Source organism: Nelumbo lutea, chromosome 5 (assembly GCF_056320005.1).
Source record: "Nelumbo lutea isolate HS-2025 chromosome 5, American lotus-T2T, whole genome shotgun sequence".
In the NCBI taxonomy this organism is placed as follows: Eukaryota; Viridiplantae; Streptophyta; class Magnoliopsida; order Proteales; family Nelumbonaceae; genus Nelumbo; species Nelumbo lutea.
In genome coordinates this window covers 75085607-75218871 of record NC_142688.1, presented here as the reverse complement: position 1 = coordinate 75218871, position 133265 = coordinate 75085607, and the positions used below count along the sequence as shown (strand labels likewise).

Here is a 133265-nt window from a genome sequence, read left to right as displayed (position 1 = left end):
CAAGTCTATTAATTAACTAAGTTTATGTCATTATTTGGGGATTTTCAAATCATGCCATTTATTATCTTCTATTATATAATTGGGGAAATCTCACTAAAACCACCCCAACTTTTACTTCACCTTACACTTACAATAATTTAAAGAGTAAATTACAAATGGGTTCAACTATGATATGGAAAAGTTATGATATCTGAAAAATAACTTATCAATAAATTGGAATCTTGAAAGTAGTAGCTAATAGGTACCTTATACTTTGGGGTAGTGACACTTAAGGGCTTGAACTTTCAAGTGGGACATTTTAGTACCTTTACCAAGGTTCAAAATTTTGATACGTATCGGGTCATATCGGCTGATACAGATCATGTAGGTACATGGTGTTTGTTCAATCCTTTAGAGTACAGAAGACACTAAATTGATACCATGTGGATGCCCACGATTAGTTTATAGCCCACCAATTGCTTTTGATGAACCCATAGCCCATCGCACATTTGCGATGAGTTCATAGTTTATCGCAAATCGATGATGAGCTCATACCCGAAACAGGTCGCGATGAACTTTCTCTTGCGCGAACCTGTGATAAAGCTTAGACATGCAAATTTGCGACGATCTATAAGACGTGCGGATTCGCGATGAATTTTGGACACACGTGGAGTTGCGATGAACTTGAGACCATTATAGAACCGTGGAATCACAAAAGATCGAGAATAAATGTCAGTTACACGTGTTTCTTTAAGTTATGTGTGTGATAAAACGTCATGTTGGCTTAATATAACGGTGATGTCACCCGCATCACGTCAGACTTAATATAAAAGAGATACATACAGAGAGAATCCTGAAGGGAAAGGATTATCTAATTATGCTTCCTTAATAGTCAAACATAAGGAAAGATCTCATTTCCTAATAGAAAAGATTTTCTTTCCTAATAGGAAAGAACTCCTTTCATTATACCCTTGGCTCTCTCTATAAAAGGGGAGAGCAATTCTTCCCCATGGGGGGACAATACAATATAACTCTGACATAGGGTTTCTCATAAGGAGGCAATTCCCCCCCCCCCCCCCCCCCTCCTCTCTTCTCCTCTCTTCCATGTGTCATTTCTCATTCCCGTTGCCATCTCTGGACCTTTGGAGACAAACCATTCCCACCTAGCCTTAACACCCTACCTATAGATTGTATCAGGTTGTATCAATATTTTGAACATTGCCTTGAACTTTTAGAAATATACATTTAAGGCCAACTTTGTAAAACTGTAACAAATGAGGGCAAAATTACAAAAAAATATCCATGTTAAGATTTTCCTTTGCTCACTAATATTTTATTTTACTCTTTTTTTTTATATGAAACTAAGGTTTTAAAAACCGACATGGAAACAGAATTGTTCTACCTACTGGTTTTCGGGTTAGCAGTTCGACTATTCGAGTCGAACGATTCGGACAGTTTGCATTAGGGAAAATATTTATATGAGAAAGAATTTGGAGAAGGGATTGTTGGCTAAGAAAGAAAAAAAAGGAAAGAAAGAAATGAAGGAGAAAGGAGAGAAAGGAAAAGAAGGAAGGAGGGAAGAAAAAGGAGGAGGGAAGGAGGGAAGAAGGAAGGGGAGGATGATTCGACGCTCACCGGCGATGATAATGGTGATGGCAGCGACGAGGCTGCGGTAATAGATGCAAATTTGAGTTCTAAGATATGATTTCTCGGATCTCATATCTGAGATCGATTTTTCTGCAATGTTTAGATTTGTAGTTTTCTTCTTCTTCTTCTTCTTCTTCTTCTTCTTCTTCTCTCTCTTTGTGTTGGATTTCAGACCTGAGTTCATGTTTCTGACTATCAGTTTCTCCCTTTTCTGTAACTTTCTTAATCCACGAACCACTGTTCGAGTCAAACGAGTCGACGATTCAACAGCCCAGGTCAGCGGTTTTTTGACGAAGTCAATGGTTTTTGACCCAAAAACGGGTTGAGGTGAAACGGAACCGGATACTTACACGGTTTCTACGCCAAACGGTCTAACTGTCCAGGTCAACGGCAGTTTAAAAACATTGTATGAAACCATCTCTATACTTCTTTTCAACAAAGAATAAAAGCATTTGAATAGAACAACAAAAACAATGAAAAAAAAAAGAGAAAATCTGAATAAGAGTGTTTTTCGTAATTTTACCCTCATCGTGACATTAATTTTAACGAAGTTGGACTCAAGTGTTTCTAAAAGTTCAGGGTAAAATTATCACACTTGAAAGTTGCCCTTAAAGTGTACTACCCCCAAAGTAAGAGTATTTATCTAATTTAAAACTTTCAATATCCCCACTTATGACACCACACCCCTCTCCCACCCGCCATTAGCATCAATTGGCCCATCACTATCATTGTTCCTAATTGTAGGATGAAGTAAAAATTTGTGAGGGGGTAAATGAAGATTCCCCTTCTCAATTTTCATGTTTTTTATTGGTAAGACTACTTGCCCTTTTACCCAGTGACTTCCAATGAAAAGTAAACACATCACTTAAAAAAAGTCATTCAACTTTTAACATTAATGGCACATTTAATGAGCAGAATTCTAAAGAAGTTTAAAATTAATTAAGGTAATGTTTGGTACTATCCAATTCCTCTAAATGAGATTTCTTATAAATCATTGACGTTTTAAAAAACATAGAAATTGTTTGTTTGGTACCATTGATTATGATACCATGTCAACCAAAAAAATTGGGCCCGAATTTTTTTTAGTAATTTGTCAAATTTTCAAAAATCGGCCATCAAACAATAAGTTCATTTGATTTAATGTGGCTTTAACATGACACTGATTTCTGTAAATTTGGCAATGGTTCCAAAATCCCCAATTAGTATCATCTATTTTGGGTCTAGTGCCACTTTGGTCCCTGAACTTTAAAACACGATAATTCAATATCCGAACTTCCAAAACATGCCAATCCAGTACCTATCGTTAACCAGTCGTTAAGTGACATTTGAAAAGATACATTTGCCCTTCAAATTTCATCTAAATTTCTTTACCAACCATCCAAATGTTGACAAAAGATAAACAGTCCCAAATCCTTGCCTCCTCTATTCAAGAAAGTTGGGGTCACCAGAATGCCCACAAAAATGAAAGAACAATGACAGAGAAAGTTCAAAACTCTTAATAGTACAGACTATGCAGCCTGGAACAAAAGATATCATGGAGCGTTTTGCATTCAATCATGTATATAAATTAGCATTTAACGTTGATCCAGGTTGTCTCAGCGGTGACAACACTGTCAACATGAGTTTTTAGTTTTGCATTGATCCATAGACACCATGGATGTGGTTACCGTTCATTCAGAAACGCCATGAGTTTTTAGTTTTACACCTCTATTTCATCTTCTTGAAGAAGAAGATGATTAACAGTGATTTATTTGCAATGTAATTTTGACATTTTCAAAAGTTTTAAGTCACACATGATGTCATGTGATACACATAACCAACGAATGATTAACAATAGGTACTATATTGACACGTTTTGAAAGTTTGAATACTGAATTGTCGCATTTCAAAGTTCAAGGACCAAAGTGGCACTAATAGGCCCAAAGTACAGGGTACTAATTGAAAATTTTCCCTAAAAAATAAATCGAAATGAATGTGGCATTCCCTTGGGGGTCAAGAATGGCCATTCCCCATATGGGAGAATCCCATTCTGCCCATGATGGGAATGAGATTCCCATTTTGATCAACCAAATGGTTGAAATCCGAATGGGCCATTTCAGTTCCGATTCTAGGCTCCTATTTCCTTGAATCGAATGGACCCTAATATTCTAGGAAACTACAAATAATACTGATTGATCAAAGGGGCAATGAAAGAATAGGTGGTTAATAGATTCAGTTTACCAATGACAAAACACACATTGGGTGTCAAAATGCGTATCAAAACTTTTTTCTTTAATAGGTATAAACTCATTCATTTATCTCCACATGAACAATTGATAACGTAGAGGAAGAGGTAACTTCCAAATCCATTTAAAACAATTATTTTTGGGTACGGGAAAGATCCTAGAAAGTATGATGTTGGAGATCCAAATTAGCATATTTAGACAAAAATTTGCCAGTAGAATGCTTTAGCCAAATCCACCTATCAACGTTTTCTTCCAAAAAGATAGGAGTTTGATGACTATTTGATATCTATCTCATAGGGTTAAAATGATCTTGCATAAGACTTCATTCCATTGGCTTTACGCAATGAAATAGGATATTAGGGCATGCCAAATTTGATGGGAAATGGATTGGGGAACCATAAGACGGCCCAACATGATTTTGGGTCAGCATGATGGAACACAAGCCATGTCGGGCACAATTCGATTGTATGGGTCATGTTAGACCTGGAGTTTTAGGTCCATGGGCCGGCATGACACGACATGATTGTGTGTGCTGTGCTGCCTGCAACGGATCAAGCATGGTCCACCCGCCCCCCAACGGCTAGTTTCAGCTTTTTTGGGGGGTTTTATAGAAATACCTCCTAACAACTATAACCAGCTATATAAGGGGTATTTATGTATTTTGTCTTTGGGGGAGAAAAATGACAACAATGACCCTCTAAAAAATTATATAACATCTAGTTTATAGGTCATTTCGGTAATGACCAAAATACCCCTCCCAACAACTAAAAAATAACTAGTTTTTAGGGTATTTAGGTTAATTGAATTATTTTCAATCCCTATAAATAGCCCTATCCTTCACCATTTTCATCACACCAATTCAGCTATTATCTTCTCATACTCTCTCAGTCTTTCACACAGTTCAATACTCTCTCTACTCTCAAATTTAAACTTTATTCAAGTTTCAACAAGAAGAAGGCTTGCTCAAGTATTTGAAGTTAGCAATTTGAGAGGCTTAGTTGGAGACTTCAACCGTTGAAATCAACTTGAGATTCTGAATTGATAATCTGGGTAAGTGCAATTAAATTAATTTTTATTTTTTTATAATTAAAAAAATGGCTAGTTTCTTCCAAAACCAATTCTCTAACATTAACATATTCAATATCGATGATGTTCAATCGCAACATGATAGTGTTAGCACTGATATGGATGCTACTAATATTTTTGGAGTTCCCACCCCTACTATTGCTAGTAAGGGAAAGAAAAAGATGGGCACTAAGTTGACTAGCCCAATTTGGAAAATATTTAAAATAGAGGAGGTTGAGGGGAAGGGAAAAAGAGTTTTTGCCAAAAATGTAGGAATAATTTTAGCTATTTGTAGCAATGGTGGTACTGTTCACTTGGGCACACATTTGCTCTCCCATAAGAAATAATAAGATGGAAAAGAAAATTCACAAACACAAATTGGGTATGGGGTTTTTGATACTTTTAAATATTCTCAAGAAAAAAATGAGGCAAGAGTTAGTAAAATATATTGTACATGCTGAACAACCATTTTTGTTAGCTGAATATATTAAACTTGAATTTTTTTTACGTAATTTTGTAAATCCGTAATTCAAAAAAGTTTCTGGAGTTGCAATTACTCAGACATTTGCACCTCTAAATTTAATATAAGTTATATTTGTGTTAATGGTGATTTTATTGATGAAAATTGGCTTTTACGAAAGAGATATTTAAGTTTTATTAGGCTTAAATGGTCACATATTGGCCCAACTATTGTTGCAAGTATTTTAAATACTTTACATGCTTATGGAATTGTAAATAATTTTTTCTATTAGTTTTGATAATGCTACTAATAATTATTCAATAATAAATATTTTAAAATCTCAATTAAAACCATGCTTAAATGGTAAATTATTTCATATAATATGTGAATGTCACATCTTAAATTTATGTATTTAGGATGTTTTAAGTATTATTATCATCATATTTCTAAAATTAGAAATTGTATTATATATATTAAAAGTTTTGGAGCAAGAAAATAGGAATTTGAATATTTATGTCAAAATTATGGTTTAAAATATAAATATTTTATATTAGATGTTCAACATAGATGGAATTCTACCTATTTTATGTCAGAAAGTTTTATTTCTTACAAAACTTCTTACTGATTTTTATATTGCAAAAATGCCACATGATATACTTGAGGAAGACTAAGAAATGTTAATTTGTATAAAAGAGTTTTTACAAATTTTTTATGATGAAACTAATGAATTTTTAGGTGTTTATTACCCAACTTGTATTTTAGTTAATCAATTATTTATTTTTAGTGAATGTTTTTCAAAATATAGAAGAAATTTACAATTAAAAAGTATTGTTGAAATAATAAAAAAATAAATTTAAATATTGGGAGAACATTTCTCCTCTTTATTGCTTAGCTACAATATTAGATCCTAAGATTAGGAAAGATGGTTTAGATGTTTTATTTGAATCATATTGTAAAAATTTGAAAATTGAAATTGGAAATCACAAAGAAAAAAAATTAATAATTTATTATTTAAAATGTATAGCTTATATGCATCTCAAATGATAGGGCATAAGAAATCTGCAACTTATATAGGTGCAACTTCCACTTCAAAAATAACTAGTTTTGGTTGTGGAAAAGTTAAAGTTTGGTAGAAATCTACTGCTACTTCATCAACAAGTTCATTTACTGAACTTGATTTTTATTTACAAGCAAATTTTTTTAGTTTAAGCAATGTTTTCGAACTGTTGTTGACCCCGACGATTGGACCGTTCAGACTAGTTATTGTCTAAGCAATCGGTTCTATTTTACCCCAAACTCGGTCCCCAACCAAAAATCATTGTATTGGTCAGCAACATGTTGACGCAAGTAGTCGAACTATTAACCCATTCAGCCAGTTCAATAGTTTTGGCCATTTTTATTTTAACTTTTTTAACTTTTTAATTTTTTTTTTCAGAACGAGCCATCCATTTAAACTGGATGGTCAAACTGTCGACCTAGAAACTGGTAGCCATAATGGTTTTGATTATGGGTCAGTTTTTTAAACATTGAGTTTTAAGTGATTCCTTCAACTTAGAGGAAATAAATAATTTTGATATTTTAACTCGGTGGAGTAGATATGAAAAAAAACTATCTAGTCCTTGCTACCATGGCACGTGATCTATTGACCCCTCTAGTGTCTATAGTTCCATCAGAGTCTTGTTTTAGAGTAGGTACTAGGGTGTTGGACGATAAGAGAAGCTACATGAATGATGAAAGTTTGGAGATGCACATCTACTTTAAAAATTGATTGGATGCTAAGGATAGATTACAAGACGAAGGAGGGCATGACACTACACCTAATGTTTTACCTGAAGTAGATGATCAAAGTCAAGGAGATGGAGATACAGGTGGAACTTGAAGAAAAAATGAATCAATATTTTTTTTGGGAGAATGACTGTTCAGCCCAAGGTTAGAATTTTAGGCCCAAAGTACAGTTGGGGTGGATGCCAACTCAGAATTGATGCCAATTCACGGGCGAGCATTGGTGTATAGAGTGGGGGGTTTTGACATTCTGAATGCTTATAGGTCTGCAATGGAATTCAGAAATCTGCATTGGCTCTATCCGTACTTTTCCATATTTTTTTGTATACTCAGTAATTGTGTAGCATTTTTTTAAATTATTATAATTTTTTTTTCAATTTTATTTAAATTATTTGTTATTTTTTCAATAATGTAATTTTTTATTTTCAGTTTATAATTACATTATATTTTTTATATTTTATTCCATTTTTCATATTTCATTATCCATTGACCATTGTATTGTTCAAATTTATATGAAATAAAATTCCTATTTTTTCTAGTTTGTTGTCCATTTTGTATTTTGTTAAGTATTTTTTTTTCATTTCTTTGTTAGATTTTTTTTTCAATTTGTTCCCAAAGGAAAGTTAAGTATTTTAGTTTTACTTAGCAAAAAAATAAAAAATAAAATAAAAATGTCAAAAAGAAAACAATTTGGCCCGAATTGGCCTAGGCCCAAGGCCCGAATCATAGCCCAGGTCGACACGACGCAAGCCATTGCATGACCTGCAGACCGACTGGCCTAGGAATGCGGCTTGGCATGGCATAACACAGGCCTGCATGGGCTTAGACCATGGGCTGTCTGGGTTGATCCCCCAAATTATCCTAGGAGAGGGAAGCATGGCCCAGCTTGGCCCATAAGCCGACATGGCACGGGCTGTGCAAATTGGCCTAGCACAACATGATTTACACCTCGAAATGTAGCAAAGCTATTGTTTTAATTCTGATCCCATTAAATTCTAGCACTCTTTAAATTAAAGTAGACATGCCATCTAGCCTTGGGGATTTGAGACTTCCAATACTAAAAGGGACATTTTTAATTTATTCAGGAGAAGGAATATCCAATAACATCAAATTTCCTTATAAATAATTGAAGTAAAAATTTTGGCTACTTTAGTCAAATCATTATCAAAATGAGATGTGAAAAGTTCAGAGAAATAAGAGATAAACACTTGGGTTATGTCTTTATGATCTGACATCTAAGTACCTTGATCATTTTTCACCTAATCAATAAAATTTTTCTTTTGCATAAAAAGGGTACTTCTATGAAAATAATGAGTGTTTTTATCTCCCAATTGCAATCAAAGTTGGCGGTGTTTTTGTCCCTAGAAACTTTCCAATTGGGAAGAAATCTCCTCATGTAGTCTATAAAGATATTGTAGTTGCATTGCATCCCAAAGGGTAGCTTTCTTAGTTTGATTTTTTTTTAACTTTTTTGTGGATCTCTAAAAACAGTTTTGTTCCATTGGATAAGATAATTCTTGATCCTATCCATCTTAGGAGTAATTCTATAGGCTGCATAACCATCCAATTGGAGTTTCCACCCATCTTGAATTACATCCTTGCAAGAATGATGTTTGACTCACATTTCAAAACAAAAACAAAAACAAAAAAGACTGAAAGGTTTATGATACTGATGTTTCTAATTTGGGTTTATTTCCAAAGAAATGGGATGATGATTAGAACCCCAAACGGGAAGAGATGGAAGAACTAGATGTGAAAGCAAGGATTCGGATAATGGCTGATCCAATTAGGAGAGGCTAAATCTCTACCCAGAGTTCTAACAAGACAAGGGACAATTCTTCTTTTGTTTAACTACGTTAAACCTCCTCTATTTCCGATTTCCAAAAGATTAAGGTCAAAATTAAGTCCCTATATTGCCTTGAGGTGGATTGGGAAGAGGAGTTGAAATAACTAGGGTGCTGGACTTCTATAGTAGCTGCTTCATTAAAATCTCTGATTAGAACAAAAGGGAGGATCAACATGGGATAGCCAGGCTTTTAGATTTGCCCAAAACATATTTCTATGTGCTTTCATAGAAGGCCCATAAATGAAGCCCACTAACCAAGGCCAAATTTTAGGAGAAGAAGTGATTTTGAGAAAGACAACTCGTCCTAACAAAAAACATAGAAACATGAATTCCTGCTTTCCAAAAAACTATTAATCCTTTAGTTAGACTTTCAGGGGGAATTAAATAAGTATTAGAATATTTTAGTTTATTTTTTAATTGGTCCGTTTTTTCTAAGGGAATTTTGGTTCCACAAAGGAAAATAAAATCCAGATTATACTTATGAACCAAATCCCTAAACCTTGAATTGCCTTGGGGTGGGCTACTCCTCAGCAGTTCCAGGCTTCCAGACCATAAAGATCATTGGCAGTGGTGTGGCTGTTAAGTTCCAAAGACCACCACCCTTAAGGCTGCATTTGGAAACAATGCAAATGGAGTGTAAATCTCGGTTCAGGGTAAATTTGCACTCTGGTTCACTTTTGCCTGTGTTTGTTAACATTACATTTATGCATTGACAAATGACAGAAAACACATTTTCCAATGCATATTTACATTGATAATAATGAAGGGATGGGAGATCCATCACATGGATGGCCGAACCTTGTAGGAAGGTTGGGCAAAATTTTAAAAAATTTCTCTCTCCCATCCGAGAATCATATTCCCTAATTTAGAAAACTACATTTTCAAGGTTCGTTCTTAAATCATAACCGAAAGAGGGAGATGGGAATACCTGATACGGAATTTAAAGAAACTCCCAACGTAAGTGTTCACGCCCAAAGAAGATGCCAAATCCGCCTCCACTGAAGACGACATAACGTATGTTGAGGCAGGATGATCAAGAATGGTTCTTCGGCAAGAACCTGTGATTCTTCACCAAGAATTGAGTAGGGTGGTATGAGCACAACTTTTTATTATTTCTTCACCAAGAAACAATATCAAGAACACTTCTTGATCACTCTAGTAGGTGGAGATCGAATTGGGATGGTGCCAAGAGCTGAGGAAGAGAAAAGATTGCAAAAAAGAATGTTTTCTTTCTGTGGAATTTACCCCCTATTTATAATCCTTTCAGGATCAGCTTCCTAATCTGATTAGGAATGAGATTTCATAATCTAAATCTTGTATTTAGATTTGAACTCTCAAGTTGATAAAACTCATCTTATCCAACTGCTAATCCCAATCAGATTATAAACCCAAAATGACCCATTTTAATTAAATCACTTAAGCCCAGTTCAAAATGGGCCTTAGGCCCATTAAGTCATATTGCTCACTTAACCCATTATATGCTGGCTAATTTGGTTCTCTTTGTAGGGTGTGGGACCCTAGCATTGATCTACACATCAACCAAATGGGTTCAACCTATCCTTTGTTATAAGGCCTGGCCGAATTCACTATAGGCCACAGTAAACCCCTGAGTCCATCACCATGGGCTCTTAATGAGCCCAACATTTACATTAAATGGTCCTTGGGTCGAACCATTTTGTGAAGGCCCAAGGACTGTGGATAGGTGCAAGATTAGCCCATTAGGTATTACCCTTAGTGGTCTTACACTTAACTTCTTAGCTCTTAATGATCATACACTATCCGACAAGAGAGGACCTCTCCCTCGGCTGTAAGGTATAGTGCTACTTTATCTACTCACATGGATCCCGGGAATTAAAACATTTTGCAAACATTTTGTGAAACCATAACATATAAGTATATCTCTATATAAATATAGTTTGCAAAACAAATTTCAACAAGTTTGAAATCAATTCCTGGTAGTTTAGGTTTCCATCAGAGAGAGTTCATTCCCCGATCATTCACTTTGTCCGACAAAGGGGCTGATCTTGTTACTATGATCACCCACTCAAGTGAGTTATTGGACTATCCCAACATGCCTAGGTTTTGACCCGGTCAAGGATCTCACTGATTGGCATATCAAAGATAGCCCAATCCGACACCTAGTGTAGTACCATAGTCGAGTTTAGGGGTCAAGTGTGGCATTCCAGTTTTGCCCATCTATCTCCAAGTTTTAGGGCAATACTAGAATTTGGTCCGGTTTAAGGTTTCAAGAAACCCACACTGCATGTACCTCAGGTCTCACCCTGGCATCTAAGACAAGCCACCCCAATCCACTTGGTGGCACATCAATGCTGGCATTGATAGGATAAATCTCCCTAGATCTTTCCAATGGCTGTGAAGATTCTAAACTAACACGAGTCTCATAAGTGTTCAGTTTTAGGGTATTACACAAAAACACACCAATATAACATGAATCAAATATGTACTTTATTCATTTACAATAAATGTCATAACGTACATCAAGCTGATTGGAGCTAAGGGCATACATTGTCTAATAGCTCCTACTTGCACTTAGGTCCAATCGGGTACAAGCCGGAGTCCCATACTTTCCACGTGTTTCTCAAACACTTTCTGTGTCAATGGCTTAGTCAATGGGTCTACCACATTCTCTGCTGATGCTACCTTTTAACATCAATCTCTTGTAGATCCAGTGTTGTCACACAACAGTGGAATGGGTGATGTGTTGAATTTCAAATTCTGGAATGAACACCTTCATTCATTAAGCAACCTCACTTACGACAATGTGCTCAGCTTGGGTTGTGGACTATTATTCTTATTACACAGGACCCCATTGTGAAGATGTAACCAGATGTAGACATTCTATCATTTTGGTCTGATTGGAAGTCGGTATCAGTATACCTGACGATCTGTAGTGAACTGCCATTGAATTCTACACAAAACTCTTTTTCCCTTCAAAGGTATTTTAGTATGTGTTTCACAACTGTCCAGTTCTCCTGACCTGGGTTAGGTTAAAACCTACTTACCACACTCACTGCCTAAGAAATGTCAAGTCGAGTGCACAGCATGGCATACATGATGCTCCTTACGGCTAAAGCATAGGGAGTTTCTCTCATGCCCTCAATCTCCTCGGGTGTGTTGGGAGACATGCCATTGGAGAGAGTGACTCCGTGCCTGAAAGGAACATTTCCTTTCTTGGAGTTCTCCATACTGTATCTTTTGACAATCTTTTCAATGTAAGTAGGCTGGGATAATAATATTATCCTCTTTGATCTATCTCTATAAACACAGGGCTCATCCGAATTCTACTCACTGTCTTCCTATAAACACAGGGCTCATCCGAATTCTACTCAAAATCAAACTGTTTGACAATAGAGTCAAACCAGATGTTCCAACTCCTAGAAGCTTGCTTATGTCCATATATGGATCGATTATGTTTACATACCATGTGTTCCTGACCTGTAGTTATAAAACCTTGCATTTGCTGCATATAGATATCTTCAGTAAGATCTCCATTCAGGAATGCAATTTTGACATCCATTTGCCAAATATCGTAGTCATGGTTTGTTGCTACAGCTAGCAGGATCTTAATAGACTTAGGCATGACCACTAGAAAAAAATGTTTCCTCATAGTCGATTCTCTCCTTTTGAGTGTACCCTTTTGCCACAAGATGAGCTTTATAGGTCTCATTGTCACCATCTGGGCCATTCTTCCTCTTGTAAATCCACTTGCAACCAATTGCTTTCGCCTTAGGGGCGGGCGGGTCTATAAGAGTTCAGACCTTGTTGGTCTCTATTGAGTCCATCTCGGCTTTCTTGGCGTCTACCCACTTCAAGGAATCTATGTCCAACATAGCATCCATATAAATCACGAGATCTTCCTCACTAGTTGTAGCTTCCACCGAATAAATTTCTTGGTCATAGCCATAACAAACTGGAGGCCTGGATACCCGGGTAGACCTTCTAGGTTGGTTGTTTTGTAGAGCTTGTGGGACATCGCCCACTACCCCTGGGCTTTCCTCCATCAAGAACAACTTCTTGATGAAGATTATCCATGATGTAATCTTCTAAGAAGTAGACATTTTGACTGCAAAACACTTTTTGCTCTTTTGGATCATAGAATAAGTAACCTATAGAGCCTTTAGGGTAACCTACAAATAGGCAGCGACTAATCTTGGATTCTAATTTGTCAGCACTAGTTCTTTTAACATGTGTTGGATAATCCCAAATCTTCAAGTGTCTCACACTTGGTTTCTTACCAGTCCATAGCTCATATTGAGTCTTAGGAATGGATTTGGTTTAGCACAAAAATCGCAGTTTCTAATGCGAAACCCCAAAAGGATATAGGCAACTCTGAGTGTACGAGAAGTGAACGGACGATATCTAATAGAGTCCGATTTCTCCTCTTTGATACACCATTTAATTGTGGTGTAGTAGGAGGAGCCACTTGTGATACAATCTCGTTTTCCTTTAAGTAGTCTCTGAATTTGTTAGAGAGATATTCGCCTCCTTAATCTGATCGAAGGGCCTTGATGTGCCTCCCCAACTGTTTATAGACCTCTTGTCTGAACTTTTTGAACTTTTCAAATGATTCAAACTTATGTTTCATTAGGTATGCGTAACCATACCATGAAAAATCATTGGTGAATGTTATAAAATAAACATGTTGGTTATGTGTCTTAACATTCATGGAACCACATACATCAATATGTAAAAGGTCGAGTGTGCCTATAGATCTTTCAGACTTTCCCGTAAATGGCTGCTTTGCCATCTTACCTTGAAGGCAAGGTTCACATTTTGGAAGATCTTCTACATTTAGAAAATCCAAAGGACCATCATTTACCAACCATGTGATACGATCTATATTAATGTGGCCAAGTCGGTAATGCCGCAGGCATATGGGATTAACTGTATCACGAGTTCTCTTCTTAGGGATCATTTCTGACGTAGTTTCAGTTATGTTTGTTTCCAAAGAAGGATGGAGAACATAGACATTGTTATCAAATTCTCCATATGCGAGGAATTTGTTATTCTGTTTAATAGTAATCACACTACTAAACAAAATAGAATAACCATCCATACACAATTTTGAAATAGAAATCAAATTTCTCCTAAGTGTTGGTACATAAAGACAATATTTCAGTACAATGATTCCTTCTTGAAAACTAGTTTTATAGTTCCTATAGTTGTAGCTACAACTGTTGTAGAAATCCCCAAGTAGAGCGTTACTTTTCAGTCACTCAGTCTTCTACTTGTCTTGAACTCCTGCAATGTGTTACATGCATGAGTTGAAGCCCCAGAATCAATACACCAAGAAGCAGAAGTGCCCAAAAAATTTGGTTTTTATGATAAAAGATTTGAAATTACCTTGCTTCTTAGTCTCCAAATATTGAGGATAGTTCCTCTTCCAGTTGCCGGTCTGCTTGCAAAAGTGATAGGCATTTGATGTCTTGTCCTTCTTTTGTCTTTTAGGCTTGCTAACCTTTTTTTGAGGCTTTTTCTTTGGCCTCCTCTTCTTCTTACCCGAATTGCCACCTTCAACAAGCATGACTATCTGTTTGTCATTCTTAATCAGTTCTTCAACCCTCTACAACATATTGCTGAGTTTCTGAAGGCTAACATTTAACTTATTCATGTTGTAGTTCATGATAAACTGATTGAAGGTGAGAGGCAAAGAGTTTAGGATGGCATCAACTTTGGTGACATGATTTAGCACTGACTTGAGTGCCTCCAGTTCATTAATATAACCCATCATCTTAAGACAATGGTCATGAACCATCTGGCTCTCGGTCATTTTAGCGGTCATAAACAACTTTAAGACTTTTTGCTAAATAGAACGATTCTGCTCTTTGTACATGGTCTTTAGATTGTCCAAGATATCCTTGGACACTTCGATCTGATCGAATTGTCTCTATATCGGATTGTCGAGGGAGGCTATGATGTAGCACTGGGCAAGGGAGTTATTCTCTTCCCATTCTTGATACTCTTTCCTATGTGCCTCAGAAGCTCTATCACCCAGACGATTCAGAGCAGGGTTCTTAGCAACCTTGTCCAAATTCTTAGACGTTAATACCAACATAAAGTTACAGAACTTGTTAGGCTTAAGCTTATTATCATCCAACAACTTGGTGAATTGTTCATTTTCCATTTCTTATAAAAGGCAAGGCAGATTATTAGTCCACAACTTAAATTGATTCATGTTTGCTACATGAATATAGCTTTTAATCCCTGTTCCATTTTCATTTGTTCATCTTTGAGATTTTCCTCTTATCTTAGTGACGAAGACTGCGACATATGTCTCTGGAAATGTGGAAAGTCACATACAGTGCATGGAGCCAATTGTTTTAACTGCATAACCCCACAACCTTCCGTGAAGGATCATATCCACTCATCTTATGAGTTTCCCTTTGGCCTCTGCAAAACGAGGTTCATTGCCATTTTAGGTTAAACATTTTTGTCTAGAAAGTACTTACTCATCATATTCGTGAACGCCAACGTACGTGAGAGAGTCTTCCCTTTTAGGATAGGCCCCTCTCACATCAATCTATGATGCCCCTATCATCTTATGAAAAATTCCAATAGACTCAACAACAAATGGATATCCCAAGTTTATGGTGCATATCCTCATTACCAAATGACCCGCCTTCATGCTAATGATGGAAGGGCTTTAGAGAGTTCATCATATGAATTTCCCTATCACATGCACTTATATTTTGCTGGAGGGAACGAATAATTAGACCCTAGTTCTTATTTAAGTCAAACCAAAGTTACTTCCACTGACTTTCTTATAGTCATATTATGATGGGCCCTAAACGGGTAGGGTTCCGCAAGGTTCCTCTTGAGGAAGAAGCTGAAGTGGGGCCCATCAAGAAGGGAGATCATCCAATGATCTTAAGGACACCATGGCAATGATGTGCGTTAAGCCATGGTCTGCAAAAGAGCCACTGTCGAATTAACATGGGCCAAGTGCTTATGGCCCATGTACGTAGCACATCACACATCATACATCACATGCATGAAATAATAACACAATTAATCCAATCAATTAAATCATCTACAAAACCCTAAATTAATTAGGTTAAATTGGTGTTAGCCCATTAAAGCCCATAACATTATCATATAACATTATCTAGGTAATTGGGCTAAACTGCAAAAGGCAGTTCGGCCCATATAGCATTTATACTAAATTAGAGATAATGCAGATTTAACTTAATTAAACTGTGGTTTTACAGGGAGGGCCAAATTGCATCTTGTATTGGGCCGTCAAACCCTTGGCCCATAATAAAAAATTTAGGGCTGAGAACAGTCTTTATTGAACCACATGTTCGGTCCAACTAGTTTGGTCCAATCTGTGTCAGATGGGCCTAGGGTTTGGTGTCTATTGCAAGATCAATTCAAGAAGATGATATGAAAATTAAAAGGCTGAAAAAAGACAATCAAGAATTAACAAACAACAATTAGAGGGATGTTCGTAAGGCTGCAACCCTGCAAAACAAAGATTAGTTCGCATATTACAGGTTCCAAACTGCAAAATGCTAATGGCTAAACTCGATTATGCAAAACTTCTCCTCCATGCGCTTCCAACATTTCTTCCAATGAAAAAAAATAGAAAAAACCTAATCTTTATTAATTACATCAAAATAAATCCTATACATTCCGTCTAAAAAAAAATATTTACAGACCAAGAATGAATAGAATAGTATAGTAGGGGCGCAATTTCTTGGCACTAATAAAATTCCTATCTCCACCATACAAACAACCCAAAAATCAAGAAATATAAATAGAACAATTCTATAAATATTGCAGATAAAGAAAAATTTAACTTTCAGATCATTCACCCAAAAGTTGGGAACCAATTCCTAGAGAAACTGTAAATTGCGTAGATAGGGTAGAATGATTCTACCTATTTGCGCAGGTTCCAATCAAGTCTGATTTTTTTCACGCCCAATGAGGATACCAAATCCGCTTCCACTGAAGATGACATAGCATATGTTGAAGCAGGATTAGCAAGAATGGTTCTTCAGCAAGAACCTAGGATTTTTCACCAAGAATTGAATAAGGTGGTGTGAGCACGACTTCTGATTGTTTCTTCACCAAGAAACAATATCAATAACATTTCTTGATCACTCCAGTAGGTGGAGATCGAATTGGGATGGTGCCAAGAGCTGAGGGAGAGAAAAGACTACAGAAAAGAATGTGTTATTTCTATGGAATTCGCCCCCTATTTATAATCCTTTCAGGATTAGCTTCCTAATCTGATTAGGAATGAGATTTCCTAATCGAAATCTTGTATTTAGATCTGTACTCTCAAGTTGATAAGACATATCTTATCCAACTACTAACCCCAATCAGATTATAAACGCAAAATGGCCCATTTTAATTAAATCACTTAAGCCCAGTTCGAAATGGGCCTTAGGCCCATTAAGTCATATTGCTCACTTAACCCATTATATGCTGGCTAGTTTGGTTCTCTTTGTATGGCGTGGGACCCTAGCATTGATCTACACATCAACCACATGGGTTCAACCTATCCTTTGTTACAAGGCCTGGCCGAATTCACTATAGGCCACAGTAAACCCCTGAGTCCATCACCATGGGCTCTTAATGAGCCCAACATTTACACTAAATGGTCCTTGGGTTGAACCATCTTGTGAAGGCCCAAGGACAGTGGATAGGTGCAAGATTAGCCCATTAGGTATTACCCTTAATGGTCTTACACTTAACTTCTTAGCTCTTAATGATCATACACTACCCGACAAGAGAGGACCTCTCCCTCGGCTGTAAGGTATAGTGCTACTTTATCTACTCACATGGATCCCGGGAATTAAAACATTTTGCAAATATTTTGTGAAACCATAATATATAAGTATATCTCTATATAAATATATTTTGCAAAACAAATTTTAATAAGTTTGAAATCAATTCCTAGTAGTTTAGGTTTCCATCAGAGAGAGTTCATTCCCTGATCATTCACTTTGTCCGACAAAGGGGCTGATCTTGTTATTATGATCACCCACTCAGGTGAGTTTTCAGGTTATCCCAACATACCTTGGTTTTGACCCAGTCAAGGATCTCACTGATTGGCATATCAAAGGCAGCCCAATCCGACACCTAGTGTAGTACCATAGTCGAGCTTAGGGGTCAAGTATGACATTCTAGTTTTGCCCATTTATCTCCAAGGTCTAGGGCAATACTAGAATTTGATCCGGTTTAGGGTTTCAAGAAAACCCACACTGCCTGTACTTCAGGTCTTACCCTGACAGCTGAGACAAGCCACCCCAACCCACTTGGCAGCACATCAGTGTCAGCCTTGGTAGCATAAATCTCCAAGATCTATCCAACGGCTGTGAAGATTCTAAACTAACACGAGTGTCATAAGTGTCCAGTTTAAGGGTATCACACAAAAACACACCAATATAACATGAATCAAATATGTACTTTATTCATTTACAATAAATGCCATAGTGTGCATCAAGCTGATTGGAGCTAAGAGCATACACTGTCTAACAAATAAGATGTAAAAGTACATCAATAAAAAAAAAGTAAATTTGCATTCAAGTGGGATTGCGATAAAAAAAAGACATATGCTTTATTAGAATTCGTGTTTGCATCCGTTACAACTAAATGTCTGTTTGATAAGAAGGTAAATTTGTCAGTGCAAAATTAACCCAACTTTGCAACTTATATGGACCATTTTACACTCTTCATATTTGCATTCACGCTTATTTTCACGTTTCCAAACGTAGCCTAAAGTAAAAATAGTTAGAGAAAGTATAAGAGATACTTATTGGAGTAACCTAAGGAGAAAGTTCCTGAGTTGGTTGATTGCCCACAATTATAACAATACTATTCTGGGTCTAGTTATCTATGGCTATTAGAATAATGAGGTCTAGATGGACAACCCTATCAATTGGGAAAGCAATAGATGAAGTTTTAGGTCTTTGAAACACTAGTAAGTTAGGTTTGTCATCTTCAATTTTCAAGACCAAGATGAAATCAATATGTGGCCTCTTTCCACAAATTGAAGTTGAAGAACAAGGGGTATCAGGAGAGAAAAGGTGGTTCAAAGTAGATTGTGTTTGGGAAGAAAGGTGGTAGGTTTCAGGAGACACTCTAATAGGAAGACTATTGGTTGAGTTATGATGAACTGATTGGGAAGACAAAACAAAAGCTGCCATATGTTTAGGAAGATTTTTGGTCTGCAACAATTTCTAGTGTATGCACTGGGGCAATTTGTTGAGGAAGATTCATAAGAACATGAACAAACTCCAACAACTATGATCAACACCAGTTCCTTCACTTTTTTAGTTTAGAAAGGAGCCAAGTGTCTGGTAGATTCATAACTCTTTGGTTGAAGAACTGGTCATATGAACAACCATGAGTGTGAGCTAGGAGAGTAAAGTAATGATGAAACAAATGACCTACTTTGCCATAGATGTAGCAAATGCAAGGGTAGGGGATCATGACAATCTGAAGAAACCAAAAAAAATGAACTAAACCAACAAGAGAAGTACAACCAAACATGGCCACTTGCCAACCCATGGCTAGTGAACTATAATTGAATTAAAAAAATTGTTAATTTCATAGTCAACCAATATTATGAAAGCCAAGCATGTGGACCTACAATTCAAGAGAACAAATAGACCTAGTAATGAATTACCTTAAGAGCAATTTAAGGTAAAATTCTCTTTAGTTTAGTGAATTTTTTAAATGAAAGTGTAAAATAAAAAAAAAAAAGATTATTTACTTAATTGGGGTGTAGGGGGCTACCTTGTAATTGTCCCACCTTAGAGGGACTTTTTAGCAGAAAACAAAAGAAAACATATAATGTAGGAGACATTTGTTTTTCTTTCTTCTTTCAAACTTAAGAGCCCTTTCTCTTTTATGTTGGACTAAGGAGGAAATAGGGTCTTGGGGACTGAACACTTCCTCAAGTAGAAGACAAAGAAGGGGGGAGATTTGAGAGAAAAATTCCTCTAAATCTAGAATACATCTATTAGAAGAAATAGGGGAAATCTTTGAGAACAAATTACATGAAATAGGGGGTGATCTGAAACAAAGTGGTATCAAGATGTCTATACTTTTATATTGATTTTTTTCTCTATTTATTGCATTCATATTCATATCTATGTCATGAAAAGTAGTACATTGACAAAGGTTAAATTTGCACTCAACATATGCATCTATAGTTGATATCATATTTCCATTGATGGTTTATCACCATAAAAAAAGGAGGTGATTGTTGACCCTATGTATTTTGATAATAACAAATTCACTGTGAATACTAATAGTTTGAAATATAAGTGTACATATATACTAATTATTCCCTAAGATGGATTGAAGAGTGTAAACCTACTCTCATTGAAAAGAATAAGTTGTCAGGTTCTATGGTCTATAAAGTCTTTACAATTATTAGGATTTGATGTAATCAGATTGCAAGATGCACTACTATAGGTTAAACTCAGACCCACCTCGATTCTACTACAACATTAGAGACCAAAGGCTAAGTTAAAAAAGGTTCTTAGTTTTTTCTTAGACTCTATTTCGGACAAAAACATGAAAAGTCTAGGTTTGGGAGCCCAAGGAGTCAACTCTCAAACCATAGGAGTTATTTACTTGAATGAACTATGGTTGGGTTACACTTAGTAGTCAATTACCCAAAATGCAATAGTTGACTATCTGTGACAACCAAGCTTGGTGTCTACGTAGAATCAAAGAGGACGATTGGGAGTGGTCATAAGGTGAATGGAGTTCTACCTTCTTGATGTTCTTCCTAGTCATTAGAGCCATTATGTCAATAGTAGGAGTATGAGTTAGAATTAGTGGGTCAAGTTATGCTTTGGCATAATCGGTTCAGGAATTTGTCTTTTGGGTTTTTGCATTGTTTTTTCCAAAATTGTTTGAGTCAATTAATTTTTCTAGTTTGGAGTGAGGATTGTTAGCTTGAAAAACATTGTAGACATTCATTTAAGGTAAGTAATGAAAGAAGTTCTTTAGTTTTTAACATTATTCATATTGATGTTTAGGGACCATATCATGTTCCTTCTATAGGTGGTTACCATTTTTTTCTTCTGTTTGTGGATGACTATTCATGATGTTCTTGTATATATTTGATGAGATCTCATGATGAGGTACGTTTTTTAGTACAGATAATGCTAGGTAATACTTTAATAAAAACTTGGCATCATATATAATAAAGCATGGAGTAGTCCATCAGAACAATTGCATAACAAAATGGTGTAGCAGAAAGGAAGATAAAACACATTGTGGAAGTGGAAAGAAGTATGATGGTGAGCTCTATAGTTTTAGTTCAGTTTTGGGGTGATGTAGTTCTCACAACAGTCTCCTTGATTAATCGAGTTCTCTCTCGTATTCTTGGATACATTGCTCCATTCAACCTTCTTTTCCTTAAAGGTTAAATGTTTCATGTTCTATTAAGGTTGTTTGGGTGTGTATGATTTGTCCATATCCTTGGTTCACACTACTCGAAATTGGACCTTAAGCATAAAAGTGTGTATTACACCGATATGCAGGAGATTAAAAGGGCCAGGAGTATTGTTGTTATGATCCAATGTTAGGGAGTCGGTATGTCACCATGGATGTCATTTTCTTTGAGTCCTCACCTTTTTTCTTAGTGAGTCTTTCTTAGGGAAGTATTTTGGGGGAGGAAATGAGCAACCACACAACTTCCTTTCCAACTCCTTTGCCTACTCCAATGTTTAACCCACCTATTCCACCCACTTTGCTTGCTTCATTAGGTCTTGCTTCTCAGTTTTTTACATGACAATACCTACCGCAAAAAAAGGATATTGTTTCACATCAGAGGAACCCATGTCTCTTCCCATTAGTTCATTTAAGATCCCAGGTTCGACTAACATAGACCCAGGTATGCCTTTTGCTCTATCTAATGTTTTAGTTCCTGTTGATATTACCACCCTTGTCTCTAACACCACTGCAGATGACCTAAACTTTCCTATTGCACTTTGGAAGGGGAAGAGAAAGTGCACAACTTAGGATTATCTCCACCCTTGTCTCGCATCATCTTTCTTATAGTGGGTTATCTCCCTCCTACCAAGCCCTTCTTTCTTCTCTTGACTTTGTGTTTATACCTAGGATTATTAGTGAAGTTCTTTCCAAACCTTAGTAGAAGACAACAATACATGAGGAAATAGCAGCCTTGATTAAAAATCAGAGATAGAAAATTGTTGATCTACCTTATGGGAAGGAGACAGTTGGTTTTAGATGGATTTATACTATGAAGTATAGAGCTGATGGAATCATACAAAAGTATAAGGCAAGGCTTGTTACAAAAGGGTACACTCAAACTTATAGGATAGACTTTTGCACTAGTAGTCAAGATGAGTTCAGTTCGGATCCTCTTATTTTTAGCAATTGCTTACTCTTGGCCCCTTTTTCAACTTGATGTGAAGAATGTTTTTCTTAATGGAGATTTGTAGGAGGAGATGTACATGGACCTTCCAACTAGTTTTTACAGTAATGTGTACAAGGAAAAGTTATGCAGATTGAAAAAGTCCTTATATGATTTAAAACAATCACACAGAGCTTGGTTTGACAGGCTTATGAGTGAATTGGTTGTGTTTGGTTATACTTCAACTCAATTTTATCGTACTTTATTTGTAAAGAGAAGGGGATCATTGGTGTTAGTGCTGATAGTGTATGTGGATAATATTATAGTCACATGACCTGAGTAAGATTGATGCACTAAGAATCTTGGGGAGCTAAAGCATTTCTTGCGCATTGAGGTGGCAAGGTCCAAACATGAGATCTTCATTTCCCAAAGGATGTATGTGTTGGACCTACTATAGGAGACAAGAAAATTTGGTGTTAAACTAGTTGATACACCTATTGATCAAGATCACATAATTAATGCTTTAGATGGTAAGCTAGTAAAGGATGTTGGGAGGTGGTATCAAATATTGGTGAGCCAATTGTTATATTTATGCATGACAAGACCAGATATCTCTTATGTAGTTAGTGTGGTGAGTAAGTATATGCATGACCGACGAGTTCAACATTGGAAGCCATTTACATGATTCTTGCCTATTTGAAAGGACATATGGGCAGAGGGATACTTTTAAAGTTGGAAGCTTAAAAGAATGTTGATTAGACAGGAGGTGTCTAGATGACAGGAAATCTACATCAAGAGTGTGCACTATTTTTGGAGGTAATATGATTTCATGGAAAACTAAGAAGTAACCAGTTATAGCCAAGTCAAGCATAGAAGATGAATATAGAGCTATGAGACATGGTTGTTTCAGAGCTTCTCTAGGTTAAGTCCTCATTAGGAGAGATTGGAGTTGATACAAAAGAACATATGATGTTGTACTGTAATAATCAAACAATAATTAACATTGTATATAACTCAGTTCAACATGATAGAACAAAGCATATAGAGGTAGATAGACATTTCATAAGAGAAAGAGTGAGATCTAGAGAAGTGTGTGCACCATATGTTGCATTTGAATTACAGTTAACTAATGTTCTCACAAAAGCAAGGATCAAAAAATCATTACATAGCGACCCATATCGACCGATACATATCGTTCCGAGACCCCTCCGATACGCCCCTACAGTGTATGTATTAGGGGTCTGACCAGTTCAAGGGGTGGTGGATCCCTAAACCAGCCCCCCTGAACCGTTTTTGTAAAAAAATAAAAAAAAGTAAAAAAAAAAGGGTATTGATTCGCCTGGTATGCCCTTACTGGTGTATCGGGTGTGTCAATATTTTGAACCTTGCACAAAAGGAGTTGCAAGAAATAAGCTTAAACATGACCTATGCAAGTTGGAAATGTTTGACATCTACTCCCTACTTGAGTGGGAGTTTTGAGAGTCAACAATTTCTTATGATTTTCTTGTTTATAACCATTAGTTAGTATCATTGACCCCAAGGCCCATTAGTTTTTTGGGAGTTGTTTTTATGTTATGAATAGTAGCCATCCCATTAAGGGCATTTTAGTCTTTGTAATCAATCTTTAGGAGTATATGAGGTAATGAGTGGGGTGGCTAGGTCATTATTGGCTTCTCCCCATCTCTTCTTTCCTTCTCACTAATACTCTCTCTTTATCTCTTCTTTCTCACTATTATCAAATCATATTATTGTTTTTATTTTCTACTCTATTTATGCATTAGTTTGAGCAAAATATTGTAAGGAAGTGTTGAGAAAAATGTTTTAATTGAGAAAGAGGGCAAAAAGCAAGAGAGAAAAAGAGAGTGAAGAAATTATGAGATAAGAAGAGTTTAAATTGATCCTCACTAAGAAATTTGAGTCTCTTTGAGTGTTATATCCCATATTTCACTATACATTCTGTTGCATCTAAATTGTTTACTTTCTATTCACATTTCAACCTTGTATAGACATTATATTGCTTATCATTGATATATTTGTTGTATTTGATGATCCAATGGTTCTATAGTTGAGTGTTATGAAATTGAACACTGTGAGGTTAGATAACACTCGTAAGCATATTTGGTGGAAGGTCTTGTTGGCACCTATAATTCCAACTAATGTAAAGATCTTCTTGACACCTAAAAGTCAAACTTGTGTAAAGGTTTTGTTGGCACCTAGAAGTCGAGATGGTATAGTGAAATTCTCAAGTGGTATGCTTGGGGAGAGGACATAGATTAGTTTTGGCCAAACCTTTCAAAAATTAATGTGTGATCTTTGTTTTTTCTGTATTTGTTCTTGTTATTTCTTGTTGATATTTGTAAGCATTGAGAAACAACTCACTTGGGTTGATTTAGAGTTGCCACCCATCAGTTAAGTGAAATGGAGGTGATGGGACCTCCGGGAATTATATCAAAAGTCATTATTTGGTTTATTAGTAATCCATTCCATCTCCCATCTAAGTCTTACTCAGATTGGTTCAACCAGTGATATTCATTCTTAATCTTGTTATCCTTGTATATATTGTACTTCATATTATTGCTCTCAATTATGCTTGTGTTGCATTCATTTCAAGAAGGCAATAATTGGGGAAGAAAATAGTAAGACCCAATTCATCCTCCTCTTGGGTTAGGCAACCAAGGTAACATAATTGAGACCCAAACAATACACAAGAAATCATGTTGCAATATATAGTAACATGTGGTATATAGCCAATATCAAGAGACAAAGAAACAAAATCACTAGCCTTAAATGAGAGAATGGGGAGTGGCTCTCAAGACCAAAGAAGATAGAAACAAAATTGCTTCAATAGTTCAATAGTATTTTCACAACGGTTCATCCTACACCAACGAATGGAAGGGCACTTCCTAGTAAAGGTAAGCTCACAAATATTGATAATGACCTCCTTTGCTATTTCCCTTTTGTTGATGAAATAAAAAATATATTTTTCTCTTTGGATCCTCTAAATTCTTTAGAACCATCCCGATGGGTTACATGTTCTATTAGTAATCAAGTTGGGACATCATAGTTCCAAATATGATCCTATTTGTGTAGAAAATATTTTTGGACAATAGCTTCCACCAAACAATGAACCATACTTAATTAACTCTCATCCCAAATAAGACTTTGTCTAGAATCTCCAACAAACTTCAAACTTATACTATTGGCCCTTGTAATGTCTTATATGAGGTGGTTTCTAAGATTTTGCCTTCTTTATTAAAAAATTATATTGCCCAAACTAATAATCTCAAATCAAGATGCTTGTATCCCCATGGATACATTATGAACAATAATTTCATCACATAGAAATTTCTACATTCTATGAAGAAGAAAGAAAGACAAAGAGGGTCTCTTCATGCTCAAATTTGATTTGTGTGTATTGTCTTATTATAATTAATCCACTTCTTTACTTATGTTTATTTGTAACTCTTTAATGTATATATTGCATTAGTACACACATATTTTAAGGAAAACATGAGTTCAAAGGCTTGATCATTTTCTATAAAAATTAATAAACTAACCATGATTGAACCCATGACCCGTGAACCTCTCCCTTTTCTGGTTCTATATATGTCTGATCTGATTCTCTGAACATTGTTGAGCTTATCTCTTTTAAATGTTTAACCAAATCATTTAAGCCACCATCTCAAGGGATTAGGCAAGGCTCCTCTTTGTCCCTTTCTTATTTATGGTCGAAGTTTTGTCTAAGATGTTAAAAAACTTGCAGCATATTAGTCAAAGGAAAAGGGATCAAAGTGCAAGGATTGGCCCTTGTTGTGAACCATCTTATGCCTACAAATGATTTACTAATTTTTGGTCATGCTAAGACCAATCATATAATTGTTATCTAAGAAAACATTACTCAATGTTCTCAATGGTTAGGCGATGAATCTATAGAAATCATTAATTAATATAATTCTCTTTAGTGAAAACGTTCATTGAAGACATTGCTGAATATTATGACAACCCTTTGGAGCAATATTGATGAGTAAGGATAATGATGATCTTGAGGGGCCACTATTTATCTTCTACAGAAAGAGGAAGGCATGTAAGTTCCTTGCTGAGAAGGTTAAAATAAAACTGGTGGATTGGAAACCAAATCTGATCTTACATGCAGGCAAGCTTGTTCCCATTAAATCCACACATTCAACAATTCCTTTGTATCGATCACATGAGCATTCTTATTCTTCCTATGGCCGTGTATGATGAGATTGATGTTGTGATTAGAGGTTTTTTTGGTAGGGTTCATTGACAGCTCGAACCACATTTACTTCAAAGCTTGACCTGAGTTCAATAAACTGAGGATGATGGTGGCTTAGGAATTATAGATGCACAATGAAACAATTTTTAGCTTAAATCTCTTCTTTCAAACCTTTGGACCTCCATCCTCAAAGTTAAGTAATTAATTTAAGAATAGTAACTTTTTGACAATTAAATCCAGCCTAAGGGCGTATCATATTTGAAAAGGGTGTCTATTGATCAGTAGTTGGTAATGACCAAGATATTCACATTTGAAGGGATTTGTAGACCCTAGATCTACCGAGCATTATACCTGTAGGTGCTAGTGATTGATATGAGTTCTCAACAATGACTGAATTGATTGACTCCTCAAACCACAAATGGTATATATTGAAAATACAAGGCCTTTTTTAATTTTGATACTCATAATGTGATTCTTAGGTCCGTTCGCTTTTTGGTAAGTTTCTTATCTGGGTAAACGCACTTACCCAGGTAAGTGTTTCCTGGGAAACATTTATCCGAGTAAGTGCATTTACCCATGTTTTCAGGTAAATAAAATAATGGTCATTTTAGCCATAAAAAATTTCATATCAAAGGGCATTATTGTCCCATCCAAGTGTTCGCAACTTTCCCCCAGATGAGAAAGTTAAATTTAAATTACCCACCTAGGAGATGATTCCCTTGTCCCCACATAAATCTGAAAAAAGAACCCATGTTCTTGGTCAGTAGAATTTACAATCCCATTAACCAATTTCCCCCCTCTCAAAATCCCAAAAACGAATGCCCCTTCAGAATCAACTTGGATTATTTCTTGAATAATGAAGGAGATAGGCATGTATGGATCAAAATTCCTTTGAGGATGTTTTCTGTTAAATCAGCATACAAAATTGATCCAAGTCGAGTAACCTAGATCTTCTTCAACTGCTTTAATGGAGTGGAGGAAGTTTTGGGTGCTGATCAGAGCTATACCCTCACATATTGTAAATACTTGGTTGGAGATGTATGACAGGAGTGCTGCTCCCTCTCCAAAGCTTGTTTGCAAAGAGATCAAATGCATTTGATTCTTCTTTCTTGATCTATGGGTCGATTCCACTTGTTCTTGATGTTGTGTGATTTTGCAAAAAGGGCATGGTTTAGTTCTTGATTCACGATCAAGTTTAATGATGTTGATTTCTTGGTTAAAAAGTGGACTTTTTGTTAGTTGAAGTCCAACAACCAAGGCCCAGCCTACTATCCCAAACGTGATTGGGCTGGATTTTTTAAAAGGGTGTCCATTTATCTATTTCCTTCATTTTTTGCATTTTTTTCTTATTATCTTTTGTTTTAAAAATATAAAATAATAATCATTACTTAGATTAATAAAATTATACACTATTAGAGAGAGACCTTTGGGTTTTCTAAGGCCTCTTATTTTAATGCAATTTATTATTACATTTAAGAGAGAGAGAGAGAGAGAGAGAAAGAGAAAGAGAGAGAGAAAGAGAGAGAGAGTAGAAATAATATAAATAGGTTGAGGTTAAACAATCAAAAAATTTATAATTTAAAAATCCACTAAACTTTCACTAAAAATAAATATTAACAAAACTTAGTAAATGTTAAAAATGTGTATCAATTCCACTTAAAAATCAAACTTAATAAATGCTAATAAATATAACAAATTTAAATATAAAAATATTAATCGATAGTTTTAATAATATTATTAGATAACTTATGAGTTAAGACCTTTATTGTGCATAATGAACTCATTAAAAATGATAAAAATTAATGACAATTTAAAATACAAAACCCATTTTATTAATAGTATTTTATTGCAAAAATTATTGAATAATAATGAAAATTTACCAACAATTAAATAAAAATAAGAAATTTAAATATAAAAATATTAATTGATAGTTTCAATAATATTATTAGATAGCTTTGTATTAATGAATTAATATTTTATGAGTTGAGGCCTTTATTGTGCATAATGAACTCATTAAAAATGAAAAAAATTAGCGGAAATTTAAAATATAGAACCTATTTTATTAACAATATTTTATTGCAAAGATTACTCATATGAAAAAATTACTGAATAATAATGAAAAAATACCAACAATTAATTAAAAATCCAAAAAATTCTGAAAAACCTAAACATAATTAAAATACTAAAAATAATTAAAAATATTGAAAATTAACAATATTTTGAATTAATAAAGCTATTTACTGAAAATAATTAAAAAGTACAATTAATAGTATTTTAGTATTAAAAATATAAAAAAATTATTAAAAAAATATCCAAGCCAGAAATTATTGAAAAATATCGAAAGTTAGCTGTATTTTTTATTAACTATGGTATTTATTTATTTATTTAATTTATTTTAATGAAATCAAATGGAAATTAATTTTGTAGTGAGTGATATGCAAAAATAAATGCTGAAAATACTGGAAATTATTGAAAAATGCTTATATGAAAAAAATACTGAATAATAATGAAAAAACACCTAATTAATTAAAAATCCCAAATTTCTGAAAAACTAAAGCCTAATTAAAATATTAAAAATTAAATTAATTGTATTTTATTGCAAAAATACTGAATAATAATGAAAAAAATAATGTATTTTAATTATTAATTGTAATATAATTAACAACAGTTATTTTTAAATTGTAATTAACAATAATTATAATTTAATCTATAAATAGTAGAAAATTGCATTTAATTACCAAAAAATTAGCAATATTTCTAAAATTATGATAATTTCCAAAAATTACTGCTTCTTAATAATTACAATATTTTGATAGATAACAATATTTCAATAATTACTAACCCGATCAGATCTATAACTTTATAGACTCAAGCAACTATTTTCTTTTGATTTAGGTCTAGCTAAGATATGCACCATGCCCACACACTATTAGGGATAATCAAAATCAAAGTCTAATTGGGTATCAAACTTTTGGAGTCCAATGATGGATTTAGCGGATTGGGTTCAAGCTAAACAACTCCTAATAAGCTCAACTTTGAAGTTATATGCATATATGGTAAATATTATTATATAATATTAAAATAGCACATTTTATATTAATATATATAGAAATGTTACATATTTTTTTATGCTAGACTAGAATTAAATAAAATCTTGAATTTGTAAAAAAAAACCATAGTTTTATAATTAACACAAACCTCTATCAACATAAAATGTGCAAGCCCGAGCCCGAGCCCAGCCTGACCATCGGGCCTAGATCTTGAGCTCGAGCCAAGCCCTTATTTAAAGCCCGAAGCCTGATCTGTATACAAAATGTCTTATTTTCAATATACTTTTATAAACTAATATTATATTAATTTAGTAGTAATTTAATAAATTAATAAAGTAATTTGTATTTCCTAATAGTAAATTGATATTTATTAATAATTTAAGAAGCATATATATATATATATATTTATATATATATTATATTTATTATATATAACATAAGTACTTTTTTATATAAGTAATGGTATCAGGTCGGGCTTATTTGAGAAAGTCCGAGCCCGAGCCCACGGGCTAGGCCGTCGGGCTACCCAACCCATGAATAGGTCTAATTGTATATATAAACAATTGTATACATCAAAAATCATATGTAATAAAAATTTAAACATATTTTTTATTTTTTTTTAAATGAACCTCTTATAGCTTGGCCCAATCCGTAGCTTGGCTTGGTCCATGGCTCGGCCCATGGACTAGACCGGCCCATGGCACGACATAGGCCCATGCCCCTCAAATTATCCCAGGGGAAGGAGGCATGGCTCGAGATGCCCTATGGGTCAACATGGCATTCCTATATAATTACCTATGGGCCACATGCGAGTCGTGCCATGCCAGCCTAGCCCAACCCGATTTACACCTCTACTTGAACCCTCCCAATACTGGGGACGGGGCGGGGAAATTCGAGGATTCCCCATCCTTGATGAGGAGTGGGGTGCCTTGCCCCTGAACTCGCCCGACATTGAGGAGTGTTTGCCTTGCCTTGAACCTGTTTGACACTAGGGATGGGGCGGGGATGGGGTAGAGTGTCTTGATTATGGGGCAGGCATAGGGATGGGGTGCTTCCCCCTGAACCCACCATGTTGTCATTCCTATATAATTGTTAATTATTAGTGAAATTAATAAAAAATGTTAGCTTTTGTAATTATTTTTATTTATTTAAAGTTAATCAAAATTTCATTTAAAAACAATAATAATAACAATTATTAAAATTACTACAAATTATTAATAAAACTAAACTTATTAAAGAATATTTGTTCATATTAAATTAACAATAATTATTTTCTATAAATTACCATTACATGAAAAATACAATTATTAAAATGTTAGATATTAACAATAACTTTGAATATTTTTAGTTAATTAACAACTTTTGATTATTAATTTAATATTAATTAATAGTATATAAAATTATTCAATCTTTCAGATTTTCCCGTGCATCGCATGGTCCCCGCTAATTGTTTTTAATAATATTGAAGGCAGAAAAAGTGACTCAAGACATGGTAATTCTATCAATATTGCAGATAGTAGTTATGGTACAATGAGATGGTCCAGCCCAAAGCATGGCTTTCTGAAAAGTAAATGTGGATGGAGCTTCTTCCCGTGGCAATTCGAGTTTGGGTGTTGTAATTAGATACTCCAGAGGTCATCGTGTGGTCAATTGTGCCAAACCACTCCACGTTTGTACCCCATTGAAGTGGAGAGTTGGGATCTACTGCCAACAAAACACATTCCAACGCCATACCAGCATGATCTGTCATCGCATATCTCACCTTAAAGCTGGGACCTACCATAAAAGTGGGACCTGCTATATATGAGATGTGTGGTTTCGGATCATGTTGGAAAGTATTTTGTTGGCAGGTAATCTGTACTCTGATGTGCAAGCCTTAGCATTTTCAAGAAAAGATTATTCTTGCTCTTCAAATTTAACCTTAGACACAAGTAATTTTTTAGGGAGACTCTTTGAAAATGATTCATCTTTGTTGGAAATGTCGTGTTCTTTACATTAGCATACTTAGGTTGTATTTAGTACCATTGCCATTTCTACTTGCAACATTTTAGGTCAATCAATATAGATTTTATGAGAATATTTTTTTTTTCTATCACAAATGCTTTGAGTTATCATTTCAACATTTGGTACTATTGTTGTTTCTTGAGGAAACTCAAATTTGGTGTTTCTAGTATAAATGCCAAACACCCAATCTAATGCCTATATTTTTTTTAGTGGGAATAGTTATCTGATGTGATATGACAAGACAATTTAAAAAAAAATTGTATTGACCAATTACATATAACGTTACAAGTTGCTATGGTATAAAACAACGTTTTAAAAAAATGACCCGGAAATGGAACCGTTTTGGTGACCAGTTTATGGGTCAACGGTCCAATTGTCCGGTTCGAATGGACAACCCATTCTGACAGTAAAATTAAAAAATAAAAAAACAGCCAAAAACCGTTGAACAGGTTGACGATTCGACTGCCCGGGTCAATGTTTTTTGCCTAAATTCCGGGTAGGGTAAAACGGAACCGGCTGCCTGGACAGTTCCCAGGCAGAACGGTCCGATCGTCCAGGTCAAAGGCGGCTCGAAAAGGTTGATACAAAACACAACCTTAGTCTATTGTAGCCAATTACAGGGATTTCCTTTGGAATTTCAGTTTCTTCTCCACAAATCATGTTAACATGGTAGCTAATCAAGTGGCTCACAGCCTTTGATCATCTGTTCCTTTCTTTGAATGGTTGTTTTAGTTGGTTACAGAGTCCTCAATGTATATATTGCTGCTATTCTTTCCAGGAGAACATAACTATGTAATTACCTTGTTTTATTGGTGGTTGAATGAAAACAAGCCTGAGGGCTATTTCAAAAATTAAGAAAGAATAAAAGATGTAAGAGGGATTTTATTAATTATATATGACTTCTTATACTGTAAATAATTTATTTTAAATATAAATAAACACATCTGTGACAAATAAGAGAGGGAGGTCGATATAAACATTTGAGGTGAGAGGACTCTTTTGACCTCCCTCTATATTAGAGTTGGGGGGGGGGGTCTATATGATCAAATGCTTTACAAACATCAAAATCATTGCTGCAGTTATTTCTTTTAAAGTATATAATTCAAAAACATTTGATATCAAAAGAAAGTAAACCAATAACCATACTAAGAAGATTCATGAGCTGTTTTGGGAGAAGTTAGTGGAAACAAGGTGAGCAACTCCGGTTCAGAATTTCCTGGTTTAGACCGGGGTGAAATCAAATAGAAGTGTTTCTCTTTAATTGCTTTCTGTTCCACATCTTTGTTGTTTACTTTAACGAGTGTTGTACCTTCCTTTTTATCATTCAAGATGGAAATGTTGCTGGACAAAATCTTAGTTGGGGTGGACAAAGGACTTGCGGCACTAGAGTTAGCAGACTTGTTGGAAGGGGAAAAGGCTTGCTCAGTAGGTGAAGGAAAGCCGAATCCAGCTGGTTGAAGAAAAAATGTACCAGAGTTGGATTGAGAACCCGGTTTATTAATTACCATCTGCAGCTTGGGCCTTGTGTGTTGCCATCTCTCATGGAGCCTTGAAGTTGGTCTCCTGGCTCCTCCTGTGACCTTCAAAGGTACCCCTTCATTAGCTGCATCAGTTGCTGCACCTACAGTTCGTGTTTGCTGATCGCCACGTGCTCTGGTTAAGCACTGAACCAACTCTTGGACGTCCTTAACATCTGCTTGAACAAATGTTGTTGAGGGTGTCAAACCTTGAGAGCCTTGGCTAGCTTGATTTTCCATTAATCTCTTCGTGGTTTTATGACCCTTAACCTGCCACATTCACAGAAGGATTATGTTAGCGAGAAAAAGGTAAAAAAAGTAGATTCATTAATTATAGAATTTATTGATCATTGTTTGCACTCTTTTTAAGTACACAAATTATGGGTTATTGTGTATTTTCCATGGTTTTCAAAATTGGACCGGATCTGACGGTTGTAGCGGAAAAACCAGGAACCGGTTAGGTGTTGGTTCTGTTTTTCCCCAAAACCAGATATTTGCAAAAAAACGTTGATTTGGTCAGTAAATCATTGACCCGGACAGTTGAACCGTTAAATGGTTTTGACCATTTTTTATCTGTTTTTAATTTTTATTCTTTGTCAGAACGGGGTGACCGTTTGGTTTGGATGGTCAGACCGTTCGACCCGGGAACTGGACCCCTGACCGGTTCGCTCTCCAGGTTGGTTTAACAAACCTTGGTATTTTCTGTTTAATTTTTCAACAGAAGGATTATGTTAGCGAGAAAAAAGTAAAAAAAGTAGATTCATTAATTATAGAATTTATTGATCATTGTTTGCACTCTTTTTAAGTACACAAATTATGGGTTATTGTGTATTTTCCATGGTTTTCAAAATTGGACCGGATCGGACGGTTGTACCGGAAAAACCAGGAACTGGTTAGGTGTTGGTTCTGTTTTTCCCTAAAACCAGATATTTGCAAAACAACGTTGATTTGGTCAGCAAATCATTGACCCGGACAGTTGAACCATTAAATGGTTTTGACCATTTTTTATCTGTTTTTAATTTTTATTCTTTGTCAGAACGGGGTGACCGTTTGGTTTGGATGGTCAGACCGTTCGACCCGGGAACTGGACCCCTGACCGGTTCGCTCTCCAGGTTGGTTTAACAAACCTTGGTATTTTCTGTTTAATTTTTCAACACTATAGGGGGTATGACAATATGGTTGAACTGCTGCATCAGCAAAATTATATTGGTTTTGGTGTTGTGACACTTGTTTTCGTTTTCAAAAACAAAACCAACCATGTTGTCAAAAATCCCCTAAATAATTGAAACATGTTCTTAAAAAGTGTTTTTGTTTTAAAAAGCGGAACAAAGAATAAATTTAAAGTACATTATAAAGTGACTAAAGAAACATGGTATCACATGAAAACATGTTTTTCAAACCAGGATTCAAGAATATGTTTTTTGTTTTAGTTTTAAAGACAAATAACACATACAACCAAGAACATGTTTTCTGCGTATTTCTTTTAAGAATCTACTTGTTTTCAAACCTGATGGTTTTGATTTATTTTTGGAAGTCATAATTAAATTAAAAGCAATTCACATGCCATATACGAATGTCATCATTCTTTGGCTTAGAAGTTAATTCCATTATTTTAAAATCCAAACTAGCAGAAGGCCTATACTTATCATGGGCATCTAAGAATAAAAAAAAATGTTAGATATAGTTTATATCTATATCTATATTCATATTATATTACTATAAAAAGTGGGAATAGCTCTTCAAGTCTTATGTACATTTTCTTGGCTAAATTACCCCTCTTTTTTATTTTGTCCTATTGTGATTTGTGAGGGAAGAAATTGTAATTTGAATTATAGTTTTCATTTTATTCTATTTCCTTTCATTAATTGAGTCCCATATTTAAGGTATTAACTCACATTATCTCTCATTGAATTCTCTGTTTGAGGTATTTTTGTTTCTCGTCATTAAATTTTATAATTAAATTGGTCATCCCATGATGCCATAATTAGATCCTAAAAATTTAAAAGTAGATAAAAATACAAAGGAATATAGAAATATTCTAGAAAATTTTGGGCATATCTATACTATTATATATTTGTCATATTTAACAGAAATAATTTTAACAAATATGAAGTATTTTTATTAATGATGGAAATTCTGGAATACAAAAGCAAAACTGGTCTAGAAATGAAACAATTTTACTACTCAATTTCCGGGTCGATGGTTCAGCCACTCAAACTAAACAAACATCTAATAGTTAAATGATTTGTTTTTTTAAATAGAAAGAATACATAGAATTATAGAAAATTCAAATATATAAAAATTAAATACATCTCTAATATTATATATATATATATATATATATATATATATATATATATATATATATATATTAATCATATTAGATAAAAATAGATTTGATAAATAAGAATTAGTTTTATTAATGATGTAAATGAAATATAAAATTCAAAGATTATGAACATAAAACAATTTTTCTGTTTAGGTTAGGGGTGTCAACCATCTAGTTCGATATAGGTTTGCCTTCACCCTAACCCAACCTAATCCCCTCCTTTTCAATTGCATTTTTATAGTACATTTTGAAAACCCAACAACAATTAATTTAAGTTGAAATGTGATTTATGGGTTCCAAGGTGTCACTTTATATTGAATGAAGAAAAACCAAAATAAACATGAGAACAAACCCATTAGTTATGGGCTTAGAAGTCATACCAAACTTCAAAAATACCCTTATATTTATGAAGGGGTATCATGACCATGCCGGCTGGGGCAGCAACACATCAACTCGATTGAGGTTTGAACTTTGAAGGATGAAAACCCTAACATGACCCTATCCCTGACCTGACCATGAGCCCACCCTGTAGTTATATGAGCTTATTTTCTATATGCTTCATAATTAATGCATCCTACACAAACATCTAAAACATTTTGTCATTAATTAGTTTTTTTTTAATGGATTCTCGCATGTGTAAATTGATATGTCCCATACATAATATTCTAGGCATATGGTATAAAATATATTATAGAGTAAAACGACTGGAATAAATAATAGGTGAATGAGGGGGATAAAGCAGGCTGAAGAAGAGACACAAAAATGTGGAAAACAAAAAGGAAATTTCATGGACTTTTTATTGCTTATGTCACCTGCCTCGTAGTTGAAAAATGAAATTAGCTTTAAGAAAAGGGTCTGGGGGATTCATAGAAAATGTTATTAAATAATGGGGTAGATCAAATGGGTCAACGTGGTTGGACCAGGATATGGGTCATTTCTTGTTACAAGCATTTATTGCATTTATTCTCGCTCTAGATTATCTATTCAAGTAACTTTGAATGCATATATAAATGGTTCATATAAATTGTAAAGTTGGGTTAGTTATACACCGACAAAATTATATTTTTTATCAAATAGATTTTTAGTTATAATGGATGCAAATACAAATTCCAATTAAGTATGTCTTTTTTTATCAAAAGTCCACTTGAGTGCAAATTTACTTCTTTTTATTGATGTACTTTTACATCTTATTGTCAATGTAAATATGCATTGGAAACTGTGTTTTTTGTCATTTGTCAATGCATAAATGCAATGCTGCCAAATGGACAAAAGTGAATCAGAATGCAAATTTTGAAAAAATAAGCTATAATTCACTGAAGAATTCTAAATTCCACTGTAAACCTACAAAAATTCAAAATGTCAAATACCCCCACTTTATACACCAATTCCCGCTTGTGAATTGACACCAATTCCGAGCTGGCACCTACCCCAACTGTATGTTGGACCTAAAAAATTTGACATTGGTTCAAACTATTATTCTCCCATACAAATTTACCTTGAACCGGGATTTACACTCCATTTGCATTATTTTCAAATGCAGCCTTATTCATATATACGTTAATCAGCCTATCTTAGAATTAGGGTACATATCTAAAAAAAAGGCCTAGTGGACCCATCTCTGCAGGCCTTCAAATGGATTTAAACCTAAACTCCTCTCACATTTGGCTTGAAGGAGACGCACAGAAGGTTATTTCTCTTCTATTGGACAATCGTCTTGGCGGCTAAACAATGTCACAGCCGACTTCAGAAACCTTTTGTCATCCTTTTTCTCATTTTTTGGTCTCCTACTCTATAGCTAAGTTTGTTGTACTATCCTAAGACCGATGTCTTGGTCTCTCCCTCCTGATTTTATCAGGCTTGTACTTGATGCTGGTTTGATGCAATGAACTTGCCCAAGGACTCTCTCAAAAAAATAATTTTTTTTTTTTTTTATCATTCTTAGCACTACTGATGGGATTTAAACATTCTATGAATCAATACAAAATGTAATAGAAAGCTTTAACTTTTTATTTTAATTTTCAAAAGAGATCATTAAAAAGCATACAAGAATAATTTATTTACATAAAATAGAATGTTCAAACCTCTACTCCATTACCTGAGAATTCCTTGATCACGAGAGAATATACTTTCAGACGAATTTTGGTCGGAATTCTGAAACAGCCCTATTAATTGAAAAAAAAGAGAAGAAGGTTGGACCTTATTATATGTGTGTGTGAGAGAGCGAGCTCTAATTAAGGAGGTTTGTGGAGTAACGGTTTAGGGCAAAGGAACCGGAGCTAGGGAGGTTTAATGGTTTATGGAGAGATGTCACAGGTTAATTAAGGCAAAGGAAAGGAAACCTCAAACAGGAGAACCGTCAATTGCCACATCATCTATTTGTTGAAGAGTGAATGAAAATCTCTCGTTGAAACAAATTCACTTAACATGCCAACTAAATATTAGATATTTTCTCTAAATAGAATTAAGAGAATAGCTAAGATTTGGAATAGTTTAATTTGGATTACACTAGAAGAGCCTAAGGGTGAGAGCATTATTCGGTTAAAATCAAAATATCAAATCGGAAATTTCGGTTTCGATTTTTTTTGGTTTTTGAGTAATTTGGTTCGATTAGTTAGATTTTTAAGAATTTCGATTTTCAGTTTTGATTTTCAGAGTTAGAAATTCGGTTAATCAAAAAAACCGAATTAACTAAAATTCATTGTATGATATGTAATATATAACATATAATATGCTATATATTTATATATTAATATATTATATATAATGTTTTATAATGAAATTCAATTTCATAATATATAATATTTTATATATACAAATTAAATCGGAAACTTCAGTTTTCATCTTTTTATTTCAGTTTTAAAATTTTGATTTATTCGATTCGGTTTTTAACTGAATAAATCGAATGTAATCACTATGTTTTAAGGGATTACATTTTCCTAATAAAAAGAAAACTGATTCGGTTGTGAATAGCCCATGCTTTATCTTTTTTGCTTTTTGAAAAAAAAATCACAATGATTAATAGGTATGGTCTATGGAAGGAAGAGGGAATAGGCTGATGTGGACAACTTCATTTTTTGAATATAGTTAAAAAATCCAGTGCTGCGTGGATTGGTATTCAAAATATGCTAATGTTACATTCAATTTCTTAACTAAATTGGTTGTGGGTGAGCTAAAATGGCACTATATTTAATTTCTTATCATAAAAATTTAAGAAGAATTACAAAATTCTAGAGGGGTTGCAAATAAATTCGAGAAATCTAACATGGGACACGTGCAGTGCAGAAGTTGGTGTTATAAAGATGCCTATGTTACATTGGATTTGTTGTAGGTGAATCTAAAGATCCCCGTATTTAATTTTTTATTTTTAAAATTTCAAAAAACCACAAAATTTTAAAGGGATTGGAAACAAATATGAAGAATCTGACATGGACAACTGCATTTTAGAATATACTATATACTAGTGGGGACCCGTGCGATGCACAAGTCAGCTTGGTTAAAACAATTTCAAGCATAGAGCTAGGGTGCAAGTTGGGTGTATCCAATTCAAGTCCAATTCGATTCAATCAAAACTTTTACAGAGGTTGGGTTTGAGTTTTCGAACTTTAAAATGGGCTTGAGCCAAAAACTTGGGCCTAGTTCGGGGAGTGTTTTGTAAATTATAGACTTTACTCGCCTAGCGACATGAAAATGCAAAACCCTCCCCGTATTCAAGGGTAGTGGTGGGTTGGGTTTAAAACCCACATCTAGTTTCTTATCATTTCTTGTTATATAAAAGCAATAAATAAGTAAAATAACATTAATAAACAACAAACTTTCCAATTATTTGATTAAGATGTAAAAGAACACATACACTATCAATTATCCTTTACATCCAATTCAAAATATTATTAAATTCACCATCTAGTACATAAGAGTTTATATACTTTCCAACAATATGCAAGTTGAGGGAGCCAGGTTTAGCCTAATACCATATTGTACTCGTAACATACAGGTTATATAATCCCAAAGCCCGACTTGCCCCAAAACCCATCATTTAAACAAAAAAACCTGCCCCATCAAGGTGGGTGCGGGTAGAGGTGTAAATCAGGTCGTGCCGCTCGCGGCAAGGCACGTCCCGGCACGAACTTGGACTGGCTCAGCACGGCTCGACATGACGATTTACGGGCCGTGCCAGGCCCGCCACAATCATGTGGGCTGTGTTGGGCTTGTGATTTTGGGTCCACGGGTCGACATGGCATGGTACGACTGAGCGGGCCATGCTGCCCGTAGCCCAACCCAGCACGACCCATATATATATTTTATATATATATTATATTATATAAATTATAATTATATAATAATATATAGTATATAATATATTAATAAAATATATAATTTTTTTAATTTTATTTTACTAATTTATTTAATTGTTGTAAGCAATTGTATACACAAAATTCATATAAAATTAAAATTTTAAGTTTTTTGTCAATTTCTTTAAATAAATAGCTTTGGCCGATGCACGGCCCGACCTGGCCCAAGGCTCATCCCATGGGCCAGCCCGACCCACGGCATGGCACGGGCCTGCACAGGCCTGGGCTATGGGTCGTGCTAGGCCAACCCCCAAATTATTCACTAGGGAGAGTTGTACGGCCCGTAACAGCCCGTGGGCCGTGCCGTGCCAGCCCGACACGACCCACTTTACACCTCCAGGAAGGGGTAGATACCCACCGGGTAGGGTAGAAGTTGCCATCCCTAAGTTTGAGATGCTTAGTTAAGGTTGGGTTGAGCCTAGGTTGGTAAACTTAGGCTTAAACTTGAATTGGACCAAGCTTAAGATTGAGGTTTGAGACTTAGGATTGGATTGACCCTCAACCTGACTCAACCCACTCATGTTGCACCTAGTAGGGACCTGTGTGATGCACGGGCTTTGTTAAGCAAAAGCTAAACAATAAAAGCACATAAGTGGGAAAATTCCCATATTCCTTAGTCTAAAATATTTATATTATAAATTTAAATTATTTATTTATTTTTTAATAATACTACTATAATTTTTAAATTTAATTTTTTAAGTTTAAATCTTTTGAACCAACAAACCAAACCGGAAATTGACCCAAACCAATATAACCCAAATTGGCTAGTTCCACTAATGGTTGGTTGGTTTCGGCTGACCAACTCCGCAACCCAACTAGGTCAATTTGGTGAGCCAACCAACCGTGAACACTCCTAATTTTTGCTAAACTAATAGTTTAATCTCCAATAATTATTGGAATTTTTCTATTAAATAACAAAACAAAAATAGATTTATACATAATTATTGAGAATATATTTATCCCAAAGTACAATAAATAATTACTAAATATATATAAATATATATTAAGATTTTAAAATTATTATTAATAAATATCAATTTTCTAAAAGTTATTTTCTAGAATTATTAATTGATATAAGTGAAATAATGTTTTGAGAAAATTCCCGATTAGTACCCTGTATTTTGGGCCTAGTGCCACTTTGATCCTTGAACTTTAAAATGCGATAGTTTAGTATGTACCCGAACTTTCAAAATGTGCCAATCTAGTACCTACTGTTAATCAGCTGTTAAATGGCATTTGAAAAAGACACAAATTCCCTTTGAGTGTCATCTAATTTTCTTTATCAACCATCCAAATGTTGACAAAAAATTAACAATCCTAAATCATTGTCTCTTTTGTTCAAGAAAGTTGGGGTCCAAAATGCCCACTAGGATGTGACCCCAACTTTGTTGAATATAAGAAGTAGGGATTTGAGATTGTTAATTTTTTGTCAACATTTGAATGGTTGATAAAGAAAATCAGATGACACTCAAAGGGCATTTGTGTAATTTTTAAATGCCACTTAACGGCTGATTAACAACTGGTTAACAACTAGTTAACAACTAGTTAATGGTAGGTACTAAATTGACACGTTTTGAAAGTTTGGGTATTGAATTGTCACATTTTAAAGTTTAGGGACCAAAGTGGCACTAGGCCCAAAGAACAAGGTACTAATCGGGAATTTTCCCAAATGTTTTTATTATTAGTAAATTAATAATTGCAATTATCATTATATTTTTTTATATTTTGTAATATCTATTAAAAATATTGTTCTTAAAGTTATTACCTATTTTTGTTATTTAAAAGCTTCAATATCTCTAAATTATTTAATCTATTTTTCATTATTTCAATAATATTTAAAAATTTTAAATTATTTATATATTCTTTTTATCAAATATTATTAAAGCTATTATAATTATTATTTTTTTGTTTTAGATAAAAGTTTTAAGGTTATTACATAATTTCTTTATTTAATCTATTTTATTTGTTTTAAATAATATTAAAATACGATTTAGTTATTAATTTTTTGAATATTTATAATTAGTTATTTACAATATTATTATTCATTTAAATAATATCATTATTTAGTTATTTAAATGTTACTTATTTATTGAATTTCATAATCCATAAAATTATGTTATACTATTATTACATAATTTTGTCATTAATTTTGTAAAATATAAAATTATTATTAATTCAAATATTATGAAATCTATTATAAAGAATTTATACTTTTAATAAAAATTTTAAATTTATTACATAATTTCATTATTTTAACTATTTAAAATTTAGTTATGTTAAATATTGTGTTATTTAAAATATTTAGTTATTTAAATATTTAAATAAAATGTAATATATTTAAAATTTTTCATTATTTAAATTTTATTTATTGTAAATTTATTACATAATATTAAATATTTTATTATATAATATTTAGCTATTTTTAATATTTTGTTCTTTATAATATTTAGTTATTGGAATTTTTAAATAACATTTTTTTAATTCTCAATTTTTATTATTTGAATAATATTTAAATTGAATAATTCATAAAATTATAATTTATATTGTTAGTTCATAATTTCGTTATGAATTTCTTAAAAGTATAAAATTATTAATAATTTGAATATAGATGAAAAGTGGGGGATAGAATAAATAGAATTAGAGATAATTTAGGGGAGAAACTCTTTACTAAATTAGAGATAATTAGGAATTATATATAATTTATGAGATAAATAGGAATTATAGATAATTTAGGAGAAAGTGGGGGATAGTGGTGCCACTTGGCTATATTAGATTAGATTTTGGTAGAGAGAGATTTTAGGAATTTTTAGGAAGGGATATCCAAAGGGATCAACATAGAGGAAAGAGGGATGGGCTAGACATGCTAAGATGTCAAATTGAGTGAGGAAGAAGGGAGTGATGAGGTGGCTTCATGAGGGAGCAAGGCTGGCTAAAATGAAGAGGGGCTGAGAGTTCTCAGTTGGGGTAAGGAAGAAAGCTCAGGCCATGATGTGGCATGCTTCTACTTTAGGTTATATATAGACTAGTAATTTTTCATCACTAGATATTTGAGTGTTTAATAAAAGAGCAATATAATAATAAAATATTTATAAATTAATAATAAATTTAAGATATTAATTATTAAATACTAATAAAATAATAATAAAATAGTATTAGTAAACTATCAAAAAAATAAATTATTAAGAAACTTGTAATAAAATATTCATAATAAAAGTGCTTATAAAATAATAAAACAATAATAATAAAATATTAATAAACTAATAAATTAATATAAAATATAAATATGTAGATGTATAGATACTTTGTAGAGAACAAATTTTGGAAATTTATAAGGGCAATTTTTTTTTTTTTGAAAAAAGGTAAGGCAACTTTATTGAAGATGAAACAACAAACAGATTACAAAGCGCCTTATCATTAAGACCCAAGAACCAAGAGTACAGATGAGATTAGATCTCCCCAGCCAACAGTTGGGCTCCTAAAGTCCTAGGATGAAGTCCATTCACAACAGCATTCCAGGATATTAATTTTCCAAATGTATATGAAATAAGTTGATCCAGTTCACTACTTTTGTTTTGGAAAATTCTGTTATTCCTTTCAACCCAAATAGTACTTAATACCGCAACTAGGATGGAAGACCAGACACTCTTTTGTGATCTTGCACTGGCCTATAACTCCCAACACCACAGTAGATCACACACCATCTCTAGCACGACACAGTGGAGCTTCCAAAGAGACAAGAAATGGCTCCAGATTGTACAAGACACAGGGCAGTGTAGGAAAAGGTGGTTATTCTCCTTTTCCACTTGATTGCATAGCACACAGTCCAGGTTTTGGAGCTGAATACCTCTCCTTACCAGGTTCTTTTTGGTGAGGCTTTTGTTTTAAGCCACTACCAAAAGTAGAGCATTTATCTTTGAAGGGACAACCTGGTTCCAAACTTTCTCAACAGGAAACTAAGCCTGAGGGCCAGTTGCTAATTTTCTATCTAAGGAACTAATAGAGAAAACTCCATCACTACTCCAACTTCAGTTCCATGTGTCCTCCTCTAGAAGATCCAACTTGTGGTTAGACAACAACTCTAATAGATATGAGATCCAATCTATTTCCCAATCTTGAAAGTGTCTCCTGAAAGAAGGGCTCCAAATCTGTAAATTGTCTTGAACCTCACAGCAAATAGCCACCAGGACATCTTGATTTTTCGCAATTAGAAACAGTTGAGGGAATAACTCTGCTAAAGGCTGGTTGCTGCACCATCCTTCCAAAAACTAACCCTTTGCCTATTTCCCACTTTCACCAAGAGACCTGTACTCATCAGAGGGAATATCTCCATGATTTTCTTCCAAATAGAGCGACCTAATGAGGTAATAGAAGTAACTGTCACCCAGTCACCTCTATTAGTATAGTATTTGGTTGCAATCAAGCTTCTCCACCAACTCTCTCTCTATGCCAAATCTCCAAATCCACTTATCCAGTAGAGCTTCATTAAAGGTTCTCAATTTCCTGACCCCTAGACCACCTTTTTTATTAGGGGCACAAACCTAGTCCCAACTAACCAAATGAATTTTCTTTTCTTCTTCCCACCCTCTCTCTCCACAAGAATTCTCTTTGCAGCTTTTCCACTTTTTGGGCTGTCTTCCTTGGCATTAGGAAAAGGGATAGGAAATAGGAGGGCAGATTTGATAAGGAGCTTTCAACAGTGTTATCCTGCCTCCTAAAAGAGATACTTTGACTTCCAAGAGGCATGTTTCTTTTTTAACCTCTCCAGAACAGGATCCCACACTACTGAAGTAGTACATCTAGCCCGCAGAGGGAGCCCCAAATAAATGGTTGGCAAGAGTCCAACTTGACAAGCCAGAATTTCAGATAGTTCATCAATGTTCTCTACTTTTTCCAAAAGAATTAATTTGCTTTTCGCCCAATTCACTTTCAGCCCTGTAACTATCTCAAACCAACAAAGGACCCCAAACAACACTTCCAACTAATTTTTATCAGCATTAATGAAACAAAGGGTGTCATCAGCAAATTATAGCAACTGGACGGGCTTTTTCACCCCTTGGAGTGGTCTCAAAGCCATGCCACATGCCTGCACTTCCCACCTTATTCACAAAAGCTGTTAATAACTCTGTCACACAAATGAATAGGAGAGGAGAGGGGGTCACCTTGCCAGAGACCTCTAGAGCTCTTGAAGAAGAAAACCGATTGTCCATTTACTAGGACTGAAAACTTAGGGGAAGAAGTACATACCTTCATCCAGCTCCTCCATCTTTGAACAAAGTTCATTTTATTCAAACAAAACCCAAGCACCTACAGTTAATGTGGTTATAGGCCTTTTGCAAGTCTAGTTTACATACCAATACAGGTTTTCCTTCCCTTTGCCTTGAATCAATCAGTTCATTAGCCACCAAGAAACTATCCAACATTTGTTAAAACCTTAGCTAGGATCTTGTAAAAGTTATTCAACAAACTTATTGGTCTGTAGTCTCTTATATTTGTTACTCCCTCAACCTTTGGAATTAGAGAGATGGTCACATTAAGACTTCCTTCAAGAGCAACATTAGAGTGGAAATCTTGAAACACCTTCATCAAATCCACTATAATCACCTCCCAACATTTTTTTATAAAAGATATTCATGAAACCATCTGGCCCTAGGGATTTATCCATTTCCAAGTTCTTTATCACATGCCATAACTTCTCCTCAGTGAAAGTGCTTCTAGCTTCTTTGTTGGACCTCTGAGATCCTCTTCAAATCCAAATCAATAGGGAGGGGGCCTAGGAGTGATCATGGGCCAGGTCGGGCCGGGCTTTGCACTTATGATAAGGGCTATAGCTTAGGCTCGGGCCCAACTCAGCCCGGGGTTCCGAGTCTATATGGGCTCAGGCTTGGCCGGGCCTAATTCCGGGTCAATGTCACTCATATATAAAACATTACATATCTATATATTAAATGACATAACATGCATATAAACTTATTTTATACATTATATAATATAAAATATTACATACAATATAAATTATACATGTCATGTTATAATATTTATATATAACATATATAATATAATGTAAAATAACATGTATACATATGTACACGTTATACACAAAATGTGTAAGTTTAAATATATGCAAGCCAGGCCAGGCTTGAAATATTAAGCTCAAGCCCAGCCCTAAAATTTACAGGCCTGATGTGGGCCCGGGCCTGAACACAAAACCTAAGTCCAAGCCTAGAATTTCCAGGCCAGGCTGAAATGATCATCCCTAAGGGGGCCTCTTTTTCCATTTTTCCTTGAACAGATCGGAAAAGTATTGTGACGCTATACTCCTCAAACCGCTCCAATCTTCACCTACTTGGCCATCAAGCTCTAATCTTTCTATTTGGTTAACCCTTCTTCTAGCAGCCATCCTATGGAAGAAACCAGAATTTTTATCACCTACTTTTAGCCAATTTACTTTTGCTCTTTGTATCCATTTTATTTCATCCCTATAGGCTGCTAGCTTGTCAAGAATCAGCTTAGTTTTAAGCCACTTTTTTCCTTTCTTCCTCTGAAATAGGACCAACCTCTTTAGCCAAGTCAATTTCTTTGATTAGGTTCAGACACTTCCTTTTTTCTGATTCCGAGTGTTCTTTAAAACCTTGTGTCCAAGTTTTTAGGAGGTCTTTGACCAAACTAAGTTTCTTGGCAAGGACATGTGAGTTGGAACCCAGAAAATCAACTTCTGACCATATTGAAGCTAGTAAAGATCCTATGTTGTCTTCTTCAAACTAGGCATTTTCCATTTTGAATGAGATTTTTCTCGATCCCAGCATCCCACACAACAGCTAAATAGGAGCATGATTTGAAACAAGCCTTGGAAGGATGATCCGCTTCACTTGTTGGAAGGCCTCTTCCCAATCCGGTGAGATCAGAAACCTATGAAGTTTGAACAAGCTAGATTTTCTTTATTATTTGTCCAAGTAAACTGCCCAACTAAGAGAGGCAAATCTAAGAGCCCAAACTGGTTCACAAAATTTGCATAGTTCCTTATCTCTCTGTTCTCCAATAACCACCCTTTCTGTCCTCCATAAATCTAATTACATTAATGTCTCCCCCCAAAACCCAGGGGATATTGCATTCCCTTCTCACCTCTGCTAAATCCTTCCAAAGTTTTCTCCTTTCAATACTAACCATCGGGCCATAGACATTTGTGAACTACCATTGACCTCCTCCTTCAAGCTCCAAAATTACTAAAACAGAGTACTCTCCTACCTGAGAATGAATTAACTTCCCTTTCACTTTGCCCAAAGAATTAATAAACCACCCGCAGAGTCTCTCGCCGGCCTCCCCACTCACCTCACTTGACCCTAATCCCAAATACTTCTAACAACCCCAACATCCATGCATTCCAGTTTACTCTCCTGTAGGAATACCACATTTCACTTCCATCTTTTAAGCATTGCAGACACTACCACCCTCCTTCCCAACCCAACCCCCTCACATTCCAAGTTGGGACTTTCAATTCCATGAAGAATAGTGGTCTTCTATCCCCTTTTTAGGTCTTTTTCTTCACCCTCCCCCTTTTGACAGGCCATTCCCTTTCTCCGCATTGTCTTTCTAACCCCAAAACAGTCTCATCAACTCCCTGTTTTTCCTTTCGTCCTAGTTCCCTTTATTCCCCCGCAATTTTCCTCTCTCCACCAAATACCTTTTTCTCAATATTTTCTAGGTACCCCACCGTCTCTTCCTCCAACCCTTCAATGGATACCCCTAGGAAATTTCCCAGACCTAGCAGCTTTGACGAAACCCAAGAAGAGGCTTCTGCCACCCTTTTTCCTTTGTTGATCCTTTTCCCTTCTTTTTCCCCACCTTCCCCTGATATTTCTTGGAGGCTTTGCATTGAACTATTACCCTCCTTTCTTTTTCCATCAATGAAACTTGGGAAACACCCTTACCGGGCAAATCACCGATACACTGAGGTGGAGAAAGATCAGGTGAACCAGTCTTCTCTGGATTCTTCCTTTTAAATTGTTAGTTTTTGAGAATTGAAGCGTCGAGGTGGGAATGAGTCATGGTTTGGGTATGTAGAGTTCGATGGCTTGGTTCATTCTCAGGTGATGGCGTTTGATAACGCTGTGGTGGTGACAAATCATGAGTTTCATACAAGGTTCTAAATATCGATATAGGTTGATACGTCAATACGACGTGCAACGTATCGGCCTATGTTGGTGCTTTTTTCGTGTTTTATTTATTATTTTTTTTCAAATCTGGTTTAGAGGGATCGGTTTAAGTCCCGACTACCCTCTGAACCATGACCTGACCTGATACACCCCCTGTAGGGGCTTATCGGGAAGGCCCTAATACGATACGTATCAGCCGATATGGGAGTATCTCTCCATGAAATAAAGCACATAAGTATGGAGATATTCCCAATGCAAGGCTGTAAAGGCTGTTCAAACAGTCATTGCACTGACCAAAGCCGAACTCCTTTTTTACTTTAACTTAACAAATGTGCCACGCTAATACTGCCTCCAAACAATCGTCATGATTCATGACTAAGGAAGCAGGAACATAGGATCATCACAACTCTATGAACTTCAGCTTCCAAATAATCCATGGTTCTCAGCTGCTTGTGCTTGATAAAAGAAAGTTGCATGAGAACCACTGTTGGATCACTGGTTCTTAATTAGATAGTTGATAAAAAAAATTGCTTTTCTCTATCAATTTCTAAGAGATTTTGGCATTTGGACGGTTAATAAAGAAAATTAGATGACACTCGAAAGGCATTTGCATCCTTTCATATGCTACTTATAGGCAGTTAATGGTTTTGTTCTAAATTTGTATGTTTTGGGAGTTCAGGTACTGCATTGGCGCGTTTTGAAATTTAGGGACCAAAGTGAGATTAAGCACAAAGTACAGGGTACCAATCTGCAACTTCCCTTTTTATTATAGGAACACAATGTTCCCATAAACAATATAGCTACAATTAACAGCAATTGACACTGCTAAGAATAAAATTCCCCCTAAACAAAGTAAGCAAAATCTATTACATGCACCATGCAACAAAAGATGTGATTAGTTGAACGTAATAATAAGTATACTTTGTTAAACGCAAAAATATACTTCAACATGAATTAATGAAAAATAGCCTGTGATTAGTTGGGATTTGGGTGTAACGTGCAGCCAATGTTAGTGAATGCACCATAGTTGAACTCAAGTATTGCCTATATCCCAAGGTTAAAATTTTCTCTAGTATTGTTTTAATGCTTGAAATTTGTATCAACATGAATGAGTACATATTGCTTGGGACAAGCAACATACTGCCAGAGGAAGAAGACACTTCAGGATGTTATGCATGTGCTCATAAAGGCATTTAGCCTCTGGGAATTTTCCTTGCAGCCATAACATATTGCTTGTGCAAGAATTTTCATTCTAAATCAGGAAAGTGTTTTAGACCAAAATGAATTTTGTCATGGAATAGAGAAACCTTCCTCAAGGCATTCTGTTCTAATTTGTTGCATAAGGTGCTGAAGAAGACTAGGATGGCTTGTAACAATGGCATCTACATGCTCAAACAGCATTTTTCTCATGGAATCTTCATCATCGACAGTCCAAGCATATACCTTCTTGTTTCTCCTGATAAATGCATTCTGTCAAGGACGGAATTGAGGAAAAACAAGTCCATGCACAAAAAAAATTCTAGTATGAGTTCATACCCGTGCAGTATTCTAATTAGTTTAGAATCAACCAAATGGTGGTAAATGCCAACAACCTTGGCATCTCTCATCCTCAATAAGTTGGTTCGAGCACCAGTTGAAGGGTCCTTCATGACTATGTAACCTACCTGTAACAGCAGAAGATATTACTGAAATGCAGCAATAACATAGTCAAAGATATTTGAGCTGGGATAGAAAGCCTAGCAATGGCATTGAAGAAAGTGACCAAGCTTCAGAGCATCAATCCACACATTTGGAAGGTGTTTTCTGGAAGCTCCATCAAGATCCCCACTGTCAGTTCTACAGTTTACTACTTCCCCCAAGGCCACACCAGGCAGACTACTTCTAATCCCAATTTCAATACTATAATTTGTGCCAAAAACATGGTTTTGGGCCAAACCATATCAGTCATGATCCTCTTGAATCCTGCCTGACACTGATGAGGTTTCTTTGAGAATCCACTTTGAGTCATTGGATTGGTCTCCTGCTGGATTTATCTGTAACCTGCAAGTAGCAATGGAATTTTTTCGCAGGATGGTGACATTGATGATGTCAAAGAGAAGGTTGTATCATTTCTGAAGATCCTAATGCTGGGTAATGCTAATAATGGTGGTGGGTTTTCAGTTCAGAGGTTCTATGCTGATTTGATCTTTCTGGCATTGGACTACAAGGTGGAGCTACCAGAGAGATGAGCATGGAGTGGGGCAGAGTTGATTTCAGGCAATTTCAGTAAGCTTACAAAATCTCTCTCTCTCTCTCTCTTCGAGAAGAGCTAAAGTATCAATTCATTTGATAAAAAAGAAAAAGCCTTTGTACAATCAGAGGCCGTACATCAGACAAGTACATCCTGAGTTAGACCACTGTCCCATTAGAGTTAACAACTTCCCCACAATTTTCTGCCACACTTCCTGCACTTGACAACCTTTATTTTGGAATATCCTTGCATTTCTTTCCTGCCAAATCGACCATAACACTGCTCCAGGAACCATTTGCCAGATTACTTTTCCTTTCTTACTTAAACCTTGCATCCAACAGCCTTTCACAAAAGCTTCTACTGAAACTGGACAACTCTTGACAGTGAAGATCTTGAGAACTTTCACCCAAATGTTATAGACAAAACTGCAATGCAATAACAAGTGATGACCTGATTCATCTGCTCTGCTGCATAATACACAATCTGGAGAATCAATTACCATTTCTCTTTTAACTACTGTCTCATTCAACCCTTCATATTGTGTGTTTTAGGATCTCAAGATGGGGAAGATGATTGGTGGAGGGCATGAAGCTAGAAAATTGTACTACCTTGATGGTGGCTGTACACACACTGCTCTTCAATCCTCTTTTACTACTTATCAATGGCTTTGGTGATTGGGCCATCCACCTTTTCCTACTTTGCAGCAATTGGTCTTTCACTGGGTCGTTGTCTCAGTTAGAGTGTGTCTTGCCAGTTAAGCAAACATCATAGAGTATCTTTTTGTCCAAAAGATGATAACAGAGTGTCAAGTCCTTTTCCTCTAGTTCATTTGGATATTTAGGTTCCTAGTCACGTTGTGTCATAGAATGGGTTCAAGTACTTTGTAGTTTTTATTGATACTTATTTAATGAAAGAATGTTTTGAATTGTCTCAGGAAAATAAGGATTCACAACTCAACAATGGAGCAACACAAAGCCAGAGAAACTAGCAGACATAATGGAGTCAAAGAACTAGATCCACACCAAACTGGTAAGCACAAAACTGCTGCCCAAGTCCAGCTTAGAAATAACTAGGCTTAAAGCTTGCTATGCTAGTCAAATCCATTGAAAATTGTAGTTGAACTACAACATCAGGATAAAGGATCTACTCAGCTACATTAGAGTAATATTTCTTTCAATTTTTTTACAAGTACTTGATGATCTAGATATTTTGTTTTAAGTCATTCAATCACACCATGCAGAATCACTACTAAAGAAAATAGTCATTGCAGCCTTGCAGGCATTCAAACACCACAAAAAGGAGAGGGAAAAACTAAAATTTAAAAGAACATTCTTACCATTAGATCTGGTGCAAGTTTGATAATGTCTCTCACTAAAAGGTCACTTTTAGCCCAAATAAGGCAATTTTTGCATCGCATTCCATCTACCTGCAGATTTTCACAATAACAGCATCAGCAGCTACATAACATCATGATTTCCAGCACTGAACAATATGATATTCAATTACTTATAAGGAGAACAAATCAAATAATCTTTCAGAATTATTGGGATCACCAGGGTCCATTGCTTGGTATAATGGTAAAATCTCAAGAGAGCCAGTGTGAGAACATAGGCTCCAGAGTGGTCATTTTATGGAAAAAATGCCAAAGGTTAGGACTGCATCCAGCCTATCCCTCCCAAGACCCCAGATAGTTGGGAGTGTCATTGATCAACGGCCTTTTTCTATTTATTGGGATCATCAGAAAAATGAATTAAAGACAGGACTCAACATTTGGAGACAAGTTTGCAATGGCACTGTGCACTTGTGCGATTGTTGTGTGCAAGAGTGCAGAGCCAAGTGGTAGCAAATAAAAATATTATTTTACAGTGACTAGTCAAATAAAGATCTATTGGAATTCCATGCTGGAGGCAACTTGCATCAGTTTGTGTCTTGGTTGAGCTCTCCCACTAAACCAAGTCTTTGATCATTTTGGACAAACCAATTTGACATGGGCATCAAAATGGTTCTAGAATAACTCCACCAATGTGAGCTTGTCTTATGCTGCTGGTCCCAAGCCCAGATAAAAGAGGGTGCTCAGGTTGGTAGCTGACACTAAAACTTTTTCGAAACTCTCATGATATGGATCCTGATTTGTCTTTCCATACCCATACTAGGAGGGCGTTCTCCAAAAATGACGCAGTGCACCCTAACCTGAATGCAGTGTTGAGTGGGCAAAGGTTTGCTAGGATGGTCTCCGTAAGTGACCCACCATGGAAACACCTGGTTGTGGTGTCAATTGGCAAGAATTCCCACATCCCTGTAGATGGGAGTGGGTAAAAAGTTAGTCCAAGAAACATGACTTCGTTTAGCCATTGGAATGTAGAAACATTAACATAAAAAACTATGGAATTGGTAGACACTATGAAGAGAATGGGTAATATTGCATGCCTACAAGAAACTAAATGGGAGGGTAAAAAAGCTAAAGAAATTGGTGGCTACAAATTATGGTATATGGGAGAAGTAAATAATAGAAATGGTATAGCGATAATAGTAGATAGGGATTCAAAAAATGAAATTGTAAATGTAAAAAGATTTGGGGATAGAATAATTTTAATAAGACTTCTTTTATGTGAGGAAATTATTAACATAAAAGTGTTTATGCACCACAAGTGGGTCTAGATATGATGCAAATGAAGAGACAATTTTTATAGGAGACTTAAATGGACATGTAGAGAAAAAAAAAGTGTAGAATATGATATGATGCATGGAGGATTTAGGTTTGGCGAGAGGAATGAATCAAGGTGTTAGAGTTGGCTGTAGAGGGGTAGTATAGGTATTTTACATTAAGTTGTATGTTAAATGTAATTATGAGTAGATCTTAAGTTAGCTGATGTGTCTCTCACTTAAGTGGGGGCATAAGAGTAATTCTGAATTGTTTAGAAAGGTATAAATAAAGCCTGGCCGACTAGAGAGGGTAATTTTTCTCTCTAGTTTGACCAGAACAGTTTTCTCTTCTCTTCTTCCTACTGATTCTACAGATTCTTCTTCTTATTATCTGGAATTATAAGGACACTATACCTGAATTCTATCATGGTATCAGAGCCACGATAACTAGTTCAGATCAACCTTTTTTTTCTCCCTCTATTCAGCACATACTCTCCTAGGGTTTTGCAGATTTCTCATTGGTAGATGGGAGTTTCACAGAAGGGCAAAAAAGGACTGATCATTTTGTTCTGGAGGTTTTCATGCCTCCAATGAGTAGAGTTGTTGCTGTTTTGTGTGGTTGGTAGAAAACCCTCTACTCGGCAGTTCGAAGAGGGCTGATTTCAGGTGTGAGGATGTGACAATGCAGATTCGGTCGGTGGGAGTTCAGATAGATAGATTACATGAGTGTAGCAGTGAAACAGATTGTGATGTGTTGTAGAACCAAATTCCCTGTTCGTGAGGTGTATTGTGATGGTTTATGGTGCTGAAAGTGGAAGACAGCAGTGGTGTTGTTGAAAGTGGTGAACTGTGAGTGTTGTTGCTGAAACCTATGATAGTAGGTACCCTAGTAGTAACCAGTCGTTGGTGTGTAGTGTGGTGGCTAATTAGTGAAGTTGAGTGATAAACTAGTTGTAGAATTTCTTCCCTTTTCCTTGTGCAGTCATGGGAGACAGCAGTGAATGCAAGTCTAGTTTGATGGTCCCTCCTGATTATCTAAACGTGCAGATGACATCTATCAAACTGAATGGTGAGAATTATGTGCCTTGGGCTAAATCTGTTGAAGCTAAGAAGAAAGTGAAGCATGTGAGGGAAGATAAACCCCCAACTGATTCTCAAGGATATGATGAGTGGGAGCAAGAGGATGCACAAATTATGACATGGCCATGGAACAGTATGGAACAGTATGGAACCCAAAATCAGTGTGAACTTCATGTTTTTAGATACAGCCAAGGAGGTTTGGGATCATGCAAAGAAGCTTTACTCTGGACAAGATAGCACTATTAGGGTTTACCAACTGTACCAAGAGTATTTCAATTTGCAATAGGGGAATCAGAGCTTTGAGGACTATTATGCAAGTATGAGAAATCTGCGAAATGAGTTGAATGTGTATCACCCTCTTACACCTGATGTCAAAATTCAGCAACAACAGAGAGAGTAGTTGAATGTGACCAGATTTTTAGTAGGGTTGGAAGTCTGAATATGAACCGGTAAGAGCACAGATACTAGGTGGGTCTGCTCTTCCCTCTCTTGAGGAAGTGTTTGCTCGTCTCCGGAGGATCTTAGTTGGACCCACGAAGAACTCCACCATATCAGATAGGTTTGCATTTGTAGTAACGAGAGGGGGGGGGGTCGTAGAGGTAGAGGAGGAGCTCGAGAAGGTCAGCTTGGCCGTGGTAGTGTGGTGGACCCATGTATGGTTGTGGTGGTGGTGGCATGTACAATCGTGGTGATGGTCGTGTTGGAGGTCGAGACTCAGGAGGAGCCCATGGTGGAGGACATAGTAATGGTTAGAGGAGGTGTATACATTGTGGTATGGAGGGACATACTATCAACTTCTACTATGATCTAAATGGACCACCTTCAACCTGGGAAAATCATGTAGCCGTAACTGGTGGTGGTTCGAGACAAGAATCTCAGCAAACTAATCAGATACCCTCTACATCTATAGATGCCTCTAGAAAGGAGATGATGAGTGTTCCACGGGATGAGTATGAGCGGTTCATTCAGGGTATGTCTCAGTAGAACACGGCTACCCTTGCACACTCAGGTATGGCTTGTTTTGCATCCAAACCTTCCTACTAGATTATAGATTCTGGAGCTTTCGATCATATGACTGACATCCAAACTTTTCTCCGTCCTCCACATCACAATTTGTTGCTCTTGCCAATGGTTCTACATCTTCCATATGTGGTGTTGGTAATGTTGACACAGACTCATTATCCCTATCCTTAGTTTTACATGTTCCCAAGTTTCCCTTTAACCTGATGTCTGTTAGTAAATTGACTAAGTCTCTTAATTGCTTTATCACTTTTTACCCTTCTTGTTTGTTTCAGGATCTCAAGACAGGGATGAAGATTGGTGGAGGGCATGAAGTTGGTGGACTGTATAATCTTGATGGAGGTGGTTCAACAACAACCCACATCTCTTTCTCCTCTTCAGTGGCACTACAATCTTGGTCATCCGTCTCTTAAGCTCTTCAGTTACTTGTTCTGTCGTTGAGTCGTCTCTCTACTTTGAATTGTGAGTCATGTCAATTTGGGAAACATCATCGTGTTCCCTTTAGTCCTAGGGTTGATAGATATGTCAAGTCCTTTTTCTTTAGTCCATTCGGACATCTGGGGTCCAAACAGAATAGTGTCTTATAATGGTTAGAAGTACTTTGTAATTTTTGTTGATGATTATTCGAGGATGACATGGCTTTACCTTATGAAAGAAAGGAGTGAATTGTTTTCTATCTTCCAAAATTTTATGATGAGATTCACAATCAATTTGGTATACACATTAAAATTCTTCGTTCTGATAATGGCCGCGAGTATTTTTTCACACCATTTCAAGAATATTTGGAACAACATGGCATTATCCATCAAACCCCGTGTACCTACACCCCTCAATTAAATGGAGTGGCTGAGAGAAATAATCGTCACCTTTTGGAAATTGCACGGTCCCTCTTACATCATATGAATGTTCCCAAACACTTTTGGAGTGATGTTATGCTTACATCTTGCTTCCTTATTAACCTAACCGCATGCCCATGTCTATCCTTGAAGGTCATTCTCCATTCTCCGTTTTGTTTCCTACTTTGTCTCCTTTTCCTCTTACTCTCAGAGTTTTTGGGTGTGTCTTTTGTTCATAATCTTGGGCCTGGAATGGACAAGTAGATGCTTGATCCACTAAGTGTATCTTCCTTGGCTATTCCAGGACTCAAAAAGGGTATAAGTGATATAACCCCAGTTCCCGGCGTTCTTTTGTGTCCTGATGTTACATTCTTTGAGTTTGTTCCTTTTTTCTCTGGGTCGGATGTTTCTTCTCTTCCATCACCATCACCTCCTCTTCCAATTCCTGTTGAGGACCCCATTCCTCTTGTTCTAGTTGTGATCAAATCTTTGCCTCCATTGCAACTCCCTGTTGAACGACTACCCATCCGGCAAGTGTATACGCATTGTCAGGTACAAGCTCCTCCTCCAGCTTCGCCATCGTCAACAGATCCGACAGTTGTTCCCACCCCAGCCCCACCCCCTGTTTTTGACCTTGATCTTCCTATTGCTTTGTGGGAAGGTAAACACAGTTGCACTCTTCACCCCATTTCCAATTATGTTTCTGTATCTTACCTTTCGGCTTCCCATTGCCAATTTGTTTCTATGTTATCCTCTGTCTTTGTTCCAAAGGATGTCCAGGAAGCTCCTACTTCTCTAGGGTGGCGCCAAGCAATGGAGGAAGAACTCTCGGCCATGACTCGTACTCATACGTGGGACCTCACCACTCTTCCGCCTGGTAAGCATGTTGTAGGCTATAAGTGGGTGTACACTATTAAATATTTGCCTGATGGGAGTGTTGAATGGTTGAAAGCTCACTTAGTTGCCAAAGGTTTTTCATAGCTGTATGGTATCGATTACACAAACACTTTCTCCCCTATTGCCAAAATTGGTTCTGTTCGTCTTCTGATCTCCCTTGCTGCTATGTATGATTGGCCCTTGTTTCAGCTTGACATCAAGAATGCCTTTTTACATGGCGATCTCCCTGAGGAAGTGTACATGGAGCAACCACCAGGGTTTGATGCTCAGGGGGAGGGTAATAAGGTATGTAGACTTAAGAAGGCTATTTATGGGCTTAAACAATCCCCATGTGCATGGTTTGGTAGATTCAGTGAAGTGGTGAAGAAATTTGGCATGAAACAGTGTTGGGTTGACCATTCCGTATTCAACTATGAGTCTAGTGCTGGGAAGATATTATTGGTGGTGTATGTAGATGTATCATTTGCGGTGATAGACCAGGGATTGACAGGTTGACTTACTTGCATGATCACTTCCAAACAAAGGTCTTGGTAAATTAAGGTACTTCCTAGGGATAGAAGTAGCGAGGTCCAAGAATGGTATTAATCTGTGCCAAAGGAAATATGTCCTTAATCTGCTAGAGGAGACAGGGTTGTTAGGTGCCAGACCAGTTGAAACACCCATGGAACCAAATGTCAAGTTGAGTAGTGATGCAGGTGAGGAGTTTGAAGATCCTGGAAGGTATAAAAGTGGAGGAAGTCTTGAGATAGAGGGATACACGGATGCTGATTGGGCCAGTTCCATATCTGACAGAAGGTCCACTACAAGGTATTGCACTTTTCTTGGTGGCAACTTAGTGACATGGAAGAGTAAGAAGCAGGCAGTGGTAGAAAGTAGTACAGAGGCTGAATATAGAGCCATGGCACACACATGTGAACTAGTGGGGTTGAAGCATCTCCTAGAGGAAATGGGGTACTCGATTGACATTCCTATGAAGCTATATTGTGATAATCAAGCTGCAATTCATATATCCTCTAATCCAGTGTTTCATGAAAGAACAAAGCATATAGAAGTTGATTGCCGCTTTGTACGTGAGAAGGTGCTTAATGCAGTGATAAGTACAACATATGTGAACACAGGAAATCAATGGATAAATCTATTTACCAAAGGGTTGAGTCGGGGAAGAATGGACTACATATGTAACAAGCTGGGACTATATGACATATACTCACCAGCTTGAGGGGGAGTGTTAGAGTCAGCTGTAGAGGGGTAGTATAGGAATTTTACATTGATTTATATGCTATATGTAATTATGAGTAGATCTTAAGTTAGTTGATGTGTTTCTCACTTAAGTGAGGGCATAAGAGTAATTCTTATTTTTTTAGAAAGGTATAAATAAAGCCTGGCCGACTAGGGAGGGTGATTTTTCTCTCTAGTTCGACCAGAATAGTTTTCTCTTCTTCTCTTCTCTTTTCTTCTCTTCTTACTATTTCTACAGATTCTTCTTATTATTATCTAGAATTATAAGGACACTATACCTGAATTATATCAAGAGGTACAATACTAAACTTTGGATAGCTTATGATATGGTAGTTTTAAACACCTTTCTCCAAAAGAATGATGAATGCTTAACAACATTTAAAAGTAGGTCAAACATAAGTCAAATAGATTTTTTCCTTACGAGAACAAAATGAAAGATGTGTAAAGATTGCAATGTTATTTCACGAGAAAGCTTGACAACAAAACATATATAGTGGTGGTAGATGTGTGCATTAGGAAATGGAAGAGAAATAGGAAAGAAAATGGGTGTTCAAGAATTAAGTGGGGAAGCCTAAAGGGGAAAAACTATCTCAATTTAGAAGTAGATTGATAATAGAAGGGACTTGGAATTTAGATGAAAAGATTAATGATATTTGGCTTGAAAAGGCAAATAATATAAAAAAAGTAACAAAGGATGTCTTAGGAAAATATAAAGGGAAGTGGCAAGGTATTAAAGAAACTTGGTGGTGGAGTGAAGAGGTTCAAAATATAATTAGATCAAAATGAGCATGCGATAAAGAATGGTAAAAAGCTAGAAATGTAGAAAACTAGGGAAAAAATAAAACCATAAGAAAGAAAGTCAAAAAGAAAGTGAATAAAGTAAAATGTAAGGCTTATGCTGAACTTTATTATACATTAGGCACTAAAGAGGGAAAAAAAAGAATGTATAAACTAGCAAGGTTGAGAGAAAGGAAAGGCAGAGATTTAAACCATATCTAGGTGCATTAATGATAAGATCAAAGAGTCTTGATAAAAGATGAAGAAATCAAACAAAGATGGAAAAAGTATTTTGAAAAATTGTTAAATGAACAATAGAAAAAGGGTGCAAATGAAGGAGAATCTAGTAATACTAGTAGTGCTAAAAACAAATACATATCTTCCATAGTTTTAAGGCGCCTTGTCACATAGGCGATGGACTTTTTTATTTTTAAGTAAAAACGTATTTCCTAGGGTACCCTAGGTTTCATAACCATATTTCCTTAATAATTATCCATAATTTTCATAAGAAAATTATAAATCTCATGTTAAAATATAGAAAATCAAAATATTCATAAGAACAAGAAGAAAGAAAAGAAAGTTAAAAAAATATGGGGGCTGAACCCCTACTTGTTATAGGAAAAGAAGGAAAAGAAGAAGGAAGAAGAAGAGGATAATGTGTTGATTAAACAAAATTTTAAGTTCTTCCTTACTTATTGGTCCAGGTTTTGAAGTCTTTGAGGATTAAATACAACATTTAGCAAGGTTTGACTTGATTAAACCCTAACAAATAAGAAAATAATAAAAATAAATCAGTATATAAACACATAAAATGAATATTTTAGTTCGATAATGTCTATTTTATAATTATAATCTCGAAAAGTTAAGAATATAGAAGTATTTTATAAACAACGTACAAAATTGCTTGGTGATTAGGCGACGCGAGCCTCCAAGGGCACTTTGTCACCTAAGCATCGCCTTGACAACTATGGTACCTTCATAGGCCTACTGAAGTAAAAGAGGCACTAAATAAGATAAAGAAGGGAAAAGCATTAATACCTAATGGGATTCCAATAGATGTATGGAAAGGTATGGGAGAGGTAGCCCTGTTATGACTAGTCAAGCTATTTAATAAGATAGTGAAAGAAGAAAACATGCCTGATGGTTGGGGAAACAACATATGGAGCCTATATTTAAGAACAAAGGTGATATACAAAGTTGTAATAACTATCGGGGGATTAAACTTATGAACCATACTATAAAAATTTAGGAGGAAAAAAAAGTCCAGAGAGAAGAAAAACATCACCATATGGTGTCCATTGATCTAGAAAAGGCATATGATAGAGTTCCTACAGAGATATATGGTGGGTCTTAAAAAAGAAAGGGGTTCAAAATAGCTATATAGAACTAATTAAGGATATGTACGAGGGTGCAACAAGCAATGTTAGAGCAAGGTTCAACACTTGGCCCTTATCTATTTGCACTGATCAATATAGGAGCATACTGATTTTTTTTTTTTTTGTATTTTCTGATTTTGAGAAATTTTCTGTTTTAGGGGAACTTTAGTAATTTTACTTAATGACAGTGGGATCTAATCTGATAGCTATGATTTTTAAGTCGGATTAAATATTTCATAGTCATATGATAAGTAGAATAAGAATTATGATGTAATTCATGTGTGTTTCTTCTCAATATAAACCTTTGTTGTCTCTTTTCTCTTTTATTCTCTGCAATAGATTTAATCAAGATCATCTGGTTAACATCTCTTACCAGAGTGAGAATCATGGATTTAATATCATGTTTTTGTATTGTTTCCTTTTTTCTGAGATGTAATGGTGTAATCTCTGTGCTGGGAATCTTTGTTTGTTACAAAAAAAGAAGGATTTTCATTATGAAGATTTTCACCGCTTTGTGTCCAAACTACTCAGAAGCTTTTCAAGTTAAATTGCTCCATTCATCTATGTGTCTAAACTTAAATACAAAATTTGACAGAAAAATACCATTCCTAAACCTACTTTCTTGGTTATTGCAATTTTCATCAGTTGAGGAAGAAACAAAGGAATTATTAAAACTGATCTAAAAACCTTTATAGACCAAGTCGTAGATAGTTCTACTAAACTCTCCAAAAGCTGCAAGTCACCTTCTTGAGTCATATCCTTAATTGATTAGCCTTCAGCCTTGCAAAACATTTTCTTCTTGATCTATTTGGCTCTTAAGAAATCTTAAAAAGGTAAGTTACTTTTTCTGGGAGGACCACACTGCCCTCTGATTGTACTGATCTTCTGTGTACCCTTGAAGCAGTAAACGCATGGATAGACACATGGACAAGTTTTGATTCAGCCAAAAACAAATTGCATCCCTAGTTAATGTAACAATGTACTATGAAATAGTAAGGAAACACATATTCCATGCATAAATTAAATAAAATTAACAGTCAACAAACTTACAACTGAAATAATGTCTGCTGCTAGCCTTTTCTCATATGATGGAGGCCCAACTTTTGCATCTAGAATCACCTGGCGAACGGACCTTGATATTAACTGTAAGAGAGTTCAGAATAGACATTTCTTTGTCTCAATTAATTCTCATACAAAAAGGTTTCAAAATGTAAAGGTAAGAAAGAAAAACATATAATGGCATGATCCAGTTCATGTAAAAGATGGTCACTTTTAGAGGTTCCACAATTAATGTAAAATATTCATCATTAGCAATGATAATAATCAAAAGATCAAATAATATAAGCTGGGGAAAATAATAAATAAGATGAGTAGGATAACTATTGAATATACCCCTAATGCATCTTCAGTGGTAGGGATTCCTTCATTCTGAAACTCTTGAGGGTACTGACGGCTTCCACCATTCAGTGCTTTTATCTACAACCACAAACTAAAACACATTCTCAATCAATATGACTCATGAAAAGCTTTTAAAAAAACAAAGAAAAGCATAGTTAATGCTAGAAATCCCAAGTTCAATATATATGGTTCAGTCTGTCTTTCAACATATTATCTTATTTATTTATTTATTGACCAGTAACAGAAGAAATTTTATTAGATTTAACTGTATCTGGCATTGCAAATGATCCCTGAAACCCTTGAGGTTACTGATAGCTTCCACCATTCAGTCCTTTTATCTACAACCACAAACTAAAACAAATGATCCCTGAACTCCTCCCGTTTAGCAAATGTGTCGGCCAAACCATTTTTTGATCTGCTAATCCATATGAAAGAAACCTCTATTTCTCTTTTCAGTGCCTTAAATTCCCTTGGAACCTGCCGGAACTTCCAAATCCATTGACTGTTACTCTTCAGCCACCCCAACACCTTGCAGCAGGATAATAATGCAGCTCACAGTGAGTTCTGTCCCTATTGGACCTGAATGCCCCTTGACCATTCCTAAATACACCACCAATCCCAGAAGGACCTAGGTTACTAATTGCACTCCTATGGAAATTCTGCTTTACTTCGTTGCTTCTTGGGGGTTTCTATTGAAGTTGAACCTGAATCTGAAGAGTAGAGGAGGCTGCAACTGCACCCCAATTCCTCACTAGAAGTCTAGATCATCCACTGAATAATGCTTAAAGATTTCCATTGTCTTCACCCAATGGATTACCTTCATAGTGATGCTTTCAATAACCGCCTCCAAGGACCTGCATTGCTCCTTGAACAACCTGTTGTTCCTCTCCTCCCAATATGTCCACAGAATTGCTACTATGGTAACTCTCCAAATTATGTTTCCCCTTCTTTTGGGTAGGGCAACTACCCTTGAACTAAATAGACTAGTTGCGTTCTGAAGCGGAGTCCATCTACATCCAAAGAGAGAAAAAATGTCCCAAGCTCTAGTCAAGAAAGAACTGGAGATCAATAAGTGGGGTTAAGTCTCACCACTAGCTTTGCACAAGATGCAGATATGAGATGTGAGGCAACTATTGAGCCTCTAGATCATATAAAAAATGTTTGTTTTACCAAGGACTACTTCGAATAAAAAAGCCTTAAAGGTGGTATAGGGTTGCTCCAGACCTCTTTCACAGGGAAATTAGCCACTGTAGAAAAAGACCAAAGAAGAGCATCAAAGAAAGAAGTGCATGAGAAGTTGAGAACACCCCAGAAGGAGGTGACCAACTCTGACAGTCCATTAGAAAGTTATCCAAGAAAACAGAATCCAAAAAGGAAAGTAAATTGATCAATGAAGACAATTCCCCCTTCTCTAAACCAAGGTCCCAAGCCACCACATAGGAAGAGGGAACTCGGAATTTGAATTGGAAATAGGTTCCTGATGCTAGGAAGAAAGAGCATACAAAGAAGGAAATGTTGTTTTAAGTTGCCCATCCCCAATCCATAAGTATTCCCAAAACAAAATTTTCTAGCCAGTCCATGCATCATATCCGATATGGTTTAAAAGCGGAAGAGAGGATGCAATGGATAGATTTCCAAAGAGAAGCAGTAGAAGACCTAGGAGATAACTTGGCATCCCAATTGTTGCTCGACGGTCCGTTAATGCTAATAATAACCTTGTGCTAAAACCTGTTCTGATCTAGAGGCAATCTCCACAACAATTTCTCTAGTGAAGTAATGTTCCTAAGCACTAAATTCCCTATTCCATTTACCAAAAAACATTCCCTATTCCAAGCCTCTGTGATCTTTACTTGTGAAAACACTTCTCCACTTCACCAAATGATCCTTCTTTCAGTCCACAAGATCCCACAAAAAGCCCCTTATAACTTTATCTAATCTTCAATTAATCATAACCAGAATGCAAAAGGTGGAGAGACAATATATTAGTACGTTAGACAAGGTATATTTGATCAAAGTAATCCTCCCTCCTAGAGATTTATAATTTCTCTTCCACATGGCAAGTTTATTTGAAAACCTTTCTCACTCGGATTTCTAGAACACTTCCACTCTTGGATTACCCCTAATGGCAACCCCAAGTAGTTCAATGGCAAATCCCTAGGTTTACAGCCTAAATACCTTGGCATAGTGCTCACTTCATCAACAACAAGTTAACCCTGGCTACATGACTTTTCCTTAAATTGACTTTCAACCTTGAAATTCTCTCAGAACTTCTGATGAGATCTAGAATATTTCTAATTTTGCCTCTTTGCCCTTCTAAAAAAAAGAATTATATCATCTACAAACTGTAAATAAATGACTACCACATCCAACCATCTGACTCTCCATCCTCTAAATAGGATCAAGACTGTCCACTTCACTTACTGTTTTGCTCAAAACATCAGCCACAAGAGTGAACAAGAAGGGAGAGAGAGGACCACCCTACCTCAGTCCTCCTTTTGCCTGAAAGAAACCCCTTGCCACACCATTTGCCACCACCGAGTAATGGCAAGTCTTCAATAACCTGCTATCCATCTTATCCACCTTGCTCCAAACCTAAACTTACCCATTACTTCTAGTAAAAAGGAACAATTTGATATATCATAGGCTTTCTCCAGATCCAACTTGCAAATAAAATCTTTTCTCTTCGTTTTTTCTTCTTTCCTCCACAATCTACATATTCATTGGCAATGAGAATTTGTATCAACTATTTGTCCCCCTTGTACAAATGCACCTTAGAAAGGGGATATTATATAAGGTAGAACCTTCCTACTCCTTAGAGATAGAATCTTAGAGGCTTCTCACCAAATTGATGGGACTAAAAGGTCTTTTGGGTGGAAAGCCCTAGTCTTCTTAGGAACCAAAGCAATGAAAGTTGTGTTTCGCCCTAAATTTATTATTCCCATGTCAAAGAATTCATTGAAAACCTCCAACAAATCTAGCTTTAATATATCCCAACAATCTTGATAAAAAGCTATAATCAAAACCATTTAGGCCCAGAGCTTTTGATCTTTCCATAGAAAAGACTATATATCTAATCTATTATAACTCAAACTTAGACTCTAAAAGCTCTTCCTACTCTCTACTCAAAACATCCCACTCTAGGTCAAGGAGCTCTACCCTAGCCACCTCTTCATAGCAGAAGATAGTCTTGAAGTGATTCACAAACGCACCTAGACATGGTAAAAAATTTGAAATCATTGATTGACAACTTCGTGAAAATCTCAAATTTGAGAATAAATTGGAATAAAAGTGGAATTATCGGAATCAACTGGGAAGAAGGGGAACTTCCAAGCTTTGCAGAGGTACTGGATTATGAAGTTAGGAATTGAACTATAACATATCTGTTGGAAGGGTAAGGATCCATCGTATGGATGGCCGAACCATGCTAGATGGCTTAACGAAATTTTAAAAATTTCCTAATTTTTCTAGGAATCGAATTCCCTATGTTTTGAAAAACTGCATTTTTCAGGATCGATCTTGCATTGAACCGTACCAGATTTGAAACCAAACAAAAGAGGGAGATGCATACCTGATATGGATACCACAAATGCAGATCCCAAGGTGGAAGTTCATGCCCAGATCAGTCCTAAAATGAGACTCCACTGAAGATGGCGGCGCAGTGTATAGGTGAAGCTGATTCAGCAACACAATTTTCAGCAAAACTGAGATCCAACTGCTTGGATCAAACTAAGGGTGATGAGCCTGATATTCCCTAAATTTTTCTTGGAAAAATCAGAGGAAAAATGATCTAAATCAGACCCAGATAGCTGATGTTGAACTGGGGAAAAACTAGGAGACAAAAGGGTGCAGAGAGAACCAGAAATTGCAAAACTATGAAGCTGTCTTGGACTGGTCCGCCCCCTCCTCTTTTATAATCTCTTATGGAGCTATTTCCTAATTAGATTATGAGATAATCCAGATCTAAATCAGATCTGGACTCTAATTAGTGATATACCTTATCTTCTTATAAGATTAGGTGCTCCATACCTAGATCCAAACCCAGATTCACCCCATGGCAATTGCCATGTGCCATCTTAATTAACATATTGTGAACGTTAGGAAAATGCCCACGGCAGTTCACTTCATGGCCGAATATTTGGGAGTGATGGGCCCCCCGGGTTTAAATTTCACAAAACATTTGGGATTAACAGTGACTCCACACCATTCAGCCAGGACAAGGCCATTCAGGGTAAATTGAGAGGGAGAGAGGGAAGGGGTTAGGCACCCCTCTCTCCAGTTAGTGTGAATACTGAAATTCCCTCTTCGCACTTTAAACAATAAACACTTTCAGAATTGAATTAAGGGACTGCATTTGCTCGGATTGAAAGTGTAAGGTGACTATGGATTCATTGCTCTCCTCCTTTAGGCGAAACCCCTTTCGGACGCAAGGGCCTGAGCAAAAGGGTGAGATTCACCCCTTTTCTATCAAGATCCCCGCCTTCGGACTCAGCTGCCTAACCAGAGGTATTGAAAAACTGAACCCATCACCTCCTTCGAATAGAGGAAACTACAGGCACTCCGGAACGAGCAGGAATAAAGTGAATAACGAGCACAATATCAGATGCCAAGAAGAACAAAAACTTTCCAAAACAAAAAAAAAGAAAGAAAAGAAGAAGAAAGAAAGAATAATAAAGTAAATAACAAGCACAATACCTATGTGGCCTTTATTTTAGGGAAAAATAGGGTTGCTGCTATTGGAACCCGAACTTGAACTTGTGAACGAGATAACAGAGGAAAGTAGATGTTTGATCAGAGGTTTGCTCGAATCCTACTGAAAGAAGCTGCATTAAGGTGTGAAGACGAGAGTGGTGCTTGCTGGACTCCATCTGCTCTCATCGAAGAGGATGATGAATATCGACTTTGGCTCTCTTTCATAAGACTCTTCTCTCCCTCTGCTTGCTCTCTCCTCCTCTCTCTGGCTCAAAAACCCCTCTACCGACTTCTCACTTTCACTCAAACTCTCCCTTCTTTTCGCTCAGCCCGAGACTTCCACCATCTTCTCTTCGTTCTCTCTCTCCCTCGTCTTATCCTTCTCTCACCCTAATTTAGGTCGATAGAACTCTCTCTCTTCAAGTCCCCTTCGACCCCTTTCTCCCTCAGCTCTTTCTCTCCTATCGCTAGGGGTGAGCAAAAAAAACCAAAAAACCGAACCGGCCGAAAAAACCGACCAAAACCGAATCGAAAAATCGGTTAACCGAACCGATTGGTTTGGTGCTTTTAAAAAACCAAAGATACCAGTTCGGTTTTGGTTAACCAATATAGAAAACCAACAGTTAACCGAACTGACCGGTATACATATATTCTATATATTTTATATATATTTTTTATATAGTATAAATTAATAAATATGCATTATATATATAAATATATATATTTATAATATAAGATATATTATTTATTAATTAAAATATAATATTTTATATATATTTATAATTTTTTATTATATATTTATGTATTTTTATAATATACATTATAAAAATTGAAAAACCGAAAAACCGATGAACTGAACCAACGGTTAACCAACAAGTTTCAGTTTGGTTTCGGTTACCGGTTTTCCAAAAACTAGTAGTATCGATTCGGTCCTAAAAAAAGCCCCACGATTCTGTTAACCGAACCGTGAGCACCCCTACCTATCGCTCTCGAATAGGGGTGCAAGTCGGGCGAGTTGGACCGAGTTAATAGTCAACCCAGGCCCAGCCCTAAAATTTGGGCTTAAGGCCCAAGCTTGAGGTCAAGCCTGATTTTCCCAACCCGAGCCCAACCCGCCTTGTAATTTGATGGACTCGGATAGGGCTCGAGCCCGGGCCGAGCTCGGGTTGGTCGATGAACCCACTCTAAAATTATACCTATATAAATACATTTATACAAATATATATGCATATATTTATGTATGTATGTATGTAAATATGTATGCAAAGTATCTATACAAATGGTATATATACAAATATGTAAATATGTATGCAACATTTACATATATACACATATTGTATAAATGTATATAATTGGGCCGGGTTTAGGCTACCTAAGGGCTAGGCCTAGGCCCGAGCCAAGCTCAAGAACCGAAAATTGAAGCCAAGCCCATGTAAAATTACAGGTTAGGCCAGTTCGGGCTCAGGTTGGGCCTGCCCAAGTTGCACCCCTACTCTCAGAGGAGCTTCTCCTTTCTCTTTGTCGCTCTCTCTCACCTATTCAACTTGAATACCCCTAAGCTTCTCTTCCCTCATTGTTTTTCCCCTTACCAACTCCCTTTTTCTTGGGAAGGAAGCCTCCTATTTATATAGGAGGAAGGGGAAGGTTCTGCCAGCTTTCATGATGGAAGGGGGGTTTCCAGCAAGTAAAGGTTTAAAGGAATTTTGGGATCTAAAGGGCAATTTCATAATCTTTGGACAATTTGGTAATTTGGTAACTTTGAGGGAATTTTGGTGATTTGGGGTTTGAAGGTACAGGTTTAAAGAGGTATTCATACAATTTGGAGAATAAAGGGCATTTTGGTAATTTAGTTCTAAAGGGTATTTTGGTAATTTTGGAAGGAGGGGTATTTTGGGAATTTGGGTAAGGGGATTTTGTTAACTTTTGGAAAAAAGGGGTAATTTTGGTAATCTAGTCAAGGGTATTTTGGGAATTTGGTCAAGAAGGGGTAATTTGGGAAATTTATTAGGGGTAATTTTGGTAATTTGGTCAAGGGTATTTTGGGGAATCTGGTAAAGGGGATATTTTGGGAATTTGGACAAGGGGTATTTCATGAATTTGGAAGAAGGGGTATTTTGTTAATTTTGGATTTGAAGGGTATTTTGGTAATTTGGCCCAAGGCATTTTAGGAATTGGGAATTTAGGGTATGAGGGGGATTTTGGTGGTAGTTTTGGGTATTTGAAATGAAGGATATTTTGGTAATTTTGGTCAGGGTATTTTGGGAATTTGGATGAGGGTAATTCTGGTATTTGGTGTAAGGAGTTATTTGGGAATTTTGTTACGGGTATTTTGGTAATTGGTCAAAGTGGTATTTTAAGAATTTGGTGCAATGGGTAATTCGAGAATTTAGTGCAAGGGGTAATTGGGAAATTGGTCAGGGGTATTTTGGTAATTTTGAGAAAATGGATCAAACTGGGTCTAGGAGGGTCAAACTGGGTCTTCTAGTTCAATGGCAAGGATTTTTGGGCCATCAAATGGAGAGTTGAGATGGGTTTGACCGCAGAGTGAGGTGAATTGGAGTTTAGGCGGCGAACTGAGCAAAAATCGAGTGATGACACATTAATTATGGTCCTTAGGCCCATCAGCTATTAGGCTCACGACCCAAGTGAAGAGAGATCCATCCTACGGATGCCCAAATCTTGCAGAATGAAGGGGCAAATTTCAAAAATTTTTCTCTCCCTTCAACTTGGAATCGCATTCCCTATTTAGAAAATCATATTTTCAATGATCAATCTTGAACCATAAACTGAACCAGATCTGAACCAAAAGGAGTAGGAGAGGGTTATACCTAATACGGAGAAACAATATCTCCCAACGAAGGTGTTCACGCCCAAGGAGGATCCAAAGACTGCTCCCACTGAAGATGGCGCAGTGCAGAATGGAGCAGAATCAACAGTATTCTTCTCCAAGAATTCTGCCCTTCGCAAGAAACAACAGGATGGCACGTGAGCACAGCTTCCTATCAATTGTTTCTCAAAGAACTGATGTCAAGATCGAATCTTGACTTCTCCCACAACTGGAGATTGAACTGGATGTCTGGCGGCTGTAGGATGGAGGCAAGAAAGATCTTTGCAGGGATTGCAGAAATCTTTCTTCTCTGATTTCAGCTCTAAAGAGGATCTGATTATGTCATTCTTCTAAAGGTTGCCGCCCCCTCCTTTTGTAACCCTAAAAGATCAGCTCCTAATCCAATTAGGAGTTGCTGATCCAAATCTTATTTGGATCAAAACATCTCTTTAGGTGATAAGGATAAACTCTTATCTTATTTGCAGATTGGATCAACCTTCTCCTAATCTTATTAGGAGGTTTCCAGATCCAAATCATATTTAGATCTGGACTCTCTGAGTGGATAGGGTTAAGGCCCTATCCTATCTGCTGATCCATCTCTTATTTCGCCCATATTTAACTTATTAAATAAGTCCAGTTTGAAATGGGCTTTAGGCCCATTAAGCTTATGTGCCCACTTAGCCTTCCTAACTACTGCCCAGTTGGGCTTCCTTGTATGGCATGGGACCCAAGCATTGATCTACGCATCGGCCACATGGGTTCGGCCCAGCCTTTGTTACAAGGCCTGGCCAAATACACTGTTATGGACAGTGCACCCCCTGAAACCAATCAAATGGGTTCTATGGGCCCAACACTTACCCTAAGTGGTCCCTGGGCCAAGCCACCTTGTAACACCCAGGGATTGTGGGCAGATGCAAGATTAGCCCAGGTATTATCCCCAATGGTCTTACACTTAACATCTCAGCCCATAATGATCATACACTGCCCGACAAGAGAGGACCTCTCCCTCGGCTGCAAGGAACAGTGTTGCACTCTCTGCTTATATAGATCACGGGAATTAAAACATTTTGCAAACATTTTATAAACCATAATGTATATACTTTGATATCTCATATAAAATATATTTTGCAAAACAAATCTCGATGTTTGAAATCCGTTGCCGGCAATCTTGGTTTCCAACAGTGAGAGTGCATCCCCGATCATTACCTTTGTCTGACAAAGGGGTTGATCCTGTCACTATGATCACCCACTCAGATGAATTCTCAGACTGTCCCAACATACCCAGGTTTTGACCCCCGCTAAGAATCTCACTGATTGGTACATCAAAGACAGCCCAATCCGACACCTAGTGCAGTATCATAATCGAGTCTAGGGGTCGGGTGTAACTTTCTAGTTTTGCCCATCAATCTCCAAGGTCCAGGGCAATACTGGAAATCTGGTCCAGTTCAAAGATTCAATTAATCCTACACTGTATGTGCCTAGGGTCTCACCCTGGCAGCTGAGATAGGCCTCCCCAACCGACTTGGTGGCACAACAGTGTCAGCCTTATCAGGATAGGTCTCCCCAGACCGACCCACTGGCTGTGAACATTCTAAACTAACACGAGTCTCATTAGGTGTCCAGTTTAAGGGTATTTCACAGAAACATACCAAGGAAACATGAATCAAATATGCACTTTTATTCATTTACAATAAATTCATAAAGTATATCATTCTGATTGAAGCTAAGGGCAAACAAAACTATCTAACACCAAGGTGTTGCATGACCAACTTAGGCCTGATTTGTATGGCATGGGACCCCACAATGACCTCACATAAGTCTACATGGGTTCGGCCCAGCCTCTGTGATAAGGCTTGGCTGAACTCACTACTAAACGCAGTGAACCCCTGCGCACATCACAATGGGCTTAATGTGGACCCAACATTTACACTTAAATGATCCTTGAATTCAGCCATCCTATGAAGATCTAAGGATAATGGACTTAAGTAAGATAAAAACCATCAGGTAATCATCCCTGTAATGGTCTCTTACACTTGACCTCTCGGCCCATAATGATCGCAACACTGCCCGACAAGGAAGGACCTCTCCCCAAGCTGCAAGGTATAACATCACACTCTTTGCTCGGATGAATCTCAAGAATTAAAACCTTTTGCAAACATTTTTCATAAAACATAATATATATATATCATATAAATATATTTTACAAAACCAAATCAAAAACACAGTTGAAATCCATTGTTGATAGTTTAGGTTTCCATCAGAGAGTGTAAGCCCTATCATTCACTTTGTTCGAAAAAGAGGTCAATCCTATTGCTATGATCACCCACTTAGATGAATTCTCAGAATCCCCAACATACTCAGGTTTTGACTCTTGATGGATCTCACTAATTGGCATATCAAAGACAACATAATCCAACACCTAGTGTAGTACCATAATCAAGTCTAGGGGTTATGTGTAACTTTCCAATTTTACCCATCAATCTCCAAGGTCTAGGGCATAACTGGAAAATAGTCTGGGTTCAGTGTTTCGTCCAAACACAAATTCATCTTTCACACATTCCAAAAACCATTCTGCCAATTTTTCACTAGTTTTCCTCTTCAAATAATAATTTCCTTGGAGAGTTTCACCCGTGTTATTTCTCTTCCAACAATATTGTTAACGGGTGTATTACATGTACTGTTCACAGACTTAGTACCCGCATGGGTATTTTTGTAATTCTGTAGACATATTGTTATGTACGGCCAGAATAGTATAAATGCAAAGCTTCACTCGACTGAAGCTAAGTTTTTGAGGCCTTAACTCTGTAGCCTCTTTTTCTTCTTCTTCCTTCCTTTCTTCTCCTTCTCCTGCTCAACATGGTATAAGAGCAGGACTGTCCAGGCCTGGAAAACAACCAGCTGAGGTCTCTCTCCACTGCTGCATAGAAGCTATAGTCCTGATACTCGAAGACAAGGAGAGAAAGCATTCTCTAGTGTTGCGGATTGTCTCCATTGTCGAGTTGGGTTCTGCTACATGAAAGCTGACTGTTCAACTTCCTGGCGCAGAAAAAAGGGTTCTGCTACTGACTGTTCAACTTCCAGCCTTAGGTGCTGGTAGCTGGTGTTGCTCGGCTAAAATGTCTATGGAAATCCATCCCAGATGTTCGAAGGAAGGTTCTGACCTGAAGAGAAGTTCGAATCCATGACTGTTCTACCTATTCACAGTTCGGGTGACATAGGGACTGAAACTTTTTTTCCTGTTTATGGCTCTCTTCTTGCACGACTGTTAATGTCCCAAAATCTGTGTAGGGACTGTTCCCCTTCCTCCGATTGTATGTTGCTCTATTCAACTCTCCAAGGGACTGTGGTTGAACCCTAGACCCTAAGTGACTGTTCGGCTGTCCTAGAAAGTGGATATCAGTCGATTAGGTGTGGTGCACCACCACTTGTATTGTTGTTTCTACTGAGTTTTTTTTTTCTCTCTTGGTTAAGAAGCTATATTGAAGTTGCAAAACTGTAGGTCATTCAGACCTGGTTACACTACAAGAGCAGTTCGTATATTGTTCTGTGCACTCCTACACAGTGTAGGTCATACATCCTAGTACTGCAGCTGCAGTGTTTGCGTTTAGTTCTCTATGAAACTGAAAATCAACAAGTGCCTAGTTGTGGACAGTAACAGCTCTATAAGGATGTGTGCCTGTGTTTTTGAGTACTTCTAAACCTAGAATCATGAATAAGGAAAGATTGTGGTGCACTAATTGTCAGAAGCCCTGGCACACTAAAGATACTTGTTGGGATCTCCATGGGAAACCAAAGTGGGCTCAAGATTTACCTAAGAAGCAAGGCTCAGATGTAATTAGAAGACCCGGGCAACAAGGTACCAAGAAACACCACAAGGCAAATATGGTTACTCGGGAGAATTAGCCCTTCACTTCTACTGTGCCTCAAACACCACATAGCCAACACAGCTACTCTGGATCAGACCCAAGGGAGGATATTGTAAACTCCTTCCGTGACCATTTGGAGCTTTATGGTAGAGCAATTCACCAGATGGATGCTCCTCCCACCACCTCTTTTGCATCCATATCAGGTAATCCTGCCACAGCTTTCCATGCTGCCTCACACAACCTTGACTCTCCATGGATCATTGATTCTGGAGCGTCAAAACACATGACTGGTATGTCCTCTTACTTTCAAACTTATCACCCTATTTCCGGAAGAGAGAAAGTGAGACTAGCTGATGGATCATACACTTCCATAGCTGGTCAAGGAACTCTCTCTCTTCCCCCCGGCCTTATTTTTTCTGATGTTCTTCATGTTCCAAAATTACCTATAAATTTGTTCTTAGTCAGTATTGTTACAAATTCCTTGAACTGTTCTATGACTTTTTTCCCTACCTATTGTGTGATTCAAGATCTGGCCTCGAGGAGGACGATTGGACGTATGGTTGATGGACTCTACATGCTGGAGAATACGGCTGGCCTTCATGTTACAGAGTCTATGAGTCAGTTCAAAAAGAGTAAAATGTATTTGTGGCACTGTCGTCTGGGTCATTTGTCTTTTGAGACCTTGAAATTGGTTTTCCTAGAACTGTGTAAGTCAATGTCTGTTTCTAATTTTTCTTGTCAAATGTGTCAGTTAAGCAAGCATTGTAGAACTCAATTTCCTCAAAGAAATAGTAAATCTGAGTTTCCTTTTCACATTGTGCATTCTAATGTGTGGGGCCCTGTTACTTTACCTTCTGAGAGTGGCTACAAGTACTTCATTACCTTCATTGACGATTATTCCAGATACACTTGGGCAATGCGAACCTGTGAGGAAGTACCAAAAATTATCCAAGATTTTCAGCGGATAGTCTTCATCCAATTTCAGACCGAGATTCAAATATCCCAGTCAGACAATGCAAAAGAGTTTTTTCATAGTGACCTCACGGAGTTCTTTGCTTCACATGGCTCTCTTCATCGGAGCTCTTGTGGCCGTATGCCACAACAAAATGGTGTGGCTGAATGGAAGAACCGACACCTCCTTGAAGTGGCACGGGGTTTACTACTCCACATGAATGTTCCCAAACGATTTTGGCTTGAGGCTGTCCTTTATTCTACATACCTCATTAACCGAATGCCCTCTCGTTGGTTAGAGTACAAAGCCCCACATCAGCTTCTCTTTCCTAAGGCCCCTCTTCTTTTTATCCCTCATGTTTTTGGTTGTCGATGCTTTGTCCAAAACCTATCTCCCACCCGGGGGAAATTGGACTCTCGTGCTATCCCGTGTATATTTCTTGGCTACTCATTCTCTCAGAAAGGGTATCGTTGCTTTGATCCTGTTTCTTGGAGATTCTATGTCTCCATGGATGTTACCTTCTTTGAAGATGAGCCCTTCTTTCCTGTTTCTCCTCAGGGGGAGTGTAGGCATGAGGAGAAACTGGTTCAACTTCCTTCTCTTCCTAATCCTTCTCCTTCTCCCCCTTCTCTTCCTGATCCTCCACCTTTTCGTGTTTTTTCTCGTCATCATAAAGGCCAACCAAGTTCAAGAGCTGTGGAGAATCCAGAAGTTGTACCTCAAGTGCCATCAAACTCCTCAGGGGAAGATCATACTCTCTCAGGTAACTTGACTTCCAATGATAGTCCTGACCTCCCTGTTGCTAATGATCTTGACCTTCCTATTGCTCACAGGAAAGGTGTTAGGTTGTGCACCACAAAACACCCCATTTCCAACTTTGTCTCCTATGAGAACATCTCACCTTCATTCCGTGCCTTCCTTACCTCCATTGACAGTATCTCTATTCCCAAGAATGTGGCAGAAGCTCTCTTAGTACCAGAATGGACAAATGCCATGAAGAAATTGATGCTCTTCATAAGAATGGTACGTGGGAACTTGTTGATGTCCCTAAGGGTAAGGTTCCAGTTGGATGTAAATGGGTGTTCACTGTTAAGCATGGGGCTGATGGAACTGTGCAGAGGTATAAAGCTCGTTTAGTGGCAAAGAGTTTTACTCAAGTATATGGAATTGATTATGCAGAAACCTTTGCCCCTGTTGCCAAAATGAACTCTATTAGAGTACTTTTCTCTCTTGTTGCCAATCTGAATTGGGATCTACATCGGCTCGACATCAAGAATGCCTTCTTGAATGGTGACCTTGAAGAGGAAGTTTATATGGCTCAACCCCCCGGTTTTTTGGCTCAAGGAAGTGAACAGAAAGTGTGCAAGTTAAAGAAGTCTTTATATGGGCTGAAGCAATCACCAAGAGCTTGGTTTAGCAGATTTCATACTGCAGTTCAGCAGAGGGGATACAAGCAATGTCAGTCAGATCACACACTGTTTGTAAAAAGGGTAGAAGGTAAAATGGCTGCCCTAATAGTATATGTGGATGACATAATTGTTACTGGTAACTGGGAAGATGAAATTCAAAGTTTGAAGGGCTTCCTTGCCACTCAATTCAAAGTGAAAGATCTAAAACCTGCCAAATACTTCCTTGGAATTGAGGTTGCCCGATCAAAAAAGGGTATCTTCATCTTCCAAAGGAAATATGTCCTAGACTTGCTTAAGGACACTGGAAAGATTGGAGTTAAACCAGCTGACTCTCCCATTGACCCCAACCATAAGTTAAGTGACAGCCAAGGTGAACCTCTTAAGGATGTGAAACAATTTCAGAGGCTTGTAGGAAGATTGTTGTACCTCTCTATGACTCGTCCAGACATAGCATATGCCGTTGGTGTCCTCAGTCAGTTCATGCATGCACCTAGGTCCACCCACCTTGAAGCAGCAGAGAGAGTACTTCGGTATCTTAAGAAGTTCCCGGGTGCTGGTTTATTATTCTAGAAACATGGACACTTGAGGGTTAAAATTTACACAAATGCGGATTGGGCTGGATCTCAAAGTGACAGAAGGTCTACTAGTGGTTACTGCACCTTTGTAGGAGGGAACCTTGTTATTTGGAGGAGTAAGAAGCAAGCCGTGGTAGCTAGATCCAGTGCTGAAGCTGAGTACCGTGCAATGGCACACAGAGTAGCCGAAGGTATGTGGATAAAGAATCTATTGGGAGAGTTGGGTTATGCAGTTGGTAAACCCATGACTCTACTCTGTGACAACAAGGCAGCTATCAGTATCGCTGCCAACCCGGTACTACATGATAGAACAAAGCACATTGAAGTTGACAAGCATTTTATCAGAGAGAAAATCATCACAGGCGAAGTGTGCACTCCATACATCAGCTCTGAAGACCAACTAGCAGACTTATTTACAAAAGGGCTAAACCATTCCAGACATCAAGGTCTCTATGACAAGTTGGGCATGATTGATATCTATGCCCCAACTTGAGGGGGAGTATTAACAAGTTTATTACATGTACTGTTCATAGACTTAGTACCCGTAGGGGTATTTTTGTAATTCTGTAGACATATTGTTATGTACGGCCTGAATAGTATAAATGCAAAGCTTCACTCGACTGAAGCTAAGTTTTTGAGGCCTTAACTCTGTAGCCTCTTCTTCTTCTTCTTCTTCCTTCTTCCTTCTTCTCCTTCTCCTCCTGCTCAACAAATATTTCTTTCTGATAGAATGCCACTGGTATCCTCAGAAAGTGCCACTGTTGAGGAAGGGTTTCAATGGATTGCCACCAGTTCTACTAATTAGGGTTCAAACAGGAGAATGGGTTGGTGTTCACCCACACTTGAACATAAAACGGACAAAATAGACAATTAATTTTTTTCTTTTTGTTTGCTAAATATGACCAAATGACAACCAAGGTTAAAAATGTCAAATTGAATTTCTGTTAAACCAGGTGCAAACTACACTTCCCCATTTACATCCAATCTAGATACCGCATTTTTCCATCTACTTCCTAAAGCTAGGGTGTTAAATAATTTGGTGTCTCCATCACCTTCTAACAGCTAGATTTCTGCATCCAGCGGATTTCATCATGTCTTAGAATTGTCCCCAATTCTGTTTTTAATTGGATGCTCTCTTCCCTTCCATTGTTGCCTAATAACCTTTGATTCTCTCTGGTATCCAACTCCTGAATCATCTTACAAATTCTTTTCGTTTTCTCCTCTATTCTACCAAAGATCTCTTTGTTCCAACATTTCACTTTCTCCTTCAACTTTTGCAATTTCTTGAAAAACCACAAGCCTCTTCCACTATGTGTCTCACCCCCTTCTTCCCACCATTCCTTGACCAATATTTTCAAACCCAAGCTATTCTAGCCACATGTTCTAAAATCTAAATGGTGAAGGACCTTCTTTCAACAATTGATCTTTATGACATCTAATGACACCAAACATTGAAGTGATTTAAAGGCCCATAATTTAACAATATGGCACTGAACAAAGTCAAAGGTGGAATAGGGATTCATATAGCCAAATCCATATAGGGCAAGGTATAGTTCAAGCTGGCTTGAAGTGGTAATCATGTCTATTAGGTGCACGATAACATTGCCACTCCACATATCTGAAATATCGTCACCAACTTACGTTATAATATCCTTGTACTCACATAGTGCCGGTAGTGTCCATTGGTGATGAACATGTCAATTCTAGTAAAATTCCGTGGTAGTACCCATGGAAAAGGAAATATGACATCAAGATATTAGAAAATTTATGGACACTTTAAACCATACTTTATTGTGATAACAGGGCAGCAATTAACATCACCCAAAATCTAGTCAGGCATGACTGCACCAAGCATATTGAGGTGAATCATCATTTCATTAGAGATAGGGAGAGGGTGTTATCTGGAGAAGTGTGCCTGAAGTAAAGACAGATCAGCAGTTGGCAGATGTTTTTACTGAGGGAGTTGTCAGCTGAAGCAATAGGCAACTCTTAGCAAGTCGGGAATGCTACTTATCTGCTCCAAACTTGAATTGACAGGCAGACCACTATAATTTTTTATTAGGCCATTATCTTTTATGTTTTATTTTTTCCACCCTATTAAGGGCATAGGTGCAATAATGCCTTTACTTTATGATTGATACCATCCCCAAGACTTGAAGTGCTCTTCACTCCCTCCTTGTTACAGCCTCCTCTCCTCTAAATATTTCCTTTTTTCTGCATTATTTTTAATTTTGCTTGTTGTTAAATTAAATAAGTCTCCCATTTATTCAGATGAACTAGATGATGAAGAATTAATATCATCAAATAGAGTCATTACCTACAAAAATGCTTTAATAAATTGGGAATAAAGGTAGCCAGCAAAATCTGACCTCTTTACTGCTTAAATTTCCAACTTTTACAGTGTTGTTACCGGATATCCGCTGCAAATCCCTGCCTGTTCCATGTGAGGATTATCTCTTCTTGTAGTTTCATGAAATAATTGTAGTAATGACAATATAGAATATGATACAAAGGAAACAAAAACATACAAGAAAATAAAGACAAAATATAGCATACCAAAATCAAGCATTGAGCCTAATGCTATCAAGAAGCAGGTTTTTTTCCTTTTTATCTTGTAACTTTTTGACAAGAAAATAAAACTATGCTTGCTAAAAGTAGTTATCTAGGGCATGTCCTATGACTCTGAAATAAACATGAAGCAGTGATAAAACAGCATGTCACAGTTGGTGCATGTACTGCATGTGATGCAATAAACATGCAGCAGTGATAAAACAGCATGTCACAGTTGGTGCATGTACTGCATGTGATGCAATAAACATGCAGCAGTGATAAAACAGCATGTCACAGTTGACATCCTTACCATTGTAATCTAGAGAAAATTTCTATTTTATAAATTAATATGCATGCTGAATTGTGTATAAAACTATTGAACTAAGCAAATTTTAGTTATTTATTTTATGAAATTCGTATCACCTAGGCAAATAGGCACCCCACTGTTGCCCAAAATCACCTAGATGCCTTGACAACTGAAACTATTAGAACATGTATCTAAAGTCAATAGAAAATTTCAATTTTAGGCAACAAAGAAAAATAAAAGAAGCCTTCAAATTTCAATTCATATTTTTTGTTATTTTAGTAAACACCTTTAATATATTACTGCAGTGTCAATAGAAAATTTAAGCACATACTATTGTGCACAAGTTCGGTTACATAAAAACATAAAACAGTACATAGATGAAACTTGATATTACAGTATAAAAAATGGGGAACTTCAGAAAACTTTCAGACAAGGGTAGCAACAATGCTTAACATAGAAAACAATGATTCTTTTCAAACATAAAGCTAAATCTTAGTTTATATATTGTATAAGTAAATTATTCGGTTGATCTATTAGAACCATTTGCACTTTCTATGAGTTTAAATTTTGCTTGAACTCACTCTATCATGTAGTTTTGATAATTAGGAACAAAAAAAACAAAGATTATTTATCAAAAAACAAAGATTAACAAAGAAGCCAATGGGTGAACTTCCAACAAATAAAAATTAAAAAAGAGTGAATTTTCTTGCAATTCAAGAAATCAGAGATTGCTACCTATTCTATTATGCTAAAATCCCCAAATTGATATGGACATGGACCTCTCCATTTTCCTAAGTTAAAGGCCACGGATAGATATGGATACAAGTATACCAATTAATATGTTGATACAGCATCCACTTGAAAGCCAGAAGCTCCAATTAAGTACTTTGTAGGGCCCATGAGCAACAAAATGGTGGTTCAAAATCCTTCTTCTTATTCCCTTTTTAATGTAAAGACAGTTTAATTACCCATTGTGTTTCCATCTCGAGAACTGCACTCAAATGAGATTTCAGATTCAGAAGAGCATTGAATTACTAAAATATACCATTTATATTTTACAACTGTGGTGGAGATATGCCACTAAAGGACAAAATCCCTTCTTCGTATTCCCTCCTTAATGCAAAGAGAGTTTAATTACCAATTGTATTTTCATCTCTAGATCTAGGTTGAATTGAGATTTGAGATTCAGAAGAACATTGAGGGATAATGAAATTCCAGAAGCACTTTGTTTTTGAATTCTTCAAGGGTTGTTGTCCTGACCATCTTCTTTGGACTCTAGTGTTTGGTCAATTTCCACATCGAGTTTGTTATTATGTGTCTCATTCTTTAAGACCTTAAGTTCTAGTACTCCTAATCCGATTTCTTTTCCTATGAAGCACTGAAGCAGTATGGGAAGGACCATCTCCTCCAAAGGTGAGAGCTTTCTATTAAGGCTCCATTTGTTTGACGATTTTTAGTGAGGGGTAAGTTGGTCAACCGGGTAATTGACCACGATCCGAGCATTCATTTGTTGCACTATTGAGTATCAGTTACCCAGGTAGCTAATACCTTCCTAGAGGGTGGGCAAGCAACTTACCTGCATACCAATAACACTCTCTCCCTCCCGCATCTCTCTTTGCATGAGTAATTTATATCACACAAGAACGTCGGAACCGAACTTACCTGAGCATGTTTTACCTAGGAAACACTTGCCTGGGTAAACTTACCCAGGTAAGTGAAAATGAATGGGGCCTAAGTAGTACATATGGAAATAAACATCTATCACGAAGGCCCTCTTCTTGCTTATCACCATATATGTGCTTTCCCTGTAGAGCAAGTTCTGAGCCTTCTAACCACCTATCACTCTCCCATACCTTTTGTCCAGCACATGGGACCTTTCTTTCTTTTTCTGGGTATAGGTAGAGTTCTCCAATGACTATAATAAACCTTTTCGACAGTGCTTTCTTTTCACCATGACCGAAGAAGGGAAAGACATTCTCAAGATGAACAACGGCAGCTATACTGTGGGCTGTATAGGAAGGAACACCAGTTTCTCAAGAAAATAGAAGATGTGAGCGAGAAAGAGAGAGAGAGACGACAAGAGAAGAGAAATGTTATCATGACTCGAGAGTGATAAGAGAGAATATAGGAGAGGTAAGAGAAAAGATGGTAGAGAAGAAGAAAATTAGGGCTTCAAACCACAACAAATCTTACTCTCTCAATGAGAGAGATGCTTCATATTATAACTACAATTCAAATTATAAAGCAGTCCTCAATGAGAAGATAATATATTAAAATCCTTGATTATAAGTTTTCTTCCTAAATTACCCCCTTTCTTCATACATCATATAGTTTGTACACTCCAACATTCCCCCATCAAGCCAAAACATTATAACCTTGGTAGCAAGTCAAATAAGTCTTCTAAGAAATTCTCGAACAAGGCAACTTAAAGATTCCATGTATGGCAAGAACCAGCTCTTACACCACACCAATATAGATCCAATCAACTTGAAAACATTCGTGTAAGTATTGATACCAATGAAGCATGTAAGTTGTGGGACAACGACATGTTAGGAACGGAGCTTCTGTTTGAAGACCCCTCTAGCAAGACTTCTTTGGTACCAAGAGAAGAAGGTTATGAACTTCCTGCTTCAAACATTGAGGTGGACTCAGATGTAGCCGAAACAGAAAAAGAAGCAGAGGCACAATTTCAGGGTGTCTGTACTTGGGATTTTCGTCTCAACATTGACCTAAGTAAAAAAGCACAAGAGGAACGATCAACAGATGCTGTCCTTGTTTTATCTGACAAGGATTTCTATCCTGCGGAAAGTATACAAAGGAAGGCTATGCCTGATTTTGTTTTGCATTCTCCTAAAGGTTCCTCTAATGTTGTTCCTCTTGTTATTGCAGGTCCAGCCAAAGCCATACCTTCACAGAATGATTCTAACCGAAGTGGCATTGGCCTAGTGTTTGGGAAATTCTTGGATAGCAATGTAGAAGAGTAGTAAAATCATGAACCAGTGGTATATTTGGCCTTAGAAAAGGAGTCTATGGGAGCAGGTCTAGATCACCTCACTCCCCAAGTCCAAGACCCATGTCAAAATTCCAATGGGATTCAAGAGGGAGTGGTGAAACTTAGACCAAGTAACGAAAGAGGGGGTAGAAGAAAAAAGATTAGAGGGAAGGAAATAAGGGGGGAACTAAAGTTTACTGGAGGAAGAGTGATAAGCAAAGAAAAAGAAAAAAGAGTGAGATTAAAAAACTTAAATGTGGCATAAATTATGAAAAGGAGGAAAGCAGGAGAAAGGAAAGAAGAAAAGGGGAGTGTTGATTTCAGCATTATTCCAGGGACTCTCGATCTATTGAAATGAAGATAATAAGTTGGAATGTGAGAGGTTTAGAAAGTGCAAAAAAGAGAAGGCTAATCAGGAATGTCTTCAGAAAAAAAAAAAAAAAGACCAGTGGTAGATAGAAAATGGATAAGAAGTATCTAGGGAGCTAGGGGTCTTAACTATTCTTTTGCACCTTCGTGGGGAGCTTTAGGGAGGATTCTTACTAATCCAAAGTTTTCAACCAATGAATAGTCATAAAAATTATCCTTTCTACAATTGCCTCCTTGGACTTCTCCATGCCTTTAAAGATTCTACTATTCCTTTCTTCCCAAACTGACCATAAGATATCTGCTCTTGTGGCTCTCCACATTAATCTTCCACGCCTCTTCGGTTGCCTGAAAAAGCTTGGGTCAAAAAGGCAAGATAGAAGAGAACCAAGTCCAAATAAAGCATACAAATGGACAAGAAATCAATAGGTGTGTGATCGTCTCACCAGATCCCAAGCAGAGGCTACAAACATGGGGTGATAGGCAAACATTTGGCCTTTTTCTTTGCAACAAATCTAGAGTATTGATTTTTTGGATAACCACCTCCCAACAAAAAGCCTGAACTTTTAGGGGTACAGGCTAACACCAAATATTCTTTGAAGGAAAGCTCCTTACAGGGTTTGATGATTGAATAAGGATATCAAAAAAGGAAGAGCAAGTGAACACACCAGAAGGGGAAGGTTTCCAAATTCTACTGTCCACACAAGATTGATCCAGGTAAGTTGACCCTAGAAGTTTAATTAATTCATCCACCATTGTCATTTCTGACTCCCTTAGGCCTCTCCTCAAACCCAAGTCCCAAGAGTTATCAATAAAGACCGAAGAGATCACTTTTCTTTTATTTTCAGAGAGTGAATAAATAAAAGGGAACCTTTCATTAAGGGGAGTGTCTCCAATCCAAGCATCTTCCCAAAATAAGACCTTATTTCCTGCACAAGCATCAAATTTGACATATGAAATGAAAGTAAAATACCATGAATAGCTTTCCAGGGAGAGCACCGGGAAGCCCCTAGATCGACTCCTACATCCCGACCATTGTCTGCCAATCCATGAATGCTTAACAAATGCTTATGGCCCTAATTCGTATAGAGATGGGGCCTTGTTTTGGGAGTTGTCTACTGTTAGAGGACTTTGGGAAGGGCCACAGTGTGTGTGTGTGTGTGTGTGTGTATGTGTGTGTGTGGTGATTTCGATGTTATTAGATTATTGGGGAAAACAAATAGCCCAAACCAAGGAATCACTACTATTATGAGGAAATTTAATGGTTTAGTTGACTCCTTTGAATTGAGAAAACTCCTATTGCAAGCAGATTTTACATGGTCAAATTTTCAATCTCCCCCAACTTGCTCCAAATAGATGGTAGGGATGTTCACGGGTCAGTTTGGTTCGGTTTCAAGCTGTTTGGACAATTGAACCGACTTGGTCGAGCTAGGAAATTGACCACCCAAAACCGACCGACCACTAGTGGAAATTGACCCTACTATAAAGAATCAGTTTGGGTTGGTTTATGGTTTGGTCGATCAGTTCAAAAGATAGACCAAAGGTGATTTTCACTATGTTTTCAATAGATAAAAACCATATATTGAATGGTTTAGTGTGAAGGAAGTAAGGTTTTCACAAGTAACAACAAATATTAAAGGGAATTATGAAAACCATTTGTTGTATATGATTGTAGAAAGGTGAGGATTGGCAAAGATGAAGATCGATGAAGGTATTTGAGGATCATTAAAGGCCAGAAAGTAAGTTCGTCTAGTGGAGAAAATGCAGTAAAGTTGGAACTTCCCTATCAGAGGAGGCAGTGATGCAGTAGGGCTGGAACAAACTATCAGAAGACAGAAATGATGAAGAGAGAAAGAGAGAGAGAGTAGAAAGGGTAGAGAAAGAGAAAAGAGAGGGAAATCCCAAGGAATCACTCCAAGGGGTCCTAGAATCACTCTAGGGTTTTGTAGGAATCACTCCATACAACAAACTTGCTCTAAAGAAATCTTCATTCATTCATTAGCTTCTAAAGGAAGAGAATACATCTATTTATAGAGTGACTTGTATGGCCCGGAATACTGTTTACCATAATTACAAAAATGCCCCTCATTGTCTTGTGCATCAAGAAACACAATAGTTTCCTATCTATTAATGCAAATAAACTGAAAATTGAAAGACAAGCACTACTAAGCTAGAGGAACAAGATGTTATAGCCCAAGCCCACATGGAACTGGTCAAAATGACGAAAATACCCATACTGTCCAAATATACAGAAATATAGAAAATTTCAGAAAATTCCAAATTTGATTCCTCGACTCCTGCATTAGGCGAAAGGTGGGGGTGAGTTAGTGGTATAACAAACAAAAAGGGCCCAGGTCTAAGAAACAATCTCTCGTTCAGAACTGTGGCTGTAGTTGGAGTTTGGTCGGGATTTGGGGAAACTCGTTTGGGTAGGGAGGGTGATCAGGTATACCTGGAAACGGAGAATAAAGGAGTAGCAAGGAAAAAATTTTTTGAGCGGTGCCTAGTTGGTTGTTCTAGTAGGAGGTTGAAGATGGAAGATTTAGAGTTTTGGGCAGCCAAAAGTTGGGGTGTAGTAGCAGGGGTACCTATTCATCTTGATGTTGCGCAATAGTCCATGGAGGCAAACTGGAACAACCAAATCCCGCTCCAGGTACCTATTCATCTCCAATTAAAAAGCTAATGGGCGATAGGTACCTATTCATCTTCCCATCAAAAGTGGAGGGAGACTGGGTGTTGCGCAATAGTCTGTGGAGGTTTAGGCAAGCTCGACTTGCAACCGACTAGTGGTTTGAGACAGCGGGCTGTGAGATGGTGCAGAAGAAAGAAAGCTTTCACTATCCAATAGATCTGTGAATTAAAGTGTTCGGTCTACCACTATCACTCAGGTGCCCGAGTGTTATTGAGGGAATAGGGAACATTGAGGATTTCTAGGAACTGATGACTCAGCTGAGGAATTGAAAACTTGCAAGTGGGTTCGTATTAAAGTAAAAATGGGTGGTGAGATCCCAAAGAAGATTAAGATCAAGGCGGGTGACTCTACCTTCTAGATCTGGATCTGGCAAGAACAATATGACAAGGAATAGATTGAGAAGGATGTTACCCAAAGAATTAGAAAAGATAGGATGGGCAAAATGGAGGGGTGCATCTAGATTTTTATGTGATAGGCGAATACCACTAAGATTAAAAGGAAAATTCTATAAAATAGTTGTAAGGCCAGCTATGTTGTAGAGAGCAAAGTGTTGGGCAATTAAGAAACATCTCTAGAAAATGAATGTGGCAAAAACACAAATGCTAAGATGCACAAGTGGATAAAAGTAAAAAGAATAGGTTTAAGAATGAAGTTATTTGTAAGAACCTAGGAGTAGCTCCAATAGGTGATAAAATGAGAGAGAATAGGATTTATGTAGCCGACCATTTGGGCACATTCATAGAAGACCACCATTTGCACAAGTTAGAAGAAGTGATTTGTACACATTGAAGGGGCTAGAAGAGCTCATGGTAAACCAAAAAGGACATGGATAGAAGTAGTAAGAAATGATTTAAGCACTAATAATTTCACAGTGGATATTGCTTTAAATAAAACCGATTGAAAAAATAGGATTTATGTAGCCGATCCCATATATTTGAGATAAGGCATGGATGTTGATAATGATGATGGGGACCCCCCATTGGCTATATTTGAAGCAGGTCGACGCGGCCCATAGCAGGCCGACTTCATGTTGTGCCAGTGGGTCATGTAGTGTTGGGCCGCCAACTATGCTAGCATGGCCCACTTTCTCATATTGTGTCGTGCCGGCCCATGGGCCTCAAAACCCAAGCTTGACCTATGGTCGGCCCAACACAACACAAGACCGTCCGAGCTCATACCACAAGTCATTCCAAGCTTGACTTTTAAGGGGTTACGAGCCAGGCAAGCATGGCCCACACAAGCCCCTGTGTTGGCATGACACGGCCAACTACAAGTGCGGGCAGCCTGCAAAACCGTGTTGTGCCAACACGGCAAAAGCCACATTACAACAAGTTCGTGAACACAAAACAGCATAGGCCCTTGGATTCATAGCCCTACAATAAAAGAGGTTAAAAAGGAAGGCAATTAGGAGTAAATTTCCAAGACAAGGAGTAAGGATGAACCTCTCATATTTTGAAGGGAGCATAAATTTCCAAGAGGAAGTTCATAATTTGAAAGTAAAAATGTAGATGCATTGGCGTGGGTAGCAGAAGCTAACCCACATAGGATGTTTTGGCACAGGTTTGTATGTGTTCATATCATTCTTTCTCATAAATATTAGTAACTTATTTGTGTACTGATCAAAGAAAGTACAAAAAAAACTAGAGAGAAGCATTCCAGATGTTAAATTTGAACCCCTAAATCTCTTCAGTGGGAAAATTAGTAAAAATTTCAGTTTTCCATTCAAGCAAACACAACAAATCAAAGTTGCTTCCATAGTCTAAATAATAGGTGAACTTTAGATGTTGCATATAGAAGTAGAATCTCTCTAAAGAAACTAACACTAACAAACCTGTCATGGAGAGCAAACAAAATTCCATCACAAGAACGAGAAATATCAATCTCAATACAATCAACTTGAGAAAGGAGAGCAATACGATATGCAGCCATCTGCAAATAAAAAGAGAAAGTTTGATCATCTCAGCATTACATGTGTTCACGGTCTTAGTTATTTCGAAGTCAAATTATTATTTTCCATTTCATTCATTGGTAATGATGGCAGTGAATATCTGCCATTTCCAATCTAGAGTCGTTATGTAATGAGATATATGAAAAGGCTTTTATACCCAGATTAGTTCAGCTTTTCTCTTCCTTGATCTAATCTTTTCTGGTTTCTGTTATGTTTGGATTCTTGAAGCAATTTAGATTTTAGATTACTCTTGAACTAGAAAACCAAGGTGGTATTCAAGCAAGAAAATAAAGACAGTTATGATGATGACCTTGATAATTATTGGAGTGTTCAAACCATAACTTTATGAAGAAAGAGGGTACTTTAGGAAGTGAACCTATAATCAAACATTTATGTAATATCTGTCCCATTGGCTTCTTAGTAAATTAGATATTTCTAGTGTATAAATAACCATCGTTTTCATTTGAGAAAGATAGATTTCTTGTGGTTTAAAACCCTAGTTTTCTTTCTCTCTTCCATCCTTTCACTTTGCTCTCCTCTCTTCTCTCATATCGCTCACAACATGGTAGCAAAGCAGGTAGACTCTGATAAGAATGATGAAGATGGCAACAATGATTATTCCATATCTATCAGTTGAGTTCAGATATGTTTGTCAAGTTTTTTGAGTTTTGGCCATCCATTTTTCCTTTCCAGCTATAGTTCATCTCATCTAGTGTCTACTTGTTTTTGACTTTTCTACTATAGTTCAAATCTGTTTGCTCTTGTTATCTTGTTAGCATAAACTACAGTTCATCCCCCTATTTTTTGTAATCAATTTGTGTTAGGGAAAACTAATTTCTATGGTTCACAACCTGTTTTTGTTCCTATTTCCTAATCCAATCTATGTTGTCGGATGAATCCCTTCCTTATTTGAATCTAGTTTTAATAGTTCAAATCATCTCCTTTAACTACACTAGTTTGAGCTTGCCTTACATAGCCAGTTCCAAGCCTGGATAAGGAGGGTTTCATCAGGTTGGCTCTCATGTTCATGGATCCTCATAATTTGTCTCTTTGTGCTCATGCTAGGGCATTATGACTTAACAATATATATGGCAATGAACAGAACAGAATGGTGAAACATGATTCATGTAACCTACCCCATATAGTTGGGACCAATGTTTTAAAGCATTGAGGCATGAAGTGAGGCATTCCACTACCTGGAGGTGTAAGGCATAGTAAAGAACGTAAGAGGTGTAAGCCTCTTTTTGCGCCCCCTTAATAGGAGGGGGATAAGGAGGAAGAAGAGAAAGAAAGAAGCAACTCATTTTCTATATTTTTAGTAAAATATATTAAGAAGAATGAAGATGCATAAAACTAACTGAAAGGGGGGATCTTGTTGCCCCTCAGCCAAGGGGGTCCTGCCCTGGCCCAAACTTTCTTTCCCCTTCTCTTTCCGTCCCTTCACTTCCCTTTCCTTTAATTTCTTTTTTCTTTTTTTCTTCTCTTTCTTTCTTTCTCGTTTTCCCTTACCCTCAATTTCCTTTCCCTTCCTTTCTATTCTTTTTTCTTTCATTTTTTTCTTTTTGTTGTCTTTTTATATGAGGTGTGCATGAAGTGCATGAAGCCAAAAAGGTGTATGAGGCATACACCTCAGAAAGGTGTATGAGGCATGAAGTGAGGCATTCCACTACCTGGAGGTGTAAGGCATAGTAAAGAACGTAAGAGGTGTAAGCCTCTTTTTGCGCCCCCTTAATAGGAGGGGGATAAGGAGGAAGAAGAGAAAGAAAGAAGCAACTCATTTTCTATATTTTTAGTAAAATATATTAAGAAGAATGAAGATGCATAAAACTAACTGAAAGGGGGGATCTTGTTGCCCCTCAGCCAAGGGGGTCCTGCCCTGGCCCAAACTTTCTTTCCCCTTCTCTTTCCGTCCCTTCACTTCCCTTTCCTTTAATTTCTTTTTTCTTTTTTTCTTCTCTTTCTTTCTTTCTCGTTTTCCCTTACCCTCATTTTCCTTTCCCTTCCTTTCTATTCTTTTTTCTTTCATTTTTTTCTTTTTGTTGTCTTTTTATATGAGGTGTGCGTGAAGTGCATGAAGCCAAAAAGGTGTATGAGGCATACACCTCAGAAGTATCAACACCTCTGGAATACGCCTCAGGGCATTTTGGGGGCGCCACACGCCTCCAGCCATATGCCTCCTAGCCATTTAAAACACTAGTTGGGGCAAGGCTTACGGAGATGATGATGATGATGATGATAAAATCTCCTTTGTTCAACCATTGTTTATTTTAAAAATTAGCTTGTCTTGCTATAGGGAGATGACTTGTAGCCAATTGGTCCTATTTCCTCCAAGTGGAGAGAATGGGCTGTTTTCTTTACAGTTGGTTGTTCTCGGTGGTTGTTTGAAGGAGAAAGTGCTTTCTTTGGGGTGTCAATTTGGTTTTTGGAGGATTTTTGCTAAACCAAGCATATGCAACTTACATTTGAAGGTTAATTGATAGGGAGAGTAGTTTTTGGAATGTGAACAATAAACATTTGTCCAACAAATGCTGATTCCAATATGTATATATTAGATGCACAACAGCTGTTAGAATGCTTGTGAGATTGCCTGACTAACCTTTCACTTCCTTACCACCAAATTGTTAGCAGCATATATTGCAATGGAGGTGCATGCTGAAATGTTAGTGTCTTAAACAGCAAAAGTCCCTTGCACCATGTACATGTTTGACAAAATACTTAGAGGGGACTATAGATTTTTATAAGGGGAACTTTTTGCTAAGGCACAGGGTAGAAAGGAGTGGTTGGGACATAACTGAAGGGATAGGAAATCCTTCACATGGACACCCAAAGATTGCGGAATAAGGGGGAAAATTTCAAAAATTTTTCTCTCCCTTCAACTGGGAATCGAATTCCCTATTTAGAAAAACATATTTTCAATGATCATTCTTGAACCATAAACTGAACCAGATCTGAACCAAAAGGAGTAGGGAGGGATAATACCTGATACGGAGAAGTAGTATCTCCCAATGGAGGTGTTCACACCCAAGGAAGGATCCAAAATCTGCTCCCACTGAAGATGGCGCAGTGCAGGGTGGAGCAGAATCAGCAGTGTTCTTCCAAAAGAACTTGACCCTTCTCAAGAATCACCTGTACGACTTGTGAATACAACTCCCACCAATCTTTTCTCCAAAAGATTGGTATCAAGATCCAATCTTGATTTCTCCCAAGAACTGGAGATCGAACTGCTATAGGCGGCGGCTGCAGGAAGGAGGCGGCAAGAGAGTATTTGCAGGGTGCTGAATTCTCTCTTCTGGTAATCTCAGCTCTGAAGACAAGGATGTGTGGCTTGCATATCTAAAGGCTGCCGCCCACTCCTCCTTTTATAATCTCAAAGGGATCAGCTCCTAATCCCATTAGGAGTTGCTAACCCAAATCATATTTGGATTAGAAGTCCCCTTAAGTGATAAGGGATAACCCTTATCTTATCTGTAGATTTAGATCAGCCATCTCCTAATCTGATTAGGAGGCTTCCAGATCTAAATCTTATTTAGATCTTGGACTCTCTAAATGGATAGGGTGTGGGCCCAATCCTATCAGCTGATTCATCTCAGAATTCGCCCCTTAAGTGACTAATCAAATTAGCCCAGTTCGAAATGGGCTTAAGGCCCATTTAAGGTTATGTATTCATTTAGCCTTCCAATCTGCTGCCCAGTTGGGCCTCCTTGTATGGCGTGGGACCCAAACATTGATCTACACATCAGCCACATGGGTTCAGCCCAGCCTTTATTACAAGGCCTGGCCGAATACACTGTTATGTATAGTGCACCCCCTGAAAACTCATCAGATGGGCTCTATGGGCCCAACACTTACCCTAAGTGGTCCCTGGGCCAAGCCACCTTGTAACACCCAGGGACCATGGGTAGATGCAAGATTAGCCCATCAGGCATTATCCTCAATGGTCTTACACTTAACCTCTCATCCCATAATGATCATACACTGCCCGACAAGAGAGGACCTCTCCCTCGGCTGCAAGGAACAGTGTTGCACTCTCTCTTCTATGGATCCCGGGATTTAAAACCTTTTGCAAATATTTCGAAACCATAATATATATACTTTTATATCTCATAAAATATATTTTGCAAAACAAATCTCAACAATTGAAATCGGCTGCCGGCAGTCTTGGTTTCCATCAGTGAGAGTGCATCCCTAATCATTACCTTTGTCCGACAAAGGGGCTAATCCTGTCACTATGATCACCCACTCAGATGAATTCTCAGACTGTCCCGACATACCCAAGTTTTGACCCCCGCTAAGGATCTCACTGAATGGTACATCAAAGATAGCCCAATCTGACACCTAGTGCAGTATCATAATCGGGTCTAGGGGTCGGGTGTATCTTTCCAGTTTTGCCCATCAATCTCCAAGGTCCAGGGCAATACCGGAAATCTGGTCCAGTTCAAAGATTCAATTAATCCTACACTATATGTGCCTAGGGTCTCACCCCGGTAGCTGAGACAAGCCACCCCAACCGACTTGGTGGCACCACAGTGTCAGCCTTGTTAGGATAGGTCTCCCCAGACCGACCCACTGGCTGTAAACATTCTAAACTAACACGAGTCTCATTAAGTGTTCAGTTTAAGGGTATTACACAGAAACATACCAAGGGAACATGAATCAAATATGCACTTTTATTCATTTACAATAAACTCATAAAGTACATCATTTTGATTGAAGCTAAGGGCATATAAAACTGTCTAACAATAACAAGTGGTATCAAAGCAACCTTTTCTAAAAGCACATGGAGAGCTTGTGTAGGGATGTAATGTTGCATTGATACAACATGAGCAATGTGCACAACAATAAGTCCAGGGATATCATTGTTGCATTAGAAGCCAAGATGGGACATTTGAGAATAGCTCTAAGCTTCAACACATGCCCCCTTGATGCTTCCAGAAAGATCAAAGTATAATTAGCATATTTTAGTATGAATAACTTAACCCTCCCTCCTAATCCTGTAGCCCTCAATTACGATTATCTCTAATCTTCAATACTTGACCCCTTGATGCTTCCAGAAAGAGCAATGTATCATCAACATATTGTTGTGTGAAATGATTTAACCCTCCTTCCCAATCCAGTAACCTTCAATTAAGCTTGTAACCACTGCAAAAATTCAGCTCCTCCACTTCTTCCCAAATCCCATCCTCCTAAGCACCTCTTCTTAAAACACTACACTCCACATGGTCATAACTCATAAGCTTTCTCAATATCAATCTTTTTTTTTCAAAGTAAAATAAAAATTTCATTAAAATAAAAAGAAGAATACATAAGGAAGGTGATAAGATATCACCAGAGAGAGAAAATGTCTACTGACAAAGCACCTCCACCAACTACAAGACTCAATTAAAAAGGAAGGTTAACACCTCTAGAAGTATAACATCGGACAGCTTCACTACTATACGATTGTGACACAATCACAAACAAGCCTAGTGGGAACAGGGCCTTGATCCTCCCCTTCAAACATCTCCTCCTGACCATCACCATCTTCATCCCACCTCCGTTTTCCTTTTTCTTCAAGGTTCCTTCTCTCTTTTTTTCTCTCAAAACTCTTTGAAGGCTTTCCTAGCAAATTCCTCACCACCCCAGAAGAACAGAGACAAGCTTTTGCCAATCTCTACATCATTTTTAGCCACTTCCTCAATGGAGATACTTCCGGTTTTCTCCACTTTCCTCTCAATGTTTTTATCACGCTCGTATAGTAGAATCAAAATTGTTCTCTATTGCTTCCTCCTGTTGTCAAGTCCCCAATTGCTTACCCGAGTTAGAATCAACCCAGGAATCCCTACCAACAGCATCGTCGATTGTCATCTTTGTAAGATTGCTGCCCCTTCTCTTATATACCTTCTTATAATTCTTCGCATGACCAGTATGAGAATATCTTACTCCAAATATTCCATGGGATTTTTTGGAGTTCACTGATTCATCCATATCTAAAACATTCTTGGCCTCCCCCCCTCCTACCCAAATCCACACCTATCTTTCCAATCACCACCTCCTCGAAGAAACGATGATCATCCACTATGCTCTCGGTTTGGGGTAGGGCATAATGGTTCTCACCAACAATTCCACTTCCTTCAACGCCAATAACACAATCACCTCCTAAATCAGCATCAGCAGAGCCTCTTAAATCCACCTCCCTCTCCTTCAAACCATTCTCAACTTCTTTATGAAACTCATTTGTGCCACTCAAACTTTCCTTCACTGTAGGGTTAGAATCCGATGGCGACTTGCCATCAAGCACCTTTTGATTCGCAACTTTGACAAGCTCCACAGGATTGCCCCTATTTTGAGCGCAGCAAGCAAGAACTTCCACACTATTGTTAGGGCTTTGACCTACATCACAAATAGCAGAAACCTTCACCTTTGCAAACTTCACAGTAGCCTTCTTCTTCCTTCTATTGCCGCTGAAATCTCTCGTTCCCCTCTTACTCTTTCCCTTTTCAAACCTTATCCCAAACATATCTGCTCAATCCCCTCCTACTAAGAGCCTTTGATCATTTAAAATTCACTACAAGCTTTCTATTGACCCCTAGCCTAAGCGGAACAATATTCTTCTTTCTACTTTTTGTTAGAGGCTTTGGAGGGTGGGCCCCAGTAACATTCCCATTCCCATCGCAAGACACCCCTTCTATACATGACGAAGGCAACTTTTCATCTCCCATGTTAGCCCCTTGTTTCTTTTTCCTTTTTGCCTGCAACATGTTCCACATCCCCAATCCTTCTACTAAGAGCCTTTGATCATTTAAAATTCACTACAAGCTTTCTATTGACCCCTAGCCTAAGCGGAACAATATTCTTCTTTCTACTTTTTGTTAGAGGCTTTGGAGGGTGGGCCCCAGTAACATTCCCATTCCCATCGCAAGACACCCCTTCTATACATGATGAAGGCAACTTTTCATCTCCCATGTTAGCCCCTTGTTTCTTTTTCCTTTTTGCCTGCAACATGTTCCACATCCCCAATCCTTCCTGTGTCAACAATGGCTAAATCACACTGTGGCCAGCCCAGACCTTTTCTTTACCCAACCTCGATTGGGCCCCACATCTTTCTATTTTTTTCAAACTCTCCCCTCTTTACCTTCCCAAAGTCCCGAGTGCCGAATAAGCCCATAATATCAACCCCACTATCATCATTTATTATTTTTTTATTCCCAAACTTCCCTCATCTTCAACCTTCTGCCTTTCCTCTGCTACCAGCCCATTCGACTTCCTATTTGAGCCAGCCGATGACTGGGAACCACTCCCCTCCTCCCTCCCAGAAAACAAGTCATCCAACCAACCACCAGGATAAGTTCCTTCTACCACCACTCTTAAATCAAAAAGTTTGCCGCCAAATTGAAGCAGCAAGAAAATGGGAACAAGATGAATTTCCCTCACCTCAATTAATATCTAGGCACAAACTAAGCTCTTCCATTCAATGGTTCTTGAATCTATGAACCTAAACCTCAAACATGCATCCCCAACATCTCTAAATGTTTTAAAGAACCAAGGATGTAGAGGAATGCCACAAACATTTACCCAGATGAAGCTCAACGACCCCACGCTTCTCAATGCTCCGACTAGAGGATTCCATCTCCCCAACCTTAAATCTTGAAGCCTTATTTGATCTTGTTCTTCATCAAAGATGCCAAGAGCTTCCTTCTCGCTGCTGAAGGAGAAATGAAAGAACCCCGTACTAAGTCTCCCCTCACCTGAAATGAGCTACTTGGTTTCCATTCAGCCACTGCCCAAGCCCACACTTCTTCCATTGTCTGGTTCAGAATTTACAAAACATCCAACCATCTTTTAACAGCTTAAGCCTACCAAAATTTCCTCCAGTCAAGCTAACAACCACCTCTTTCATGCTCTCCATCCTCTCAGCAGCAGGGAAAATCAGGAACTATACAAAAGAGAAAATCATATTCCCTCTACTATTAAGAGAACAGTAACATTAGGCGTAGAGAGGCTAAGACTATTGGTGTCCTCTTGAACAGCTAATTGAGGTGGAACTTCACAGATGTCTAACACCCTAGCTAATTCTTTAGCTAAACAAGGAGTTGGCATACAGGATTTTGAGTGAAATCAGGCCCAGGGGAACAAGAACAGGGATAAGGGTTTTGTTTTTACTTAGTTCCTGTCACGTAATAGCCCAAAAGATTGCCAAGGGAATGATCAACCAGCAAACTTTCCCTTTTTTGTCATTCTGGCAACTTTCCATTCTTCCAACAGTGCTTTCATGAATTGGAAAAAATATTACAAATCAAATCTGCCATCCCACTTCTAAATTTTTGCATGGATACATCCACTTGCACCTCATCTAATATTTGTCTTGCTGAGAGCACTTTTGCAATAATTTTGTATAAACTGGAAATTGAGCTAATTGGTCTGAACTCCTTTACCCTATGTGCTCCATCCACCTTTATAGTTTTGTAAAGGAAAATAAAAAAAAAAGTTCATTAAAGAAAGAAGAGATATAAAGAGGTCAGGTGATAAGGCATCACCCACATATATACAGCAAAACAAAGACAACGAATACAAAAATAAATAAATAAACAAACGAGTACAAATGCTATTGACCCAACTAAGAAGACTCAAAGAAATCTAAAACTTTCTCTCTTGCAGCCCTCAATCTTGCTGAGAGCACTTTTGCAATATTTGTCTTGCTTCCACGAAGATGATTTGTGTAGGCCCCACTACCATGTGCTTGCTTACCAACCTTGCTGAGAGAACTTTTGCAATAATTTTGTATAAACTGGAAATTAAGTTAATTGCTTACCAACCTTGCTTCACTGTCCGGCAAGTCCTTCCACTTGATGAAGTACTCCTTGTAGGGTGGCACACCACGCCTTCTCACAGTCCAATCTGTTAGGATACATTCAGCCTCTTTGTCAAAGGATGTAACCACAGCTGTGGGCACCCTCTTAGAGACATTCGGCTAGGGTCCTCCATGTCTCTATGATATGGCTTCAGGCAGCTCACATAGAAGACAGGATATATCTTGAGCCTAGAGAATAGTTGAACTTGGTATGACACCTTGCCCACCCTCTTGACAATGGGGAATAGTCCTTCATATCTTCTAACCAAGCCCTTGTGCACCTTCCTTAGGGACTTGAATATGCTGAGGGAATAGCTTAAACAAGCACCAAGTCCCCAATGTTGAATTCCACGTACCGCCTCTTTTGGTAAGACCACTTCTTCATCTTCTTGGTGGCCTTGGCCAAATAGGCTCGAGCCAAGTCCGCCTGTTCCTCTCAATTCTAGGCAGCACGATAGGTTGTTGGACTACTTCCTGTGTAACCAACCGCAAGCACATGTGGTGTCATTGGTTGTTGTCCTGTAGCAAGCTCAAAGGGGCTTTGATTGGTCGACCCATGCTTTTGTAAGTTGTAAGAGAACTGTGCAACATCCAGCTTCTTAGCCCAATCCTTTTGGTTGGCACTTACATAGTGCCTCAAGTATAGCTCCAATAAGGCATTAACCTGCTCAGTCTAACCACCTGTCTGAGGGTGAAAGCTGGTGGAGAAGCACAACTCTGAACCTAAGAATTTGAACAACTCCATCCAAAACCTACCTATGAATCAGGGGTCGCGGTCACTGATGATGCTCTTGAGTACACCCCAATACTTCACTATGTTCCTCATGAATAAGCAGGCAGTCTCCTCCACTGTGCAATCGGTCGGGGCAGCTATAAAGGTAGCATGCTTAGAAAACCTGTCCACCACGACCATGACAGACCCACACCCTTTTGACTTGGGTAATGTAGAGATAAGGTCCATGGAGACACTCTCCCATGGGCACTCAAGTGTGGGCAAAGGCTCCAATAATCTGCCTGGTGCCTACTTTTCCACTTTGTCTTGTTGGCACACATCCACACGAGGCATGTCTAGACATAGGCCTCTACATCATCTACCATGTAAGGCCAATAGTAAGCTGCTTCGACCAAGGCTAAGATGCGGCACTGACTGGGATGTCCAACCCATGGAGTGTTGTGACACTCTCGTAATATCTGTTTTCGTAGGTTACCCCATTTTGGCACGTAGGGCCTATTCCCTTGGTATAGAGTAGTCCATCTTGCACCCAAAATCACTTTGTCTTACCTTTTTGGGCTGCCTTGAGTAGCTCTTTAGCTAGCACATCCTACTCCAACCCTTCCCATATGCAGTCTAGAAGAGGGCTCTTTGGGCCACTGATGGCCGCTAATCCCTGTAATGAGGCCAACTCGGCTTTTCTGCTTAATGCATCAACTACCTGGTTGGTCTGCCCAGGCGTATAGGCAAACTCTATGTCAAACTTGGCTAGGATGTCTTGCCAACGAGCTTGCTTGGGACTCAGCTTCTTTTAGGTTTGGAAGTAGCTGGTGGCATTGTTGTTTGTCTTTACTGTGAACCTACCCCCAAGTTCTAAGGCAATGGACTATGGCTGTCATCTCTTTCTCTTGGACCGTGTATCGCCGTTTCGCCTCATTCAGCTTCTGGCTCTCATATGTTATAGGATGCCCGTCTTGGATAAGTACTCCACCTATGGCATAGTCTGAGGCATCTGTTTGTGCTTCAAAGCTCTTCGTAAGGTCAGGCAAGTGCAACACTAGCTTCTTTGTCATAGCCTTCTTCAGTTGCTCAAAAGCAAGTTGACCCCGCTTAGTCTAGTGCAACTTAGCATTCTTCTTCAACAAGTCAATCAACGGGGCATCTATTCTTGAGTATCCTTGGATAAACCGCCTATAGTAATTTGCTAAACCAAGGAAAGACCGTAGCTCTATCACCTTGGTTGGTGGCTCCCAATCCAAGATGGTCTTGACCTTGGCTTGGTTCATGCTCAGCAACCCTTGGCTAATCTTGTGGCCAAGGAATGCTACCTCCATTTGGGCAAAGGAACATTTCTCCCTCTTCACATAGAGTTGGTTTTCCTTCAGCAACAGGAAAATCTTTCTTAGGTGGCCCACATGCTCCTCCATAGTCCTGCACTCTTGCTATAGACCACTATGTCATCTAGATAGACCACAACAAATTGATCCAAGTAGGGGTGGAATGTCTTGTTCATCAATGTGCAAAATGTGGCAGGAGCATTGGTTAAGCCAAATGGCATTACCAAGAGCTCATAGGCATCATACCTAGTCGCACATGTAGTCTTTGGCTCATCCCCTTCACCTATGTGGACTTGGTAGTACCCTGAACAAAAGTCCAACTTGGAGAAGTATTTGGCTCCCCCAAGTTAGTCGAACAGGTCAGCAATGAGTGGGATGAGATACTTGTTCTTGATTGTCACCTTGTTCAGCGCCCAATAGTCTATGCACAACCTGAGGGATCCATCATGCTTCTTCTGGAACAATACAAGGGCTCCATATGGGGCTTTTGAGGGCCGGATGTAGCTTGCATCTAGAAATTCCTTCAACTATTTCCTCAACTCTTCCAACTCAAGTGGTGCCATCCAGTATGGGACCTTAGCTGGTGGGATGACCGCAAGCTCTAGCTCAATCTTGTGGTCCACCTCCCACCTAGGCGGTAAGCTTCTTGGATAACTCTACTGGCATTACATCTTTGAACTCTACTAGCACATTCTCAATTTCCTTAGACAACTCTTCATTTTCTTCTTTGGCCTCTTCATCCACCATAGCCACTAGGTAGGTCTCTTCGCCCTTCTTCAAGCCTTTCACTAGTTGTAAGGTTGATAGCATTCTTAGGCTGGTGCCTAAGCCACAAATAGCAGGGACCATGCATGGGCGCTTTTCTCCATGATGCACATTGAGTTGGCATGTAGCATGGGCACAGCCTTCACTTTGTCAAGGAAGTCTAAGCCAAAAACAACCTTGAAGTCGTCCAATAGGTACTACTAACATGTCAACCTTGCCCTTCCATGATCCGACTTGCAAGTCGACTCCTCGAGCTACTCCAGCTATGACCATGGATTGTGAGTTTATAGCCTTAAGCCAACCACTCTCCTTAGTAATCTTCAGGTCAAGTTGCTTTGCCTCTTCTACTGAGACAGAGTTGTGGGATGCACTAGTGTCCACCATGGCATGGGTAACTTTGCCATTGATGGTCTCTTCCACATACACAAGCCCAACCTTGCAAGGCTTTGGGGTCGTCTCAACCTTCTTCATGGCATTAAGGAGTTGCATCAAGCCCATTGATGCTTCCTCCCCTTAATCATCCTCCTTGGTTGTAAGGGAGTTCAAGACCTGCTTCTTTGGACAGTCCCTGATCATGTGTGCTCCGTCGCATAGGAAGTACTTGAGTGGCTTCTTCTCTTGCCCTTTGACCTTGTCTCTCCAGCCACCACCCTTTCCATCTTTCTAGCCTTGAGAGGACTGGAGCTTGGACGATCCTTCTTTGGCATGGCCTTTTCTCCCCCACCTTTACCCTGACCTGGCTTGGGTTGGCCCTTGGCCTCCTTGTACTCAGTCAGCTGCTCAGTAGCGGCCATGGCACTAGCCAAGTCTTGAACGCCATAGTGCCTTAGCTCTTGCTCCGCCCATAGGCCTTCCATAAAGTGGAACAAGAAGTCCTTGTCTATCAATTGTCATGTCTGGTACCTCCAACATAAGCATAGAGAATGCCTTCACATAGCCTCTTAGGGTACCCGTATGCTTGAGATGCCTAAGGTTCTTCCGAGCAAGGTACTCAACATTCTCCGGATAGTATTGCTTCTTAATTTCCTTCTTAAAGTCCTCCCAGGTATTCATGGTGCACGTGCCACGTTCAACATCCATGCACTACCTACACCACTACAACATGGCAGTATCTAGTAAGTACATGGCCGCAATACGTACCTTGGTCCTCTCATCCTCAAGACCAACTGTCTCAAAGTATTGCTCCATCTACCAGAGGAAGTTGTCTATCTTGTGTGCATCTCGTGCTCCCTTGAATGTCTTAGGTTCAGGGGTCTTCACCTTCACCACCTCACGAGCTGGGGTGGACGAACCCCCATTGGCCAAGCCCTCTTCCACAAGGCGTGATCTGTCTGCATCTCCTCCATCTTGGCTTGATGCTCAGCAATAGTTCGTTGCATGGCCTCCATTTGGCCTTGATACTCCTTGCTCAAGGCCTTTGCAACCTCCTCAAACTTGGATAGCTCCTTCTCAAAGAAGTCCAAGCCGCCATTAAGCTTCTTGATCTCCTCTTGGGCTTCACCAATAGTCATCTCCACCTTGGTTAGCAGCTGGTCCAGGCTAGCAACCTTGTCTAAGGATGCTTCCCGGTTCCTATTACCATGCTTACTCTTCTTGCTTGGCTCCACCTTACTCGCATCGATCCTTGTGGCGTCCTCCACTTCAGAGGTAATGTTCTTCCTGTCCTTTTTTATTTAATATTCTTCCTATCCTTAGCCATGTGCTTAGTCTTGATGAGGCTCTGATACCACTTGTCATGAACCTAGTCTCCTCTAGCATCTCATGAGGCACTTGGGCAGCAAGCAGTCTGTCACTCCACAAGTCAGCCTTCCCTGCTTAGAGCACTCTCCTGGCTCTTAGGACTAAGTAGCTCACCAACTCGTCCCTCACACTAAGGCACACACTTAGGCAACAAGGGGCACAAAGCACACAAAGAAAGAGAGGTTTATAACTCAAAGGGAACTCCTTGTATTGCTCAAGAGAGGATTGCAACACTTGAATCCTTGGTGAATGCAAATGAGGGAGGGGGTCCCCTTTTATAAGCACTTCCACCTACTTACAAGATTTCTCTAGAGTATGAATGTTCTAGACATGCTTCTAAACTTCTCCTCCTTCTAAACTTATCTTAGTTTCCTTAGGTATATGTATGTACAAGAAAGCTCTAGAATAATTTTAGAATAGTGTTCAAGTATCTACAATGCCCAAGTATCCTCATAAGTCTTCTAGAATGCTTCCGAAATATCCTTGAACTATCTTGAAGTGTCTTGGGGCTTCAGGAAGCTTCTAGGATGTTCTCAAAAACTCTTTTGTTAGCCCTCTTCACTGTAGGGTTGGGTTACATAGCTTCAACATGGGCACCTTGTGACAATTAGCCATGCTATTAGCTGATCTCCTAATCCATCTTATGTGAATTTCCATATCTTTAGAAGCCTACTTAAAGCGCCTGAACTCATTTCTTAATCTCCAGATTGCTCCTTCCTCTTTTTTAGCTAGCTTACAACAGCTTTTGAGTCCCCTTCAATAATCAACCTGTTTATCCCCAACTCTTTAGCTTTCTCAATACCAAATACTGCTGCATTCAGTTCTGAATTCACCACATCACCATGCTGGATAGGGCCTGACAGCATAGCAATGATATTTCCACTCTCCTCCCTTATTACCCCACCAATGCCCAATGGGCCAAGGTTTCCCAAACAGCTACCATCAAAGTTTAGTTTCTTTCACCCAACATCTGGAGGGGGCCAAAATTCAGATACAATAGGTCTTTTAGAAGCAATGTTTGCAATTGTTCCCCATGATCTGAAGAAGTCTTATGTCTTAAAATCCGCAGATATTTTCGAAGTTTTCACCCAATGTGCCACCCTTATGGCTATCACTTCAATCACAGCATCTCTACTTCTTTCCTTATCATCAAATATCCTCATATTTCTTTCCTCCTAGATTGTCCAAGACACTGCTACTCTAGTGCATTTTCGCATCACTTTGCCTCTCCTTTTAGAGCACCTGAATATGTTGGAGCTAAAGAGATCTTCTAGATTAGCAGGAGGATTCCAGCTGCAATCAAATAGAGAGGAAAACCACTCCCAAATAAAGCAGTCTCACCATTCAGCTTACATAAGGAGCACCAGTTTGGGGATAAGCACCAATTTGGTCTTTTTCTCTTAAGCAAGTCACAGGTGTTGATGGAACCATGGAAAGCTTCCCAACAGAAAGCACTAACTTTAGGAGGGATGGGCTGAAACCAAATCTCTGTAGAGAACACTGATGTGGACCCCACTGATGTGGTCCCCACTGTGTTCGTATGGCAGTAGTAGACAGTTAGTTATGTTAGTTATTTCAGTTTGTTAGTTGGTAGATTATTTCAGCCTTATGTTATTAGTTTCCTTTTATTATTTTGCCATGTAAGCAATAAGGGTAATCCAGCCCTTTTACATTTATTCGAATATGAATATAAATTATAAGAGTGGGGCAGCTATTGCAAGTCATCCTCTCTCTTTCCTGAATTCTCTCTTCGAGTTCTTCTTCTCCTCTCCTCTTCTTCTCTTCAGCTGATTCTTGGAAGTTTCTAACAGTTTGTGGCTGCTACCAAGGAGATTGTAGAGCCTTGGAGAGTTGCAGTGATCAGGAAGAATCAGAAGAAGGTTCAAATCCTCAAGATTAGGATTTTGCATCAGTTAGAAGGTGGCAGCCAGAATTTTTTAATGAAGCAAGTTATTTTCCTTGAGATCGATATTAAAAAAGATCATCTTTGTTTATTCTGAGAGGTGCGCTGGAAAATCTCCTCTTTTTACCTGTTTTTTAGGGTTTTAAGAGAAAACTCTGAAAATTCAGGACTGTTATTGATTCTGGGGCAGTAATTGGACTTTTTTCATTCAATCTGAGTTTTTTTTTTTTTTTTTTTGTTCTCTGGAAGATCTAGTAGAGCTGTTATAAGTTTCTGGGTAGTTGCCGAATCTAAATCATCCTCCTAGGCCGGCTGTTATCAGTTTCTGGGTGCAGTTTCTCCTATTACAGTGATTAAAAAGTGTTTTTTAATTAACTCTTAACCAAGAATAGAGTTTAAGAACCAAGAAGAAGGTGTTTTTGGGGCTGGTGGTTCTGGTAACATGTCTGAGAACACCTTTCATATTACAACTGTTAAATTTGATGGATCAAACTACTTAGAATGGGCCCAATCAGCCATGATGGCCATTGGGGGTAGAGGAAAACTGAACTATTTGTTGGGGGATGTGAAAGAACCAACTAAGGAGGACCCTCCTAGGCCAGCTATTATCAGTTTCTGGGTGCAGTTTCTCCTATTACAGTGATTAAAAAGTGTTTTTTAATTAACTCTTAACCAAGAATAGAGTTTAAGAACCAAGAGGAAGGTGTTTTTGGGGCTGGTGGTTCTGGTAACATGTCTGAGAACACCTTTCATATTACAATTGTTAAATTTGATGGATCAAACTACTTAGAATGGGCCCAATCAGCCATGATGGCCATTGGGGGTAGAGGAAAACTGAACTATTTGTTGGGGGATGTGAAAGAACCAACTAAGGAGGAACTCCTAGGCCGGCTGTTATCAATTTCTGGGTGCAGTTTCTCCTGTTATAGTGATTAAAAAGTGTTATTTAATTAACTCTTAACCAAGAATAGAGTTTAAGAACCAAGAGGAAGGTGTTTTTGGGGCTGGTGGTTCTGGTAACATGTCTGAGAACACCTTTCATATTACAACTGTTAAATTTGATAGATCAAACTACTTAGAATGGGCCCAATCAGCCATGATGGCCATTGGGGGTAGAGGAAAACTGAACTATTTGTTGGGGGATGTGAAAGAACCAACTAAGGAGGACCCAACTTATGCCAAATGGCTTTAGGAGAACTATTTGGTTATGACATGGTTGTGCAACTCTATGCAGCCACATATCAGTCGAAACTATTTGTGGGCAAAAACAGCTAAGGAAATCTAGGATGTCATGAAAGAGACCTACTCCCAACCCCTTAATGTTGCTAGGGCTTATGAGCTGAAATGTGAGGTTAATAATCTTAAGCAAGGAGAGAAACCAATCTCGGTTTACTTCTCAACCTTGAAATCCTTATGACATGAAATTGACCACCTAGAAACAATTGAGTGGGAAAGTCAAAAGGATGCACAGACTTACAGAAAGCAGGGTGAAACTAATAGGGTTTTTGAGTTCCTAGCTAGTCTGAATTCTGAATATGATATTGTGAGACAACAACTACTGACAAGAGACAATGTAACCCTATCAAAAGCCTATTCCTTAGTGCACAATGAAGAGACTAGGAGAAAGGTTATGTTGCAGTATCATCCCTTCGAATCAGCCTTGGCAGCAGTTAAATCTAAGTCTAGGGGTGATAAGGAGAGGGATATGAAGAAAGAAGACAAGAGAGACCTAGTATGTGAACATTGCAAGAAACCTAAGCATACTAAAGACACCTGTTGGAAGTTGCATCCTCATCTAGTTCCAGCAAAACTCAGGAACAAAAAGGGTAAAGCTAATATGGTTGTTAATGCTGATTGTGCAACTCATCGGGCACAAAAGGCACACCACTAGACACCTAGCTGCTATCAGGGCTGCTCTGACTCAGTTGGAAAGTGAAGTTGGTAATTCAGCTCCATCACCTCAGCCGCCACGAGCTCCTCCCACCTCAACTTTTGCTCATTTAGGTACTCAGGCCTCAGCTTATCATGCTTCAGCTCCAAGTAATGCTAAACATTGTTGGGTAATAGACTCAGGTGCATCTGGCCATATCACTGGCTTGCTGTCACTATTTACTACCTACCACTTGTCTTCTGGCAGAGACAAAGTGTCCATTGCTGATGGTTCCCTTGTTCCCATTTCTAGTAAGGGAGACATCAATTTGTCTAATGCCATTTCCTTGCCTTCAGTTTTGCATGTTCCTAAACTTAGTACTAATTTACTTTCAATTAGTAGCATTACTAAAAATTAGAATTGTTCAGTGACTTTTTTCCCTGATCGATATGTTTTTCAAGATTTGGAGACAAGGAAGGTGATTGGGACTAGCCGTGAGACGAATGGAATCTATCTACGTGGAGGGAGCTCTCATTGGAAAGATAGTGAAGCTAGGAGGTCTTTTGTTTCTTAGTCTGTTGATCAGGTTATGCTTTGGCAGAATCGATTGGGTCATTTATCCTTTCGATCTTTGAAGAGTTTGTTTGAGTCTGTCCAGATGTCCTATTTGAGATGTGAAAGGTGTGAGCTTGCAAAGCATTGTAGAACCTATTCATTGAGTAATAAAAGAAGTAATATTCCTTTTGAGATTGTGCATACCGATGTCTAGGGTCCTTATCATATCACTGCTATGGGGGGTACAAATATTTCTTGTTGTTTGTTGATGATTATACCTATTTTTCTTGTGTTTACCTTATGCGTTCTTGAGATGAGGTTCTTGCTTTGGCCCGGATCTTTCATCAGATGATTTTAACCCAATTTGGGATCAAAATCAAAATTTTCAAATCCGATAATGCGAAAGAATACTTTGCCAACCAATTAGCCTCTTATTTGCTTGACCATGGGATTATCCATCAAAGTATTTGTCCTCATACACCACAGTAGAATGGGGTTGCTGAGAGGAAGAATAGGCACATATTGGAGGTGGCCAGAAGCATCATATTTAACTCCAATGCGCCTATTCGTTTCTGGGGAGATGCTATTCTTACAACAGTGTATCTCATTAACCGAGTTTCTTCACGGGTTCTTGACATGAAGCCTCCATTTACCCTTTTATATCATGATAAAGAGTTGTTTACCATTCCCCTTAAAACCTTTGGTTATACTTACTTTGTTCAGATTCTTGGCCCTCATCGTTCCAAATTTGATCCCAAGGCTTCAAAATGTATTTTCCTTGGTTATGCACAAACTCCAAAGGGATATTGCTGCTACGAACCCACTTCTGTGAGGAGATTTGTTTCTATAGATGTCACTTTCTTTGAGGATGTACCCTATTATCCTAGGGTTTCTCCTCAGGGGGAAAGTAGTGAGGTTGGGATTAATTCATCAGAAGTTCCTTTACCTGTCCCATTGCGTAAAGAGGAATGTAATGGGGAGGGTTGTCATAGGTTCCGGGATTTGAGAAACTATCACGAACGGTGAAAGCAGGTTGATTTTGGTCATCAGTAGTCTAGGCCAGCCCCAGTTCCTTCTGTGAATCCAGATCCAGGCACAACAGTTCCTTTATCAGATATTACAGATGAGATACCTTCCACTGTTGAACCCTAACCTCCATTGGATGACCATGACCTCCCCATTGCAGTTCGTAAAGGCAAACGCCATTGCACCACATCCACAACCTACTGCATTTCCTAGTTCTTGTCCTATGATCATCTATCCCCCTCTTACAAGTCCTTTCTTGCATCCATTGCTAATATTCCCATTCCCAGAATAGTGTAGGAAGCCTTGTTAGTTCCTGAGTTGAAGGATGCAATGAAGGTAGAAATGGATGCCCTTATGAGAAACAATACTTGGGAGATAGTTGATCAGCCCAAAGGGAAGAAACCGGTTGGATGTAGATGGGTGTTTACTGTGAAACATAATGCTAATGATTCCATTGAAAGTGTTGAAACTGAAGAGAGGAGAGGAGAGTTGACTGTTCTGCAATGAGGGTTCTGAGAAGAGGATTTCGAACACACCCTATCTCAGCCCTCTAACACTGTTTTATTAGATATATTTGAGTAATTACAAGGAGGCCCTTAGTTGGGCAAGAATTTACAAAGACTTAAAAAAGCTTAATATTGACAGGATGGGCCCAAAATAACAAGAAGAATAAACAACCTATGGGCCATTCGGCCCATCTTCTCTACACTCTCCCCCTCAAGCTGAGCATAGATGTCAATCATGCCAAGCTTGCTGGTATCATGTTGAAGTTTTGCCTTGGGAATGCCTTTGGTAAGAAAATCTGCCAACTGTCCTTCAGATGTGATGAAAGGAAGACACACTTCACCCGAAGAGACCCTTTCCCTAATGAAGTGTCGATCAACTTCAATATGCTTGGTTCTATCATGTTGCACTGGGTTGTGAGCAATGTTGATGGTAGCCTGATTATCACAGTACAACATCATTGGCTTGTCATATTCAACTCCAAGTTCTTCCATCAAAGATTTTAGCCATAATAATTCAGAAACCCCATGTTCCATGGCCCTGTATTCTGCTTCAGCAGAAGACCGAGCAACAACCGATTATTTCTTGCTTCTCCAAGAAACAACATTACTAGCTACCAAGTTGCAATACCCAGAGGTAGATCTTCTGTCATCAATGTTCCCGGCCCAGTCAGCATCAGTGTAAGCTTCAAGTTTCATATGACCATGCTTGGCAAACAGAATACCCTTTCCTGAGAGCCCTTCAAATAACATAGGATTCTCTCTACAGCTGCCAAATGAGTGTCTCGAGGAGCATGCATGAATTGGCTAATGCAACCGACTGCATATGCAATATCTGGCCGAGTCATGCATAGATACAAAAGTTTCCCAAGAAGTCTCTGAAAGATTCCTTTGTCTTCTAACAATGTCCCTTCTGAGGCTGAGAGTTTATGACTCATATCAATAGGAGTAGTAGCCGGTAGTAGCTGGTCTAGCACCCATCTTTCCAGTTTCAGAGAGCAAGTCGAGAACATACTTCCTTTGGGAGATAAGAATCCCATCCTTGGATCGAGCCACTTCTATGCCAAGAAAGTATCTCAATTCCCCCAAATCTTTAATCTCAAACTCTGTATGGAGAAAAGATTTTAGATCATGAATTCCTGAGGCATCATTACCTGTCACTACAATATCATCTACATACACAATGAGGTATACTGCCAGAGGTCCACTCCTCTTCACAAAAAGAGTATGATCGGACTGTGTATGCACATAACCAAAGTTAACAAGTGTTGTTCTAAATCTCTCAAACCATGCTCTAGGGGACTGTTTTAGTCCATAAAGAGATTTCTTCAGCCTGCATACCTTCCCTTTTATATCGGCTCCATACATCCTTGGAGGAAGAGACATGTAAACCTCCTCATGTAATGCACCATTCAGAAATGCATTCTTCACATCCAATTGATAAAGGGGTCAGTCAAAGTGAGCAGTTAAAGATAGAAGAACCCTCACAGATGTTATCTTGGCAACAGGTGCAAAAGTCTCTAAGTAATCAATCCCATATGTCTGTGTATAGCCTTTTGCAACCAGCCTGGCCTTGTACCTTTCAATGGTGCCATCATCTCTGTATTTGATAGTAAAGACCCACTTGCAACCAACAGGATCCTTCCCTTCAGACAAATCCACCACTTCCCATGTGTCATTCTTGTGTAGGGCATCTATTTCAGATTTCATAGCATCCCTCCATTCTGGAATCTTAAGAGCTTCTGACACAGACCTGGGAATAGGATGAGAAGCAACAGAAGAGAGATAAGCAAAATATGAAGGTGAAAGCAAACTGTAAGAAAGGTGCTTGGAAATGCAGTGTGCAGTGCACTTCCGTTTTCCTTTTCTAACAGCAATGGGAATATCAAGGTCAGGGAAGGATGAATCCAAAGGTGCTGAACCAGTACCTATTGTCTCTTCTGTGACTGGAAGTGTAGGAGGCTCATGTGTTGTACGAGAAACAACCTGCACATTTCTAGACCTTTGCCTTTGATACACCTTGGGATTGAGGATAGGACGAGGAGGTAGGGTACTGGGACAAGGAGAATGGAACGACTGATCCAACCTTGATTCATTTGAGGGAGAGGCAGACACATCAAGGGACTCAACAGGGACAGGAAGAGGAAGAGCAAACACCTGTGTCAAATCCTCCCCCTGTGGACAATGTCCTTCTGGAGAGGAACCATAAAAAGGGTTAGAACAAATTCATGGAATTGTTTTACAAGTCTTGGAACTTCATCAAGGGATTTCATCAGGAATATCCAAGTGAATCGTGAAAAGTCATCAATAAACAGGATAAAATATTTGTAACCACCCATGGAGGGTAAGTGGTAAAGCCCCCATACATCAGAATGCACAACATTAAAAGGAACAGAAGATCTTTTATTTCTCAAAGGATACTTGCTTCTACAATGCTTTGACAATTCACAAGACTCACAATGAAGACTGGACAGACTAATTCCCTTAAACAGTTCAGGGAATAGATGACTCAAGGCCAAAAAAGACAGATGACCAAAATGACAATGACACAACATAATCCGACTAACAGACTCTGAAGAGACAGATCCAAGAGCAGCATTCCCAAGATGATCAGTGCATTGTCCCGGAGTATCAAGTAGGTATATTCCGTTCGCCTCATGGCCACTCCCAATCACCTTCTGAGACTCCAGATCCTGAAAAACACAGTAGGAAGGAAAAAATGTTACACAACAGTTTAGTGACTTGGTTAAACTGCTCACAGACAACAAATTTGTATTTAGTTTAGGTACATGAAGGGCAGAAGGTAGGTACAAGGAATCTGTAGTCTTGATGGTTCCCTTACCAGAGATAGGGGCAAGTGAACCATCAGCTAAAGTGATTTTATCACGTCCAGGAAGTAAGTCATATGAAATAAACAAGGTAGACAGATTGGTCATATGGTCAGAAGCACCTGAGTCAATAATCCAAGGAATCTTGAGATTACCTGAAGCGGTAGCATGATTAGTAGAAGCCCTTATACCTGAATGAGCAAATGCTGAAGTAGTAGAATTTCCTGAAGGGTCGGAAGCAGAGGTCACATCACTCAACTGACTGATCATCTTCCCAAACTTTTCATATTCTGCTCTCATAGCTGCCAACTGTGCAGAAGTAGACATCTCTTCACTATCTGGCCCGGCAGCTACATTTGCACTTCCTGATCTTTTACTATCATATTTTTTCTGAAACCGAATGGGAACAAGATTAGGATGTAACTTCCAGCACTTGTCTTTGGTGTGCTTCGGCTTCTTGCAGTACTCACATACAACTTCTTTCTTTCCTGTGCCACTAGAATTTCCAACATTCCCTTTAGGTTTAATTCCCATATTGGCAAAGTGATCATTAATATCAGCCCCTTGAACCTGGACAGCCCTTCTACTCTCTTCACTACTCACCAATGCATAAGCTTGTGACAAAGAGACACACTCCTTGGAAAGAATATTCTGTTTTGTGATATCATATTCCGGGTTTAGTCCAGTTAAGAACTCAAAAACCTTGTTCCTTTCAACCAATTTTCTGTAGGTCTCTGCATCATTAGTGGTGTCCCAAGTTACAGCTTCAATTAGGTCAATCTCTTGCCATAGGGATTTCAGGGTTGAGAAATATACAGCAAGAGGTTTCTCTCCTTACCTTAAATTCTTTACATCACTTCTCAATTTATATGCCCGGGCCACTTTGAGTTTTTGGGAATAGGTTTCTACAACACTGTCCCAAATTTCTTTTGTTGAATTCATCCATAGGTAGTGTTGACTGATTTGTGGCTGCATTGAGTTCACAAACCACCTAATGACAGTGTAATTTTCTTGCATCCACTTCTCGTAGGATGGATCATCTTCTGGGGGAGCCTTCTTACTCCCGGAAATGAACCCCCACTTTCCTCTACTACATACATGAATCTTTACTGATTGTGACCATGCCAGATAATTAGTTCCATCTAGTTTAACTGTGGTCACAGTCAATAAGGAATCACTTGGAGTCCCCTGACCCAGTCCATATTCAGCACCACTTTTGTTTTCAAACTCTGAGGAGTACATCATGTAAACACTCCAAATATGATTTCAGATGACTTCTACAAGTATACTGAATAAGGACAAGCAATAACTGAGTTCAGCCGACCACAAAGAGGCAACACTCTGAGTTCAGCCGACCACAAGGAGGCAACACACTGAGTTCAGGCTTCAAGAAGTAATCAGAAACTCCTAGGCACTGTGCACTCAGCCGAAGTACCTTTTCAAGGTTGTACACTCAGCCAAGAAGAGCAAGTACCAATCGGTATTGCTGAATAGGCCTTTTCACAAACACAGTGTGGGCAATAGAGACAACCCCACTGTCAAGGAAGAGAAAAGACCCCAAAAACAGTTCGTAAAGCCCCCTAAAACAGCCGAACAAGAGTAACAAAAAACAGCCTTGTTACAAGGATATTTCGACAGGTTTTAACAGTCCAAGAAGAAGAGAAAAACAGCCCAGAAATTTCTGGGTTAAACCAGATTTAATGCAGTTGAAGGTAGTACAGACCAGCTAGGATTTTCGGACACTTCAACAGTCCAAACACAGTCGAAGGTAATACAAAACAGAACCAGAAAACTGAGCACAACTTATAGTTCGAGCTTCAACAGTCCAAACACAGTCGAGCTTCAAAAAAGAACCAGAAAACTGAGCACAACTTACTGTTCGAGCTTCAACAGTCCAAACACAGTCGAGCTTCAAAAACAGAACCGAGTTGTTCCCCTTCCCCTTTTTTTCTTCTTCTCTGATTCTTCCTGGTCACCGAACCCCTTCTCCAAGAGATTCTAGTCTTGGGCTCGTCCAATGACCTCCAAGAATCAGGCAGTACGTGACTAAGCCTCCAGCCCTAGGATGTTCAAGTTCATATATGCTCTGATACCATGTTGAAACTGAAGAGAGGAGAGGAGAGTTGAGTGTTCTGCAATGAGGGTTCTGAGAAGAGGATTTCGAAAACACCCTATCTTAGCCCTCTAACACTGTTTTATCAGATATATTTGAGTAATTACAAGGAGGCCCTTAGTTGGGCAAGAATTTACAAAGAACTTAAAAAAGCTTAATATTGACAGGATGGGCCCAAAATAACGAGAAGAATAAACAACCTATGGGCCATTCGGCCCATCTTCTCTACAGAAAGGTATAAGGCCTGATTAGTTGCAAACACCTTGTTTATTAAGAAAGTGGATTCTTCCTTAACCTTGCTTGTTGTATATATAGATGATATGGTAGTGATAAGGAGTGATAACAATGAGATTGAGTCTCTTAAGCAACTCCTTCATCAAGAGTTTGAGGTAAAAGATTTGGAAGAGCTATAATACTTCTTGGGTATTGAGGTAGCTGGGTCCAAGCATGGGATTTTTGTTTCTCAAAGAAAGTATGTTCTTGACTTGTTGGAAGAAACTGGAAAGTTGGGTGTTAAGCCTGTTGACACACCTATTGAACAAAAACACAAGATCAGTGCAGAGGATGAAGAGCCTCTTGAAGATAAAGCTTTGTTCCAAGGGTTAGTTGGAAAACTCCTCTATCTTTGTCCCACACGCGGACATCAATTATACAGTCAGTGTTGCTAGTCAGTATATGCACCCTCCTAGAACTATTCACCTATTTGCAGTTGAGAAGATATTGGCATATTTGAAGAGGTGCCCAAGCAGAAGTGCTTTATTCAAGAATAATGATCACATGAAGATAGAAGTTTGCATAGATGCTGATTAGGCTGGGTGTGTTGATGACAGAAGATTTACCTTTGGATATTATGCTTTTGTAGGAGGTAATCTTGTCCCTTGGAGGAGTAAGAAACGAAATGTTGTTTCTTGTTCCGGTGCTGAAGCTGAATATAGGTCCATGGCAAATGGTGTGGCTGAAATTCTATGGTTGAAATCACTATTTGAGGAGTTGGGTATTGCTTATGAGAAGCCCTTAATGTTGTACTGTGATAATTAGGCTGCTATTAATATAGCCCATAATCCAGTACAACACAACAAAACTAAGCACATTGAAGTGGACCGACATTTTATCAGAGAAAGGGTTGCATCTCAAGAAGTATGTCTTCCGTATATCACCTCCGACATGCAGCTTGTAGATCTTCTCACCAAAGTTGTTTCTGGGAAGAAGTTAGAGGCAGACCTATGCAAGTTGGGAATGACAAATATCTATTCCCAACTTGAGGGGGAGTGTAGAGAACACTGATGTGGACCCCACTATGTTCATATGGCAGTAGTAGACAATTAGTTTTTCTTTTATTATTTTGCCATGTAAGCAATAAGGGTAATTCAGCCCTTTTATAGTTATTCGAATATGAATATAAATTATAAGAGTGGGGCGGCTATTGCAAGTCATTCTCTCTCTCTTTTCTGAATTCTCACTTTGAGTTCTCCTCTCCTCTCCTCTCCTCTTCTTCTCTTCTCTTCTTCTTCTCTTCAATCTTTATTTGTTTTTCTCATTAAACCTAGGACAGATTAATGAGAGGATGAAGTGGCAACAAGAGAGTTCAAGAAGAATTTGCAAGAAAAAGAACCTAACTGATTAAGGACCCAAACTCTAGAATCCCCAAAACTACTGAATTCAACAAGTCAACCAAGGTAGAGATATTAGAAATTTCAGATTCCCTTAGATTTCTAGTAAAACCCAAATTCCAGCTCAAGTTTGAAGAGGAATAGGAAAAGCTGATAAAATCACTAATAGGTTTACCCTTGAGTCCGGAAAGAGCAAAGAGGGAAGGGAAGACCTCTGACAAGGGGGATTCCCCAATGCAGATGTCCTCCCAGAATCTGATTTTCTGACCCAAAGCTAAGTCATACTATATGGGGAAGAAAGAAAGGAAGAGTATCATGGACAGCCTTCCAAGGTGCACAAGGTAGCTCTCTGCAAGCGGCCCACATCCCAGCCATTGCTTGATTGCCCATGGATACTTGAAATAACTTTAGTCCACAATTTCTCATTTTCTTTGGGGAACCTCCAAAGCCATTTACTCAACAGGGCCATATTCTTCAGTTTTACATTTCCAATTCCCAAACCCCATTCACCTTTCAACCGCTTCACCTTCTCCCACCTAATTAGAAGATCTTTTTTCCTTTCCCTAGACTCCCACAAAAAAGTACCTCGTAATTTTCTCAATTCTTTTTATCACAACTTGGGGCATTTTAAAAACCAACATGTAGTAGACTGGAAGATTCACCAAGGTGGATTTGATCAATGTGATTCTCCCTCCCAAAGAAATATAATTTCTCTTCCAAATTGCCAATCTTTTTTCAAACCTTTCTACTACTGGGTTCCAAAAACTGACCGAATGAGGGTTTCCACCAAGGGGCAATCCCAGATGACACAAAGGCCAATCTCCAGTCTCACAACCCAACAATGCAGCCAAATCTCTCAACTCACTCCCGTTCAAATTGATGCCGGCCACTAGACTCTTACTCTTAGACCAGTTGATTCTCAAGTTGGAGATTCTTTCAAACAAGTTCACAACTAATTTCAGATTTTCCACACCTTCACTGGTATCCCCTTCACAGAAAATGACGGTATCATCTGCAAATTGCAAATGTGAAACCAGAACTCTATCTCTCCTGATTGACCAACCTTTGATCAATTGCATAGAGTTAGCCTTTAAAATCAGTTTAGTCAAGACCTCAGCTACCAAAGTACAAAGAAGGGAGAGAGTGGATCTCCTTGTCTTAAGCCTCTAGTCCCTTCAATGAAATCAACTACAATGTCATTCACTAGAACTGAATAGTGACTTGTTTGCATGCACTCTTTGATCTACTTACAGCCTAAGTCTCCAAAACCACTCCTTCTCATTATGGTGATCAAAACTCCCAATCCACAAGACCATAGGCTTTCTCCAGGTCCAACTTAATTGCTACTCCCTCTTTAACCTTTTTTGAGCCTCCACACACTCACTTGCAATTAGAATTTGATCAATAATTTGTCCATCTTGGACGAAGGCCCCTTCGTATTGGGAGATGAGAGAGGGGAGCACTTTTTTAAGCCTCAAAGAAAGGACCTTGGTAATTAGTCACTAAGCTTATAGGTCTGAAGTCTCCTGGCTGGGTGGCACCTTGCTTCTTTGGGATCAAAAATAAGAAAGTTGAGTTCATCCCTGGATTAATTACTCCCCTTCTATGGAATTCCCTGAACACTTTCATCAAATTCATTCTTAATTATCTCCCAGCAATCTTGATAGAAGGCCTTAGTGAAACTGTTATGGGCCCAGGCGTAGGATCAAATCACGGGTCGGTCCACGGGGAGAACCTCTAGCTTCCCCTTGCGCCTCCCTTTGCGTGCATACCCTATCGTGGCGACCTAAGGGGTGATTTGTCCAAGAGATCACCCTAACTCTCCTCAACTCTTCTCTTGACTGAAATTCTTGGATGCCTTATTCCCTAGTCGCAGCTCCTTAAATAGGAGATTACAAGAGGTGAGGGTCCTCCTTGTAGGAAGACTCCTTGTTGAATTTGACTGCTTACAGACAAGACTCCTAACTTGGGAAGGATAAGGCTTCCCTAAGATAAAACAAACTCCTACTCTTCTAATAAATAAAGTAAGAACAGATAAGAGAAGTTGCTCAAGATAAGCTGCTGCTGGCTAAGGATAAGATAAGCTGCTGCCTACATGGGTCCCGCATCACTGCTGCTGCCAGCGGCGGTAAGTCTTCCCCACGAACGCATCCACAACATTAAACCCCTCCTGGATATGCGTCTTGAAGATCAATCCAGGGGATCCAGACTTCGAGAATACCTCGACTGACTCGGGATCGAACAAAAGCTTGAGGTTGGAGAATGAGTCTGCCATCCTTCAGGGGTGGTAGGGGAGGTACTTTATCAGGAATACCTGTAAATGGCTTGAGCAAGGATACGTGGAAGGTATCATGGAGCTTGCTGTGTTCTAGCAGTTCGAGCTGATATGCAACTTTCCTGATCTACCGTAAAACCTTGAAGGGCCCGTAAAATTTGGGAGCCAATTTAGGGGGAGCCCTGCATTTGAGGGAGTGTTGTCGATAGGGCTGGAGCTTCAACCACACGAACTGTCCTGGTTCGAGAGTTAATTCCCAATGGTGCTGGTCATAGGCATTCTTCATGCGTGCCTACGCTTGATGTAAGCGGAGAGAGACTTCGGCCAGGAGGGCATCGCGGTCTTGTAGGTTACGATCAATTTCATCCAACCGCGTCGAATCGGGTTCGTAGGACAATAGGCGGGGCGGGTCCCGACCATAGATGACTCGGAATGGTGTCATGCCAAGAGAAGAATGATAGGCTGTGTTGTAACAATATTCGGCCCAAGGAAGCCAATCAACCCATCGTCGTGGTTGGTCACCCACAAAACAACGGAGATACATCTCTATTGTACGGTTTACCACCTCTGTTTGCTCGTCTGTCTGAGGGTGGTAGGCTGAGGAAAAAGCTAGGGTTGTACCCTGCAACCGAAACAGCTCCTTCAAGAAGGTGTTGGTAAAAACCGAGTCCCTGTCACTAACGATGGATTCTGGTAGCCCATGCAAACGGAAAATGTGTAAAGAAGACGTGGGCAACTGAAACCGCGCTATATGGGTGGGACAGGGGAATGAAGTGAGCATACTTGGAAAAGCGATCCACCACCACGAATAAGACCGAATTCCCGTCGACCTTGGGTAGGCCCTCAATGAAGTCCATAGAGATATCAGCCCAGATTTGTGTTGGGAGGCTGGAGAAGGCCTACCGGGTGCAGGTTTTCCCATTTTTGTTGTTGGCACGTGGAGCAATTCTGGATGAAGTCCCGAACCAAAGTCCTCATGCCAGGCCAATGGAAATCGGCTTGGACGCGATGCAATGTCTTTTGAATGCCCTCATGTGTGGAGTTATGTATGCTAGAGATGACGGAGGGGATTAAGGAACAGTCGGCTGGGAGGTATATCCGTCCTTTGTATAGCACTAGCCCGTCGTGAATGGACCAATTCGTGTTGGTCGTTCCGGACTGTATTTTCTGAACAAGGTCCTTCCATTCCGGTGGTTGGGGCAGCATGCTTCTAATGCCTTCTAACAGGGTGACGCGGGACCATGAAATCGCACAAAGAAGCATAGCATCTTCGTCACGTCTGGACAGGGCATCTGCAGCCCGATTTAAGGACCCTGCCTTGTAGTCCACCCAGAAATCAAACCCGAGCAGTTTGCTCATCCAATGTTGTTGAGGCAAAGTGGTCAACCGCTGCTCCAGTAGATACTTGAGGTTGTAGTGATCAGTCTTGACGACGAAGGGTCTTCCCCACAAGTATGGCCTCTAGTGTTGCACGGCCTTAGCTAGTCCAATCAACTCGCGCTCGTAGGCCGGTAGCTTTAGATGCCCGTCAGCCAGTTTGTGGCTAAAGAAGGCTATCGGATGTCCTTGCTGTTGTAGTACTGCTCCAATACCTACACCGGATGCATCGCATTCAATCGTAAATTCCAGGTCAAAATTTGGTAACTGTAGTACGGGTGTGGAGGAAAGGGCATCCCTTAAGTTCGCAAAGGCGGCGTCAGCTGCTTCATCCCACTGGAATGCGTTCTTCTTTAGCATACTGGTTAATGGGGCAGCCAATAATCCATAATTCTCCACAAACTTGCGGTAGTACCCGGTCAGTCCTAGGAACCCGCGAAGAGCCTTGGTGGATTGAGGTTTGGGCCAATCCTGAATTGCTTGGATTTTAGAGCCATCCATTGTGACACCTTGCCCACTGATTATGTGTCCTAGATAAAGAACCTGGTGCTCCCCGAAAGAACATTTGGGCCGCTTCAAAAAGAGCTTGTGTTGGCGGAGTAGTTCCAAAACATTTCGTAGGTGATGTACGTGTTCAACCCATGATTTACTGTAGACTAGGATGTCGTCAAAGAACACTAAGACGAATTTGCGAAGGTGGGGCCGAAATACCTCGTTCATCAGTGACTGAAATGTGGATGGAGCGTTGGTGAGACCGAACGGCATAACTAGAAATTCAAAGGGACCATGATGCATTCGGAAAGTTGTTTTCTCCACATCCTCGGGGGCCATCTAGACCTGAAAATATCCCCATCTGAAATCTAGCTTCGAGAAGTACTGAGATCCGTGGAGCTCATCCAGCAGCTCGTCTACCACGGGAATCGGGAATTTGTCTTTGATGGTTCTGTTGTTGAGTTCTCTGTAATCCAAACAAAACCTCCAAGTACTGTCTTGCTTCGGTACCAATAAGACCGACGAAGAGAAGGGGGAGCGGCTAGGGCAGATGATCCCTTGTTTCATCATGTCCGCACACTGCTTCTCTATCTCGTCCTTCTGCAGATGTGGGTAGCGATATGGCCGTACGACGACCGGTTTTGAACCTGTTATCAGAGGAATCTGATGGTCACACGATCGGGCAGGTGGAAGTCCCTTGGGTTCGTGAAATATATCTGAGAAGTCGGAGAGGAGTCTTTCCATATCTGTTGTGTGCATAGTTCCGCCTTGGAGTGTATGCACATGCGGTTTCTTTGCCTTTACTCTGGTTCCCTGCCAAGTAACTTGTTTTCCATTCAGGTGGAATGACATTGTTAGGGCGCTGAAATCCCATAGGATAGGGCCTAGAGTAATCAACCACTTAACTCCAAGTACTATATCAAACCCGTCCAAGGGTAGCACAGATAAATCAGCAGAGAAGGGTTCGGATTTGACCTGTATTTGGATGTCCTTACAGATTCCAGGGTTGTGAACCCTCTCTCCATTTGCAACGGCTACCTGTAGTTGCGGTCTGCTTTCCACTGGTAGTTTCAGTTGAAGGGCAGCCTGCTCACTTACAAAGTTGTGCGTGCTTCCCGAGTCTACAAGGATACGTACTGGTTTCCCTGCCACCTATGCCCGTAGTTGCATAGTTTGGGAGGTCTTTATCCCGGTGATGGCGTGGAGGGAGATCTCGGGTTCTAGTGTTGCGGGTTCTTCCTCGCCTTCCTCCAGTTCATCTACCAGGAGGCAAAATAGCCTCTTGCATCTGTGGCCCGCTGAATACAGCTCATCGCAGTTGAAGCATTGCCCTCTTGCCCGACGTTTTTCCATCTCAGCTTTGGATAAGCGTTTGATGGGAGGTGTCGTCATGCTGCTTCCTGTGCTAGGTGTCGGTTTGGGATTGATACCTGTGTGAAGCTTTTGTTCCCTGCTGGCTACCGAAGAAGGGGCCACTCCGGTTGACTTCGGGGGTTCCATGATGTCGTTGACCGCCCCATGCTGAAGGATCCTCGGCTGATCTATAGCTTATGTTCGAAAGCACGAGCTAGGTTCATGGCGGTGACCAGATTGGGAGGATGTTGCATCTCCACATCTACCCTCAGGGGCTCAGCAAATCCAGCGGTGAACATATCCACCTACTGATTTGAGAGTACCGAGACGGCTCTGGCGAGAAGGGTCTGAAATTGGCACTGGTATTCAGCTACGGTGTCTGTTTGCTTGAGGCTGATTAACTCACCTAGTGGGTTGCTCGTCAATGGGGGCCCGAACCTGAGGAGGCAGTAGGACTTGAATTGGTCCCAGCTGAGCTCTGGTTCCTCCTGCTCCACTCGGTAGAACCAGAGTTGTGCTTCCTCCGTTAGATGGAATGCGGCCAGGCTGACCTTATCTCTTTCCTCTATACGCTGATTGCGAAAGAATTGTTCACAATGGTATAGCCATCCCAGTGGGTCTCCGCTGCCGTTGTACGACGGGAACTCCAGCCTACTATACTTGGGAAAGACTGCTGCTGCTGGGGCAACGATCTATCGTTCGCCGGCTGATTCCGCCAAATCTGGTCAGCGGCTGTTGGTGGTTGCCGTCCCTTCGGGGCTCCTCTCCCTGTTGGAGAAATATGACTCTAGCAAGCGACGAAGCTCCCGGACATCATCCTTGACTTCTCGTACTTCTACGTGGTTCTCCACGAACCGGTGCTCCAATTCGTGGACCTTGGATTATAGCCGCTCCATATCGCCCATGACGTTCGGCTCTGATACCAAAATGTTATGGGCCCGGGCGTAGGATCTCGTCACGAGTCGATTCCACGGGGAGAACCTCTAGCTTCCCCTTGCGCCTCCCTTTGTGTGTAGACCCTATCATGGTGACCTAAGGGGTGATTTGTCCAAGAGATCACCCTAACCCTCCTCAACTCTTCTCTTGACTAAAATTCTTGGATGCCTTACTCCCTAGTCGCAGCTCCTTAAATAGGAGATTACAAGAGGTTAGGGTCCTCCTTGTAGGAAGACTCCTTGTTGAATTTGACTGCTTACAGATAAGACTCCTAACTTGGGAAGGATAAGGCTTCCCTAAGATAAAACAAACTCCTACTACTCTTCTAATAAATAAAGTAAGAACAGATAAGAGAAACTGCTAAAGATAAGCTGCTGCTGGCTAAGGATAAGATAAGCTGCTGCCTACGTGGGCCCCGCATCACTGCTGCTGCTGGCGGCGGTAAGTCTTCCCCACGAACGCATCCACAACAGAAACCATCAGGCCCAGGAGCCTTAGATCTATCCATAGAGAAAATGGCTTCCTTAACTTCAATTTCCCCAAACCTCTTCTCCAAGGCTTCCTCTTGATTCTCTTTCAAGCTTCCCCATTCCAATCCTCCCAAACCCCATCTCTTTGTGATTGGCCTACCAAATATTCTCCTCCTCCAATCTGTCCAGTCTTTCCATCTTCCCCCAACAACTCCTTTTTTATGTAATACTAAGTTTCAAAAGGTTTTCTTGTTCCATAACTTAAGATCCTCCTTCAACAACCGCAATTTTGTCATCATTATAAAGCCATCTCTCCCTTGTATTTGATAACTCTTCAATTTGCCTTCAACACTCTTTTTGTTTTTTGAAGAATAAGAATAAAATTTTATTGATAAAAAAGAAAAACTGATTACTACCAGACATGGGTGCTAAAATAACACCCAAAACCAGCTACAAAAGGACAACAAAGACATGACCAAACATGATGGAAACAAATGCCCCCCAACACTGCAAAAGCACCTAGTCTTCAGCTTCAAATGTCTCATCATAACAATCACCGTCCCCATCCCAGACCTTACCAACTTCTTCTTCATGATCTCTTCCTTTTTGCTTTTTTTTCAAAATTTTCAAAAGCTCTTCTAGCAAACTCCTCACTTTACCAGGAAAAAAAAAAAAAAAAAAAAAACCTAAGCTCTTCCCAATTTTATCCTCCCTATCAACCAGACTCTTAATCTTCGCTTTATCCCCCTCGTCCTTCTCTACAGCTGGAGTGGAGCATGCTGATCATTGTCCTCCTGTTGCTGGTGCTTCAAGCCCCAGTTATAAAGATGTTAGAGATTTTGTGGTGGTTTTTGATGCTCCTGTTCTTGTTGAGGAAAATGCAGGAATGCCTCAGGAAAAAGGGTATGCTTCAGACAAGTCTGATTCTTATGTTTCAGGGGAGGATCTTTTAGCCAAGTTGAAAAGGTTGGAGAGAGGAGGAAGAGGAGACCGCAGTAGAAAGCATCTCTGTTGATGCTGAAAATGAGCTTGGAGATGAGGCAATAGGATTGAGGATTGTTGTTACAGGTGACAACGATGGTTGCTAGGACGAGAGCCATACCTGTAACAACTTGTGTTTTGAAGAGGTGAAGGCTGGAAGGTTGGGCATTGATTTGGCTCGGAGGAGAAAGGTCGATGAGAAGAATGTGGAGTCATTTATTGGGGAAATCAGCAAGAAAGCATGTGGTTCAAGAAATCCTCATGTTGTTCATGTGACTAAAATATTCTCTCATTTGAAGCCTGGTCTGGCAGGGGGCAGGACCTACAAAAAGTTATAAATGGGTTTACAAAAGAAAAGATTCGAGAGGCAATTCTTCATCAGTCTCTAGCCACAATGGGGTGACGATACAAGTTTAACCATTGGACTCTCATTTGGTAAGGTGCATCAAGACAAGAAGGAGAGTATTGAACGTTCTGATTCTGATGGGAATGTGAAGGTGCGAAGAAATGAAGAAAAGAACCAAGTTGTGCCTCTTCAGAAAACAGTGGAGAGAGATGTCATGGTTGGAAAAAGTCTTGGTCTGTTTTTTGGGGTGGTGAGGAGTGTGCTAGGAGGGCTTTTGAGGAATTCAAAAGGAGACAAGAAAAGTTATCCATCAAAAAAAAAAAGAAAAGTTAAATAAAAGAGATTCTGGGGAAGGAAGAAAGATTTGGGATGAGGATGATTCAAGCCAGGTGGACATGTTCGTGGAAGAAGATCGAGGGACTCTTTTTGGTCTTCGGCTGAGTCTAGTTTGTTGTGGCTATTTGCTTGTTGAGTCATTGTAATCTTGATGTATTTGGTGGTTAGCGAATTTGTTTGGTGAGTCCACTGTTTCTGTCTCTCTCTCAGGGGATATCTTATCACCTTTCTTTTGTACTTCTTTCTTTTATTTATGATTTTTTCTCTTTATTCTTCAAAAAAAAAGATACAAGCCTAAAATGACAATTATTTCACCTTTTCGGAAAGTTTCAAGTGAGTAGCCCCTCCGAAACAAAAGAGTAAGATCATTTCCCCACCCATGTTCATTTAAAAAATTCAAGAAATTTAAGGGTGGCCATTCATTATGATGTAAGGAATGAAACAGACATAGACAGAACATGTGTTGGTATTTCATAAAATAGCTTGAACTTCCCAGGTTATTCATCCTCATGGTAAAAAACCCTTGTCAGCACAGACCTCAAATGGACGCAATTACTAACCAGAAAACCTCTGTCTTCATATATCCTTTTTTTTTATTTTTGAGAATTACAAAACAATGGAATGCTCTAAATCAACCCTCAGTTTTCCTACCAAAAATAGAAATACATACATAACCACTTCATCTTCCTCTTGCACTCTCCCTCTCTCATGGGCGTTCAATTTTTCCAATTCTCATCAAGCAGCCAAAGTTTGAAACCACTTCAGAACTCTTTGAGATGTCACTTTAGTACTTGCTATTTAACTTGTATGGATATCAATGCTTGCTCTTTTCTCTTCATCTTTCGCTTTTTTTTTTTTTTTTTTTGTGTGTGTGTGGAATTTGAGGTCTCCCTTCGGACCCTTCCACAAGATAAAATTCCTACCACCGGCCCCAGCTTGGATCCACAGTTTTGTGTTCTAAGGGAATAGAACACAGATCAAATTGTACCCGTCAAAGAGTTGTCTACATATAAATAACACACAACACACAGGAGAAATGGCCTAAACCTAAAGGCGATAATCAACTCAAAAAGAAGAAAAAAAAAAAAAAAAAAACAGCAGTCATTGATCGAACAAGCAATAACCAAGAAACAAAACATAGACGTACTGTATTGGGAAAGGCCTTGGATGAATCACCACCATGAGCACATACAAGGGGAGGTTCCCTCAACCAACCACACTTCCTCAGTTGCATCTGCATAGAAAATAATACTAACCCTTTTCACCAACCCACAGAGAAACAAATTCTGTGATCAAAAGGGAGGAGGAGGAATTAAACCTGTTGAAATCGCCTGAGTCTGAAATGGAAAAATATTGGGGGGATTATAGCTAAGAAGGCCAGGATCAGAAGCAAAGGAAAGAGTTTCTGGTTAGAAAATCTCCTAGCCCGATTCCACCATCCACCGTGGCGTTGAAGCTGATATTGATGTTTCTTTCCCGGTTTAGGAGTGGCCATCTATTTGCATTCAGATTTCAGCGAGCGAGAGAGAGAGAGTGGAGGAAGCTGTTTGGTACTTCAATTCCAACGGATCTATTTCTACCAGATTCAATAGATCTCCCCTTGATAACTACGACGTAAAATAGGAGTTGACATATGCGCCCCACTAGTACATCTCAGCCTCAGCGTGCATCGGGAGAATTGAGATCTTCTCTTCACACAGCGCGCCTCACGGCGACATCCCATTTTGTATTAGAATTGGTTGTGGCGCACTATGCGAGGAGCCAATCCAGATTCGCATTTGGGAAAATCTCTGTATTTGTTATCATGGGATTGAGAGCAAGGGTAAAAGTATTAAAAACGTCAAGTGTATCGAAAAGACAATTTTAAGATACGTGTGAGAATACGCATGCTTAAAGAGAAAAATTAAGATACACATACATATGCTTGGAAATACTATAAATACTTTAATAAGTTATAAAATACATCAACAACACTAAATATAAGACCTCAATGAGGTGTATATATATTAAATTAATATATTTTAATAATTTTATGAAGAAATATATTATAGATAATTATAATTTCATTAAAAATCCTAAGCTTAAATATACTTAATAAATTCTAATTCATAAGTTTTAATGTTTTATGGGATGTGAAAAACCCAACTCTCCTATCCAATCATAAAACATGCATTGGCACAACTTCTATGTGAAAATATAATTAATAATTATTTATTGTTTAAATATTTATTATTTATTATTCAGTTCCAAAAATTATAAAATATAAATAAACAATATATAATATATTCAAAAAATAGTTATTAAAGAATAAATTTCAATTGTGGATATGATAGATCATCCATAGAATTATAATATATTCAATCATTGTGATCAAATGATAAAATATAATTACTTATTTATTTGTTTTTTAATTCTAAAAAAATAAAAAATAATTAGTAAAGATGAATTTTCAATTGATCTATGGATATGATAGATCATCCATAGAATTATAATATATTCAATTGTTATGATCAAATGACAAAATATAATTAATTATTATTTATTTTTTAATTCTAAAAATATAAAATATCAATAAAATATTAAAGAAGAAATTTCAATTGCTCTATGGATATGATAGATAAATTCATAGATCTAAAATACATTTAGTCTTTATAGTTGGAGAAAAAACTTACATTTTCAATTTTTTTGTTACTTTATATTTTTCCCCAAATATTTTCATGAAATTTCCATAAATCTATTGATAGAACAAAAAAAATTGTGATTTTGAATGTAAGAAATGTAGATCAACATAAATTTAAACATTAAAGAAAAAAAGAAATCACAATATATTATAAAAGATTGAAAAAATTTACCTATTTTTGCCATATTTTTTCAGAATTTGAAAAATCTTTAAAAAAATGAACGATTCACACTAGTTTCTTGCAAAATTTTGCAAACCTAGCACTCTAGGAATGAAGTTTGGAGTTTTAAAGTCATTTGGGGGTGAAAGAAGGCTTATTTTGGTGAAAAGAATCTTTCTTTCCCCTTAAATTTTTTTAGTTTTTGATCATATCTTTTTCATCAATACGCTACTGATACGCCTGATACACCCCTGGTATGCCCCCGATATGCCCCTAATACACATGAAAAAAGATGAAACATCCATTTTTCATGTGTATCCTGTATCGGTTTTTAAAAGATATGATACGACACACCCCGTATCGGGTGTATCGTATCAAAATTTTAAACCATGATTGGGACCACTATAAAAGTGGAACCCGCCATGTATATCATGTTGGTAAAGGATTGGAACGTGTTTTATTGGCATGTGATCCGAATTGGTAATTATTATGGTGGGGATCTATTACCAATGAAAAGCTCCCAACAATGTCCCAGCATACAACTACATAAACACGAGGAAGAGATTGTCTTCTGTCAGGGCAAACTCCTGCCCACACCGAATATCTCCATAATTTTTTGCAATATAAAAATAAGAATAATTAATTTCAGCTAGGGTTGTTCATCAAACTAATGAAACCAACCAACCCATTCCAACTCGACCCGAATTGGTCAATTTTTTAGTATTTTTGGTTGGCTTCGGTTCAATAATTACCTAACCTAACCAGATCATATCAGTTTTTCAGTTTGGCCACTTGTAAACCGACCAAAATTGAACTGACTCGACCAGATATATATATATATATATATATATATTCAATATAATTTTTTATACATGCAAGTGAGAAAATTCTCATATTTCTTAGTCTAAAATATTTAATATTGTAAATTTAATTTTTTATTAATAATACTGGTGTAATTTTTTGAATTTAAATATAATTTTTTAAGTTTAAATCTTTTGAAATAATCGACCAAACCAAAAATCAACCCAAAATGATACAACTCGGGGTGGCTAGATTTCACTAATGGCTGGTTAGTTTTGGATGACCAAACACCCCAACTCGACTAGGTTAGTTTGGTTGGCCAAGCAATTATAACTGAACCAAACTAACCCATGAACACTCCTAAATTTTGCTAAATTAATAGTCTAATCTCTAATAAATAACACTAGTTATTGTAAATTTTCTATTAACAACAAAATAAAAATAGATTTGTACATAATTAATGAAAATATATTTATTACAAAAGTTACAATAAATATTATTAAAAATAAAATGAATATTAATTTTAGTATATATAAATATATAATAGATATAGATAAACATATTAAAATTATTATCAATAAATATTAGTTTTCTAAAAGTTCTTTCTAGAATTATTCATTGATATAATTGAACTAATTTTTTATTATTAGTAAATTAATAATTACAATTATTATCTATTTTTAATATCAATTAAATTTTTTTCGAAAGTTATTACATACTTTTGTTATTTGGAAGCTTCAATACCTCTAAATCATTTAATCTATTTTTTATTATTTCAATATTATTTAAAAATTTTTAAACTATTTATATTTCATACTATTATTATCAAATATTATATAATCTTTTATAATTATTTTGTATTTTTGGTAATTTTTAAAGTTATTACATAATATCTTTGTTGAATTTATTTTTTTAAATAATATTTAATATATGATTTAGTTATTAATTTTTTTGTATTTAAAAATTAGTTATTTATAATATTATTTAGTTACTTAAATAATATCACTATTTAAATATTTAAAACATTAATTTTTTATTAAATTTAATAATCCTTAAATTTATACTTTATACTATTATTACATAATTTAGTTATTAATTTTGTAAAATAAATAATTATTATTTATTCAAATATGATGAAATCTATTATAATTATTTTTCTAGTTTGAAGAACTTTATTAAATTTATTACATAATTTCATTATTTTAATTATTTAAAATTTAATTATATTAAATATTTTGTTATTTAAAATATTTAGCTATTTAAATATTTAATTAATATGTAAGATATTTAAAATTTTCATTTTTTAATTTGATTTATTTTAAATTTATTATGTGAATAATAACATTTAATTTAAAATATTCACACACACACACACACACACACACATATATATATATATATATATGAACTAAAATTGACTTTGACATTGTATTTTCATAAGCAAAATGAATTGAAAAGAAGAGCTTGGGTAGATATCAACCTCCTAAAACAACTAGTGGATTATTGGTCTCTCGCAATTGTGAAAGTCAATGTGTTTCATTGTTGCATAGGAGCTAGGAAGGTGGTGATGTAGATACATGATTGCATGGGAGTACTTTTCTATGAACTTTGCTTATAATGAGCTTTGGAAGTAGAAGCTAAATTTGTTGGATTTTTTTCTCTTAAACAGAGAAACACTAGTTGGTTAATTAGGTGGTTATGTTTGGAGAAGGTTCCAATAACTTCACAACTACATGTGATGTTTTACTTAATGGTAGAAAAGACATAAACGGAGAAAAACGAAGAGGATCCCTAAACTAACAGACCATGAAATTCTCTGTTTGTGTGATCATCATTGACAAACAGAGAGACTAAGGAAGCTAGATAGACTCAAAGATTAAGGGCCCGTTTGGTGTGTCTTTTCACACTGCCTTTCGGTTGTTTACAAGCCGGGTAGACCGATTTTCGATCTATTCCCGTTTGGCTCACAGAAGATCTAGCCACCAAAAGATGGAGTGTCGAAAAGATGCAAGAAGCCCACTTTGGGCTGATTTTGGGAAGCTTTAAATGAAGTTTTTCGCGTCTTTCGCATTTTATTCTCATGCGGAAAGACAAAAAGATGTGTGTTTTTCAAACATGCTTCAGACTTCTCAGATCTTCATGCAAAAGCTCAATGCGTCTTTTGCATGCCAAAACTACTAGAAGATCTTCCCAAAAAGATGTGCCAAGTGGGCCCTAATCCTCTAGACTGAGAAAAAGATTTGTGTGATCATCATTGACAAACAGAGAGACTAAGGAAGCTAGATAGACTCGAAGAATCCTCTAGACTGAGCAAAAGAAGAGTCATGTTCAAATGATCATGGCTAGAGTAAGTCACCAAACTCCTCTTATTTTGGTTTCATTAATATCTTTTGTATGTTAAGAGACGAGTTTGAAATTTATTATTTAGCATGAAACCCATACTGGTCTCTCACACATAGAAACTTAGTTTTTAGTTTCTACTATGACAAACTTATTAAAAGCCAGTTATTTGAGCTCTCTAATATGGCCAAATGTCTTTGGGCATTTGAATGAATTTAAAGCAATGCAAATATGTTGATTTGGGTGTAAAGCATAGCATTTTGGACCTAGCAGAGCTTCCTTTTTCAAAGAGAAAAAAGACAATAACTTAAGTGACAATTCATGGTTTTGAAGTGATAAATGAGATCATTGACCATTAGCAATCAACTAGTCAGAACTCATGTGATGCTCATGATTTTTTAACCGAATTGCAAATTAGAGTTAATGGGATTTTAAAGAGCCCTAGAAACTTATAAACACCATACCACAAAACTTCATCACAGGTATCCCCTATTTAAGCCTTCATCACACTAAGATTTTAATTTTAAGCCTTCATCACTAAATGATCCAAGAGATCAATACCTCTAGAAAATCCATCGTTAGCATCCGATTTTTGCTTAATTCACCAATGAAACCCCAATTTACCCTAAACACCTGATCAGACCATTTTAATCCTTCCAAAGTACCTAAAAATCTCTGAACACCATCATCAAACCTAGGTCCTCTTAAATTATCTACCCCTGAAAGTTCAACCCAAGATTCCCCTCCATTTTTTCTTTTATCAAACCAAGATTCCCTTTTGAACCCTCTCGTTAGCCTAGAGCACCTACAACCCATATCTCCTTGATCCTAACACCTCTAGATCAATTAGACCACATAATTGAACCCTAGACACACCAAAAACATCTACCTAGGGATGCAAGTTGGGCAGGTTGGGCTGGGTTTATGATCAACCTGGGCCCGACCCTAAAATTTGGACTTAAGGCCCAAGCCCGGACCGGACCACTCTAAAATTATACATACATACATACATACATACATACGTACATACATACATATATATATATATGCAAATATGTATGCAAAATATGTATATAAATAGGTAAATATGTATACAAATGTGTATATATATACAAATATGTATGCAAAATTAACACACACATATAGATATATATATACACATACACACACATGTGTATAGTTAGGCCAGGCTCGGGCTAGGTTTGGGCTACTTAAGGCTAGGCCCGGGCCTGGCTCGAAAATAGAGAAGCCTGATTACTTGGGCCTGAACCCAACATATCTAAAATTTCAGGCTGGACCGGTTCGGGCTCGGATTGGACCCGCCCAAGTTGCATCCCTACATCTACCCATAAATTTTTAACCAACTTAAAATCCCCCATTTGCCCTATCATCGAACAAATATTCTATTTAGGATACTCTCTTTGATCCAAATTTCCATGATTTTGGCCCTCTAAAATCAATTAGATGTTTCCATAAGATCATACACCCTAAAAACCCTACCCACAAAAATTCATCCCAAAATAACTTTGTTTTCCCCTTAATTACACCAAGATTCTATTTTAAAGCTTTGTATTGACTAGACCAAGTCCTTTCCGAATCTGCTGAATCTCAGCATGCTTGGGCCAATCTAACCCTACCAATCAACCCATAATGCTCAAAAACACCACCTTGCCAAATTTCAACAAAAAATTGCCCCATTTTCCTTTCCATTACACCAAGATTTTGTTTCAAAGTTAATAAATTAACCAAATCACCAATCCTCTAGATCTGCCTAATTTGAGCCTATTTAGGCCAATCTAACCCCACCAGTTGATTCAAAATGCCTAAAAATCCCACCTAGTAAAATTTTAATAAAAAATTACCCTTGTTTGCCCTTCACATAAAAAGAGGAAGAATGATTGATTAGTCCAGGTCAGAATTTTATAGCCCTACCATATAAGGGTGATGAATCCTGATCATGAATTAATGCCAAATTTACAGGCAGGATGCGATTGATAGGGGGGATACTAGTAGACTATGGGGGGCTGTCATTCAGAATTCTACATTGGGTTGTAGAGTACTTAACCCATAAAAGATTCCATTTTGGCCAATCTCATTGGCCCGTACATGCAAAAACACTATATATACTTAAATCCATCTCCACCCTTCATTTTTTTACCCCAAAATACCCACCATTAGATTAGAATTTTGTTTCGGCGACATTGAACACGACTTGACTAAAATACCCCCCAAGCTTACTAGAATAACCAAAATACCTAAAATAAAAAAATAAATATCATAATTAATTATGGTATTTTGATATAATTAATTAGTAATTCGTTAATTATGGTATTTATTTAATTATTTAGCAATATTATATGTATTTTTGTAACAATATTTTTATTAATTATGGTTTTTAATAATTAATTAATAAATACTATTAAATAATGTATTGATGATATTGTTAATTAATTAAATAATTAAAGAAATTTCATAAAATAATGTTAATTACTATTGATAATTAATAAAATAAATTAAATAATTAATTATGAGAGAGGGAGAAGGGAGTGATGAGGTGGCTTCATGAGGGAGCAAGAACGGCTAAAATGAAGAGTGTTTGAGAGTTCTCGATTGGGGTAAAGGAGAAAGCTCATGCCATGATGTGGCGTGTTTTTTTTTTTTTTTGAAAATAAACAGGAATATACTACATCAAATGGGGGTAGTACGTCCCCAAAAGTCAGTAGAACAAATAAGAAGAGAAGGGGAAAGATATAAGATACTAAAATATAAAGAAGAAGAAAGAGCCTCTCCAGCCAACTAGTCAGCCATTTGATTTGCTTCTTTGTAGACATGTTCATACTAAAGATCTCCTTCGAATAGATCTCTCTTCTGTAAGTAGCTTGAGATAGTACCTTCCAGATTCCAAGGAACATCCACCTTTCGTTTGAGGCAAGAGATGACAAGAGACGAATCTCCTTCTATGATGATAGGAAACTCCCTATAATTTGTAGCTTGGACATGGGCTTCCCATGCAACCCAAGCTTCAGCCTGGTTAATGGAACAAGTACCAATCTTATATTCTTTGAACGCTAGCACCTTATCAAGATGGTCCCGGACTATATAGGCCACCGAACATTTTCCATCACTATTGCGAGAGGCATCAAAGTTTATTTTGATAAAACCATATTTTGGAGCATTCCAACTAATTTTATTCCATCACTTATGAGATGTGGTAGAGGTACTGAATTTATTCCCATCGAGAATTTCCGTAAACATATTTTGAGCGTTATCTAATAGTATTGAAATGGGAGTAGTACCATCATTAAAAGTTTTGAAGTTCCTATTTTTCTAGTCCACCCATAAAACATAGGCCATTTTTTTCTTAATGAAAGGAGTTTTGCTTTCTTCTTTAGTTCACATTGTTATCCACCAGTCCCTTAGATTTTCATTTTCCTTTAGCCCTTCCAAGGGAGCGTTTAAAGTCGACCAAACTTGCTTTGTGTGATCACAAACTTTAAAAATATGTGTAGTATCTCCCTTAACCCACAAAAACTACAAGAGCCATCAATATTAAGTCCTCTTTTCCTTAAGTGGCTTTTAGTAAGCAGTCTATTATTAAACAGAAAAATAGAAATATTTTGATCTTTGGAGGGCATTTCAAATTCTAGATGCTATTCAACTAATTAAAGTTGTTAGGAGAATTGGATAAAGTGGAACATTTGAGTAAATAAGCTGATTTGATAGAGAAGGTCCCCTTAGGATTGCACCCCCAAACCCTTTTATCCTCCATGTTATTAGGGGCAATATGAATAGTCTTAATGTTTTGCCAAACATTTTTAGAGACCTCATTTTTAATTTTGTCTTCCTTCCAACACTCCCTCTCAAAATCAATCATTTCTACAACTTTGATATTAATATTTATGATATTTTCATGGTTTGAAGTTTCAATTAGAGGTTTGTTATATACTCAATTATCTAGGTAGAACTTAATAGAGCTTCCAACACCCACATGCCAACGAAACCCCAAACTAATGAGATCTCTAGTAAGGAGGATGCCTCTCCAAGCCCAAGAGATCCCTTTTTTTTTTTAATTTTAATGACCAAAAAGTTTTCCCTTCTCAAATATTTGCTCTTAGCAACTTTTACCCACAATTTATCTTCTTCGTTCAGAATCCTCCACCCTGACTTAGCCAGGCTGGCCTCATTGACCCAACAAAGTCTTCTTATTACCATACCTCCCCACCTTTTGGGAGTGCAATTCATTAAGTGGAGGGATTTCTTATTAGTGGTATTGTCCCGAAGAAAATCTCATTGAATTTTATCCAACTCATCAATGGCATTTTTAAGGATTTTGAATGAATTCATTATAAATTGAGGCATCATGTTTGTTGTTGAATTGATGAGAGTTAATCTACCTTCAGTTGAAAGGGAATTTTTTTCCAATTTGCCAATTTATTAATTATTTTCTCTTTAACCTGAGAAAATTTATTCTTTGAACTCTTCCGGTGATAATGGGGGCCCCTAAATAAGAATTACATTTAGTCTACAGAGGGATTTTGAGAATTTTAGAGAGCATCTTCTAGAATCTATTAGGTGTATTCTTAGAGAAAAATACAACAGATTTGTTAAAATTTGGACATTGACTTGAGGCCTTTGCATAACTTGTAATGATTTCCTTAACTTTTAATCACGCAGGAATTGTAGTATTTGCAAAAATAAAACAGTCATCTGCAAGTTGCAAGATGGGAATTTTTGGACCCCCTCTCGAAACTCTACAACCAACCTACTTTTCATTTTCCCTTGCTTTTTTTTTCTAACTTCTTTGCAAATGCTTCAGCACATAGAACGAAAATGTAAGGAGAAAGAGGGCCTCCTTGCCTAATACCTCTACTCGGTTCAAATTCATCTGTTGGACTCCCATTGATTAAAATCTTATAGGAGGCCGGCTTATTACACTCTATAACCCATGCAATTCATTTCTCATGAAAGCCAATTTCTTCAAAACTTTTTCCATAAATTCTCATTCTAATTTATCATAGGCCTTTTCCATATCAATTTAACAAGCCATAATCCCTGAGCTTCCTTTCTTCTTTTTCATCGAAAGAATCATATCATGTGCAATTAGGATATTATCATTAATTTGTCTGTTTAGCACAAAGGCACTCTAATACAAGGATATTATTTTGTTTGGGAGATGTTTTATCCTATTAGATTTTAGTGGCGGGTTTCAACTTTAGGGTATATATATATATATATATATATAGATAGATAGATAAATTGATTGTTTGAAAATTTTCTATTAAATAACAAAACAAAAATAGATTTATACATAAATATTGAAATGATATTTATCACAAAAAAAAAAGAATAAATGAATGGTCGGTGATAAAACATCGCATCTATTAGACAAGTTCAAGTCGGGATCAACACAATAACCACAAGGCTACTAAAAAAAAGCCCCCTAAATCTTTATTTTTCATTTGTTAATTTATTAGAGAATGATCCGGTACTAAGTATGGGGCAATTACACCTACGTTTGTTTTTTATTTGTTTTTTTGTAATAATATTATTTTATTTGAGATTTATTATTTATCTAATAATTATATTTAATTTAAATTATTAAATCAGGTTTAATTTGTAATTTAAAAGTCTTTATTGTGATTCCTTTATTAAAAATAAGAAGTTGAATTACAAAAAATTAATATGGATTCCACATCATTTGGAGTGGATACTTTTTTCTATGTATACATCTAAAGTTAGCGTTTTTTTTCTTAGAGTGGAGTTAAATATTCTCATTTGTTCTGAGAAAAAAACTTTTATTTGAAAGTGAAAAATACCTAATTCTTAGATATTCTTTCTTGTGAAGATAGAATGCTAGTTGTTTGAAGGAGAAGCCCTGTAGTCTAAGGCTTTGTTTGAGAAGATAGAATGCCATTTGATCCAATTATAAATGTATTAAATTCGATTCATTTGAATGGGATTGAATTTGAATTTGATCATTAAAGCCCTATACTGAAATGAAAGATACATGTAAGATATTCAAGTGTTGGACGTGCCAAATTTGATTAATTGGTATTTGACTATTTATGCTATATCAAGCCTTAAACTTGAACCTTCTAAGCTTGTTAAAGATGTCGATCTGGGCACAGACTAGCTTGTTTAAACGCTTAAAAACTTCCTTTCTAAGAGATATATGGAAAATATAATTGAATTTATTTCAATTAGTGTGTGTCATTTTCCTATAGTTTTGATCAAAATATCTTTGTAATATATTG

The 133265-nt window shown here is 37.9% G+C and overlaps 1 protein-coding gene across 6 annotated transcripts; it reads right to left on the bottom strand.

The window, feature by feature from the left end:
- Positions 1–32512: 32512 nt before the first annotated feature.
- Positions 32513–122871, bottom strand: GDPD4 (PLC-like phosphodiesterases superfamily protein). 6 transcript variants are annotated; one of them, XM_088947802.1, is made up of 9 exons: positions 122349–122871; positions 122178–122264; positions 86559–86656; positions 78190–78254; positions 61497–61580; positions 61155–61247; positions 51573–51662; positions 49543–49670; positions 49047–49462 (listed from the first exon to the last, which is right to left on the bottom strand). In XM_088947802.1, exons 2-9 carry the CDS (start codon positions 122210–122212, stop codon positions 49297–49299), a joined length of 759 nt encoding a protein of 252 aa, XP_088803928.1. In that variant the 5' UTR covers positions 122213–122264; positions 122349–122871; the 3' UTR covers positions 49047–49296. The 6 variants fall into 6 exon arrangements, with proteins under 6 accessions (XP_088803925.1, XP_088803923.1, XP_088803926.1 ...); XM_088947801.1 differs by having other exon boundaries at positions 78190–78250; positions 122349–122836; XM_088947799.1 differs by lacking the exons at positions 49047–49462; positions 49543–49670 and adding an exon at positions 32513–33448.
- Between the last annotated feature and the right edge of the window lie 10394 nt (positions 122872–133265).

Bases quoted from the DNA above. Each gene is read 5' to 3' on its own strand.
- GDPD4 (XM_088947797.1), bottom strand. From the start codon at position 122,525: ATGGCCACTCCTAAACCGGGAAAGAAACATCAATATCAGCTTCAACGC. The intron at 61,581-78,189 runs GTCAGATTTTGC...TTGTGGTTGTAG, and splicing joins GAAATTTAAGCAGTAAAGAG to ATAAAAGCACTGAATGGTGG. The intron at 61,248-61,496 runs GTATATTCAATA...ACTCTCTTACAG, and splicing joins CCACTGAAGATGCATTAGGG to TTAATATCAAGGTCCGTTCG.